Source organism: Equus quagga, chromosome 15 (genome assembly GCF_021613505.1).
Source record: "Equus quagga isolate Etosha38 chromosome 15, UCLA_HA_Equagga_1.0, whole genome shotgun sequence".
NCBI classification, from domain to species: Eukaryota; Metazoa; Chordata; class Mammalia; order Perissodactyla; family Equidae; genus Equus; species Equus quagga.
This window is the reverse complement of record NC_060281.1, coordinates 44,666,931-44,811,109: the sequence shown is the minus strand read 5'-3', so window position 1 is coordinate 44,811,109 and position 144,179 is coordinate 44,666,931. Positions and strand designations below refer to the sequence as shown.

Below are 144,179 nucleotides of genomic sequence, written 5' to 3'. Positions count from 1 at the left end.
GTAGCCAGGCTGATCTCCCACTACAACAAAATATCACATATGACATTTCTGGTCCAGTTGGCCTAGTCCCTATTCTCTTCTCCGAATCCTCACATCTGCCCCTGGGCCTTTGCTCAAGCTGTTTCCCTGCAAAGAAATACCCTGTGTCTCATCCACATCTCCAAAACCCAGCTCCAGCTCTAGGATAACCATGAGATCAGATTTATAGGCCTGGATCATGATTTCAAATTTACTTTGTTTATTACTATAGTAGGATGAATAACGCCCTACCCCCAAAGATGTATGTTAGGCAAAAACGAACTTTGCATATGTGACTAAAGTAAGGATCTTGGCATGGGGAGATTATCCTGGATTATCTGGGCAGACCCTAAATACAATTACATCTATCTTTGTAGGAGAGAAGCAGAGGGTGGAAACACAGACAGAAAACAGGAAGGCAATGTGACCATGGAGGCAGAGGGTGGAGTGATGCAGCTACAAGCCAAGGAACACCAGCAGCCTCCAGAAGCCAGAAGAGGCAAGAAACAACTCTCCCCTAGAGCCTCTGGAGAGAGTGTAACCCTGTTGATACCTTGATTTCAGCCCATTAATACTGATTGCAGATTTCTGGGTCTCCAGAACCTGGAGAGAACAAATTTCTGTTGCTTTCAGCTACCAAGTTTGTGGTAATTTGTTACAAGAGCCACCGGAAACTAACCTTGCTCTTCACCTTGGCATCTTGTCCCTTCAGATCATCATTGCTTCCCTGTTGGCTTTCCTGGTGAATTGCTAGGTATTTCCTGTTCTCGTAAACGTCTTGATGTTATACTTGATCATACGTGCTGTATACTAGTTTCACAGGTTTATGTAGGTATTTTCTTCCTCCTACTCTCTTCATCTTCAAGCCACATGATCAAGCCAGCCAGACTCCAGGCAAATATCTTCTCTGTAGCAGCACCCAGGATAGGCGGTGATCAGCAGGCCTGGGCTGGCTAGGAGGCTAGTTCATTAATCCATAAGTGAGGTGATGGGGTGTGGACTAGAAGGTGGTTTGAGCTAGTTTGGTTGTTTTGTTTTTTTTAACTTTAACAATACTAGGAGCCTGGAATTGTGATGACTACAGGCAGGAAACAAAGGCTCCAGGCACTGTCGTACTCAGGGATTTAGGGACCTGAAATTCGAGGGAAGAATTGACTTAATGACCGAATGGCCCTAGGGGATGAAGAAAATAGAAACACCAGGTTTCAGACTTGAATCACTGGGAAAATAAATAGTAGTACTACTTACAGAAATGGAAATATTAGGAAGCAATGAGAGTTTTGGAGAAAATTATGAATTCTTCATTTGAGACGTTGAGTCTTAGTTAAGTGGAAATGACCACTTGAAAGGTCATCTCCTATGGGAAGGCCCCTCCTTGACTCTGGTGCTTCCAGAATCCTCTGGTTATGACTTTATTGTAGCCCTGGTAACTCTATATCATGATTACTGGCTTTTCTTTCTCCCTAAAAGTCTTTGAACTCCTTAAGGGAGGAGATCGTGTCGTCTTATATCTCAGCACCAAATATACTATCAGGTACCTAGTAGATGTTCAAGAAATAAAATTTAAGTGAGTTAGTGAATGAGACTGAGTTCGGATGAGAGGTTCAGGCTGGAGACGAAGGTCTTGGAGTTCACAGCCCCCTTCGGTAGGCGAGAGTTGAAGCCATGATAAATAGCACAGCTGAAAGGGACCACAGTTTGATCTGTCATCAATTGGGTTCCACAATAGTAGGAGGGAGTTCTAGCTGAGTAAATTTTTAAACTTTGACCTAATATTCAGGTGTCAGAGGTCACAGTAATCGAATAAGGAAGAAGACAGGAGTCTGAGACGCTGTCACCTATCCAGGGCTTTCACGAAACTAAAAGTAATTCTTCATTTGGCAGCCAGTTCAAAGTTCCCTCGCCCTTATCGCTGTTGTCACGCAACGTTATAATAAGCATCAGTCAGAGGCATAAAGATAGTCTTCATGAGACGTGTCTGACTTCTGGGTACTGGTAACTACATTTTATACTGTAGAAATATCTGGTCAGGTAGGAAGCTCTACAGGGCATATGCCTTTTTTTTCTTGGATATTACTACTCCTAAAAAGCTGCCAAAGGTATGGAACATTCTTAAAAATGCATTTCAAGTGGCACTGTAGAATGCTCTCCCTTATATTCTCAGCCAGATCCTTTTTATACCTCCCATAGACATCAGGATATGGAGGTCAACTTCTTCTGAATGCCAACTTCTTCTGAAAGAGGTAGATAATAATCCTGGCTGTTTCAGACACTGCTCTTACCTTCAGAGCCTGCACCTGTCATTGAATTTCCCTTGGAATTTTATGATATATGGATTGAACCTAAGTCAAAGACCCACTCTCTATTATCTGCCTTAGCAGCCTCTCCACAGATCTATTCAATTCAAACCACATTTACTAAACTACTAATAAGTACAAAGCCATGTGCTGAGCCTCTGCTAGACACAAAGATAAATAAGACACAGTCCCTGTTGCCCAGCAGTCTACAGTCTTAGAACAGTTAGTGTTCACATACACGCACTCCTACGCAGGAAAACTAGGAGAAATACTGTAAAAGAAATGTAGAGAGCTATGAACCTTATCACAAACTTTACTATGAATTATTGGGTTGGAATAGTAAAGATCTAAATTACTTGTTTGAAATAGTAATGACTCTCTCTATAGATTTTTAAGCACTTGTTCTTTAAACAGAGTCTAAGGAATACTGACTCACTTGGTATTATGTAGCTCAGTCACTTCCTTTGTAATTAACCCAGACACGTTCTCCTAGTAACCATCATTCTTGTTCCTCCACTTCTGGAGCCCTCGTTAGAATGTACGCACAAAGATGGGGATTATCTCCTAGGGAAACACAGGAACATTTTTGGGATGACCTTGGGCAGATTTTGTTTCTTTGATTGCAGCATCCCTTTTTCACATTCTTATTACTTGATTTCTGGTTCCACTAGTTCAGCACCACGTCACCTGGAAACGTTTGGCTGCTGAGTTTCAACATTCCTGTGAGTGAATCTCCTCTCCATTGGACTCCCTACTACCTTAGCAAAGACTACGTGGTGCTGAGCTAACATCCTTCATGATTCTTTCCCACTCCTTCCTCAGGAGAGAGACGAACGATCTGACAGGTCTCCACCACTGCCAAGGCTCTAAGCCAGGCGTTCAAGAATTGGATGAAACCAAATTTCAAACAGATGTCACTTCACTCTGACTTTTGAGAGAAAATTATGTTTGAGGAAAATCATAAATATTTCTATAGAATATTATTTTACATCATCCTGTCAGATAACTTCAAAGTAAATGACACTTGGTTTTGTGTGTGTGTGTGTGTATGTATATATATACACAAATATATGTATATAATATGTATGTGTAAACTTGAATTTCAAACTTCATGGTCATTTTCAGAAACTGCACCGGCAATTAGAGCAGACAACTAGGCAGTGAGTGCTTTGACTGCGTCACACAGACTTCCAGATTTACACTGTATGTGTGGTTAATTCAGAAACAGATTACTATGCTTTTCCTCCAAATATGAACTTGAGCAAATCACTTAACCTAAATCTTAGTTACTTTTACAAAAGATGGGTGATAATATGTGCCCTTCTGAACTTTCAAAGTGGTTATGAGGAGCAAATAGGTTGATATTGGTAAAACCACTTTACATGAAACAGGAGAGTAGTGATGATAATTATTATTCAAAAGGGTCTTCCAGACCTTTGGATTCTTTACTATCTATAGACCACCAGGCAACCTCGCTATTGCAGGTGTTGAAGGTTCTTCTTTGTGTCTTTCCATTAAAATTACTTACAATCAAGGACGCAAAACATCTAAGACCAGAAGTTGTTCTACTCAGAAAATTCTATAGCCTCACCTGTCATTTACTCAATAAGTGTTTTATTAAATGTTTCTCTGTGTTAGGCACAGCAACAGACTTTGGAGAACCTAAGAGAAATAATTCATTTCTTGCCTTTAAAGGGCTTAGAATATAGCCGAAAGAAACAAATAAATGCAATAAAATTTTATGTGTGCTGTATAGAAGCATGTATGGAGAAGAAACAGCAGAGAGGAGGGAGTGGCTGAATCTAAGAGTGGACGGAAAGTGTGACAAACTTTGCTGATTGCCTACCTAACAATCATCCTTCCCCTTCCCCCACAGCACCTCCCACTAAATACACTGGAAAGTCAAATACTCCCTTTCTCACCCTCCCTAGCAATTAAGCATACATGTGACATAGATGTGTTCAATGAGATGTAAGTGTAAATTGCTGGGTGGTTTCTAGGAAAGTGTTGCTTTCTTAATAAAAGGGCTCTGGCAGATTGTGCTTTTCAAAGATGGCCATAACAATATCTCCACCTCATGTGCTCTTCTCAGAGTGAGATCTTAAATGTCCTCCCATTAAGAGATGGGGTCAATATCCTCTTCCCTTTGTCTTAGAGTGAGTTTTGTGATTGCCTTAGCCAATAGAGTCCAGTGGAAGTGGTACTGTGACATCTGAGGCTAGATCATAAAATTGCCATGCATTTCCACCTTATTCTTTTGGGATACTTGCTTCTGGAAGCCAGCAGCCATGCTATGAGGAAGCCCAAACTAGCCTATACCAAGAGACCACATGGAGAGACCACGTCTATGATGCTGACGTCACTCCTGGAGAGACCGTATCTAGATGTTCTGGATGACAGCACGGTAGAGGTCCCAGCCAACAGTCAGCACCAACTACGAGACATGTGAGTGAGGACATCTCTCAATGATTCCAGCCTCAACCCTTGAATCATAGCTACCCTTCAAGTCTTCCTAGCTGAGACCCTAGACAATGTGGAGCAGAGACAACATTTTCCCACTTTGCTCTATACAAATTCCTATGCCACAGAATCTGTGAGCGTAATAAAATGGATATTTTTATGCTACTTGTCTTTGGGGTGCTGGATGCTGGGTACATCTGGAATGTTCGTGTGGCTGGCATTACCCTTTTTCTCCTCTCCCAGCCTTGATTCTAGGAACTGAGCAGGGTGCAAGTGGGGGAAATCTTATGATCGTGTGGTGAAAGCATGATGTTGACCTTGACGTTGTTGATCTGCCGAATGAATGCCCACAACTGTCTATCTCCAGACCTCTTGAAATGTGAGAAAAATATACTCATGTTTGTTTATGCCACCATATGCCAGATTATCCGTTACTTGTGGTTAGAAGTAACCATACTTGTTTATAGGACATACTCTTTATAGTCCATCTTTAACTCATACAAGTGACCCTTACTGATTAGATTTGGTGGATTTGTGGGGGATATAATTTGATTTTAAAAGGTCAATGACAGTCTAATCAGAATAAAAGTAGAGATAGCAATTGTAGACTAGTCTTCTGAGAAGTTTGGCTATAAAGAAAATGAGAGAAATGAATTGGTAGCTAGGGAAACCCTAAGAGCAGATTTTATAGTCCATGAGGAAAGATCTAGCAGACCCAGAGAGATTAAAAACTGGAAAGAGAATAACCTCAGCAATTATTGTCTCAGTTCAACCCTGCTTTGGCGGTCTCCATCTTCAAGCAGAACCAAAGACTCTGGGAAATTTTAAAAACAGGGCCAGCTTCATGGCCATGCAACTTGTACAGTTGCACAAGGGTCTCAAGTTTAGAAGGATTCCATGTTTGATTTAATGCTCTACTGTCTCTGTCCTGAAATTCTTAATTTTCGAACAAGGGGCCCCACATTTTCATTTTGCACTGAGTCCTGAAAAGAATGTAGACAGTCCTCCCTAAAAGTTTCCTGCTCCCACTACCCACTCAAAGGCAGTGCTAAGAAACAACTTGGACTTTCATTGTCAATGGGTTTTTGTCTTAAGGGCACTATATTCCTCTGATTTTAAATAACATGGCGTGTGTTGTCATATAGACATGTCCTCAGATGGCCATCAAGACAGTGGTCTTTTCCATCTGGGAAATTTTCCAGCCCCGTGGAGTCCTGGGCCAGATGATCACAAACCCAGTTAGACTCTGGCAGCTTGTTATGAAAACCCTGCCGTTCAAGCCCATGGGTCCTCTGCCCAGCACCTGCATCATGATGGTCAAATGGACTAGCAGACTTGGGAATCAAAGCCCAAGAAATATATCACATGCCACTCAGATGATTGGGTAGCTTAAGGGCCCACTGCTGACTAATGCCTTCCATGTGACAAGCTGAAATATTCCTTCCATGGTAATTATGAATTCTCTCATCTATCCTTCCCATCCACCCCACAACTACAGTCATGCCTATAGGATAAGCTCCAGTACAATCTCTGGGACACATTTCATGAGGCAAAGGCTTGGTATGAAGTTTCTTAAAAATAATGCTGCCGCTTAAAGTGGATTCTCTATAGATGGAATGACCTTGGTTGCCATACTCTTTATAGTTCATCTCTCCAGCATTCCAGAAGACTTCAGGATGTCTCTCTGAGGACATGGATAGCTAAAAATGGTCAAACACATGATTTCATAAACTCTCACTGATGTGGATGAACAAAACACCATTCTCTATTTCCTCTCTATGTCCAGGTTACCAGAACCTGGGATTTCACCCATTGCTCCTCATAGACACTCCATGACATGGGGCAAAGGCGACAACAGAAGTCCAGGGAAATTGGCTGAAAATTTTGTTACCATGAAGAAGGAGATTAATGTGCATAGGTATTTTTAAGGTTTGTGATATATACTACCTTATTGGTCTGCAGAAAGACTGTAGCAATTTATACTTCCATCATTCTTGCCAAAACAGGACATTTAAAATATCTTGTCAAATTAATAACCAAAGAAACTGATCATCATGCTATTTTATTTTGCATTTTCTTAATTTCTGGTGAAGTTTGCATTTTTTCTGTTGAAATACATCTCGGAAGTGGTTTCAGCAATTGATTCTGAATGCGGAGTTAAGTGGGAAGCCGAGATTTCAAGACTATACTCACTCATTAGAGCATGCCAGTTTGCCCACCATATTCCAGGGCTGTTTTGTTATAGACAGTTCTAATCCTGGTTCTCAGGGCAGGGGGTGGGTAAGGTCCCTTTTCTTTCACCAGGCATGAACTTACTGTTGCCAAGTAGGTCTGTCCCTGGGTTTTACTATTTCAAAGACTTTCATGGCACAGTGAGACAGACCCTTTGAGGCTAGGGGGAAATTCCTCAGAACTTGAAAGGACTGTTCCTTCTGAGAATTCCACCTAGACCAAGTTCAGTGTTATCTTTGGTCATTTAGTGTTGCAGGACACCCAGGACCATCAATCCCAACTCCTGCCAGGTCTGGGAGGTGTCCACTGTATCTGTCAGGAAAGGCTAGGATATGCTGGGATAACAAGCACTCTCAAATTTCAGTGGCTTAAAATAACAAAGCTTTTTCATGCTTACATTATTGTCTATCTTGGGTCAGTGTGGGGGGCTATATTCCAATTCACGCTTATCATGGGACCCAGACTAACAGAGCCTCACCATCTGGAACAGGCCCGTCAGTAACGTGGCAAATCATGCACTTTCTCAAAAACACTTGTTCTCAGAAGTGACAGATGTTACCGCCACTAACTTCTTATTGGCCAAAGCAAGTTATATGACTACACTTAACTTCAAGGGGAGGAAAGTGCAATTCTACCATGTGCCCTGAAGGAGGAGAACTAGAAATATTGGGGAGTAGCATCATGTCTACCACACTCCTATTCTCACAGAAGTAGAGGGTGGGGTGTGGACTTCAGGTTTCAAGAGTCTCCAGAGTCATCTTGGTTGGTTTCCCAAGGGGTCTAGGCAGGTTTTCCACGATCCTTATGAGCCTGCAGGCTTCTTAAAGACGTTTTCTCTTACTTGCTTTGGATCTCCAGCACCTGGCACAACCCCTGGCACATGGCAATTGCTCAGCAAATGTCTATTGAATGGGGAATGAGAGAGAGAATACTAGCCCAGGAATAGTTATGATATAATAAGTACTAGAAACTGGAGAGGATAGGGCCAAAATGCAATGAAGGGTGGCTCCTTACTTGAGACACTCCAAGTCACCACATGAAAGGAACCAGAAATAAGAAGTCCATACAATATAATTAGGAGGTGTGGGTGAAATGGTGGGTGGCCAACTAGAATGGAAGGATACTGACCCATTATTCTCATCATCACACACCCATACCCATACAACCTTGACTCAAACACACACTCCCAGTGTGTCTGCATTCATCTGTGTATCAGCTTAAGTTCCAATTATCACATAATGCTAAGTGTACACACAAACATGCACACACATAGGCCCAGCACTAGCTGATTACAAATGCCTTATTCATTCTTAAAAGAAGCTTGGTAATCATCACCAATACCTTGAAAAAAGCAAGAGTAAAAAGCCTAAAAATTTCCTTGATTTAACACTTCATAGGCAAGAGACAAATTCATTCTTTATATTTTATCTTGGCAATCTTTTAAACTAAACAAGTAACACACACTTTTCAGGTAAAGATATTTTTGTTGCAACCCCCCAAATCAGTTTAGGCTAACTTAAACCAAATAGGAGAAACTGAGTAACTCTAAAATTAAAGTAACTCCTAAGCCTCAAGAAAGACAGAAACCAAGGAAGTTCCAGGGATCTCTTTTGGCACTGCCAACAGAAGATTCAACTCCAAAAAACATCCATTCCTATGTATCTGCACCAAGATTTGGATTCCAGGAGAGAATCTGATTGGCTAAGTTCAGATGATTATATGTCCACTTTTATGTTGGGTGGGAGGGGGAGTGGGAGATGAGAAGGGAGGAGTTCTCCTCGTTCCCAGGACATCCAGAATCACACGGATAGAAGGCAGAGCAGTTACCTAAAGGAATGGACACTGATTAGAACAAAAGTAATTGATGTTTATGACATGCTTATTTTTTAAATAGAAAATAAGTATACAGAAAGAAAATTAAAATCAACTATATTCCCACCACAGTTCATATTTTGCTGTCGCCTTCCAGACATTTCTCTGATCATATGTAATTTTTTCCTTGCAAAAGTTGAGTCATACTGTATGTCCTGCATTGTAATTTGCCTGTTTTTCACTTGAAATATCTTGTGAAAACTCTATAGGAATAGCGACGAGGTAGAAATATAATTTTTAATTCAGGGTAAAGAGATTCAAATGAATTGTAATCAAAGATAGTGACCAGTAGACTAATTAATCAATGTTAGAACAAGAATTTTCGAGTCATGATTTCTAGACTCATAGTCCTACCCATGAATGACTACTATCAGAATATCTGACTTTCCATCTTTCTGTCTGTATATCTGTCTATCTACATACACACCTATCCATCCAGCTAGCTACCTACCTTAGCAGTCATGATGGACTAAATAATGCTCCAGTAACAAACATCCCTGAAATCTCATTGGCTTAGTAAGTGTATTTCTTTATCCTACTACATGTCCAATGCAGATTGGGGAGATTCTGCTCATCTAGGTACTAGACAACCAGGGTAATAGAAACTCAATTTCAACCCAGCAGGGACACAGAATATGGGGAAGCACACCCTGGTTCTCAAAGCTTTGCCCAGAAGCGATACATCTGTTTACTTCTACTTACAATTCTTTAGACAAAGCAAGTCTCACGGCCAAGCTAACTCCAAAGCAGAAATTCTGCCATGGAACCCTACCATGTCCCTGGATCAACTAGAATATTTGTGAGTGGCAAGTGGCACAGATGACATTTTGTTTCTTTGCATTTATAAACAATTTAGTAGTAGAAATTGGGTTGGAATGGACAATAATATCTTTCCCGATTTGCAAATCCTTTAAGAGGATCAAATGATTTAACCATATTAGTCAGAGTTTGCATCATAAACCATTTCCATTTCTATCTCAAACTATATTTTGTCCCTCCCCCTAATCCTCTGTTCATATAATATCAAACCAGAAAGTAAGGACATAGACAGCTGGTGCTGGTAACTCACTCAGAAGACAATTTTGTGATATGCTAAAAAGCCCAGGGTTATTCATTCTAGGTGATTTAAAACAAAATATGAACAGTGTTGATTATTTAAACTTAAAAAAAAATATCCTGAGGAATTGAATATTAATATTAGAGCACAGTCATCAGTGACTCAGACCAGGAAACTATTATGAAAATAATGCCAATAATAATATGTTCCTTTGGAACCAGTTTACGTCAAGTGTTGCCTACCGAATATATTAACTGATTAAATGTTTGAGGTCTTTTTTAAAAAGTAATATATTATATAGGTTAAGGAAAAACTGCATCTGTAGTCACTATATGGTGTGACTAAGGTATATCGATCTGTTACATTTATTGATGGAGAAGAGAAAGATGGAATGGGTCATCATGAGAGGGCAGCTAAGCCAAGGATCAGTTGGGTACCACTGGGACCAAAGTCTACAACCATCTGACTTAGGTGGAGATTGAGACTGAAGCAAAGGTAGCCTACAACGTCCTACATGAAGCTACAGGTTTTGGGCAGACAGGTTCCATGGATGAGACTAGATACAAAAGCTTGCTTATAACCAGTCTCATCAACTTACCGGGAAACGTGCATCAGGCATGTGAAGAGTGAAAAGGAGAGATGACAGGATGGCAGTTTGCAGCCCTTGGAAAGGGAGCTGAACCAGTGGTGGGCACAGCAGATGACTCCCTGATGCCCAGGGAAGGGCATATTGGGATCTGGGCAGGGAAGGACTTCTGTATGTGGGGTAGCAGAGGAGGATGTTTTCTAGAAAAAACTCATAAAGACTTACTGAAGAGCAAAAGTTCACTGCAGAGGACAACTCTTAGCTAGGGGTTGGGGGCTGGCGTTTAACTTCGTGGTGCTGCCTTCTGTTCATTGAACAGACAGAGAGCGTGAAACCGGCCTGTGTCAAACGCACACACTCTTGTCAGACCTTGGCTACTCTGAGGGAAGAGGAGGTCTCCCAGTCCCAAAACGGGAGGGGACAGGCTGAGGGAAGAGCTATAGATGAGGCAAAACCGGATTCAGAAAAATGCTGCCAACCCTGTTCAGTTAGTCCATCTCCTTTTTCAAGTCCAGAGGGTGTATGTTTGGTGATATAAATACAAGTTTTAATTAGGTAGGCAAGTATTTTTTCAGTTCCGTATAACAAGCAAAATGGCTGAGTCGCTATTACTTTTTTAAATGCATCAAATATATTAGAATTAAAAAAATCTTTTTTGTAATTACAAAAGTAAAACATGCAAATTGTAGAAATTTTTGGAAAAGCAGAAAAATATAAAGAAAAAATTTTAAGGCCCCATCGTGTCACTGCCTGCAGACAGCTACTGTTAATATTTAATACATTTTCTCCTTATCTTCATCTATGCAATTTTCTGCAATTTAGATTTTTTAAAATATTGTAGATTATATGTTATATACAATATGAATTCTATCTACGTTTATCATTTTAAATTAAAATATGAACATTTTCCTATATATTAAAAAGCTCTAACACTATTTTAATGGTTTTCCGCCATCTTAGTGATTTACCAACATTTATTCATTTTCCTATTGTTGGTGGTTAAGTTTGTTTCTACTATTTCATTATTATGAATTACACTGAAATATATATTTATTAAATATAAATATAAGTGTATATTTGAGCATAAAACATTGTCCACATTTTGAATTATTTCATTAAGATAAATTCCTAGAAGTGAAATCATTGGGTCAAAAGACATAAACATTGAGGCGGTTTTGAAACATAACCCCAAAATTCTTCGACACTCCTCCCATGGAGAGCTGGGGTCTATCCGCCTCCCCACCACCCTTGAATCTGGGGAGACTTGGGACAACTTCAACCCATAGAGTAAGCAGAACTGATGCTGTGTGATCTCGGAACTTTGATAGCTGGAGCACTGAGCCGCCATATAAACAACCGGACTACCACAAGGCCGCCACGCTGTGAGGAAGCCAACCCTTCTGGAGGCCAAGTAAGGCACTCCAGGGGACAGTCCTAGTTTTTGCATCATGCCAGTCCAGGTACCAAACTTGTGAGTGAATAAACCTTCAGGAGATTCCAGCCCCCAACTGCTGAGTCACCCCCAGCCTTCAAGTCTGACTAGCTAAAGCCCACAAGTCATCGAACAGACTATCCATCCCAACTGTTCAAATTTCTGATTCACATAATCTGTGAACTTAATAAAATGGTGTTTTAAGCCAAGTTCCTGGGTAATTTTTCATGCAGTGATAGTAACTGCAACAAACAGTTTTAGAGTTCTTGATATTTCCTGTCAAATTGTTTTCCAGGCAGCTTGTAGCAATTTGGTCTCCCACCTGGAGTATATGAAGGCTGCCATCCCACTTCACTTTCTCCACACTGACACATTTCAAAGTTCATCTCTTGTTTTATTTTCAAATTTTCACTATGAAAAATGAATGTTCACAAAAATGAGAAAAAGTATATGAACGAACACCCATGTACCCATCACCTACTTCAATAATTCTCACTTCTCACTCTTATTTTATCTCTTCCCTTTCCAACTCCCATCTCTTCTTTCTATCAGCAGAGCTGTTATATTTCCACATCACTCTCCTTAAATAAAAATATATTTTTCGTCTTGGTCAATGAAGCCCAAGACTTGCCGGAAATAGCTAGATTAAACAATAAACAACAACAGAGGAAGAAAAGGGGATAATAGTTACTGCATATTAAATAGTTACAATGAGTTAGGCACTATTTTAAACACATCACACATAATAACTCATTTAAGCTTCATAGGAACTCTAAGAGGTAGGTAAAATTAATTTTCATCATCCCATTTTATAGATGAGGAAATAGAGGCAAAGGAAACTACATAATTTGTTCACGTTTGCACAGCTAGCTAGTAAGTGGTAGAGACAGAAATTGAACCCAAGCAGTCTGGCTCTGAAGCCCATCCTGATAATCACTCTACTGCATCACTGCTTTTGAGGGAGACCCATTTCTGTGGCTGGTTATAGCAAATTAGTTTGTATGGCACACTGAACTAATTCTCTGATCTACCGCTACCCCAGTCACTGGGGAGATATTTGAAAGGTGGAGATAATACATGGTGCCATTTGACCAGAAGGCTCAAGTAGAAGTGTTGCTGGTTTATGTATGGAACCTTGTAAAGAAAAAAACCAGGCCAGAAAAGAAGCAACTGTGTTACAGCCTAATAAGATCAGGGTTTCTACAGCATATGGAGTAGGACTCATGCATATTAAAAGTAAAAATACAACTTCTGGATTAATATGGAGGAACAAATTTGCCTCACAGCTAATTCCTAAGGAAATAATGGAAAAAAGTAGAAGTAAGTCCTCTCAAAATTCACCAGCAGCAATCAGATGAGGAAAGGAGCACACTTCAATACTATAAACCTCGAAAAGGCAGTCCAGGAAGCACACAAGATTCAGGGGCCAAGCAGGGCACCATCTTGGTAGAGCTGCCAACTCCGAATCCTTCTCTCAGGAGTCATAAAATCCTAAGCATTCTCATCAATACTCAAATCGGCAAAGAGCCCACCTGTATGGTTATCCTTATCTTTTCTGTTTTCTGATTGTAGTGAATGAAAGTGGCTGCTGGGGCAAAATTGAGCGAAACAGTCAACTGGAATAACATGGATGGGAAAGCTCCAGGGCTACCATCTTAATTGGAGAAGGGATCCAAAGCCTATGGAAATGGAGTACACCAGGTGGAATGAAGGCTGAGATAGAAATAAGCGGAGAGCTTAGAGTATCTAACGAAGAGTGTAGACAGCCTCAGCTGCGCCCCCCTACCATGCCCAAGGGCGCAGAAAAACAGGAAATGCCAAGCCCGCCAATTATAACACTCTGGAGAAAACAAACTGGTCTCAGATAAGGTGGGAAGGCAGTCATGAAGTCACCCACACTCCATCAGAGCAAACAGGGGGTTTCACAGAGCTGCCCAAACTTGAGCTAGATGTAAAGAATCAGCCCTGGCAAGGAGGCCCTGGTGCCTGCAGGGCTGGGGGTGGAGTAGGGGTGGAACCACAGAGTCTGACAAAAGACACACACCGCAGCCTGCATGAAAATTTAACTCAAAGAAAAGAAAGAATTGCCCTTACCAGAGTCTCAAGGACAAGGCAGAGCCACCCTGTGATCAGGGCCTTCGAGAGAAGACTACCATAGAGAGGAGGGATTGAAGAGAAAAGAGCCAAGAGAATATCCACATGAGAGATTCTCTTAAGATCCAGATTGGGAGGTTTGAGACATTCCTTTGAGTGATTCCAAAGAGTGAGCCAGCTCCAGCTTTAGAACCGCCATTGAACCCTTCAGAAGACAGCTATTTGAGTATCACGTTGTGTTGGGCACTAAGCTCTTTTCATGTGTTCACTCATTTAATCCTTATGAGATGGATACCATTACCATCCCATTTTACAAATAAGGAAATTTTTGCCCAAGGGCACATAGCTAGTAGGGTGGTCTGGATTCAGAGTCTATCCTATTATCTGTTATACTCCCCTGGCTCTCCTTTACTCAAAAAAAGGTTTAGTCTTCCTGTAAAGTTGGAGAAGCCCATTTGATTTACCAGGTAGACAGGAGAACTAAACACAGCCTGCCCAGCCTTGGAGAATATTAGATTCTCCTCCCCACTTCTATCTCCAGACAGTAGCTGGGAAGGAGGAAGGTGGCTGCCATCCAGCTACACTTTCTTTTGCTAACAAACCTTATTTTACATGTAAATCACCAGTTGAAATTAATCTCATCATTATTATGTGTTAAGATCTTTCTCTTGGGTAAATGAAAATCTCTTCACCAACAGGTTTAGCTTCCCAGGCTGTAGACTACACCCATACATAAAACACCCACACAGGCACACACAGCTGGCAGCAGTGTTTTAACACAGACATAATTATGACTCACAAGTAAGCAAGGCTGGAGCATAAAGCACTCAACCAGAAGTTACATAAGCATGGATGACATCTATTTTCTACTAGAGCAGTTAGTACATGACGCATAGTGGATAGGAGATTAAATTATCAGAAGGCAGAATAGGCCATTTATTGTAATGAATTCCTGAAAAGGGGATGGTGGGAATCTGTTTTGTAATCACTAGTCCACTGTGGGGAGTGTAATATTCCACCAATTAGCAATAAGCTAGATGATAAGGCCAAATGTTGCTTCCGGAAAGGCATGTGGGCTGCAAACCAGTGACTCTAGAAGCTTTTGCTCTGGACTCAATATCTTATATTCTCTAGAGTTGATTACCCTGAAATATTTTCCATATGTGAATGATGATGGATTTTGATAACTCCAAGAAGGTACCTACATTTTTTCAAACTCCTCAAATCAAGAATAGGAGAGAGGGACAAAGCCAGGATTCTCAGCTTAGACGCTTGAAAGAAACATGAAATGCCTACAGCCTGCAGGGCAGCAAAAGTATTGTGCCTAAATGTTGTACCCTCCTCCCTACTTAGCCCCTTCTGTCTTATTTGCTCCTTGATCCTTCCTTAAAATTTTTGATGTATGAGTATGCAGAAAACTTGTGAGAATAAGAAGGGTACAAGTAGTTGATTAAGGCCCTGCCTCCAATGATCTATTCTTTGTAAATATTATCATTTATTATTATTATTATTATTGCTTTCTCTATGGTACACCCACCTGTTGGCACATGTAAAGGTGTTAATTGTGAAGGTAAGAAGGTAAAGACTACAAGGGACCTCATATGGAGGAGAGTGACTGAAAGCTATATTGACACAGGTAAAACTCCCTCCTCAAGGGATATAAGCTTGGCACAGGAAATGGTCTTATATCTTGGGAGACTGCAGCCATCCCTGAGGCAATCTTGGGTGTTTAGATTCAATTTTGAACAACTCGGTAGGAACCTCTACTATTTAGAAACATCATGGGTGTAATAATACTGTGGGTGGGCACATGTTTAGGAGACAGAAGAAGGAAGTACACCAGTGGAATAATTAAGAAGAATGACAAGAGAAGGAGAAGGATCAGGGAAAAATAATTTTATAGAAGGCAAGAAAGTAGAGAGTTTCAGGAAGGAAAGGGAGAGTTAAAAGTATCCAAACATTAGGCTTCTTGAAATTTTTACTCCTTAAAAAAAGTCCTTTTCAGATCCTACATATCCATCTCCCACTCCCTCCCCAACTATTGTCCAACCACGAACACTCTTCTTCGAGAGAAGTCCTCAGTCCTTTTCTTCCTCTCAACTGTTGCTGAGAAAGTCAATCTACTTTCATTGTTTCAGCTACCTCCCATCTACACGCTGAAGACTCTCAAATCTATTCCTCCCATCTAGACCTCTCCCTGTGGTTTAAGCTCATTTTTTTCAACCACTTGCTATAAATAGTTTCACCTGGATGGCCCACAGACTTTAGTCTGCAACTCTCAGCTGGACTCACCATTATCTAAGTTACCCAAGTTATAAACCTGTGGGTCGTCTTTGATACCTCTTTCTCTTTCAACCCTCATTTCCAATCCCTGAGACTTGCCACTTTGGACTCCTAAACATTTCTCAAGTTGTTCACTCCTTTGCCAGCCTGGGTTGTTGCCACATCATCTCTCTCCTCTACTACCACTGTGGTCTTCCATTATTGGTCTCCCCATCTCTGGTCCTGCCTCCTTCAAGTCCATCCTTCCCACATCCTCAGAGTCACCTGATTGCAAAGCTTACCATTTCATTCTCCTGTGTAAAACAGTCCATTTGCTGCCCATTATCCATGGATACATATGGAAACAGCCTAAGTATCCATCAATGGATGAATGTATAAAGAAAATGTGGTATGTATATACAATGGAATTTTATTCAGCCACGAAAAAGAAGGAAATCTTGCCATTTGCAACAACATGAACGGACATTGAGGGCATTATGCTAAGTGAAATAAGTCACACAGAAAAAGACAAATACCATCTGATTTCACTTATATGTGGAAACACCAACAAAAAAGAGCTTATCAATACAGAGAACAGATAGGTGGTTGCCAGAGGCAGGGGGTGGGGATGGTCCACATGGGTGTTAGTGGTCAAAATGTACAAACTTCCAGTTATAAAATAAATAAATCATGGGGATATAATGTACTACATAGTAACTATAGTTAACAATAGTGTATTGCATATTTGAAAGTTGCTAAGAAAGTAGGTCTTAAAAGTGCTCATGACAAGAAAAAAGGTTTTCTAACTATGTGTGGTGACAGATATTAACTAGACATTGCGGTGATCATTTCACAATATATACAAATATTAAATCATTATGAGGTACACTTGAAACTAATATAATGTTATATGTCAATTATATCTCAATTTTTTTTTAAAAAAAACTGTCCATTGCTGCCCATAATCCATTGGATAAAATCTACATGGGCCCGCCGTCATCCAGGCCCTGCCTCCCTCTTCAATCTCCCCTCAATGCTCCCTACCCCAAACTCTAACAACAATGTACTTCTCAAGGTTCCAATTACACATGATGCTATTTTATTCCTCTGTGTCTCTGCTCATGCCCCATCCCTAAATCCAGCTCAGCCTGACCATCTCATGATCATACTCTAAGACTCATCTCTACTTTGCTTTCTCCAAAAAGCTTATCTAATTCTTCAAGACTAGTTTCCCCCCAATACCTTGTACATTGTAGGATTTCTTAGCTCATGCAGGTAAAACACTTAGAATAGTGCCTGGCATATAGCACTCATTCCAGTGTAAGCTATACGGCTCCTCCATCACATCCTGTATTGTATTATAAGTGCCTGTTTTTATCTCTGTTAGATACTGATCTCCCTGAGGACTTGTAGGATACCTTTCACTTGCCTGTCCAGATCCACTCTCTGCCCTTCTCCTTCCCACTTGGCTCCAGAAGGCTGATGCATAAATTGACTGCATCAATTGGCTTCCTCCCCTACTGGCTGCCAATTGGTTTGGAATGGACATCTCAGGGTAAGGAGAGTGAAATCAAGATATTTATTCCTCCCTAGGCTGCCATCAGCTGACTGTGCTGACCTTAACTGAAGGTCATGCCCTGTCAGGCAGCATCTCTACATAGCTTGCTAGTACTTCCCCTTGACCTACCATGTTCCAGTAACTACGCCTTCCTGCCTCCACCCCCACCCCCTGCCATTTCAGGCCCAAGGATGGTAATTCCCTCTATAACTAGCCTTAGAAGACTTATATTATCTCATGTGATTTCCCTAAACTCTGTCTATGTTCTTCCCAAATGAACCAATTTGAAGTACCATCTGTTTTCTGCTGGGATCCTAACCGATACAAGGACAAAGAAAGCTTCTTATTTATCTCTGTAGACTCTCATCCAGCTGAGTGTGTGGTGTATAGTAGATGCTCAATAATGACTGAGTTAACAAAAGTGTCATTCTACTGCAGTCCGCCAAGTCATGGACAACTATATCTGAGACAACAGAAAGTGGTTAATTAAGGAGCTCGTTGAACTTAGGTTCAAGAGGAGATAGAAGGAGATGCTTCCAAAAGCAGAGCTAGGAGATTAGTCTCAGCAGGGGGGCTCCTGATTACAGGAAAGAGGGGATGGTCTGAATCTTTCTGGTAAATTAAAAGAGAAAAGCAGTTCATCTTTGGAACAAGAAGAAGGTTGGAACAATTAATATGAGAGATGAAATACGAAAGATATAGAAAAAAGAACCATCAATTCGCAGAGAAAGCTGAGTTGATGTTAGTATTTGTTTGCATTTGCACATATGTAGAGCATGCCAGGGCAGCAATTCTGTGACTTGGATGCAGGAACAAAATTCAAATAAACATTGTATTGAGCACTCCCATGTGCCAGGCATTGTGGTAGGATCTGGAGACATAGCAATGTCTCAATTTCACAGTAGAGAGGGGAAGACAAACAAACAGATCATTTCAAGAACATCTGGTAAGTATTATGGTAACAGTCTCTGGGGAGCACCACCAGGAAGGGTTGTCCAACCCAGGCTGGAAGAGAGAATATAAAAGAAGACCAGAAAGACTTCCTGAGGAGGTGAGCACTGACAGGTGCCCTGAAAGAATCAGCCAGATAAACAAGGGCAGGCTAGAGCTGGAGTAAGTACAGTGAGCAGAGGAGAAGGTCAAAGGGGTGAAGAGCGCAGGACCCATCCACCCAACCTCAGGCCCAAGATCAAAACACTATGACCTGTTTGGAAAACTCTGTTGTTTTTGATCATTAGTTTTAATTACAAAAGACGTCATTAAAACATGTCTATAAATAATTCAAAGAAATCAAGAGAAGTTTTCAGAGTAAAACAGAAAATCTGCTGTCACTTCACCATCAACCCCCCTCCGTCCCTCAGAGGTAAACCCTGCTAACGCTAGGACGGTTTCCCAGGTTTCCTTCTATGTGTGGTGGAATTTTCGTATATTAATCAGTTTGGTTTTGTCTTCAATATTTATTGGTTTTGTTTCTGATGGGTTTTTTTTTCTTTTTGGTAATTCTTGTTTATTTGTTGACTCTTTTAGTCACACTGCCCACAAACACATGCCATTGAAGCAGGGCTGTGAGGCAGGGGCATTGCAGGAATCAAGACAACTCATGCCCAAAGCTGTAGTTTCCAAAGGCACGAAATAAAAGTATTCTCAGTTCCAAAATCTTGACGTCATGTATCAAGATCAAAGCCCTGGACTATTTGGGACTAAAAGGTCACGGCATGAAGAGTAGTGTGGAAGTAGAATGGATGAACTGCACAACTTTCTTGCCACCAGAGACTGGATAGGAAGTGGAGTGATAGAAGGTGCAGGATATGATAGGGCGGGTTATGCGGCTCAGGAGGAGGGGCAGGACTTGAAGCAACCACATCTGTGGAGGAAGAGACCTTCCTGTGAGAGCAGAGAGCCACCAGGCAATGCCACAGAGGGTCTAGCAGCCACTTGAGTAAGCAGAGTCAAGGAAGACCTAAGCATTTCTTCTTCTTGCCCTCTGATGAGGGCTTCTTGTAAACAGCAGCCAGCTGGACAGCTGTAAATTGTTCAGCAGCTATGGTACTTGATCATATCCCAGAAATTTGCCCTTTTCAAAGGCCCAGGCCATTTATAGGTCTCCAAGATGGAGGGTGGAGCCAGGATACATAAGAAGTGGTGATGTCACAAAGCAAGCCCCAGCATCCGTGTTGGGTGGCCTGAGGAGAGACAGCTTGTGATCTCTCTACTGCCTGGACAGAGGGGACCACAGCCCATATACATTTGTACACAGGTGCAGATTATTGTTTAGCACTCATTGATCATACCACATAGACTATTCCATAATTTAATGAATTTAACTCTCAGTACCTGTAACAGTAAGGATGGTACTGTTATAGTAAGGATGAAGTAAGTCCTCAATAAATATTTGTTGAATAAATCAATGATATATGGGTGATCTTTCCATGCAGAACATACAGATTTCCATCATTCTTTTTATTGGCTACACAGTATTCCATCATACGATATAATCTATTTAACTGTTTCCCTACTAACGGACACTTCAGCAAGCATATTTCTGTAGATTAGGTACAAAATGCAACTGGTAAGCCAAAGTATATAGACATTTGGATGGATACTGCCAAATTGTCCTCCAAAGAGGATAAACCAGTTTATGCTTTTCGCAAAGGTAAATGATATCATAGCCAGTGTTGACTGAGAGTCTCTTGTACCCAAGGCACTTTCCCAAATATTCCACATGGATTGAATTGTTTATTCCTTAAAATAGCCCTTTAAGATAGGTATTTTTTTTATTTTCATTTTACATATTTAGAAACTGAAGCATAGACAAGTCAAATAACTTGACCAAACCCTTGGATTAGTAAATTGGACTCCAGAGCATATATCTTTACCCACGTGCCTCTCTAAGGGAGGGTATCTCTTGCCCCACACCTTCATCAATAATAAGAATTTATGCATTTTTGTCAATCTGTCACAAGATATTGTGGGTGAACATACCACATGAGCCCTAAGGTGGACGTAAAGGATAAAAGATTAGAAAGCAGACTCCGTGTGGCTACTTCTGCAGTAGATCCTGTTTCTAATATTTTTGTGACTAAATGAAAAGTTCTAAGGTTCTTGTGGACAGTGGAAGAGTATTGCTGAGGGATCTGAGTTGGAGACAGCAGAATCCACTCTAGCTAGTTTCGACAGAATTGGATTTATCATTGCTAACTAAACTGATAGAATTTCCAAGAGAGCCAGAACCAAGTCTGGCAATCACACAGCCAAGAATAATGCCGCCAGGAGAAATACTGAAGTACACTAGGAGCCTGTGTGACACCAGGAAACCTCTCAGCTGCTGCTGAGACCAGTGGACACCAGACGGTTGTGCCACCATCCAGTTGCCCCGGAAGAATCACGGTCTCCACCACAGGATTCCATCTCCCCATGGGCTGCCAGCTCACACTGTTCTCTCTGCCTTCCACTGGGTAGAAGCTACTTGCAAAGGAGTCTAAGAAATGTATGCTTAGTTTTCTAGCCTCTAAAGTACCATCCAGAAGGGTTTGGAGTGAGTTCTACACAACCAGCAGATTCCACTACAAGTAAACATACGATTTTTCTCCCTAAGGGTTCAGTAAAGGTTTTTCCTCTGTGAATGAGGGAGGAAAAAGGATATGATCTATAAATGTCTTTATTTTTCCTGAATTGGCCCTCTTGCAGTTTGTCTTAAACATGAGGGAGGGCTATGAGTGAGAACTAGTGCCTCCAGCTGTGAGGAGAACCAAGAGCAGAACTGGAAACCGGTAAAGATGTAACGTTCCCAAACCAAGAAATTGATCACCTGTTAATGTAGACATAACAGTGGTGGGGATCAGTGGCATTGTCCCCCCAGCACTGACTTCTCTGCTCCTGAGAAGTGCACTCCCTACTGCCACTCCCATCTAAATGGCTACTAAAGGAACTTCCTTATTCATTTGTGCTCTTTATAGTTCTTGCACAACCACATCTCCCCAGCCAAATGTGACCGATCTAGAGGTGGGCACCTGACCCAAGCTAAGACAATGAGTGCCGTTACTGGTAGTTTTCAATTTGTGACTCAGAGGTGGAACCCATAAGATATGAAACTAAAGAGCTATCAGTAGCCCTGTCTTTTGCCATGTAGAGGAAGCCAGTCTGCAGTGAAAGAAATGAAGCCAACCCAAGTAAGGAAATCCATGGACACAGACAGAAAGTTCCAGTAGTGTTTGAGCTTCTAGTTCAAGTAGTCCCTGAGACCCTGTTGCATTACAGTCCTCTTGTAACTTACCATATCTGATCAAGTTTAAGACACCATCAATTAAAAGATGCACCATTATGCTACGTGTGTATTTTATGTAAATACACTTGCAATTAAACTATAATGTGTTATCAGTCGTTAGACTCATTTTATTGCAGAGATACTTTAAAGAATTGCAATGCAAATTTTAGAATCAAGGAAATAGAACAGTTATTCAACTCTTCCTTGGAGTCTAAGCAAATTCAAGTTGGCTTGCTGTGAGTTACGATCACAAGAATAAATAATATATTATGGACTTACATATGTGAACACGATGCAGAGATAAGTTCCGACCCATGGAATAGGATATTGTGAAAAAGGCATGGCAGTAAGTATTTCTTAAGGGGAAAATTCTTTCTTGCAAGAATTGTAAAGAGCAGAAATTAGCCTGTAAGTAATTGCGGTTGCCAGTGTTCTCATTTGCTCCAGTATTACCTGGAAGCACTCTGGTGATTCATCCTGAGGTGAAGAAGTAATGACAGTAACGATAGTTTCAAGCAAGTCAATTAAGATGTTTTCCTATAATCATCAAGCATAAACACAATTTTGAATATTGATTAGTATACATGAGCACCTACTCAAGAGTTAGAAAGTCCTCAAAATCCATCCTCCTAACATATTTGAATTGTATTCTAACAATTAGTGATGAAAGAATGATTCAAACTAAAGAAAGCTTTGAAACTCCACAAATAAGCAAACTTTTCTTTGGTATCAAAACAATTCAGAAACTCAGATTTACCTTTGTCAGTGCAGGTAACGGGCCCTATCTGAAAGGCTGCAGAGATTTACAAACAGTTAAAGGTGGTAATCCCACTGAAAAGAGTTTATGGAGCTAAACAAGAATTCATTCTTACAGGTTCAATTGTCCTGTAGCCCACTTTTACTTTAAATTTGGCTTGTGGTCTTGCTTCTTCTGTAGTGTGAGCTGTGAACTCACACAGTCTGCCAGATGGCGGTGAGAAGCCCACTAGTTATGCATCGCACATCCTGATCAAAACTGAAAGAAATTATGCTCAGATTGAGAAGAGATGCTCGAGAGTAAGGCAATGATTAGAATTTTATGTGTTTTTACAGAAGATTTAACATAATCACTGTCCATAAATAAACTCATTCTTATGGTCTGTGGACCCAAAACTGGGATAACTTCCAAAGGAACTCCTCTTGTGGTTTGGGTCAAAACGTGCACAGTTCCCATGATATTTGTTAGAGAACGCCATAGAGCTGACGCCCTTTCAAGGTTATCTCGAAAAGGCTGAGAATCAGAACATAAACTGTAAGATTAAGTGTTGTGCCTTTCAGAGGAAGTCTGTTCTTTAACAGGTACTGGGGAGGAAATAGAGGAATTGAGTTGCAAAGGAAGCTTACTAGAATCTTCAAGAGAACAGGCTTGATGAAAATAAACAGGAAATGCAGTGTATAAATACTGCTGATGAGGAATATTCTAAGTGGTATTTTGAAAGGGGCTGAGGGACCCAAAGTGTGTAAAATAACATTAACTGACTGTAAAGTTTATAATCTTTGAAATAAAATATAAGATTGTGTTTGTTACTCAACAAAATCATGAAATTGTATTGTAATCAAACATCACCAGTTTTCCCCTAAGCAGAAGACATTTATATAAGGGTTTGTTTTAATGTACTCTCCTGAGAAAAGATCTTCCTTTTTGTTGCTTTTTGTCGCTGGTGCCCTCCAGTCGATTCTGACTCCCAGCGACCCTACAGCAGAGCGAGCCCCTGCCTTTTTTTTGGCATTATCCTCTACCTTCTGGTGCTATATCAGACAATGCTCTGCTGCCATTCATAGGGTTTTCGTGGCCAATTTTTTCAGAAGTGGGTGGCCAGTTCCTTCTTCCCAGTGTGTCTTAGTCTGGAAGCTCTGTTAAACCTGTCCACCATGGGTGACCCTGCTAGTATTTGAAACACTGATGGCATAGCTTTCAGCATCACAGCAGCACACGGCTGCCACAATATGACCACTGACAAACAGGTGTTATGGTTCCCTGACTGGGAAACAAATCCTGCTGAATCTTAACCACTAGACCGCAAGTTTTGTTGCTTAAGAAGAGCCAATCATTGAAAATATGTCCATGGAAGACAGTCCCAGCTCTGCTCTGAATTGTCTCTTTGGCGAGGAGCAAATGAATAAATATTTCTAGTCCTTGGTGTCCCCATCTACAAAATAAGAATAAAAATATCTGTCTTTCCCCACATATTGGGATGCTGTGAAGAAAAATGTCAGAGAGAGACATTTCAAAAGGGGAAAGCTCTGTCTCAGACAAAGAGAGGAAAAAATAATCTCTCTGGCCTATCCCCAAATTTTCTGAGAAAGCTAGACTAAATCAGCAGACATTCATTGACTGTCTATTATAACTCTAAAATCAGCTCTGAGGGAAACGTAGAAGACCACAAACGTGCAGCTGCAGTTCTAGAAGTAAGAAAAATAGGGCTGGAGTCTAAGGTGAATATGGCCCTCTACTCAGGTGAGATACAATGTGTATATTCCCTGCTCTCATGGAGCATCCAGGGGAGCTCCGTGAGCTTCAGTGCCCAGGGGAACCCTGAAGCTATGGTGTCCAAGCCTGGCTACTCATAAGAATCGCTTAGGATGCTTCCTAAGAATGCGATCCCTGGCTGCCTCTCCTCAGATCCAGTGATTTTTGAGCATCTGGATTGAAGAGGGATGTGACTGGTAGAGGTCATTGGATGACATCACTGGACTTCACATTTAAACTTGCATCAGTGGTTCTGCTCTTATTTCTGTTCAGCAACGTTTTGTTTGAATGGAGAATTCAACAGCTAAAACAAAACAAAAAAAATCTTTGATTTTGAAAAACCACAGATCTAATGGGTTTCCTTATAGGCAGGAAATTGTTTCTAGGGTTTCATTCATTCATTCATTCATTCACTCAACAAGTATTTATTGTATGCCTGTTGTGGCAGTAGGGTCTTATAACAAACATTCTACAGCCAATTCCAACACAGTAGGGGAGGTGGTTTCCCCACCACCAATAAAGAATGCACAGGATACCAGCTGGGTATCATACAATTCAACTCAATTCTGACACTATCTACCTGGAAATAGTTTCAGATTTCACAGGTTAAGGGCTCAGTCCCACAAGACTGCTCCCCACTTCAGACGCCAACCACAAGTTCAGGTTGTCACCTTTGCATCTGAAAAAACAGCTATACCCTGGAGATTCCAACAACCTCTTCCTTGGGTTCAATTAATTTCCTAGAGCAGTTTATGGAACTCAGAGAAACATTTTACTTACTAGATTACTGGTTTATTATAAAAGGATACAACTCAGGAAGAGGTAAATGGAAGAGACACTTAGGACAAGGTATGGGGAAAGGGCACAGAATTTCCATGCCCTCTGAGCATAACCCACTCTCCAAATCTCCATGTGTTCTGTTCACCAAGCCAGAATCTCTCTAAACCTCATCCTTTTGGGGTTTTTTGAGGTTTCATTACTTAGGCATGATTTAAAATCGTTGACCACCGGTGACTTTTTTTTTTGAGATTGACACCTGAGCTAACATCTCTTATCAGTCTTTTTTTTTCTTAATTCTTCTCCCCAAAGTCCCCAATACATCATTGTATATTCTAGTTGTAGGTCCTTCTGGGTGTGCTATGTAGGATGCCACCTCAGCATGACTTGATGAGAGGTGCGAGGTCCATGCCCAGCATCTGAACCAGTGAAACCCTGGGCCACTGAAGCAGAGCTTGTGAACTTAGCCGCTAGGCCACGAGCTGGCACTGACCATTGGTGATTGATTCAACCTCCAGCCCCTCTCCCCTCCCCGGAGGTGAGGGAGTAGGATTGAAAGTCTGAACCCTCTAATCACACGGTTGGTTCTCCCGGCAACCAGCCTCCAACCTTAGGTGTGGGTCCAAAAGTCACCTCATTAACAGACAAAAGACACTTTTGTCATTCTCATCACTTAGGAAATTCCAAGAATCTTAAGATTCCTTGCCAGAAACAGGGATGAAGACCAAAAGTATATTTCTTATTATAAATCATGATATCACAGGTCTCAGCAGTGACAAGGACAAAGTCCCAGCTCTTATGAAGCTATCACCAACATAAACTGGACATCCAAGCTCCCAGGTTTATTTTTTTACCTTTTATTCTTTAACTGAACCAGATGTTCCTCCCATAATCCACACATTCCTTCCTACCCCACCCCCTTTCTGCCCTCTATTCCCTCCTTAAAGTCATTTCTATTTATTCGCAAACACAGATTCTAACGTTTGTTCATCTGAAGTATATTAGTCCCTGCATATTTCTGCCATTGGTTTTGAACCAGGCAGCACGTCTGTGTAACATGTGCCTGTTCCCTTGCTTCATCTTCTTCTGTTTTATATTCAATGTGACATGTGGGAAATATGTCTTGGAGCAGAATGTTTACATGTACATACCTTGGGTAGATATGATCTGATGGCCAACTTAGACATAATCAATCAATCGATAAATATTTATGGAGACATTCCTGAACATATAAAACAATGACCTCATTCTCCAGAAACCTATCAAGCTTTCTGTGAGGGACAACTCAGTAAAGGTCACAGAGGCCTACCCTCTCCCTTCAGTAATCTGAGAAGAGGAGAAAGGAGAATTTTAAAAGTGACAGGAAAATTATCTCCTCTTGTAGTCCAAAGCCAAAATAATGACTGCCTCATAGTGAACCGTTTCACATTAGGTTCTAGATCTGTGTGGGGTGTGTGTGCGGGTGTGTGTGTGTGATGCAAGAACAGGGCTAGTGGGTACCTAGAGGGAGAAACTTTTCACTGTTCGTGATGGATATCTCACCAGCTTTAGGCAGGATGAAAATAAGGTCAACTCTAGATAAAACCAACTAAAGGGAAGGTGCCCCTCTGAGTGTCCTTTTCTCCTTTGTTCCTCCTGCTGCCCCTCAACTGGGCTTTCCCCTCGTCATCACCTCATCAGCACCAACTCCCATCTTTCTGCTCCTAGAACACTATTACCCAAGGCCTCACTGTGTGTCCTACCTCCTTACTAGGGTATGAGGATGCAGCATTCTACCTACCCTCCACCTCCATTCATCAACAAGGTAGATCCAGCTGCTCCTTGGTGGGTGGACCTTCCTTCCTTTCTGCTCCTAAATTTGGCTGGTCAAAGGGAGAGGATGACCTTCCCAGATAGAGAAGGACCATTGTCCACATGAGGAGTCTACCGGTCTCTCCAACAACGCCCCATACTCTTGTTATCCTGCTTTCTCCACCACCAAATTTAGCCTCTCCCATCCAGATTCTTTGACATTGCTGGTCAGTTTTAGCAGATGAAGTAAATTATTCCATGCTAACTGGCCAACGGGAAAAGAGCCTTGGAGAGTCTGAACACTCATCCTTTACCTCTCTCAGGTGTTATCTGTGAATTATTACAACCTCTAAGACAATGTCCCTATCTTTGTTTCCTAGCCCAAAGAAATGACTCAAAGGGAAGGAATTTTAGGCCTGGGTAAGAAGGACAGGAGATACATTAGAACCGGAGGGAATTTCAGCTTATTCTATTACATGTAGGTCATCCCCAACACAAACCCAGTTCAACAAAAGGAACCTCAGTGACCTCTTATTAGCCCTCTTCTACAAGGAGAGAAAAAAATTAATATGTACTTCAAGTAGCCTTCGTGCTTTAGAAATTTTCTGCCATGGTTTAAGTTGAAAGATTTTAATACAACCATAACACCTAACTATTTCTCTATACTGTTCCAATAAAATAACCTCAGTTTTTAAAAACGTTATAACAGAATGTTGAAAAAAATAACCTTAGGGATTAAATATGGACTATTTGCTTTTAAACCAAGGACAGATTATTTTTCTTCGAACTGTTAAAACATCATCAAGTAACTGGAAGATGTAAAAAACTGTAATATTTCTGGCTTTTTATAAATGTTTTTTGTTGTTTTGAGCAACTTAAGATATAAGCCGAAAACTTTATCCTGACCAAAAGAATGTGATCATATTTTTTTTGCAAATAAGTTGTTAGGAAAGGCATTTACTTTTGTTATGTAGAGTTTATTAGAAAGGAATTTACCTGGTGCATTAGTATCCTAGGGCTGCTGTAACTTGGGGGCTTAAAATAACAGAAATGTATTGTCTCACAGTTCTGGAGACTAGAAGTCTGAAATTAGGTCAGCAGGACATACCCCCTCTGAAACCTGGAGGGGAATCCTTCCTTGCCTCTTCTAACTTCTGGTAGTTTGCTGGCAATCTTTGGCATTCCTTGGCTTGCAGCTACACGCTTTAATCTCTGCCTTCATCATCACATGACGTTCTCTCTGTATCTCTGTGTCTTCATAGGGCCATCTTTTAGGACACCAGTCATATTGGATTAAGGGCCCACTCTATTCCAGTATGACCTTTTTTAACTTAACCAATTATATCTGCAACACCCCAGTTTCCAAATAAGGTCACATTCCAAGGTACTGGGGGTTAGGACTTTGACAAATCTTTTTGCGGGGGAATCACAACTCAACTTATAACATTTGGGGTCTGCAATTTCATTTGAGAATGACTTGGAAGACAGCTCTTGCTCTCCAGAGAAGCTGGGGACTCAGTTTAAACCAATGTTCCATTTCAGAGCTGTGTCATCTATAGGCCACTGGGCTCCCATTTAGGGTGGTATGACTTGTAGAAAGAGTGTTGAATCAAGAGTATAAATATCTAAGTTAGAAATTCCACTCTGCCATCTAGCAGGTGTGTTACTTTGGGCTGGGTGTTTGATATCTATAACCCTCTGTGTTAGAGAGGGTGAAAATACCTATGTTTTTCAGAAGCTTAGAAACACCTATGTGTTACACAGGGTAAAAGTACCGACCCTAGTTGTTTATGGTAAATAGTTTTTAAAAAAATTTTAAACAAGAATGTATTCATATACTACTTGTTAAATTAAAATATTTTAATGTAAAAAGCTTAAGGCTTTATAATCTGTAAAGCACTAACAAATGAAGATATTAACAGACCACACCCAATGTCTTAAAGATATTAATATTCCCTCCAAAGTACCTACCATTCATCATAGATTTCACTTATGCAAATGAATGGCATTTGAGGCAATTGTCCAGAGGACCCCCATAGTTCATATTCCACCTCTTTCTTTGTCTTCTTGCCTTTCACCTTTCCCATTTGTTCTTCTTTTACTTTTCTTCTGTTGTTTCTCTTAGGGCTTCTTCTCCAATCAAGGGTATTCCTAAGAGCACACAGGATGAAAAGGGGTTACTGACCACTAACATAGAATATATTGTAGCCCACCTTCTCATTCTCCACCCACCTGTGAGTTCAGAGTAGCTGTGGTGGAGAGCGCCATGTACCTGGATGGCGTTGCACCTCAGGTACATGCCCAGCATCTCTCTACTCTTCTGCCTGGAGTTTCCTCCAAAGGTGAGGAAGCACAATTAGCTGGGTGCACTAGTATCCCAAAATCATAGAGGAATTAATGCTCCAGGGTTAACTCTCAACCAATGAGGGACCAGAGATGCTGGATGAATGCCCCAGTCTCCCTGCCTTTGGAGGGACAACTCTACCTGGATGGTCACCAGCAGAACTGAGCCCCAGTTGCCTTAGCAGTTAACAGCTCATTAACAAACCCCTGTTATTGGCTTTTTCTCCTTCACTTTCACAGTTCCCTCACCCGTGCTTTGTGATATCCTCTCCTAAATAAGCCGCCTGCACCCCAGTACTTAACTCAGGCTCTGGAACCCAAAGTAAGACAGCATCTAACACACTTTAGTGCTAAAAGGCTTTAGATATGAATTGTTCCATTTGAAATAACGGAAACCCAATTCCTACTATCTTAAGCAAAAAGAGGGTACTTATTAACTCACATAACTAAAAAGCACAGAAGGAGTCCAGTTTCAAATACTCCTAGACCTAGGGGCTCAAATTATATTATTAACACTTGGATTCTCTTCTCTGTCTCACTTCCATTTTCCTTTGCATTGACTTCATTCTCAAGCAGGCTCGCTCCAAATGGAAATCCCTAGATGATTTAGATTTACATCCTCCCGGCTTCCAATATAGCAGAAAGAAAGAGTTCTTCTTTTCTGGCAGATATAGAAAAACTCCTGAGTTGAGTTCCACTGGCTTGGCTTAGTCCACATGCCTACCCTTGACATTCAGTTCTACCTCTTTTTTTGTGGGTGTGCGTCATTCAAGAATAAGACTCATGAGTACATAGAGGGACAAAACTTTCACTTTTCCTCATGGATACCTCACCAGCTTTGGGCAGGATGAAAGTAAGGTCAACTCTAGGCAATATCAACTGAAGTGAAAGATGGTCCTCTGAGCTCCCAAGCATTAAAACCTAAGACCTAGGAAAGACTTACTGGCCAGGCCTGGGTCACATTCCCACCCTTGGAGTAGGGGTACAAGGGCCCAGATTCAACTAAATCACATGGTTCCTGGCAGTGGGAAAAAGGGGCCAGCAAGCAGATCAGCAGATTCTTTACATACATCTATATGGGAGCATCACACCCATATTAATCTACATACATCTATTTATGCAACAAGCACTTACTAAGCATGTACTATGTCGAAGCACCAAAAAGACAAAGTTGACTAAAGAAAAAAAATCTACTCTCAAGATGTTTACAGTTTAGAGGAAGAGAGAAAGATAGAAAACAATAAGAAATCCATACAGTATCATTTTAACTCACATGCTATGAAAAAGGAGAGGAAGACCCCTAAGTCTGCCTGCCTTGTCTGGTGTGAGTCACATTATGTCTCACCCAGATAGATCAGAGGTTGGTAAACTTTTTCTGGGAAGGGCCAGATAGTAAATATTTTCAGCTTTGTGGGTTAATCTGTCTTTGCTGCAACTATTCAACTCTGCCCTTGTAAAAGTAGCCTCAGACAATATGTAAGCAAATGTGTTTGGCACGCACTAACAAAACTTTATTAATGGAAACCAAACTTTGAATTTCATTTAATTTTGCACATGTCATGGGATATATTCTTCTTTTAATTTTTTTCAACTATTCGAAAATGTAGAAAGTGTAAAAATCACTCTTAGAATCCAGGTTGCACAAAACCAGACACCAGGCCAGATTTGGCCCAGGGGCCACAGTTTGCCCATTCCTTATCTAGATTATTGTCAAAGTCCTGGCCCCTCCAATACATTCCCCATACTGCAGCCAGAAGAACACTTCTAAGACCAAATCTTATCATGTCACACATCTGTCTCAAAGACTTTTCATTGCCTTGAGGATAAATTCCAAATGTCTTAATAATTGTTTATAAGATTCTTCACAATTCCTTGCTGAACCACTTTCGTTTCCTCCAACAAACCATGCATTCCGTGTTCCCTGCTCCCATTATATATTACCTAAATACTTCCTACTTATTCTTCTCCCTATTTTCTCCTCCAGGAAGCCTTCCTTAAACTCTCCTCCAAGCCTGGGTTAGGTGTCCATCTGCAGTATTTTAATAGCACCATGTATTGCCCCACATCACAGCATTTACTATACCTTATAATAATAATAATTATTATTATTATCATAATTCCATTCACTAGCCTATATCTTCAAGCTTGATGAGGACACCCTTAAGTCTATCTGTTTCTCACTTATATCTGCAGTTTCTAAGTTGGGGTCTGGCACAAAGCAGACGCTCAATAAGCATTTATTGGATAAATGAATAATATGAGTCGGGGGTTATCTGAGGAGGCTTCACAGAGGAGGGGTTTCCTGAGCTGAGTCTTAAAAGATGAGCAATAGTTTATAATTTTGACAGGGAGTGGTAGGCATTTTCAAGCAGAGTGACAGTTAAATCAGACAGGGAGGTAGGAGAAAGTATTTGAGGAACTCCAGGGAGGTTGGTATGGCTGCAGTGCATGCTGCCTACTGGAAAATAGTGTGAAATGAGGCTGGAGAGAGAACCTGAGAACTGGTAGCCTAAGATAAGGAAGCTAGTCTTAACTCTTCAGGTAATGGGGAACCTCAGAGAGACAAAGTTTATTTGACTTACATTTTAGAAAGTTCCCTTGCACCTCATAGCCCATGTAGACAGTCTAGATCCAATTAAAGTGCTGAGGTAAAGTAGACAAGATCATTTTGGCAGCAGAATTGACTGAAGTTTGAAGCCAATCCCACATTAGGAAATAAATCTGGAGGCACGATGCATGTGAGAAATAAGGACCACATGAATTAAGGAAATGGTGGTGGGAACTTAGTGGAAGTGTGTATTTGAAACTCAGGAAAAATGGCCAGTTGGAAATACAGAATTAGAAGAAGTCACAGCCTATCAATATATGCCGTCCAATTCATTAGCCCACATATGGCTGTTTAAATTTGAATTTAAATTAATTAAAATTAAATAGAACTTAAAAATTCAGTTAATTGGTCACACTAGCTACATTTCATATGATCCTGAGCCACGTGTGGCTAATGGCTACTGCAATGGACAGTGCAGAACCTTAGAACATTTCCATCATTGTAGAAAATTTTACTGGACAACACTACACAGACTGTAATTGAAGATATAGCTAAGATCAAGATTGTCCAGGAATTTCCTCACAAAGTTCAGCATAGAACTACCATATGACCCAGAAATTCCACTGCTATGTATATATCCAAAAGAATTGAAAGTAGGTACTTGAACAGATATTTGTATACTAATGTTCATAGCAACATCATTCACAATAGCCGAAGGGTGCAAGCAAACCAAGAGTCCATCAACAGATGAACAGATAAACAAAACATGGTAAAAAGATATAATGGAATATTATTCAGCCTTAAAAAGGAATGAAATTTTGACATATCTTACAGTACGGATAGACTTTGAAAACATGGTAAGTGAAATAAGCCAGACAAAGAAGGACAAATATTGTATAATTCCACTTATAGGAGATAGCTAGAGTAGTCAAATTCATAGAGACAGAAACTAGAATAGTGACTACCAGGGCCTGGGAGAAGAGGGGCATGGGGAGTTATTGTTTAATGGGTAGAGAGTTTCTGCTGGGGATAATAAAGAAGTTTTGGGTATAGATAGCGGGGATGGTTACACAATAATATGAATGTATTTAGTGCCACTGAATCATACACTTATAAGTGGTTAAGAAGATAAATATTATGTATATTTTACTATAACAGTAATAATAATAAAGATTGTTCAGAGATAATGTATAGAATAGGAAGAGGAGAAAGTTCAGAAGAGATTTTTAAAAGAATAAAGAAGAAAATGAAGCCATTAAGGAGATCCAGAAAAATCAGAGGGGTGGAATGGGAAACCAGAGGGAGTGCTGTCAAGGAAACCAAGGTGGAAAAGAAAAGTAATTTTCTACCCACAGGCCCATTTGTAATATGCTGCCAACAATGTTCCCTATTTAAAACCCACAAGAAGGAGGTACAACCAGACTACCAAGTATGAAAAGGTAGCTTATGTTCCTCTGCTTCCTCCCATTCTAGATCTCATTCTAATCACCAACTAAGTGAATTAAGTATCTTGGCTCCACTTCTCTTCTTCAGCTTGCTTTTTCAAGTTCTTTCTGAGAAACTGGATAGACAACAGTTCATAGCTTTCCTTTCCCTTAATGCTTACGAAAACGTTTGCCTACAAGGCATTGCTTCAATGACAATCCAATGGAGTGGGTTCAAAATAAATGTTTAAAAGGAAAGGAAAGGTAGATCTGAAGACGGTGATGAGGTGGCATCATTCTTCAATCTCTCCTTACCCCTAGATGGAAACAGAAAGGACATCTAGGTAGGAAAAGCCAAAACCCATGGGCAATAGTCACAACAAAACTTGGTGACAGAATAACCCCATGAATCTCTGTGTATGAGGAAGAAGGAAAGAACTGCGTGCTGTTTGTTTGACCTAAGAACAAGTGAAGCCCCAAAGAGCCAGAAGATCTTCACTGGGATGCGGGTGAGCTGACGTGGGAACAGCAGCTGAAATCGAGAGAGGTTTTGCTTTCCAGGAGCAGGTGAGAACAAGGGACTGTGGTAGGAAGCTCTGAAGGGATGGCAGCAGTCCAGCCCACCTCCCTCAAAATGGACCCTCAGGGCTCGCTTTTCAGACAGGAAGACGCCAAGGAGGAACTGCTGGGAGTGGAATCAAAATTGATCAGGACAGGGAAAAGAGAAAGGAAGGAAAGGGAAGGTGTAGACCAGACTGAAGAAGGGGGTGGAGTGGGCACAACAAGGGAATCCCAGAGAGCAAGCCTCCGTATTCCTGACAACAACAGAAGATGCAGCTCTGTGAAGACAGACAAGCTTATCTGAACGCTTCTCACTCTTAAAGTCCAAGAAAACTAATTTCACATACAAATGAGCAACAGAAAAGTATTGAGGATAAATATCATATAAAATTATTATAAGAAAAAAGAAAATAAGGCGCACGAATGATTGCTAAGCTCACAGAATGAGAGGACATTACATGCCTCAGATCTGCCAAAGGAATCAAACCTAAATCGGATCAAGACTGTGGATCCGGCTGCAAATCTACAGGAAATGCAGAGGACAGAGGAAAATGGTCGACTGCACCATGAGTGTGCCATCTGCCGAATTCACACCGTCAGGTTAAATGGCCAGGTTCTTCTAATGAGTTTCCTGGAGCTGCTATAATAAATGACTACAAACTTTGTGGCTTCAAACAGGAGAAATTTATTCTCTCATGGTTCTGGAGGTCAAAAGTCCGAAATCAAGATGTCAGCAGGGTTGGTTCCTGCTGGAGGCTCTGAAGGAAAATCTTTCCATGCCTCTCTCCTAGCTTCTGGGGGCTACAGGCAAGCCTCAGGGTTTCTTGGTTGGTAGACACATCTCTACAGTCTCTGCTTCTGTTTTCATATGATCTCTTCCATGTTTCTCCTCTTCTCTTATAAAATAACAGACGCTGGATTTAGCGCTCACCCTAATCCAGGATGATCTCATTTTGAGATCCTTACTTTAATTATTCTGCAAAAACCCTTTTTCTAAATAAGATCAAATTCACAGTTTCTGGTAGACATATCTTGGAGGGGCCACCATCCAACCCACTACATTCTCCAAGAAAAATTGTAAGATAAATAAAAGGATGGATGAGGAACCATAGATCAAGAGACTTAAGAGACATATCAACATTTTTTAAATGGGCAAGACTAAAGTATAGTTCCTGGAGATGCCTATGTGGGTGATAAAACTTGTAAAAAACACAAAGAAGTGAAAACTAAAAATATCAGGCTAATGGTGACTTTTGGTGGCAGGGAAGGGGTTGTGATCAAGATGAGGTATGTGCAAGGGACTTCACGGGTTCAGATCAAGTTGTAGTTCTTTACCTGGGCAGTGGTTAAAAGGGTGCTTACCTTATAATAATTCATTAATCCACACATTTGTTTTGCTTGTTTTTCTGTATCTGTATTTTTTGTTTCAATAAAAATCTGTTTCAAAAAGGCAAGGAAACACATACCTTTGAGATAATACCTTTCTTTTCCATCCAGTATATTTTGTCTCAATCACATTACTTGTTAACTGAGCAGGGAGAGCTTCAGCGAAAGAGACAATTTGCAATCACAGTACAGTCTAAATAAATAGCTCCGCTGACAATGGTAACATTAGCTGCTCAAAGCATGCTACATACAAGGGAGTTTCCTGTGCCGTAGTTGCCTGAGAAGCCAATTTATAGGGCAGAGATTGCTAGATTGTAGATGACCATATGGCAATGTTTCTCAAAGTGTGTTCTGTGGACCACCTGCAACACAATTATCCTGCTTATATTGCAGATTCCTAAACCCCAACCAGAGATTCAGACTCAGTAGATCTGACTGAGAGCAATGCTCTCTGCCGGAAGTCTGTCCTAGATTTATTTTAATATAACAGAAGCTCTATCCAAACAGTGTCTTCCTGGTCAAAGAACTGAAGACAAGAAACACTACGCTGGTATCTAAACCACTATCTATTATAACTATAATGGTCCACTTTCTAGGATAAGCACCTAGAAATTTTGTTATTAGTGTTTGATGTGGTAAAGGCTTAAGGACATGCTCCTCTTTCTTCCTAACCAGGAAGATAAAACAGAGAATGTTATTTCTATGTGGGCAACTAACTGAACTGCAATATAAGAGCCTTAAACTCTTAAACTAGTCTTCTCCAGCCCCTAAAATTTAAAACTATATAGTCTAAATCCAGCACAGCAACCAGATTTGGCTGAGCTAAATTAGAGGCACAATTTAAACTTTAGATGTTCCAAGGACTTTCTGGGTTTATGAGCGGTTTCCTTAATCTCCTAAACCTAGAATTTTTCCATCTGAAGATTTAATATTGAATTCCCACAAAACTGTTTAATAGTATTGTTTCTTGGGAGTTAGCTATATCGATCTCACAGATGTTGGCAAAACTATTTCAAAATTGAAAATGAAGACTTTTAGAGAAGATTGTAAGCTCAAACTTTATATACATATAGTATGTACGTACTGTATGTATGTATATATGTGTGTGTGTTAGAGCTTGTTATGTTAGCTGGCAGGATGAGAAGGGGCAGGAAGGAAATCAGAAATATCCATCAGGATGACTAGGCACAGGAGTGGCAATTGTGGCTGTAGCAATGGGAAATAGTGGGAAGAAGTCCAAAGTCATACAGCTGACTCTGGCCCTCAATCTGTAGTGTTTAAAGAATTACCTGGAGGGACTTGTTAAATGAGATTCTCGGGCCCTGCCTCAAAGGATTCTGATTCATTAGATTGGGGTAGAGCTCAGGAATCTCTGTATTGACAAGCTCCTTAGGTGAGTCTGCACTGGGTAGTCAGCAAGTCATACTTTGAAAAATCTTCAACAGAGGCTATAGCCCAGGCTGGCAATTAGTATCATTGGTGTCCAGCCAGGAATGGTATCTTGGCAGCAATACAAAACAAAGTGAATAGCAGCTAAGAGGCTTGAAGGTTCAGGTAGGCAGGCTAACAGACTGTATTAGTTTCCTAGGGCTGCCGTAATAAATTATGACAAACTGGGTAAGTGAAAACAACAGAAATTTATTCTATCACAGGTCTAGAGACCAGATGTCCAAAATCAAGCTGTTGGCAGGGCTCCTCTCCCTCCAGAGGCTCTAGGGGAGATTCTGTTCTTGCCCCTTCCAGCATCTGGTGGCTGTTGGCATTCCTTGACTTGTGGCTGTTCTTTACAACCTCTGTCTCTGTCTTCACCCGGCCTTCTTTTCCTTGCTGTGTGTCTCTCTTCTGGTTGTCTCTTGAAAGGACACTTGTCATTGGATTTAGGGCCCACCCAGAATGATTTTATCTTGAGATTCTGAACTTAATTACCTCTGCAAGGACCAATATAAGGAAAACCTTATTTCCAAATAAGGTTACAATCTCAGGTTCTGGAGATTAAGACTTAGACGTATTTTGGGGGAGCCATCGTTCAACCAACTACACAGGCCAATTCTGGGGCAACGGTTGCCTTGGTCCACTGTCAGAGCAAGGGAAAGGGGAGTGGTGATCGGGAAAAGCATTCTGGCTCTAGTGCTAGAGCAGTCTAAGCTTCAAGGGAAGGTCAGGAGGGCTCAGATTTAGGAACCAGCCAGAAGCTGGCCACTGACAGATGAGCAGGTCGGAGTAGGAAGAGTAGCAGAGCTGACTTTATTATCCTGAACTTCTGAGTCAGGATTCTATAATCTGTACTAACCAGGACATGACTGTGCTCCTACTCTGAGACAAAGCTAAGCTGCCACAGCATAGTGGATATCCAAGGACAGTAGGAAGATTAGAGGCTAGAAGTCAGACTGGACTACAAAGAGCTACAAAGCACAATCACACAAATAAGTGGAATCATAAATAGCTACCACTTATTGAGCCCCTGCTATATGCCTGGGATTTTACATTTATTATTGCCTCTTTTCACATAACTTTTCAATATGGCTATTGCAATACGGGTTCCCATTTAACATATGAGAAAATAGGCTTTTAAAGGTTAAAGTTACATAACTAGTAAGTGGCAGAGCCAGAATTTACACCTAGATTACTCCGGTTCCAAAGCCTATTATCTTTCTACTAAAACATGCTACCTCTCCACAAATTAACAGCCTATCTCAAATTATAGCATTCTATCTTCCAACAGCTCCTCTTTTCTCTTTAAACTCTTCCTTCCACGTCTTCATTCTAGAGTTCACTAGACATAAAAGGTCAAAACACCTGTTTCTCTACCAAATACCCTACATTAAAAAATATAACTTAGCTAAGGCAGAATGAGAAATATTTCAAAGCTTTCTAAACCAGAATCACAGATGTGGATCTGGATTGTGAACACTTGTTCCATTGTGGCTGTGACATATTCATCTTACTGTAACCATTTGTGGGGAGCTCCATGGGGGATTCTGTACACAGTCCCAAGTCCTAGGCTTGTCTCTAATCTTAAAATGCAGGTCTAATCTTAAGATACTGTGTATGGTATAGCACCCCTCCTCCACAACCCTCACTATCACCACAAATGTATGCCACCAGTGATGTTCTACAGGTGCTAACATCCAAGTAGTTACAATACTAGTTTCCTCCCATAGTGACCCACAGTGGAAAGCAACATTGATGGTACAAGATCAAGGAAATTGCTAATACATTACGCCTCTGGTCCAACCAGGAATTGATCCCTTTGAGTAATCTGCCCTAAAGATATTGACAGTTCTATGATAGAGCATTAATAAATGTTTGGGTACTAGGCCATGGATTGTCAACTATCTTGAATGCAAGACCAAAATATTCCTGAGCCTGGTGCAGGGTTTAACAGTACTTTTAGCTCATCCTGTTTCAGACACGCTAACAGGATTGAAGTATTATGGAGTCCTAGTCTGAAATGACATATCTTTTCAGGTCATTCATAAGACTGAGTATATGAGTTTTGGGAAATTATTATTATTAATAATGATAATAATAAAGTCTTGGGAAAGGGTTTGAGGTATTGCAAGCCTCATCATCCAGGGAGCACCAGCTTAGTAGCTATTTTGTACAATTCTCAGTGACTCGAACTGTAAATGATGACCTGACAGGAATGCCTTTCTTCACATTCCTGCAGGGGTCCCTTTTCCTGCTCTCACAGGAGCAATCTTCAATTTTAAGACCCGTGAATACCTGCACCAATACAGGAGTCAATTTGACAATAATTTAATACTTCTCTACTAAAAAGATTCTTTTAAAATATTTTGGAATAGGTTCGGGTCGTCCTGTTTGCTTTTATTCAGAGAATTTGCTAGGAAAGCGAGACTGTAAAGCGCTGGTGCCCGGGCGTGCAGCGTTCTTCGGGAGCAAGACGTCATCGTCGGAAGCGTGTACTCCTTCGGATTACTGTTTGGCGGATTAGAAACACGCAGATCAGTCCTGGGTTAGTCCTGATTAACTGCACTGGGTCCTTCTGGGCCAGTGGGGAGTGTCTGCTGGACTCGAACCAATACTCGTGGTAAGATTTCACTCCGCAAAACATTCAGAGTTAATTTTTACTTAAATCCAATCCAGACTAATAATAAAGCTACCAAGAATGATCTGTAATGTTAACTAAATGGTGCCCGCAATCACGTCAGTCAAACCTGCCCCCACGATTCTGTCTGCCCACATGCTTCTGTCTATCAGCCTCGGCCTCGGGATCAGCTCTCGCCGCGGCATTGGTTGGATTTCAGGAAGGAGAAACGCACGATTTAAAGGGCTCAGCTTCCACCTGCCAGGCATCGTCCGCATGGTCCAACTTGCCTTTGGCACATGTTCGGGAGAATCTCCCACTGTTCATCTATTACACTGACTGATCAAAGGAAAGAGATTTCCCCAAAGTGTCCCCTTGGTCACCTTGACAGTTTCCCAAAGCGAAACTTGCGCTGTAGACTAGACCGACACTGAGTCTGCGGGGAGCGGAGTCCCTGCCCAGGTCAGCAGAGTCTGCCGGGAGGGCGGGCGGGGACGGGGGCGGAGCCTGGGTTAGGCGTGGTCTTCCGTGGGAAGAAGGAAAGGCTTTGCCCCACCTCCTAAAACCTCTGGTCTCTCCCAGCCAATCAAGGCGGCCTATGCAAATAGGGCCCCTGTCGCCCCAGTAACCATGATGCACGGCAGCCAATGGCAACCAGCAAGTTGCGGCCCTGCTCCCCGATTGGGACTGAAGTAAGAAGATAGAGACCCAATGGGCTGTGGGAACGGTCCTCGGCGGGTTGAGGGGCGGGGATATGCAAATATGGTTTGAAAAGCCGGCGGGAAATCTGAGTTTCGCGGGAGGACCTTGGCGCGTAAACCGTATCCCTTCATTCATTGTCAGCAGCAGCTTCCTGGAGCCATTTTTCAGCTGCCGGCCGCAGCACTCGGGCTGCCGCCGCCGCCTCGCAATCCGTTGCATCGGCCGCCCCCGACGCCTCCATCCCCCCTCGGGGCCCGATATCCGTGCGGCCGGGACCCTCCTCTCTCCAGAGCCCCGATTATTTTTGGCCCCCGGGGCCCGTGCGGTGCGGAAAAATAAAAAGAGAGAGAAGGGGCTCGGAAGCGCCGGGCGGGGAGGAGAGAAGGCGGAGAGACTTGGAAACTCCGACTGCAAATAATAAAGAAATTGAAAACAATACATTAATATACCATAGCAATAAAAAGAGCAGGAGCGAGAGATGAGAAAGGGGATCCAGCCCGCCCTGGAGCAGTACCTGGTGACCGCCGGGGGTGGGGAGGGGGCGGCTGTCGTCGCCGCCGCCGCTGCAGCCTCCATGGACAAAAGGGCACTGCTAGCCAGCCCTGGCTTCCCCGCCGCCGCCGCCGCCGCTGCTGCTGCCACCCCGGGCGCATACATCCAGATCCTCACCACGAACACTTCCACCACCTCCTGTTCCTCCTCCCTCCAAAGCGGCGCCGTCGCCGCCGGCCCCCTCCTCCCCAGTGCCCCCGGCGCGGAGCAGACCGCCGGCAGCCTCCTCTACACCACGCCGCACGGACCCTCCAGCAGAGCCGGGCTGCTGCAGCAGCCACCAGCGCTGGGACGCGGCGGCAGCGGCGGCGGCGGCGGCCCTCCGGTAATGCCCTCCCGTTCCCACCGTCCCCAGCCCAGGCGGGAGGTGGGCTCGCACTGCGCGGGGTGGTGGGCGCGCTGCGGGCTGCCCCGGGAGAGCGCGAGGCCGAGCATCGTGGGCCTCGGCGGCTGCCCCTCCAACAAGGGTTTATTGTTAGACTTGTGTGCTCCCCCCAGCGCCCAGAGGGTCGGGGGGCTCCGCAAGGCGCGCGGGGCAGCCGGGATTGCCTTGGCGCGAACCACATCAAACACTCCGAAACTTTTCGCGGCCCCCCCTTCTTTTCCTGCACTTTTCCCTACCCCCACTCTCCCCTCCCCTCCAACTCGAAGCTTCCTCTTTCTCGGGCGTAGGAAGGGGTCACGCCCCGGATGGAGAAGGGGGTGGGGGAGGGAGTAGTGAACTGGGGAGTGGGGGACTCTGGGGGGTGGAAATTGGGGGACTGTTGGGGTGATCGCCCCCCGCCAGCCTCGAAGGCCCGTTGGCAGCCGGGGGTCCCTAAGGCGTGCTCGGAGCGCAGGGGCTCTGCCTGACTGCGCTTGACACATTTTGGGATCTGTAACTCCCGGCAACAAAGGGGCTGGGGGAGACGGAGGAGGGTGTGTGTTGCGGGGAGGTGGGGCTGGAAGCCGGGTGTGGGCTGGGGCGTGGGCTGTCTGGGGGTGAGGGGCTAGCGGACTGGCGCCCCGGCCTGGGCGCATCCTAGCGGTGGCAGCGGCGGCGCCCGCGTGGCCCGAGCGCCCGGGCCTGCCTCGCCGGGCCCCGGGCCTGCCCTTGACCCGCCTCTCCCCTTGCCCCTTCCTTCCCCGCCCTGTCCCCCTCCCCGCCTCCCGGCGACGGAGGGCGGGGGCAGCCGTGATCCCGTCCCGCCGCCTGGGTCTGTCCCTCTCCCCGGGACCCGCCGGTGACGTTTCGCACACGTGCGCGGAGGACGCGCCTGTGACTGGGGAGGAGGCGGCGGCGGGAGGGGGCGCTGGAGGGGGAGAGGGGGGCACCCACTTCCTCCTGCTCGCCGGCTCCCTGGCCTGGGACCGTCCCGGCGCCCTCGCACCCGCCCCCGGCACGGCCACCCTCCCTCTCCTCTCCCTAACCCTCCCCCCCCCCACGGGCGCCCGCCCTCGCCCGGCGCCGCCGGTCTGTTCGGCCCTCCGGGCCCCCTCTCCAGCCGGCCCCCCCACCTCCCCCCCGGAGCCAGGCTGGTTTCGGAAATGCCCTTACAGCAGCAGGTTAGTGACCGGGACGGCTCGGGGGCCGCCGCCGCCGCGGGGGCACCGGATTCTGTTGGGGGCTGAAGCCGTGAGGGTAGGCGGTTGAGCGGGGTTTTGGAGTGGGAACGGGGGGTTGGGTGCTTGAGGGAAATGAGTAAGCAAGAAAAATCTAACTAAGTAAATGCCCCGGCCTCCGGTTCTAGGAACCTCGGGGCGGGAGTGTCCGCCCCAGGGGGTGGGCATGGTGTTTACGTGTATTTTTTCCTAGGGGGCCGATGGATGGGCGATCGAAAACCAGAGGGGGGCTTCTCGCCAATGGCCGAGTTGAGCTCTGTTTTCTGTCTTCCTTCCCTTGTGCTGGAGGGGGAGGGGGGCGGGTCAGAGGGTAGGGTGTCTGTAAGATTCCCAGGCCACCCGTTCCCTTTGTCCCTGTAATTTATAAAGCGCCTTTGAGAGATGATTTAGGTCAGTATTCGGCTTCTCTTTTTGTTGACACTGGAAAGAAGTGTGGCCCGGAGGTCTTCCCTCTTTCTCCCTTTCTCTCCTTCAATCCCTTCCTCCATGCCTCCTGTCTTCCCCTCGTGGTGAGGCTTGGCCCCCACGAGGCTAGAAACGAACCAGACTCAGAATACCGATCGTTGACCTCACCTTGTCTCAGCTCCAAATGGGCTCATTTTTCGGAGAATGAAGATTTTGCAGGGTCTTTAAGGAAGTCAGCACATAGCCAGCACTTTGGGAAATGAGAAGATGGGTTTTGGAAAATGAAAATTTTCATTTCCTTAACTCTTCCCAATTTCTCCCTGGGTTGGATCTTAACTGCCTTCTCGCCCCGGCGATACTTGCTGGGGATGTGTGATAGAGTCTCCGTCCAAGGAGCTCTTCGTATTTTAGTGACTAGGGTCTGCCAGCAGGGGGGAAAGAGTACAGTACCTGCCTACACATACAGTATGCAGTGTGCTGGAGTCTCAGGCATAAGAATGTTCCATGCTTTTATTAGCATTAAATACTGTTACTGACTTGACCGAAACATGCTTGCACATATTTTAAGCATATTTGCCCCCTACACAGTTCTGTTACTATCTTATAAACCTAATATGAAACAACCAGCTATTGACATAACTTGTTGGATTGGATTCAGATTTATGGGAGGGTCATTTTGATAATGGAAAGATGTGGGACTACCAGATTACTTTTTTTTTTTTTTATCTTAGCCTGCTTGTTGGGCCAGGTCTTCAAAACAGGCTAGCCAAACTTATATGCAGTTCATTGTATTTAAGTATTTAAAGTATTAAAAATTGCCCTCACCACCTTCCAAGTTATTTCAAAACTTTATCCTCGCGATGAGATGATTATTCTAAAGACATGAGCACTGAATATAAAGTTTATTTTTTCTTACCAAAATTGTATTAGACTTCTATTAAAGTCTTGAAATTTTGTTGATATTCATTCCCTAAGCAGGAAAGACAGGATGGGGAATCTAAGTGATTGGCAGAACAAAGAGACCATTTAAACACTTTGCATCCAAGAAGAGGTGTGAACTCTTGTTCAGGTGGCCAGAGTTACAGACCCACGTGGTTCTAATTCCATGTTCTGGCTTAAGAGTATCTAAGAACTTAACCAGAAGCAAATTCTTCAGCTTTTGCTAATGGGAAAAAAGATACATGAGTGCAACCTTACTAGCTGTATTACATATCCATGTCATATGCAAATTGTATAATCTTAGGGAAATAATCTCTCAAAATACAGTTTCCTTTTGTGTAACCTAGGTACACTAACAATACTCACTCTAAGGTTCTTTTTAAGTGTTAAATATGATAATGCATGTAAAAGACTTAGCACAGTGCCTGACAAATAGTAGATGCCCAATAAAATTAATATTCAGAAATGCTATTTTTTAATAACTTGGAGAAATAGTGTAAGGTCACATGTACACTGTCCCTTTGTTTACATATATGAGTAAAATGGTTAAAAGTTTTCTAAAGTGATAGGTAATTAATTCTTTATACCTAATTAGTTTGGGCTTTTAAATCTGTAAAGCAGTGGGTAAAATAGGGGCATGTCAGTATGACAGGCCTATGTAGATATGGTGGTGTTGAACTGTCCACACGTGAGCTTGTGCCTTGGGTGGTGACAAATTTAGATCAACTGATCCTCACTTTTTTTTGCCTGAGTTCCCCTCCTCCCGTGACTTCATGGACCTGCCATAAGTACAGTCCATGCTTAGTGGCTTTTGTACGACTGAACTCTCAGTTGTCCCCAAGTCAGAGACATGTGCTAGATAAATTCAATTTTAGATAGTGAACTGTTGGAAATGGAAGCGCTCTAGAGAAACAGAGTCCAAAGTGCTATTTTCTGGAACAGAATGAGCTTCATCATTTTCTGCCTCTTCTATAAAGAAGCTGAAATTATTTCATTCTGCTTCTAGAAAATTTGGGATCTATTAATGCAGGAGACAATGGCCTGTCACATCTGATTTAATTTAATCCAGTCGTAGCAACACGCTGATTATACTTTGGGAAAGAACCCGCAATGCTTGAAATTTCCCTGTAAGAATAGAGGAACCATAGGTGCTGTAGCTGGGTCTCTTTTTTCTTGTACAAGTATGAAAGAAGAAAAATACTGGGTTCTTGTGGTTCTGTACTCAATAATCTTGCTTTTGCTGGGATATATGGTTGATGCCAAGTTTAAGTTAGAGGAGAATTTTTAGCTACTACATACCCCAAAATGGAAGTTTTAATATAATGCTGTGCCCAGACTCGGGCAGTACAAATAGCTCCACTATAATCAGTACCAAGGGTGCCACTCCAGTCATCGTCTGAAACAAAGCACCCTTAAATGTGGCACTGTGAGTGAAGGAACCCAAGCTTGCGAACAGGGAAGGATTTTTTTGTTTTTCTATAAATCGTCACCTTGTGCAATACTTGGAAGAGTAGATTCCCAGATTAATGTTGTGCTGTGTAAAGCTAACTTGAACACAGAAAATAACATTCTAAGCTTAGACATGAATACATAACAGCACCTGCAGATTGAAAGACTGTGGGAAAAAGTTGCTTTTATTCTCATTTCCCAGAAATATAATGCGGTAGTTGTCTTTTAACTGTCTTTATTGCCATCTCCAAAGATACACCATCCCCACCTTTAACACCTTTCCAAAGGACTTAGACCCATTTGGCAAAGCTGCAAGTATTCATAGTGAATTTTCTGGCCGGTTTTCTAACTTAATGTGATTTCCAAATATTCCATTTGTATCTCCGCTTTCCCAGGCCATCCAACTCCCATCCCTTTTTAACCACCTGCTTTCTACTAACATTTGAGACTAGGATGAGTGAAAATCAGTTGCCTATGCTCATCAAATCAAGTCCCTCATACATTCCCATGAAACCACCCCAAATAGTGCACAGCAAAGAAGGTAGGTTTCAATTCTTATCAGATTCTCTGTTTCATTTTGGTTTTTAAAGAGAGGAACTTCCCTGAATTCTTTGAGGTACTAAGCATGTGGTCTAATGCATATTTTCATGCTTGTTAGCAGCTTAAAAATAGTGTTGCGGGGACTGTATTTACAATTACTAAAAAGCATTTTTTCTACTAATCATTTTTCATGGAACTAAGAAAGGAAGATAACTGGGAAAGCAGTAAATATAGGAAACCACTAATGGTATCTCCTTCCTCCTCCTCTGATCCTCTCTTGGCTTCAAAGAGTGACTTGGAAAATGTATCTTACACAAAGAAAAATTATACAACAGAAGGTACAAAAAAGCAGCAACTAAGATGGAGGCAGGAAAATTGGTGGGTAGGGTGGGGTTAAGTAGGGGGATAACGACCAGAGCTTTGCTTCAATAGGAAGGAAATTAGTTTGTTTTCTGTTCTCACTTTGGCTTCAAACACTACCCTCCAAAAGTGATGTGTTCTTAGAATGAGAAAGAAGGGATAAGTTACAAGAATGCATTGTCAGTCTCCCCCCGCCCCCCAACCTTAACTAGAGGTCAGCCTTGTAGCCATGGCCACCACCGTCATCTGCAATATAACTTGGAGAAGAGAGAAAGCCCACTGGTTGCCGGATTGTATCACAAAGCACATGCATTTTGCTGTACTGGAGAACCTGAGTAAAGCAGGCCACTGTTTAGCTTGTAAACTAAGGCAGGAATTTAGGTCAGCAGGAGGTTGATAGCAGTAGGAATTGACAGCTGATGGAACAGGGAAGGGATAAAAAGAAAAGTAATTGACTTTAGTCTGCTTTTTATTACTGTAGCCCAACTGGGGCCATTTGTAGTATCCAGGCAACCTTCTTATAACTTGACAGTCCCTAAGAACAATACGTTAGGTTAACATAGGCCATAATTGATAATTCCAATGGTCTTCGAATTCTAACAGTTGAGAGCTGTAAAGAACAGAGGCATCATCTGACCCCATCCTCTCCATTTTGCAGGTGAGGAAATTAAGACCCAATGCAGTTAAGCTACTTGCCCAAGGTCACAAGCTGCCTAGTGGCAAAGCTAGAACTGGAACTGGAGACTAATTCTTAGAAGTCTCATTCCCTAGGAGAAAGTTAACTGTGTCTCATGTGCCCTATGTGGGAAAATTGGGATGTGTAGAATACGTTTTAGATTGCCTTCAGGAGTAGTTACATTTTATAAAAATGTACACATACAGAAGTGTCCTGTGAATAGTGGCTTTCCAGTAACAACTCATTGTCAAAGATACAAAATACAGTGAGGCTCCCTTGGATGTAAAGGAAAGGGAATTTTCAAAAATGGAAGGAATCGTCAACTCTAAGGAAAACATGATAGTAATTTTTTACAGCTTTATTTGTTATTTGCAAATCTGTTTTCTGTGGATGTGACATTTCTGGTGCTCAAAAAGTGAAACAGACATACTTGGGAGAATAGAACCTAAAAGGACTTTTGAAACTTTCTTCAGGAGAGGGGCCAGTGTAGCTCTAGCATTGGAGGTTTTGTCCTGGGCCATCCACATCCTAAGTGACAGTTGTCATTTTCAGAGGTCCCCAGGCCCTTGCCCAGTAACGTTAGATGCTCTTCCTCCAGGAACATTTCTGGTTTAATAAAGTGGCTGATCAGTTAACTCTTTCAGAGGAAGTCACCATCCCCTAAAAGCCAGAACTAATTTCCTTAAAATGTCCTCTTTTACGTGTGGAACTGAGGAAGCTTAAAAATAGAATCACTTCAAGCCCTGAAGCCTAAAAGTGAAACATAATCCAACGTGGCTGTAGTTCACCGACTTGTTAGGGCCAGGGATATATGGCTTGTCCGTAATCCACAAACCAGAAAGGTGCCGTGCGTAGGGACCCGGTCTTACAGCCAGTGAACAGTAAGTAGCAATTGATGGGGAGAGTTGTAGTTACCAGTTGAGCAGATTTACCCTGGAAGGTCTTTTGGTGGATGGAGTCCATCTTTCAGGGAGTGGAGGAGCTAAATGCCCTTGGTCCTCCCGGCCAGCTCATGCCTGGCTACCTTTTTGGCATCTCCAGCATGTTCTTGACTGACTGCTGAGAAGGGCTTCTCATGTTGTGGCTCTCGACGTGGGGGGTCATGGAAAGTGAACTCAGAGCTTATAGATTTCACTCCTTCTTTGCCCTTTTTCGTTTCTGATGCTTAGAGCTCCAGAAATAAATAACCAGAGCAGCAGCCCTGTGACCCCACATCATCCTTTCTGAGCCTTTCTGTGTCTGGCAGCCCTTGGGAGAGGAAAAGACTTGTGTGTCTATAACCCGCACCCTCCACCTAAAAGGCGAAATGTTGGGCAGGCGAGTGTGAGAGTCAGATGATGGAGCCTGAGTGCCTGGGTTCCTATTCTGGCTCACTTACTAGTGGTGTAACTGGGCAAATCACTTAACCTCTGCATCTGTACACTGGGGAAATAATAGTACCTACCTTGTGGGGTTAGGAAGATTAAATGAATTCAGACTTGTAAAGTGCTTAGACCAGTGTCTGGCATGTGGAAAGGATTATGTGAGTGTTCAATAGATACATGGAGGAGTTGCCCTTCCTGTCCTTGGCTGTCTCTTGGGCTGTCCTTTTGTGGCTTCTTTTCTGAATGAGCCCTAGTGTTTGTTTAAACCCAATTAGACCTCTCTAAAAATGGTGGTGATGGGGAGGAGGAGGGAACCATATAGCAGTTTTCTCCTAACGTGGTCCTTCAGATCTTTGTTTCTCTTTTTAAGCTGTCCGTCGACTTGGGAGAAGGAACAGAGGAATAAGCTGCTTCTTACAATAGTACTATCAGTAGTAATAGTGTCATGCCTAAAATCTTCATTTCTGTGATTAAATGTGTTAATAAAGTTGCACTATTAACATGAACTGCACTTTTTTTTCCTGAGGAAGATTAGCCCTGAGCTAACTGCTGCCAATCCCCCTCTTTTTGCTGAGGAAGACTGGCCCTGAGCTAACATCTGTACCCATCTTCCTCTACTTTATATATGGGACACCTCCCACCGCATGGCTTGCCAAGCGGTGCCATGTGCATACCCGGGATCCCAATGGGGGAACCCTGGGCCCTGAAGCAGAACGTGCGCACTTAACCGCTGTGCCTCTGGGCCAGCCCCTGAAATGCACTTTTAACTTGATTTCACTTCTATCCAGTAAACGATGGCTTAAGACTGAATGGCAGAAGCCAGAGTTGTCTGAGTGCCCTGCGCCCTGGCAGACTTGGAGGCCCCAGCCAGGGTGGGGCTGGGGTGGGGAGCTGCCTCTGGGCCTTCCTCTCCCCTTCTCATCTCCGTCTCACCCCTCGTTTTTTGTGTTATGTCTCTTCCTCCCCTACCCCTCACCTCTCCCTCTGCCTGGCTTTTAGAGGGATGCCAGAACTACAGCCTTCATTGGCTGCTTCTGTGACTTATCAAATTAATTACGCCTGTTCTCTAGTGTTTGAGGTATGGTGAAATCTCACCTTTCCCGTTTTGCTTCCCATTCCTCGGATGCTAGGATGCTGGCGTGGTGCGGTGTTGAAAGTGGCTGCAGGTTCCCCTCTAGTGCATTTATTTGCTTGTGAGTTCTTTCTCCTCCCAGTCTACCTGGCTCCTCTTGCTGCCATCCTGCCCACTGGTCCATCAGGGAAACCCGCAGAGCCGTCGCTGATTCCCCAGGGGCTTGGACCTCTCCCTTCCCTCAAGTTACTGCTTCTTTCCTGTAGCACATCTCAGTCTCCTGGTGTTCTTGACTTACTCCTCCAAACATGCAAGCTTTGAGAAGTCAGTCTGTGGTTTTTCATCGTGGAGTCCCTGCAATGCCTTCTACATTGTAGACTCTCAAATATTTGAGAAGAGGCGTTTTCATTAGGCACCTACAGTGTGCTTGGCACCCCAGTCGTCCTGTTGGGGATGCAAAAGAAGTATGAGGTATGATCCGCCCACTCTTGAGTTTACAGTCTGTTTAGGGAGACAGGCTTTAAACACAAGTTGATTTGCAAGCAAGACTCAACAGGAGTCAGGAGGAAAACAAGACTCATCTAGTCCTCAACTATACAGTATCGACAGGAAGTGCCAGCTGGGCCATGAGAATGGGGAGGCCATGGCTCCCGTGATCATCAATCTTAGAGCACATTAGGGTGCTCACTTGAATCATCTGGGTGCTTTCAAAGAATACCAATACCTGGGCCTCATCCAGACTAATTAGAGTCTCTGGGGGTGGGATCCAGACATGGTTATTTTTTTAAGTGTCCCACTTTATTTTAGTGTGCACTCTCAATTGGAACCACTGAGCTAGGTAGAGAGGAAAAGATGGAGATTGTTCATGGCTGGGGAAATATAAGGCAAATGTAGGGAGGCAGAAAGTGGGTTAGCATAAGAAGAGACCAGTTGGACTGGAATCAGTATGGGGGAATAATAGGACCTAACATTGGGTATGTTGATAGAATTGGTCTAGAATAGAGACTGCCTTCCTACCAGGGCCTGTTAGGGAGTTAATGGGGGGGCAGGGCGGAATAAGTAGTGGGGGGTTGTATTTAAACAAAGAAGAAATGCCCATCAAAACGGGGCCATGGGACCCTACCCCAGGCAATGGCTGCCAGAGGTAAGGCAAGCCCCGTTTGTTGCCAGGTCTTCAACCTTCTTAAAATGCCAGAAATCTACCAGTTAAAATGTTGGCTCCATAAAAAAGGAAAATGGGTAAGCCAAACAAAATAGGTCTCTAGACCAGATTTGGCTTAAGGGCTGCCACTCAGCAGTCTCTCTGGTCTATGGGATAATAATAGCTAATGTTTATCAAGTGCCTGCGGGTATGGAGGACACTAAACTAAGTGCTTTACACGCATTAGCACATTATGCACATAACAACTATGAAGTGGGTATTATTATCATGCTTGTTCTGCACAGGAATAAACAGACAGTGAGGGGTTAAGAGGCTGGCTTAGGGCTCCACTGATGAGTGGGGCAACCGAAGCTGAACCCAAGGAGCCTGGCTCCAAAGTCTCAGCTTATTCCCAGTGTTTATCCTCTATGATCTCTGACATTGTATTAATTACATAGTAGGAACCCAAGGTACCTGTCAAAAAGAAATAATGCAGTCTTTTTCCAGGCTTACCTGATACTCAGAATTGCCTGTAGCACTTGTTCCTGATGGAGATTCCAGGCTCCACCTCTACTCTCCTCAATCAGAAGCACCAAGAGATTCTGATCTTCTGGAACATTTGGGAAACACTGCTGTAGGTAGTTGAGCACAAGCAAAGGTTCTTAAAGCTGGGATGACCAGGTGATGCAGGAGCTGACTGCGGAATCAGTGCACATTTTATATATCTCAACTCCTTCCTCAGTTGTAAAGTGCAGCCCTGCCGACCCCAGGGGCCTGGCCAGGTGCATTGGTACCCCATGCCCACCCTGGATTTCCAGGTCAATGTCAAGGCAAACCATCCAAAGATGGGTTACCCAAGACCCCAAGGAGGTGAAACAAGAAGGGATTCCTGAGGGGTTGAGCATCTTAGCTCAGGAGGTTCAAGGAGCACTGTTGCTGCATGCCAGACACCAACACTGACTGGGAACCAGGGCGACACGCTGGACACCCTGCCCTCGAGGGGTTTACCTGACTATATAGTAGGAAGCCTTTTCATTCTGTTGGATCTGGGCCTGCCTGGAACAGGTTACCAAGTGGACAAAAAGCCAGAAATTTCTCTGGGAAGAGAATCAGGACATACCATTTAGAGTATGGATGCTATAGAGGTAATGAGTCTGGAAGCAGGACAGCAACAATGACAGTGTGAAAATGCAGGATGGAGGTGAGGGACAGCCAGAGGGAGAAAAGAAATACAAGATCTTTGACTCCATAGATGTTTACCTCCTGGGGCTAAAAGAATGAATGAGGCTGAGCTTTTCCTCCGTCAGGGTGTGCACTGCGTGGAGGGAATGGTTATGTTGGTATGAGTCGGTTGTGAGTGATGCCGTGGGCCATCCAGCTTTCTAAGAGGGTCACGCCCAGCACTGGGAATGTGGCTTTGGCAGAGGGGCTATAGTGGAAGTCTTGATGAACAACAGCGAGCCAAGAAGTGGTCTCCTAGCTTTAAAAAGCAAAAAATTGATGTGGTGCCACAAAAACCTGTCATCATTTTCACTTCTCTCTCTGTAATATGAAAACGAGACAGATTCATCAGGTTGATTTTTGGGGATCAATACTGTCAGGGCTCCCAGAGATGAGCCATCCGATGTTATTTATTATGTGCTTTACCAGGTCTGGGCCTGGCTCTTAGCTGCTTTGAGAAAACGCCCAATTTGCAACCTCTCAAAGCAAAGAGCCGGCTGGAGGGCGCTGTGCCTAAAGAAAGGTCACATCATCACGCCTTGAACTGAGATGGCTCTTTAGACCATATTTCCTATGCTCTCTGATTTTGCTGATTAAAACAAATCTTGAATTTGTTTTCTTAAGCTCTAGCATATTAATGTTTAAAAATGAGTCCTTGAGTACTCCTTTAGAGGAAAGAGCCACCTAAATTCTAAGTATCTTTATAACTGATTTTTAAATATGTAATTGTGTTTAAGCCTATTTGCAGCACTCTTTGAACTGACCAATCTTGTTGCTATATTGGGCAGCAAAACTTATGACGATCACACTAATAATGTGGTAAAGTCGCCAGCCTTTCGTGTTGCTGTTCTCCTTGTCAGAATCTCAGGCACCCGAATTCTGGGACTAGTCTTTAGGAGGCAAGGTTTTCAGCCCTAGAGACCCGTGACGTGGTGGTGTGGTTCGGAAGGGGCACAGGACTTGAAGATCTGCCTCCAGAAATGTGTGTCACTTACCAGCGTGTGACCTTTTACAAATTATATCTATGAACTGCAGTTACCTAAAATAGTGTTCCTGTCTCCTTCACTGGTGGTTGGAGGGATTAAATGAGATAGTGTGTATAGGAAATGTACTGTATGTTCCACACCTGGTGCCTCCCCCTACCCCCATAGTAGGAAATCTTAAGTGTTGTTTGGGTCTGAATTCTCAGTATTTTTGCTCACTTCAGGAAAACAAATTATTGGACAAACACTTATTGAACACCTACTTTGTGCAGAATGCAGTTCCCGGTGTTCTGGGTGTTTCGTAGGTGACTGCTTTTCTTGTCCTCAAGGAGTTTGTCAGGAGATAGGGGAGATGAAACATGTTCTCCGATAACTAAGACAAGATAAAAGACAGTGAAGGCTGTAAGAAAACATCGATGCAGCTTCTTAGGCATCCAAACTTGGAGTGGGGAGCGGGGAGGACAGAGGTTTTAGGTAGGTAGAAACTGGAGCAGGATTTCAGCACTCTTGACATTTTGGCCAGATGCTTCTTTGTGGTGGGAAATGTCCTGTGCATTGTGGATGTTTAGCAGCATTGCTGGCCTCCGCTCACCAGATGCCAGTAGCACCCCCCAGTTATGACAATCAAAATTGTCCCCGGACATGGCCAAATGTCCCCTCAGGGCAAAATTACCCCCCATCCCCACCATCCACCTCCATTGAGAACCACTTAACTAGACCTTGAAGAAATGGCAGAAACAGAGACTCATATATAGGCTCTTCCATATACAGTATACATTTAAATTTTAAAGTATGGTATAAAAAGGTAAATGATTTCTCACAACTGGATTTTAACTTTGGCATGCCTAACCCTACCATGGAACCCAAGAGCTATGGTTCACTGCTCCCCACTCTTGGTAGATGATACAGAGAAAGCATGCTCTGTGTAGCCGGCTGAGGCCCTGTCTGTTTTATGATAGGCATGCTGTGAATCGGCCACTCGAAGCCTCTTTCTGACTTGGAGAAGAAAGGATCAAAGTCTGCAGTTGAGGGAAAGCCAAGGAAGGTTTGCATTTATCATTTACTCAACTGGGTTATTAAGAGAGATCTTCTGGGGGCCGGCCCGGTGGCCAAATCATTAAGTTCGCACGCTCAGCTTTGGCAGCATGCGGACATGGCACCACTCATCAGGCCATGTTGTGGCGGCGTCCCACATAGCACAACCAGAAGGACACACAATTAGAATATACAACTATGTACTGGGGGGCTTTGGGGAGAAGAAGAAGAAGAAGAAGAAAAAGAGAAGATTGTCAACAGATGTTAGCTCAGATGCCAATCTTTAAAAAAAGAGAGACCCTCTGCTCAGGACCAACTTCTCAGCATGGCTGTTGATCCCAGCATCACCGTGTCATAGTTAGATGATTTGGACACATCACTTCCCCTCTAACCCAAGTTTCTTCATCTGTCAAATGAGGAGATTTGACAGGGTTCCTACCTCATAAGGTTGTTGTGAAAATTGAACGCCGTGTGTATAAAGTGCTGCCTACAGGGCCAGCCACGTGCTGAACACTCCAAAATGTTTGTTGTCACCATCATCTATATTGTTACTGTTGTCATCGTTGTTATTAAGTTGAGCCTCCTTTTCAGGGCAACTCAACAGTTGCCAGCCATTCCCTTTGTTGCTGGTGCTTCCGCAAGCACTTTGCCTTGCTTACCCATCCCCTTGCTGGCCACAGTTTCCACCATGCAGCATGCTGATTCGTTTGACGTGTTTAGCAGAAATGTATGGAGCACCTGGTATATGTCAGCCCCTCTTCTAGGCGCTGGGGATACAGCAGTGTCAACACAGACAAAATTCCCTGCCTGTGTGTGGTTTGGGTCATAATTGATGAAGACTTTGCCATGTAGTGAATACCCTATTCCTGTCTTTGATGGATTCTAGTCTATTTTTTAAGAACAATAGTTCTTAAATATGTGGTCCCAGAGCAGCAGCAGCACTTCGGAACTTGTTAGAAATGCAAATTTTCGGGTCATATTCAAGACTTACTGAGTCAGAAACTCTGGCATAGGACCAGTGGTGTAGGGTTTAACAGGCCCCCCGGGTCATTCCGATGCACCAAGTTTGAGAGGCTCTGTTTGGGAAAGGATAACTCTCAGCAAGAAGGGATGGGAAAGCCAAGGCCTTGGATGGGCTGCAGTGTGATGTGGTGCCATCAAAGAAGGTATTGGTCACATAGTGCAATTCTAACAAAAGCAGAGCTTACAGAGGGCAGTCTTAGCTGTATCAAGACAGTTCAAAACTGGCAGTATCCTTTGATCTCTTCCTGGACCTGGCATCCCTTCTTGAAATGGGAGGACTCTGGGAGGTCCCTGCCTGCTGCAGCACAGAACTCAGGAACAGAAATTCTTAGCCTTCTTTGGGCTTTTCATCATCCAGTGAACAGGGAAACTGCTTCCCTCCCTTTTCTCCAGAGACTTTTGACATGTTTGCTTGACAGTTATTTTCTTTCCTTTAATTCCTTCTCTTTTAATCGTCCTCTTATCTGGCACCATTAAAAATCTTTATGTCTGTAACCACATTGCCAGCCAGATGTACAAGGTGTATCTGGAAATGAAATGGCTGCTCTCCTTACATGTCTGATAATTTGGGTATTTAAAGATATTGTGAGGAGAAAATGAAATGAGAGACCATGGTACAGCGTCCAGCCTGCAGCTGGGCACAGAGTGACCAGCCACTCGATTAATGTTGGCGCAATTCCTGACCCTGTCCCCAACTCATTATGAAAACCAATAAAGGTGTTAAATACATACCACAGTTTTGTCTGAAAAGGTTGACTACCCACACTTTGAATGGATATGAATAACCATCGTATAAATTATAACCAAAATCATAGAATCAGAAGTTTTGATTAGTTAAAACCTTCATTAAATATATGCAGAATTAAATAAACTTAGAAACTCAAGGGGCCGGGCTGGTGGCGTAGTTAAGTTCGCACACTGCACTTCAGTGGCCCTGGGTTCACAGGTTCAGATCCTGGGCGCAGACCTAGCACCACTGGTCAGGCCATGCTGTGGCGGCATCCTACATAAAACAGAGGAAGATTGGCATAGACATTAGCTCAGGGCCAGTCTTCCTTGCACACACATACACACACAAAAAAAAACCCTCAAAATAGATGTTAGCTGATTTTTTTTTTTTTTCGTGAAGACGGATGAAAAAAAAAAAATGCCCTAATCAGATCGGTAGAAATTCCTTAATTCCGGACTAGCCCAAACCTGGGTATGCTTATAACTAACCTGTCAATTTAGCAGCCGTCTTCAGTTTGCAAATGCTAATTCATTACTATCATGGTAAAAGGAGTGTTTGGAATGGATTGATAGTACTTTTTTAATAAAAGACTGTGTCTTGAAAATCTACAGGAAAGACTATAAGGTTGTATTATGGCCCAGATTTGTCCTGGTGTTTCTCTTCTAAAAATGTCTCTCTGGCCCTTGGTGGGCATTTCCTCCCCCTTTCCGTCCACCTTCAGCCAAAACAACTTCTGGTTACAGTGACGGTTTTAAGTTTGCCATTTGTGGTTGATTATATTACAGAGGTTGGGAAAATAAGGCCAGCACCACTCATTTCTTGCTTCCTGCCTTGCTTGAGAATGTGAGGATCAGCTTTTCTAAGTCCTTGACTTTCAACGTCTGCTGCTCTATATAGCAAGGGTGGCCAAGGTGTGGCCCTCAACGTCCGCCACCTCTGCAGGTCTAGCATGACTCAGCTCCTGCCATCCTTTCCAAAACCAGGTCTGCCCTCTGCCTTGTAGGGTAAAAGCAATTGGAATAGAGCCGCGCTGTCTACGTCGTTGAGTTTTATAAATATTTGTTAGACGGTCTAGATATGGATTGTCACATTTCTTTTGAGTCTTGCATTTCCTTTGGTGTAATCTAAGAATAATGTTAAAATGGCCAGCCAGTTGGCTGCCCGTTTTAGGTAAGGTAGGTCTGCTGCTATTTTTGCAACTTGGAGAGATCTCAATAGGAATAGATATAGGCCCCAAGTTTGCATGGTTAGGAACTCAGATTAGTTGCTCTGGAAGACTGCTCTGTGTTAATCAGAGTTCTGAAGACTGGTAAGCTAGAACGCAAACTTATTAATTTACCCTGAGAAAGATAAGTGCCAAATGGACAGTTGTGGAGGTTGGTATTATCTCGTGTTCCCTATCCGAAGGTTATTAGCTGGGTCAGAATAAAGGAGTTGCATGATCCTGTTAGTGTCCTGCAGCTGTGGTAGCTCCTGGAGTGGACCTGCAGAGGCAGGAGTCCTGCTGGCTGTTTAAGGAGCATGATGGACACTGTCATTTACTCAGGTGTCCGGTGATGGCTGTTACGAAACACTTTGTTGCTCCTTTTTTTTTTTTAAGAAAATACTTGTTTTTAGTTTATGCTTGTTATTTAAAGAAATGAGAGACTATATAAGTCAATGGAGTAAAATTTTAAATACCCACTTTGCTCCCTCCTACTCCTGCTTCCCTTCCTAGAGGAAACCACAATAACTTGATCTTGGCCTTTCTCTTTTATATCCATTTGCAAAGATATATTTTACATAAAGGTGCAAATTGTGGCTTGCAGTTTGTACTTAGCAAGGTATTCGACATATTTCCGTATTGATGTTCATTGTCGTTTGTAATAGCTACACTGCCGCCCATTATATGGATATGCCAGAATGTAGTTAGCTCTTGCCATTTGTTATTTCTAGTTCTAACTATTGACATTATAAACAGTGCTACCTTGAATATCCTTGTACATATGTTTCTGTGACGTGTATTTCTGTAGGCTAGATTTCTATATATTGAATTTCTGTCACAGGGCACTTATAGTAAAATGCTGATAGATAAGGCCAATTGTCTGCTAAAAAGGCTGAACCAATTCTTATTCCAGTGTAGAGAATGTGTTTTCTCATACTCTTTCCAACACTGGATAGCGTTAGTCTCTGCACTTTTGCTAGAGATGGTTTTGCTAGTGATGCCAGATCGTATCTCCTGATTTTTATTTTGTGTTTCCTTAATTATTATTACTGTTACCACCACCACTGCTGCTACTCTTACTGCTACTGGCTATTATTTATTGAGTGTTTTTATGTGCCAGGATTGGTTTAAGCGCGCTACGTGAAATTTACTAATCTAAACTTCAGTATCCCTATGATTTTGGTATGATTATGGTCCTCATTTACAGATGATGAAAGAGAAACAGGTTAGTAAATTTAAGCAGCTCTGCCCCTATTTGTATTTCTGTGAATTGCTTCTTTGAATCCTTTACCATTTTTGTTTACAAGGCTATTTATAATTTTCTTATTGAATTATTGGCACTTTTAATGAGTTATGGATATTAGACTTTCTCTGGTGTGTGTGGGGTAAATACTTTTTCCCAGTTTGTCATTTTTCTTTTATAATGTTATCCACAAGATCTATTTCTCTCTACAGAAGTTTTCCTCAATTTTTTTATATGTAAAACTACAATCTTTATAGTTTATGAGTTTGGTGGCTTGTTTTGGGAAAGCCTTTCCTAATCTCCAAATTTTAACAATATTCTATATTTTCTTCTCCTGACTTCATAATTTTGTTATTTTGATCTTTAACTTCTTGGGAAGGGTGGAGGGGTGTGTGTGTTAAAGATGTGACTTTATATTTTTCCCAAATGGATAGGCAATTATATTAGTGCCATTTATTGAATGGTTCAGCCTTTCCCCATAAATTTGAAATGCCACTTTTATCATATTAAAGTGTGTGTGCGTGCATGCACACAAGCATGTGCACACGGTTCTATATTGGTCTGAATCTTGACCTTCTACCCTGATCCACTGATATCTTTGTCTCTTTCTAAGGAAAAAGCACAGTGCTTTAAATACAGTAGCTTTATGGTATGTTTTTCTATAAATAGGAAAAACCCCACCCCCTCTTATCTTATGCTTGTTTTTTTTTTTCATTAAAATTACAGTTTTCATCGTTTCACTTGCTTGCGATTTTGCAGATTGGGTTCTGTCTCCCCCATCCACTGTGAATTTAGGATAATAAGAAAGATAATAATTTCCCGTCTTATTGAATAGCTTTGTACCCAGGAATGGCAGTGAGCATTTTACATATATTATTTCATCTGACGACAGCAGTCCTTCCTCGTCTGTAGATGAGAAAAGTGAGGCTAAGTGGTTAAACAGTTTGTCCCAGGCTATGCTGCTAGGTGGTCGTGGAACCAGGATTCCAGACCAAGTGATTTCCAACCTCTCTTTCAATCCTGATGCTACCCAGACACTTGGAGTCTCCTTGCTGAACGTTTACAGGCCCTTGTATAGGATGGGTTGTTGGTGTCTCCATGTTCTGCGGGGCATCAATGACATTAACAGAGTGTTTATTGTGTGAAGTGAAAGACCTAATAAGATCTCTCCTAAGGACTCACATATTGGGGCAGCAAGAGTTGAAGTTTTCGGCTTTGCCGGGGGTGTTTGTTCTGATTTAGGACATGAGTCAAGGTGGCCCCACAGTGTAAAACAGAAGTGAGAGGGGAGAGAAATCATTTAGCAGATGCCTGTTCTTAGGCCAGACACCTGTTGAACTCTCCTCAGCTCTGAGAGCGGTGGGTCTGGGTGTGGTTTGGAAACCAAAGGCGGGGAGGACACAGCCCTAGATATTAAAGGATGGGCAATTCAGGTGGGAGAGGCCATTGACAGAACCCCAGGCACATCTACCTTTTCAAAGACAAGGCAACACATGTTAGCTCTCTATTGGAAGAACAAAGGTCTGTGATGGAGCCGGAAACACTTCCCTAGAGAGGAGCGTTTGAACTGGGTCATTATTTCTCTGTGTCTGAATCAATCTGCTTACCGGTCTAAGCCGTCCCTTCCCGCAGGTGGTTGCCTCTTGATTTGATTTCTCTCGGGTGCCTTCCGCTGATTCTTAAGGGTGAACATCAGGAAAGTAATTTTCTTTGGAGAACTTTGAAACTGCTTCCCAAACAGAAGTCCAGCTGAGCTCCCACCGGGAGCCTTGGAAAAGTAATCCTATTTATTAGTAGTAGTATATTGATTTTTGTGTGTAAAATGGACCCAGAGGCCTGTGACAATGAGTCCATTTGAAATTATAATTTAAAATATCTAACAGAATAGCTGTGCGGAAATACTACCCCAGAATATAAATGATTAGATGCTTAGTGAATTTCTCATGTGCATGTAATTAAATTGGCAATTGGTAGGTCAAGTTTGTTTTCATATTCTAAATCCTTTTATTTACCTTTTCTTCAGCAATCACTGTGTAAAGATAGAGAAATAGCCAGACCTTATGAAAATACATACTTGTGCTTTGTTATTCATTTATTTGTTTAATCAGGCCACATTACCCGATCTTGTCTTATAAAATAGAAGGCACTTCATCAAAGAATTCTTTTTTTTTTTTAGAATTCTCCTCTTTACTGCATGACTACACTCTTAATTTTGTGAAAGCCTAGAAGGTTTCCTTCCAGATTAAAAGATAAGTGTATAATTATTTTATTATTCATTTAGCACATGCCGCCTGACCCTGTTTCATGTGTCTGAAGTTATGGCTGGTACATCTACTCCGTTCCCAGACTCCCCAGTCCTGATATCTCTCTGATCACCACCTAGTGTCGCTCCAGGATTATGACCACAGGTGGGCCTGCTGGGGCTGCCTGGTGGTGACCGCCGCTCGTGCTGGTAACCCTGACATCTGTGGCTTTGCTTCAGCTGACTTGGCCTTTCTCTCACTCCCAGGGCTTAAGCTTTAACTCAGCTCGCCCTCTTAGCAGGTTTTCTCCACAATTCCTTTAAAATATACTTTTCACTTCTTCCTTCCCATCCCCCCCAATACAACTGCCCTGGCATCTTGGCTTTTTCCATTCTTGACAAATGATCTGTCCACTGTAACTGTAGCTCCGCTCTGCTGATATCTGTTGAAATTAGACCTAGAATCTAAATGTGGCTTCATGAAACGATGGGTGAGACATTTTTCTCTTCAAATAGTCTGTGGTCTCCTGGCACCCCAAACCACCTATCTATACATTCTTTAGTGTGATGTCAGGGGGGAAAATGGGTAATATGTGTCTGGAAGTGATTTAGAATTAAAAGTTCTGTGTAAGGCACCCTGTTCACTGTCTTTTGCATCTATGATGAAATAGAGAGATGTTCACCACCATGGCTGCCTGACTTCCCCAAGCTTATTGAACCAACTTCAACCTAATTGCATTTCTTATCATGTCGCAGAAATCAAGACCCTCTCTGTGTTCACTCCTACAGCTACTTACCCTAATGAGACTTTGTAACCCAGAGAGTAAACCTTTCATTTATGCTTCATGGACTGAGTTACCCAAACACTTTGCCTTTGGTCTTTTTTCTCTTAGAAGTTCAAAACAACAGTTTGAACTGAAACTGAAATATAGGTAGATGACAAATGTGACTGTGTTTGTGCTGGAGGCGAGCCAGACTGCACGGTGATTACTTACAGCAAACGGGAGGCTGCTCAGGAGAGGGGTTGGCCAGGGCCTGGGCAACAGGGGGGTTGCTGTGTCATCAGACTCAGGAGACCTGGGACCTGACAGGTGGTCACAGCCTGGATAAGTTGGATGGATTCTTTCACCTTTAGGCTCCAGTTTCTTATCTGTCGACTGAGTGATCTTTATGTCCCTTTCCACTCAGCCTTTCTATGATTTTGTCCACTAAGCCACAGGGCCTCAGCACTGTGGCCCTTAGGTCCTTGGCCTCAGGGAGGTTTTGCTGCTCAACATGCCACCATGCATTTGGAGTCCCATTAGAGGTGACTCAGACCTTGTGCAAGGATGCCACCACGGGAGTTGAGTCCCTCCTACCACACGCCACACCCCTTCCCAGGCCAGACTTGATGTCTCTCACTTCTCCTCTTTTCAAAGTCCTAAGGGTTAATTATGATGTTTACTATTTATATTTGCATTCCTGATAGTGCTCTTTCAAAGTGAGTTGGCACCAGCCTAAGTAGATCTCGGAATCAGGGTGTGGTTCTCCTGGCCTTTGAAGTGGTTGCTGCTCAGATGCAGCAGGCAGGCCTAGGTGAGCGTTCCATCATTCAGAAATCCAGAAATCGCTGAGGATCACTGCCTGCCGGTTGCCAAGACTTTGGTCCCTGCCCTCCAGCAACTCACTGAACTGCCTTTAAGTTCGTGCAGCAATTCTGAGAAATACTGAGAAAAGTTATTTCCGGGTTATAGGTGAAGAAACAGAATGAAGGTCAGAGACCTTTAATGACTTTTTTTTTACCCCAAGATGAGAGCCCTGGTTAGACTTTGGAGTTACTTGGGTTTAAAATCTCATAAGCTATGGGAGCTCGGACAAGTTATTCATTTTCCTAGAACTCAGTTTCCTCCTCTGAATGAGATGATTCACAACCCATGTCTCGGGGTTGATGGACGGACTGAATGAGAAGGCATGTCTGTAACATGGAAAGGGATCAGAAGGGTTAGCTCTTACTATACATGGTGAGCAATTGGGAGAGGTGGGACTGAAAACAGGTCTCTGGTCCAAATCTTGTTGTTAGCGCACAATTTCCCATGTGTGAAGAGAATCAGAAGCATCTTTAGATAGATAGCCCTATTTATTTTAATTATACTGTAAATACATTTAGAACAATTTTGATCAGCACGGATTTGGTGCAAATTGTAGAGGGGTTTTTTTCTCTCTCTCTCTCTCTTTTGTTATCTTAAGCTGCCCTGCAATGATATTTTTAAAAATTGCTGGGGACTCAGGACTGTGTACTTGCCAGGGGAGAGCCAAGATGTTAAAGGCTCTGCTAGGCCAGTGGTTCTCAACTGGGGACATTTGGCAATGTCTGGAGACACTTTTGGTTGTCATAACTGGGGATGGGGGGGATGCTCCTGGCATCTAGTGGGTAGAGGCCAGGGATGCTGTTAAGCATTCTACAACACAGGACAGCCCTCCTCACAACAAAGAATTATCAGGCCCGAAATGTCAGTGGTGCTGAGGTTTGGAAGCCGGGCTCTCAGGTAATCCGTTCCTATTGCAGGCAGGCTTTTTCCCCTTATTGCAGAGTCATATAAGTCTTTTCAAATAAGGCGTATTCATTTTCTAAGGTAGGTTGGTTTTCCATATGAAAAATATTCGAAGTCCTGAAAATCTAGGACCATTTCTCAAACAGTAAGGGGAGGAAGAGGCTGGAAATTGTTTCCATATAGCTTGAGATATGTAAAGCTTTCAGATCCAATCAGAGATTTTCTCAATAGCTTTCTTTTGTGTGTGGTTTTTTTCCCAGTGTCACGTAAGCCCCATTGATGTTTTAGTTTTTGTAAGCGTTAAGTAAACAGTGGCAAGCTATATAGACAACATGTATTACTACATTTTAATTGCTCTTTTTTAAACAAGTAAGACTTGGCTTTTTGTTCTTACGCCTTGATTTCTAGGGGAATTTTAATATTTGTTTTTAAGCTATTTTATCTCTTTCAAATTGAGACCCTAATTGTTAGGGGAAACCATCAGTTCTAAGATGAATCCTCTGTGTTAGAATAGCAGCTTGTTCTAACAAGTCATGCTTTTTGAGCATTTTGCTATGGTTTATCGAAGTTAAAACAGGAAGTTTATAATTTAAATAGAATTTCTGCTTTTAAATTCTAATTTTGCTAATTTTCCATTCTGGAATATTAAGATAGGTAGGATTGTCACATAAATTAGAGGATGCCAAATTCAGTGTAAATTTCAGATAAACAACAAATACTTTAAGTATACCCCAGACAATATTTGGAATATACTTATAGTAAAAAAAATTATTGTTTTTTGTCTGCAATTATAATTCAACTGTGTGTTCTGCATTTTTATTTGCTAAACCTGGCACCCTTTAAGATGGGACTCAGAGTTGGAAAATACCAGGAAATACCACTCATGTCTGGCATCTCCCTGCATAACTTCATCTTGGATGTAGTACTTTATAAAAGTGTTAAAATAATAAATCTCAGACAATTATTTGCCAAAAAGAAGGAAATAACTTTCCGAAGGTAATTTGGGAAATTTGTTTTGCGATCATGTTCATTGATCTTTAAGGGCAGCTTAAATAAACTAGAGTTAGAAATCTCTTACTGGTGTTCAGAAGTGCCCTATATTTGACCTAAAAACTCAATTCCAAAAGTGAAAGCTGGATGGAAGAGAGAATCCTTTTTATGTTTTGGCTTCTGAGGATTACCTAGAACTTAAATGAGGGAATTAGACAATATCTAAACTCTTTCTCCTGTTCACAAGCAATAGAATTCATTTTAGAGCTGAAGGGTCAGTTACAACAAAGGTTGATAGTAAAAGAATTAGATTAGCTGTGGAAAATAGCAAAAAAAGCCCAACCAAAATTCTCATTTAAAATACAGAATTGCAAGGGTCTGCTGAAAGTGAGCATGCCCGAATCAGTGCTCTTCGCCACTCCTCTCCATTGTCTAATGACACCCATCATTTTTCCTTTTGGGGGAAAAGCACCTGTCACAGATGCCAGTATCTTTACATCTTTGTGGCCTCAAAACGGGTGCATCGCAGAATCTTGCTGCCCTCAGCTGCCTTAGTGGTGTTTTTGCCTCTGGAGGAAGAACCAGCCGTGTCAACTAACTGCCTGTGCCCTCTGGCCCCACATCCTATCCCTGTGGTCCACCTCTATTTTCAGCACGTCTGATTGCTTCAGTAAGTGTCCTTTGAGCTCAGATCCCGCCACACACGCTGAGACATCTTGCTTCAGGTCCACGCAGCACTGCTTTTTGCTTCCTCTCAAGGAGCTTCTCTAGCACCGGGGCCACACACACCACAGCCTGCAAGTCAAGGGAGTTAACAGCCCTGGAGGCAGCGCTCCACCCTTTGGGAATGGAAGGAACCCGTGGGTACATGTCCCTGCCTCCTAGAACAATTCCAGAGGGGCATTCTGGATGCTTCCTGGGAGGCCTCAGGAGAACGAACCTCCGTTACCCATAGACGTGACCTTGTTCACACACCCTTAAATAACAGCCTGCCTCATACTCCCCGCTTCCTGACTCCTGGATTACTTCCAGATAAACTACCGGCACCCGAGTCCTTGTCTCAGTCTCCATTTCTGGAAATATCTAAATTTAGACACCTGTTGTCTTGGTCAGCTCAGGCCGCCATAACCAAATCCCACTGACTGGGTGACTTAAACAACAGAAATTTGTGTCTCATACTTCTGGAGGCTGGGAAGTCTGAGATCAAGGTTGGGTTCAATCGAAGCCAATAGGGTTGGTTTCCCCTCAGGCCTCTCTCCTTGGCTTGCAGGTGGCCGCCCTCTTGCCACCTCTTCACATGGCCCCTGTGCAACCCTGGTGTCTTGCTGTGTGTCCGGATCGCCTTCTTGTGAGGACACCAGTCAGATTGGTTAGGGCCCACACTAATGGCCTCATTTTAACTCAGTCACCTCTTTAAAGGCCCCATCTCCAAATGCAGTCACATTCTGAGGTACTATGGGGTTAGGGCTTCAACATAGGCATTTTTAGGCGGACACAGTTCAGCCCATAACACCTGTGAAGAAAAACTCCATCTAAAATACAGGCTGCACCGCCATAGTTATTTGGTCTCAAGTTTGTGGCTGTTTTCACTTGTCTACTACAGGGCCTTGGGGAGCTGGGTCTGTGAACTTGGAGGGGAAAAATCACATTAGTTGCCTATTGTCCTTTGAATTTATGGAGCAGCCTCTGTGTGTCTGCTTTCGCTCCATACATTCTGGAGAAGACGTTCAAGGCAAGGCTGCTGCTAGCCTGAAGGAGCTTAAAGTCTAAGTAAGAAGCAAGACCGTTAGCCCTATCAGTAGAGAACAGTTTAAGTTTGTTTGAGACAAGCTGTATGGTACAGACCATAAACTTAGAAGTTTGGAGGAGACATGCTGCTTCAGTGGGTTTGAGTTTCTCATCCCTGAAGGAGTGGTCAGATTATTAGAGGTAAGGTTGAATTAGGTGATTTTTGGAATTTCTGCCCTGAAATTCTCTGATTGAGAGATCAGTGTGGCCTGGAATATGTGAAAATGTGATAGATGGAGGGAAGAAGGGAAAGTTACAGGAGAAATAAACAGAGCCTCTTCTGGGGTTTTGGAAGAGTCTAGAGGGTTTATGTGAGGGAATGGGAGGAAATGTTGAACAAGCTGTGGTATGGTTAGGTGTGTTGCGGAACAGGGAATTTTTTCTAAGTTTGAGCAAGGTACAACAGTGTACCTTGTACAAATGGGGCCAGCCTGGTGGCGTAGCAGTTAAGTTTGTGCACTCTGCTTCAGCAACCCAGGGTTTGCCAGTTTGGATCCGAGGCGCAGACCTAGGCACCGCTTATCAAGCCATGCTGTGGCAGGCGTCCCACATACAAAGTGGAGGAAGATGGGCACAGATGTTAGCTCAGGGCCACTCTTCCTCAGCAAAAAGAGGAGGATTGGCAGTGGATGTTAGCTCAGGGCTAATCTTCCTCAAAAAAAAAAAGTATACAAAAGTGTACACTTTTGGAGTAGTACATAGTACTACTTTGGTACTATGTATTAAGTACTATGTACTAAGTAGTATATAGTACTACCACAGTACAAAAGTGTTTAAGGAAGATGTATTGGGCAGTGTTGTGAGAGAGGGAAGACAGGGGCAGGGAAGGGAGCAGCACTTTAAAGTAAAATATGTTATGAGGTAAGAAAGGCCTGTGCCAACCTTCTTCCTGCCTTGGGGCCTTTGCACTTGCAGCTTCCTCTGCCTGGAATGGCCTTGGCCCACATCTTCCCCTGCACCTTGGCTCCTTGTCATCACTGACTCAGATGACACTTCAGAAAGACCTTTGCCACCGTCCAGTATAAATGCCCCTCCCCCACCAGTTACTCTTGATGCTCTTTTCATGTTTTATTTTCTTAGCGTTAATCGCCATCTGAAGTCAGGATCTTGTGTCCATCCAGTGCCTGGAATGTTGCCTGACGCTAGGTGCTCCGTGAATATTTGCTAAATGAATGAAGAATTTGAAGTAGGGTGGCACTGGGTGGACTAGCTGAGGTTTAGAGTTGGGAAGGTCATTCAAGGCTTCCTCAGCTCCTTCCTGATGTTTTTTTTTAAAGAAGCAGACTTATCTATTGACTCAGTTCAGTTCAGACGTTTACTGAGTGCCTGTTTTGTGCTGCGCATTATGCTTCTTAGATCTCAGAAGTCAAAAATGAATAAGACCTTAGGGGATCATAGTCCAGCGTATGTTTCTTAACGTGGGTCCCTGAATAGAATTCTAGAAATTACTTCTTTATTTTTACCACCCTCTAACAGGAATTTAGCATTTCCTTCCATTATGAATGTCGGCAATAAACCACAGTAGTGTTGGCAGTACCTATGACTTTGTCACCCACAGAAATCACAGATATTTTCATATCACATTACACTCATTGGCAGATATCTTGAAATATTGTGTATGCTCGTCACGATTCAAAATTACAGTAATTTTTTGGCCTGCTACTGGATCTTTTTATTTAATGCATTAAAAAAAAAAGCACGCAGATTACTGTATTGTAAATTTCTTTTTAATATTTTGAGTAGCTGTATTTCACTACAGAGTGTTTCCTTTGTAATCCTGTGTATTTTATTTTAGGTATATAAAAACATGAGCCTAAGAAGGGGTCCACAGGCTTCGCCAGAGGCCAAAGGTGTCCATGGCACAAAAAAACTTAAGAGTCCTGGTGGAATTATGTAAAAAGAGGGGTCCTATCACCTCAGCTTAAATTATGTTTGTGAAAATTCCTATCCAAAATGATCTCAGCCCTGCTCTGGGCTTACTGATTCCTTTTGAATCTTCTTCTTCTTTTTTTTCCCTCCCAGATCTTTTGTAAATTTCGGGACGGACCTTTTGTGAAAGATTCCTTTTTTCATAGTTTGATTGGAAGAGGTACTCACCTTGTCGGAACTGTAAGAGGATATTGCAAGCTTTGATGATTGAGCAGAAAAATCTTAGGACAGCTGGTCAAAACAAGCTTGTCCTGTCTTGTGGGAGGGACAGAGCTTTCCAAATGATCTTTTGGTTAAGACCTTAATTAAAAACAGCCTAAATTCACTTGTAGCAAGAATTTATTAAAGGAAAATAACTGTGCACAAATCCCTGTTGCAGTATAAAGAAAGAGGAGTGCTCTGGTGGCAGCCAGGAGGCTTGGATTCTGGTGAATTTAGCACAAGGGAGCCAAGAAACCTCAGACTGGTCACTTAACAGTTTGTGATCCATATAATTAGGGAGTGTATTGGTCACTAAGATCTCAGAATCTCTGGACTTGAAGACACTATGATTTGTGGCATAACTAGATGTAATTTAAAGTGTGATATCATGGTATCAGAAGAAAAATTTACAAGTGATACACCTCAGTTATGCGTCCTCTATGCCACTTAAATCTTAGACCCACTAAAAGCATCTAAATGAATCGGTGAATTTTTCAGTATTATCAAAAGTGTTTTGCTTACTCTTTCTCAAGAAAGTATATAGAGAAATGCAGGCTTCTTCCAAAATGCTGTTATTAAGTTTAACTTGCACACTGGAGCTTCACTTCTTTGTTTCATTTAGGATCAGAAGGGCGCCAGGTAACTGACTATCCCTTCCCTTCCTGGACACCCCATTCACTGCCGCCGGCTTTATAGTGCCTGTGGTCATCCCTGGTATGAGTGAGCGCTGGGGACCACACCAGGGGCAAGAGTGAGCAGAACTAGTGGCTTCTGCTCTTCAGTATTAGCAAAGGCACATGCGTGTAGTCAGAGCATGGCAGATGGAGAGGGAACCGGGAAGCTAGAGAGCGACCGCTTGCAGGCATAGGCAATGGAGAGGAGGGCACAGGAATATGGCGCCAGAGCCGGAACGCTTGGCCCCACCCCCGTGCTCTACACAGTGCAAGATGCAAACAGATGTGGCCTTGGAAGAGTGAGGTCCTGCTGGATTATTTCAGAATATTTCATAGTGATTTTTATTTGTTCTTTCCAGCAACAGCTCTTTGAACTAGTTTAGTGGTGTATCCATTTTACAGAGGAAGAATTTGAGACCTAGGTTGGTTATAACTCTCCCAAAGTCATGTAAAAAATTAATAGTCAACCCCGAATATGTGGGAGAGTTGAATATTCCTTGGCCTTTTGATTTGATAGCGAGACCAGACCACTTTAGCATAATAAAAGTCATAGTTTACCAAGCCAATTTTTTAACTTCACAAAAGAGAATGAATGATGAGCATTACTAAAATTCATTGAATTGCTAAACACCGTAATTAAGGAGGTACAGGAGCTCAGAAGAATGGGCTGCTTTTGTTATTATAAAACAACAATGATAATAACAGCAATCATTATTACAGCTCTTTCCTTCCTTGCTTTCTTGTCTCTCTCTACCTTCCCAGGGGAAAAAGAGAACTTTACCAAAACTAAGATGGTACCCTAAAGACTTGTCTCTATGAAAAAGGAACGTTTGTGTTTTCTCTTAGAACATTTACGGTGGAATGGAGATTCTAGATTGTCTTCCTCTTTCTCTGTCCCCTAGATGCTTGCTTTCTCACACCAGTAGTCCTTTTTTCCCTCCTCTCTTAAACAAACGTCCCAGGCAGGAGTAGGACAACATAAAAGCAGAGGGAACACGCCACCTGTAATTTAAGCCTTTGAATTCTAGTAAAGTTCTACTCCGGATTTATATGAAAGTCTAACAGTTAAGTCCACTCGGAGTGGGAAAGTCTTTCATACCTTTTAAAACATCAAAAATCAATATTCCTAGGTGAGATGTAGTACTAAGAAGTGGAAGTCTCTCAGTTGGACCCAGCTTATATGGAAAGTAAAACAGTCATTACCAACTACAAGTGACTGGTCATTTTGAATAGAATTTATCAGCTTTTGAAATGCCATCACTTTAAAAGGAATAGTTTCTGTCTCTGGGGCAAGACTGTACTTTTTCTGGCTTCTAAAAGGCTTGATCTAGCTGAAGAGTATAAAAATTGGCTGATGCAAATCAAGTTTGGAAATGGAACTAAGCAGCATCGTAACCTACAAATAACAAATAATTCTAGAAACGTTTGTTCTGTAGTGTTTATATGTTGTTTTACTTCTTAAGTGGGCAAAAGTTGGTAAAGTACATTTTGAACCTAGTTTTCGTTTAGTTAGGGAGAGTGGAGAGCCATTCGCTTGGAGAAGCTTCTAATGTTCAGAGAAGGAAGAAAGTCCACACTCTAAATTCTGAGTAGGCATAGACCAAAAAAACTGAAGCCACTTAGTTTCACACTGAGCTCGATGTTGAAGGGACCTTAGAGAGTCTCTCCTCAGTCCTTTCACTTTACTGATTAGGAAACCGGGTCCAAGAGAATCCCTTGCCTGGGGTCAGACAGAGCTGGTGGGGAACAACCTCCTCAGTGCCACCTTCCCGTGCCATCTGTATTCTCAAGCCAAGCTTGGTTATAAGATTTATTTAACGACATGTGTTGACTCTGAGACTATTTGTGATGGTGAATACCACAGATTTGACAGGGTAATGCGATCTTTTTTATTTGCTTTAAGTTAACTTTAGCCTTTAGCATGGCGTGATGGAAAGGGCACTCCACTTGGACCCAGAAGGCTTGGGTTCAAGTTTCAGCTTCGACGTTAGCTTCGCTTCAGCACATCTGAGGGCCCTATTTTCTTAATCCATAAAATGGGAATAATAATACTCAGCCGGATTACCTTACACAGTTGTGAGAATTAATTGTGAAGGGCTTTGTAAATGTATAAAGTACTTTATAAGCATAAGGCGTTAATCTCACACATCTTTAGGGATAGGCTAAAAAAGACATTTTCAAATTTTGACTATTCTAATTTTCATAATCTTACAAATTCTTTGCAAATTCTTTTTCTATTTTTTACTCTGAGTATTTTTTCCCTTTGGAATTTCTTCATGCTAGGAATGGTAGCATCTCTCTTCATCTGGGCTTTGTCTCAAGGTCTATAAATTTAAAGGATTACCTCCAGTGCAATTTTTCAGTCCTTTGGCCTATTTAAAATTTTTGATTCTTTATTCAGTATATGATAATTGCATCCTATAAGGCCATAGGACACTTAAGCAAATGTTCAAACATGTTGTGAAAATCCTCGGGTGCTCTTTACTGGGGAAACGGAGGACTGAGGACAGTTTGTGACACATTCATCCCCTTAAGACAACCCACCTAGGCACAGCCTCGGCAGCACAGGTTGGAAGCGGATTTGGTAATCACGCTCTTTAGTTCTTCTATGAATATAGCCGATCAGGGCAATTTGGGCACCAGAGTGAATTTTTAGGCGTGAATTAATCTGGTTAAGTTAGCCTGATAATTGCCAGCTGTCCCCTTTGCCCTTGCTCTGTAGGCCCCAGCCTGAATCACTGTCTTCTGTTTACTCATGCAAGCAAGTCGCTGGTTTCCATTTTCAAACCAAAACGAACAACATATTAGAATGGTATTTTAATTGAGCTATTTTTGCTGCTGATTCAGAGATCCCCCACCCCTTGCCAAAGGAGTTGCCCAGATCAGAACCCATTGGTTTAGTTGATTTGGGGGCTTCTCTTGTTGACTTTGGGGAGGAGTTAAATGTAATAAAAGAGATTTGGAAGTTGATGGTATGAGGTTTTGTGAAACCTTCAAAACTTATCTCAAATTCTGACCAAACATTTTTCTACTAATTTTCCTAACTAAATGGAAACTCCAGCTGTATAAATAATGATTTTTGTTTGAAAATATTTCTTCCCTTGTTTTTAGAACCATCGGGGGAATTAAATTATAAATAAGTAGCAGCAAAGAACTGCTTTGTCAATGTGAAACAGAATGCAAAATGGCTCAGATTTCGAACTGAGTTCTAGAAGGGCGAGACCACTCTTCAGCATGGGTTGACAAAGCAAGCTGCCCTTTGGGGAGGAAAAGGAGGCTTATGCGTGTTTCTTTTCATTCGTTTGTCTTTATTTTCCTTCTTAATTTATTTGTCCATTTCTCTGCTGGATGTGATTTCAATACAGCAGTTCTTTCCATATACTCTTAACTGGTTACAAGTGCAGTGACGTGTCCCTCTGCAGCCACCTTTTCTTTTCCTCCCATTGTTTCTTAAATAGAACGAAAAGGAGAATTTGTATTTCACTGACCTCACAAACCTCATCCTACTTACGCGTGTATAAAGGAAATACTTAAATTTTTGACCGCTACTTTTCTTTCTCTGTTTGTGTTTTGTTTATAAATTCCAGTGGAAAGCAGTGACACATCAGCCCAGCCAGGACGTCTACCTGGTATTTCTCATCTCCTGCAGTGACATCTTATCAAAACGTTACTTGCTCTCTGGCCCCTTCATCGCACTTTCTCGAATTCCCATGACTGTATATCGAGGGTTTACTCATTATTGAACTATGGGCTTCGTCACATATTGTGAACTCATCTTTTGTTTGAGGGAGTTGTTTGTATTAGATTGTTCATTCCACAAATACTTAATCAATACATGTATTGTGACAGGCACAATACTACCAAAGAAATTGTAATGATTATTTAACTTGGCTATTTAGAAAATTACAATAACTTAGGTTAGTGGGATCAACATTATCTTACACTGAGCATTCTTTTTAGAATTACTCAGTGGAAACAAATGGCTGCTGTGAGTTTTTACCTTGGCCCCAGCCTATCAAGGCACTTACAACTGGAGAAATGTATCCATCAGTCCAAGGAAACAGGAGAAAATTCCAGCCGAGTTAGGGAGAGCAAATGATTCGCCCATCTGCACAGGGGAGGCTGGGCCCCTTATCTGTCTCTCAGGCTCCTTGGTAGGAAGTCAATGATACTAGTAGAAAAAGCCCATTTTTCATAGGATTTGCTCTGCTCTCTGGAGAAACTGAAGTTTCCTTTCCATAATGGTCTTGAGTGTTGGTAGTTACCGTCTCTGTGAAAACTCATTAAGAATGACTTATTTTCCTTTGGAAGGGGAAGTCGCATGCTGGAGCTGACAGTGGAATATCAGGACTGAGGATCATAGGCCCCCTGCTTTCACTCCACTTCCAGATTCATTTGAGCCATCTTCTTCCAGGAGTATTTCGGTGGACATTTTGAATGAGGAAACATACAGATGTTCAGGGAGAGGGCAAGTGGTCAGAGGTAGGGGTGGGAAGGACCTGCAGGGCAAGGGCATCCTCTGGGAATCCTTGTTTTGATTGTTTGTTGGTTTTATCGTGGTAAAATATACATAGCATAAAATTTACCATTTTTAGGTGTATAATTCAGTGACATTAAGTCCCTTTATAATGTGCAACCATCACCACTATCCATTTCCAGAAGTTTTTCACCAAGCGTAACAGAAACTGTGCGCAGTAATTCCCCACACCCCCTCCCCGCAGGCCCCAGTGCCACTGTTCTACTAACTGTCTCTACGAATTTGACTACTTTAGGTGGCTTAAATAAGTGGAATTGTAGAATAATTGTCCTTTTGTGTGTCTTATTTCATTCAGGATAATGTCTTTGAGGTTCATCCATGTTGTGGTGTATATCAAAATTTCAATTCTCTTTTTTTCTTTTTTTTACTGAGGAAGATTCACCTGAGCTAACATCTCTTGCTAGTCTTCCTCTTTTTGCTGAAGAATATTTGCCGTGAGCTAACATCTGCAATCTTCCTCTTTTTGGATGTGAGCCACTGCAACAGCGTGGCCACTGACCAGCAGTGTAGGTCTGTGCCCAGGAACTGAACCCAGGCTGCTGAAGCAGAGTGTGCTGATCTTAACCACTGGGCCACAGGGGCTGGCCCAACATTTCAATTCATTTTATGGCTGAATAATATTCTAGTTGCCAGCCCTGTGGTCCAGTGGTTAAGATTTGGCGCTCTCACCACCTCACCCCAGGTTCATTTCCAGGTCAGGGAACCACACCACTCATCTGTTAGTTGGCATACTGTGGTAGCTGCGTGTTGCTATGATGCTGAAATCTATGCCACTGGGATTTCACATACCGGCAGGGTCACCCATGATGGACAGGTTTCAGCGGAGTTTCCAGACTAAGATCAACTAGAAAGAAGGACCAGGCCACCCAATTCCAAAAAATTAGCCATGAAAACCCTATGAAAAGCAGCAGAGCATTATCTAATATAGCGCTGGAAGGTGAGAGGATGGTGCAAAAACAGGGTTCCACTCGGCTGTAGGGTTGCTAGGAGTCAGAATCAACTGGATGCCACTAACAACAAAATATTCCATTGTGTGCGTATATCCCAGTTTGTTTATCCATTCATCTGTCAGTAGACTCTTGGGTTGTTTCCACCATTGGGCTATTCACTAACGCTGCTATGAACATTGGCATTGAAGTATCTGAGTTCCTGCTTTCAATTCCTTTGGATATATACCCAGAAGTGGGATTGCTGGATTATGTGGTATTTCTATGTTTAACTTTTTGAGGAACTGCCAGACTTTTGCACAGCGACTGCATCATTTTACATTCCCACCAGCCTCGCATGAGGCGGGGACCCTTATTTTGACTCCTGAATGTCACCTAACTCTAATTTGCTCACTAGGCCTCATTCATCCCTGGGTTTCCCATGAGTAACTGTTTTTGCTGCTTGGTGAGTTGGCTTTGGTTGGGGAGAAGACCATTTCTGTTTTGTTGTTACCTGGTTGGCCACACCAGCCTGTTTGTGAGGGGCAGGCAGGCCTCGGGTGGCTGTGGGTATCCGGTGCTCTGCCGCTTGGTGTTTTTCCCCGTCAAGGGAGCAGGTGTGGTGAAGTGTGCTCACCCTGCCTCCTCCAGAAACAATTACACTTGGAGTCTTTTCATTCTCCTGGTGACCATCTTCTTAATAGCTGCTGGCTCATCGAAATGAAAAATTTATCTTGTGCTGCTTACCCAAAGGAAAGGCTCCTCACATGTCAGATATTATTTTACCAATTATCTTGGTAACGTCTGTACTTTTTATTTCTTAAAGCAAAGTTTAGAATTGTTTGAGTTTCTATAACACTCAGCGTTTTAGACCTTTTTATCATTATGCAATAACAATAAATTAAGCCAAGTTTAGAATTATTGGAAAGGCTATTGCACCTTCAGTTATCTATGTGTTTGTGTGCCTCTGTGTGTATTTGTATCTGGACATGATTCTTTTCATTGACCATTGTAGACAAAGCCTTTAGCGTACATTTAGGTTTCTCGAATAAGCATTTTTATAGAAATCTCGAATCCATTTTTTTAGTTTAAACTTTGAAACATTTGTGTGCAGAAGGTGGCTCATGAGCACCATTATATTCTTTTGGTAGAGAAGGAAACGAGCATGCCTGTCAACAAGGAAAGCTGGACCTGCCCAAGAATTCCCATTGGGGTGTGGTGGGGGAGGGGCCGGTGGAGACGAGACGGCATTGGCGCTGCCCACGATGGGAGGGGCGCATGAGTGGAGACATGTCTGCTGTCGCATCTGTGACTTCTCTCCATAGTCGTGCCCTTCTCAGGTTCTCATTCTTTTTCTCTTCATGTAATTATCGTGTTGGGTATGTACATAATCATCCCAACTCATCACTTTCCTGTACCTTCAACTCTACAGAATAACTTTCAACTTTTACATTTTGTTAATCGGAAATCCCCAGCATGCGATTATTAATAACAGTTTTTTTTTTAAAGATTTTATTTTTTCCTTTTTCTCCCCAAAGCCCCCCGGTACATAGTTGTATCTTCTTCGTTGTGTATCCATTTTTAGTTGTGGCATGTGGGACGCTGCCTCAGCGTGGTTTGATGAGCAGTGTCATGTCCGCGCCCAGGATTCGAACCAACGAAACACTGGGCCGCCTGCAGCGGAGCGCGCGAACTTAACCGCTCGGCCACGGGGCCAGCCCCATTAATAACAGTTTTTGAAAACTGTGGTGCTTCAGATACTGTCGCAGCCCGTGTGAATTCCGGTAGCTTTATTGCCTGTGGAAACTATTTAGCAGGTAATTGTGTGTACTGATATTGCATGTCTCCCATCAAATTAAAAGTTATTTTATTTTGTTTATTTTAGTTTAATTTCTTATCAATTATTTTTTCATTAGTTAGCTTTTAAAATGATAGAATGCTCTTCCCAGCTAGATTGTAAGTTTTTTAGAGATAAAAGTTACATATTAGTGTCCCTGTGGTATCTTGTACACTGTAGGTACACACCACATATTTATGATTTGATACAATACTTTTAGGCAAGGAGATTTTTAATCTTAACTACTCATGATTCATAACAAATTTAGACTTTGTAAAATAAATTTCATTCAAATCCTTGAGATGTCCATTTCTCGGTAGACCTACATAGTTGACACCTTGAGCAGATTAGAGGTTTGTCTATTTCTTAGTTCATTCCTTCACAAAACAAGAACATCTAGTATCTAGTATGATCCCTAGTGGGCCCTCAAAAAATATTAGTTTCCATCTCCGCCTCAAGTCAAGTTGTGGGTCTGCTGCTCTTTATTCCATTGCGTGTGAGCTCCTTACTACAGCTGCATCAGGAAGAAAATGCAGGAAAGCAGTGTGAGTGCTGTCCTTGCAGTTCTCACAATGTGTTTACATCCTCACCCAGGTCCTTGGAAATGAAATGTTATGTCAAAAACAAGCAAAACAAAAAGAACAGAGAAAACACATTTTAACGGTTCATTCAAGACTTCATCATTAAGTCTTGGGAAATGTTGCAAGTCAATCCAAAGGTCTTGGGAAGTCCCCCTGAGTCATGAACGGGTGTGGTAGGACTGGTGTGTGCACCTCTGGCTTTAGGACCTCTGGGCTTTGTTCTGATGCTAAGTTCCGATGCTCAGTTCCCTAAGGGCAGGAACCACGCTGAGTCCCCAGGCCCAGCACAGTTCCTCTCACAGAATGGTGGTCAGTACTCTTTTGAACTGAGCCTCATTGGCCCTGCCCCTCCTGGGGCCCTTGGACAAATCACAGTCTTCTGAGCCTCAAGCTCCTCCTCAGTCGGGGAGGGAGTGGACAGCAGGTCATAGTGGGTTGTTCCTTTTGTATAAGGAGGAGTATATTTTCTCCATTTTCTATGACATACATGTTTTTCATATGTCCATATGCATTGATCTCTCTCTATATTTGTTTATGAAACAATGGTACATCTCGCAATCAGTAGCTTCTTAGAGCGGAGGACTTTGTTTTTTCATCATTCTTGGAGGCAAATTGAGTATTACAAAGACGAGTTCATGTGTCCACTTTGCCACTTTCTAGCTGCCGTTAAGTTTGCTTGTCTGTGACATAGACGTTTGGAGAAGATGAAATGATATTGTTTGGCACAGCAATCTGACTTTGAGCTGAGGCCCTGTACATATCAACTATAATTATTTCACCCAAAGGTTGGGCACTCACACTTGAAGGCATTGGGAGTGCCTGCTTGACATGTCCAGGTGCTGTGTAACACCACGGGCAGCACGGAAGGTTGGAAGCATTGCTGACCCCCAATGGCAAATATCTGCTTCTGGACTAGGAAATGAAAAGTGAGATTTGTAATCTACCCTCTGTATTATTTTCGACAGGATAAGACAACTCATACGTTTAGAGGGAATCTAGAAAGTTAAAAGTAAAAACAAATAAATCTTAATAACAAAAAAAGCAGCTTCATAAATGTCACTGTTCTACTGCATATTTACAAAGAAATGCAGCCACTCTGGACCCAGAAGATGATAGTTTTAAAATTGCCTTTCCTGGGTAATATCAGGATGTGGCGTAATAAGTTAGATTAACCTATTAGCTTGTGGCTTCTTGTCAGAGAAAATAGGTGGGTCCTCAGAGCATAGAGGAGAGAGGAACTTCCACGTTATCCTGTTTAGTGTCATTTTGAAGGAGAATGGGACCAGCCAATGCCTGGTGTTCTGCAGCTTTTGACAGACATGGGGGAGGGGCGCTGGCTCTCTTGTGAGGCAAGAGAAAAAGGGACCCAGGGGACAAATGAGCTAAGGAATATGCATTATTGGTTGTGTGTGTGTGTGTGTATGAGAGAGGGAGAGAACCACATACACAGACAGAGGCAGTGTCTTCTCATTTTGCTTTATATCCAATAATCCACTGCCACTCCTCAGCACAGGAATGTCATCATAACTCCAAGCCGCTACTTTTTCTGATTGGGCCTCTAAACTAGAGCAGGTCTTGGAGGCAGTTCACCACTGCACCAGGCTGAGACCCACAACAATCTTCTGGGATTCTTTTTTTTCCCAAATGTCGGTGATTTGCACTGATCCAGCCTCCAAGGATAGGGGACAGGAAGAAATAGAGAATTTATTTTTATATTATGTCATCTTCCACAGAGACTGCTATGTAATCAGGTGTCAGAAATCTAAGGATGAGGCTGTGAAGTCATTTCATCCATGAGTTGGGTTACAGCGCATTTATTCATTATAAGCATTCACCAGCAGAAGAACTCAGTCATCGCCATAATTTCTTCTTGCCAGCAAGTTGGATTTTTAAGTGACAGAGTAAGCTGTCGGAATTAAGCAACCTAGAGTTCCAGCCTCAGACCTTTGTTGAGGCCTCAAGTACCACCGCTGCATTTTGGAGATGAGCCCAGGGTCACACAGTGAGTTCTGGCCATGTCAAGGACTATAAAACTGGCTGTTGTTGATACTCTGTCGTTTGGTCTTTCTACGCCACTTCCTTGTGGCACGATGAATAGGATTTTACTCAGGCTTCATTCCTGAGGGTAGATATGAAAGGTTTTTCACTTGTCCAACCCTGTTCTCTTTTTCCAGGTAGATTACAGGTGGTCCTTTTAGAAACTGAGCAAAGGATGCCAAAAAGCTAGTTCGTATAGTGGGCTTTTTTTTGGTTTGGTTGTCATGAGTGCTGTCCATGCATGGCCTAGAAACATCTCCAGAGAAATGATAATCAGCTCTCCCACGAGTCCTAGTGCTGACTGGCATGCTCCCCTGCTTGCTGCTGTGGATCCTCCTGTAAGTTCCTGGCGTCGAGAAGTCCCTGACTTGTTCTCTTTCATTGATACATGACAGACAGTCATAGAAATGTAACTCTGGTGCCTTGAGATGTGCCCAGAGTAAGTTAAATGTGTTTGTCTTTATTTTTTTTTAAAAAAATTATATAACATTTATATGAAGTTTATGTTACATTTTTATAAATTTTACATAGCAGTCTGAACACAGGGGATGATTTTAAAGTATACTTTAGGGAGTATGTAAAAACTGGCATCTCTTCAGGGAGATGTGGAGGTACTAAGAAACCTTGGTTCCTGTGACTTATTTGTATACTGCATGCGGTGTACTTTGTACAGTATCTAAAGGTGTTTCCTCATTTTGAGTTAGATAAAAGACGGGTTTGAGAGGTAGGGGAGGGGTAGATTGTATTTCTTGTCTGATCTGGGGAATTTTATGTTCCTGAAGTCTATAATTAGGTGCTTATGCTGATGGTTTATTTATTAAAACAGAGGTGGGGGAAAGTGCCACAGAGTGAAACATTCTATGGCGAACCTCTGAGCCTCGCTTAAAAGCATGGGCTGCAGAGAAATGTAAATTCATTGGCTTAATTGGAAGAGACTATTTATAGAAATTGAACGATCCAGTAAAACTAAAAGCCTGGCTTCTTTCATCTTCAGAGACCTGCTGTAGTAAATGCTGTTCTGAAAAGCCCTTGCCTGCAAAGTGGACTTTGCCATCTAACGTCTGGCCTCCTGGAGGTCAATAACTTTGGCCTTAGCCCTATCACTTAACTCATATTTGCTAAGTACCTTGGGGTGGGGGTTTGGAGAGGCATTGAATTGTGCCGAAAACGTGTAAAGAAAATGTTCGTATACACCAAAGTTTTCTCATTTAGTTCCACAATTTGATTTCAATAACTGTTATAGAGAAACTTTTATATGAAAGTACGCCTGAAAATTGCTCCAGACCTGTTCCGTCCACCCTGCCCTCCTACGCCTTTTACAGGTCACCATTTCTATTCATTTCTTATAAATTCTCCCACTGTTTATGCAAATTAAAAATGTTAAAAAACACTTATTTTCCCTTTTTTCTTAGGAAAGATGACAACTGTATGTTATTCTGGACTTTGTTTTTATATTGGGTGATATACTTTAATGAGCTTTCCATGTCAGAACATACAGAACTGCCTCGTATTTTTTTGAGCTGTATAATATTCCATTGTACGGATGTGTCAGAATTATTAAATCAATCTCCTATGAATAGACTCTTAGATTTTTAATCTTATGCTGTTATGAACAAAGTTGCACATGTATCACTTCATACCTGTGCAGGTGTATCTGCAGGGCAGTTTTCTACAAGGAGGGTTGACATTTTCCAGAGGATGTGTGCGTATGTACTTGTGATGGTGTTGAGTGCCCTTCCCAGGGATTGTTTCATTTTGCGCTCCTACCAACAACTTACGAGAGTTTCACCAACAGAATGAGTGATCACACTTTTGGATTTTTGCCAATCTGATATGCAAAATATATCTCGAGATGGTTTAAATTTGCATACCTTTTTTAAAAAGTGTGAGGTTGGACATTTTCTCATATGTTTAAAGGCCATTTGTATTTCTTTTTTGCAAACTGTATGTTCCTGTGCTTGGCTTGCTCTTCTATTGGGTTATTGGTCTTTTTCTCATTGATTTGTAGGGCTCTTTATATAATAGGGACATTAAGCTCTAAACCCATGATATGATCTCCAAATATTTTTCTCACTTTATCATTTTCTTTAGTCATTGAGGTTTTTGTTTGCCCCAAACAGAAGTTAATTTTTCCGCAGCATATTTTTTTCCATTCTTTCTTTTATGGCTTCCAGATTTTGAGTTACAATTAGAAAGTGGAATCTTCCACTATCCCCCTTCCACACACACATACAGAAATTGACCCATATTTTTTTTTGCAGAATTTCTATGGGGGCTTTTTTACATTTAAATATTTGCTCCCTTTGAGGTTTATCCTCTATTCTGTAAAGTACAGATTCTGCTTTATTTTTTTCCAGATGTCACTCAGTTGCTCTAACCACTTGTTTAAAAAGCCCACCTTTACCTCCACTTAAATGCCACATTATACAGTAAACATTTTAAAAATGGAAAATAGTCGTTGTTCCCTGAAACAGGAAACCATGGGTCAATGTTTTTTGAAAAGAATGTTTAGGTCCTTCTGTTTGAACTTATGACAGCTCTTCTGCTTTCTCCTCCAAGGGTAACATTTACTCATGAGTGAATGAATGAAGTTAACTGAACCCATCTATTCCTCTTTAGAGGAATGAAACAGTTTTGCCTCTTGGGATAAATCTCAAGATTTCTCTTAAGACACTGTCTCATTTCACTCAAAGTAATTTGTCTTTTTATCACAAAGCTTGAGGTAGGATAGAAGCATTTCTTGTTACTCGAGGATCATGCTGTTTGCAAGTCCTTGAAACACGGGTTCTCAAGGTGTGGTCCCCAGACTGGCAGCATCAGCATCTTCTGGGAACTTGTCAGAAATGCAAATCCCCATCCTTGACCTATAGAATCGGAGACCCTGTGCGGTGGAGCCCAACAATCTGCATTTAATGAGCCCTCCAGGTGATTCTGAGCATGCTGAACTTTGAGACCCATGGTCTTAGAAGTTATATTTAATCTCTTAATGGAAAATTGCAGCCCTATAGTGCTACCTTCTAGGTCCATAGGTTTGGTCTTTATCTTCTTGATACAGAAAAATGTAAAGACTAGTGGACAATGGCAGTATCTGTTCTTTGACAGTAGTATTCTTAGAGTAGAAAACGTCTCTGGGTTTTTTCAGAAGTCACAAAGATATCTCCCTAGTGCTTAGGACTAGTAAATCTTACATCCAAAATCCTGCCGATTGGGTCAGTGCTTGCCTTTGTCATATAATAAAAAACCAGCAAAACTGGTTTCTATAATATGCTAGGAAGTTTTGTAGCATTGAAGACTTGTCTTACCCCTACAAAAGCATCATTGTTCCTTCTCATCACTTGCCCCTCTGCCTTTAAAAATAATTTGATATCAGAATAGAATACACATTTACCTCTGATGACTGTTACCCACACCATAATTGTGCTTATTTTTGGCAGGTTGAGGTAGACTTCCCATAAACAGCAGAACCATCTGAGCCTAGTTGCCAACCAGGGTTCAGCTTAGAGCAGTGGTTCTGCAGCTTGCTTTTACATTAGAATCAGCTGGGTAGCTTTTAAAACTCCTACCTCCAGACCACACCTATCTATCTACATCATGATCTCAGGGGTGGGACCCAGGCATCAGAATTTTTTGTATTTCCAAGTCGATTCCAATGTGTATCCAAGTTTGAGAACCAGGACTGGTGCATTTGTTTTAAAGAGATTTTGGTTATAACAACAAGGACTATAACAGGGATTAAATATGCACATGCAAGAAAGTGATCCTGAAAATGCCAAATACAATCAGAACAAGAAATTTGTTGTTGGAATAGCAGCTTGCTTGAAACTTGAGTCACCTCCTTCTCAGATGACTTTGTCATCTTTTGAAGAACCCATGTTGTAGCATGTGCTTCTGCATCCTCTATATTTCATGGTAATAGTCTTGTGGATTTTGTTGGTTGTGGGGAAAGTGACAGAGTGCCAGCGGGTCAGTATTGGACTTTCCCATTGGCTCTGCTTTGAACCACTTAGCAGACTGATTTAAACACTCTTTGGAAACTTGGACTTCCAGAAGCTTCTACTATCTTTGAGAGCTCCTGGGAAAGTTACAGTCCTTTTTAGACTTTTTCCCACCTTTTGCCCATCAGGTATTGTTTTGTCCACAGCAGCATTTGGCAATCACTCCTAGAAGTCCATGATTTTATTAATTGATCTACAGCACAATTGTCCCTATAGCGAGTCATAGTTGACTGAAAGGGGAGATGAGGACTGAGTACAAAACTTTCTAAACATCCTGCTTTCCCTGAAACAGGGCACTGTTCATAATAAAGTGGACATTCTTTTGCAGTGGCCCTGGGGCAAGGGTGTCCCAAATGCTTTGACAAGGGTGCCAATTGGTCATAAATAGTGGTAATAGGGTGGGGACAGAAAGAATTTCTCTCATCCCTTTTACAACTCCAGGCAACTCTAGAACCAAACCTTTAGTAACCCAGGGAAAGGAGCTCATGAAGTGATCCAGTGGCTGCACACCTCAAGTTGAACAGTTGAAGGAGCTGGGGAAAGAGCTCACGTGTTTGGCTGTGAACTAAGTCACAGATGAAGAGACTTTTGGTGTTCTTAAATTTTTGCTTAGCATTCTATGATAGTTTTGAAATATGTTTCCCTTACCTTATGTTAGAACTGTAATGTAGTGAAAATCTCTGGTGAATTTAGCATTTGCTGGGTTCTGGTCAATACGCATTCATGCAGGGAATCTCGCTCAGAGATGGTAAGGACAAGTGAACGAAAGAGGTTAACTATTAGCAGGTGAGGCTTCAGAGGCGCTCACAGGCATTGAAACCCTGGAAAGTATTACAGGGATTTTTCTAGTCCTCTATTCACTTTGTACAGTTGAGGAAACGGAGGCCCAGGAAGGCTCTGTAACTTCACCAAGGTTTCCTGCCATTCCTCTACAGTCTACCAGTTAAAAAAAATTTTTTAAGTTATATTTTGCAAACTGACAAAAAGAGTTACATGCTAATATGATGGAAATACTCATTTTAATGTATCTATTCTTGTAGTTTCTTATTTTATTCACCTTTATAAGTCACTCAGAGAATATCGTAAAGAGCATTCTCCTAAATTGGAATATGATTCAAATAGTTCTGTCTCTTTTCCTCCCTACTTTTTATGAAGTGACTGCCTACACACACACACACACACGCATGTATTTTAGTGAACAATGTGCAGTGTGTGAGAACAAATATAAATAGATTTTGTAAGAAATTAATGTCAGTCCATTCTTTGAAAAAAGTACCAAAGTAATTAAAAGATTCATTAATCAGATAGATGTTTGATAAAACTGACAGATTATTTTGGATTGGTTAACTTTATTTTAGAAAGCTTTAATCTTCTCAGATCTGTAAACTTTAACAGATTTGTAGAGGTTGTGAAGTTTTATTTATCACACAATTAAGTATTTGTTCTTTTTTTTAAATAACCAGGTGCTTATTTTGTGATCTCTAGATGAAGGCTCAGGTAAAAGCTCAGGTGGAGCTCTTTGGAGTTCACTTGGGCTCATTCATCAAGAAAATCAGTGCATTTTGGGTTTGTGAGCTCACTTTGCCCACAGGTGAGATTTCCAGGCTGAGAACCAGCGGGAAGAGAGGCAGTGGGAGGATCTGATGTATGGCCGGCTTCGGAGATGAAGAGTGTTTCTCCTTCGCACACTCCCTTGCCTACAGCTGGAAATAAATATAGACTAGGGAGAAATTGTTCTCCAAATTAATTGTTGGGTTCACCTAGAGTACTTTTGGAGATCCTTTGTTCTCTCCTTAGTCTCCCAAGGAACAAGTATCTGTTGAGGTAACATCTAGTGCCTGGAATTGTTGTAAGGCACATACTGGAGATAACAAAGAGATAAATGAATTAGAAAAAAACCGACTTGTATAAAAGGAGACAAGCTCTCAGAGTGGCCACCTAGCTGTACCCGCCACTACTGTTGGCCCCTAAGAGCCTCATCTGCTGCACGTGCGCTAACGTCCTGTTCAAATGAATTGTTGCTTTTCCTGTAATCATCGAGCTGCTGAAAAGAGCCGGGTCCTTGATAAGCTTTATAGTTTGTTATTGATTTTATCATTAATAAAGGTCAGCATTATCATCATCCCTTTCCTATACAGCACACTAGCATTTTTTTTCAAAACTCGTTTAGATAAAGAACATTTTTTTGTGTGTTCCTTAAATTCCATGTTATCAAGTTGGTGTAGTTTCAGAGCTGTTGTATCGCCACTATTCCATCTCACGTTTTTCACAGCATTTATTCCTAGTCTATTTTCAAGATCTTTTTATGTGCGTTTGGAAAATGAACACAATTTCATATGTATTCATTAGCAGTCACTGCCGGAGGCCTTTCTGCTTCGTTTTTCTTCTGTACCTCAAACATGGTGTCCCGTTATGATGTAGAAAAAACTAAGACCTTGTTCTGAACCTTTAGTGGGTCAGTGAGAGTCTTCTGAATCATGATCTCTGTCAAAACGTTTGCCCACAGTCGTATCACAGAGAGTTGAAGTCCAACTCGTGTGTCAGATCCTAGGGAGTCATAAAACTGCAGAATGTGAGTGGAGGAATTGGACTCCTTTCAAACAGTTGTACTTTTTCTGTTTTGATGGTTGTATTGTTTTGCCCGTAGATCTAAAAAGGGAAGATCCATACTTTGTGTTTTCCAGGGTGAGGGGTCTTTAAATCCTAGATCAAGCAGTATAGTAGTCCGCCTTATCTGCAGGGGTATATGCATTCCAAGACCCCAGTGGATGCCTGAAGCTGCAGATGATACTAAACCTATATGTACTAGGTTTTTTCCTATACATACATACCTACGATAAAGTTTACTTTATATATTAGGCATAGTAAGAGATTAACAACAATAACTAATGACAAAATGGGACAATTATAATAATGTACTGTAACAAAAGTTATGTCAACGTGATCTCTCTCAAAATGGCTTTTTGTTTTTTTCCAAAATGCCTTATGGTGCAAATTTAATGCCTTTTCCATTTTAACTAAGCACTTATTACACACTGTGGTGATAACTTTTGCAGTTTGAGGTGCGATAGCAAAACTAGCACGAATTTCTTCCTTCTTCACAATTTCACAGATAGAAGATTCATTCTGACTGTAGATCTCAGCAACCTCAACATATGATTTTTTATCTTTCCTTATTAAGTTGAGAACTTCCACCTTTTCGTTTAAAAGAAGCACTTTACGGCTTCTCTTTGGCTTATCCGAATTGTCAGCATCACTACTCTTGCATTTTGGGGCCATTATGAAGTAAAGTAAGGGTTCTTTGAGCACAAGCACTTGGATACCATGCCAGAAGATCTGATAACCCAGATGGCTACTAACTGGCTAACAGGTGGGTGACATCTACAGTGTGGCTATGCTGAACAAAGGGTTGATTCACATCCCAGGTGGAGGGCAGGATATTTCATCACAGTGCTCGGAACAGCCCGCAATTTAAAACTTATGGATTGTGTATTTCTGGAATTTTCCATGTAATATTTTTGGGCCATGGTTGACCGAGGGTAACTGAAACTGTGGAAAATGAAGCCGCAGATAAGGGAGCACTCCCGTACTACTACTAGTGCAGGAATCTGTCCACAGCAAAAGCAGCCCAGTGACACTGCTGCCCACTCACCCGGCCTGGCTCCTCGGCGTACCATTTCTCTCAAACCATTTCTCCATTTCCTCAGCCTTAGAAAGCTCACTAGTGGTCTTTTTTGGAGATAAATTTCTATTCTTTGTTGTTTCTTTTAAGAATGTTGAATTCTCATCTTAGAACCAGTACATGTCTTATCAGTATTACTTTCCTCACTTTCCAAGGATTCCATCTCTCTGTTAAACTCTAGGAGATTTCTCAAAAGTAGGAAGGACTGTTGGTAAAACTCTTGTCATTACAAAGGGGGTAAATTTGCATTTTTTTGTGTGGGTAGTACATTTTAAATCATCTCTTCACCAGAAACAGGATGCTTCTTTGTAGTTATTGGGAAAAAACAATTGGAATAATGGAGGCTCTTCCCTCATCTGCCCCGGTCTGGGTTTTTTAGGATGATTCTCCCATCTCAAAAATTACTTAATCCTATATTTACTTTATTGGGGATCATATGAATTAGGGTCTATGTAAGATTTTCCACGGTTGTTTGCTCTTTAATGATCTAGCCAGGAATAGCTCCCATGGGAAGAATGAACTCGGGGGTTATCTGAAGATGCTCATTGATCCCAGGAACAATGACACTGGCTATAAAAGCCAAGTACCACTTATACCATTAGATGAAGAGACTATTCTGAAGTTCTTCTGTTACCAATATATTACATTTAATATTGTGCTTCTGAATAGTTGGTGTATCTGAGAATTGATATCACTATGTTTACGTTGATTTTTTTTAAATACAAAGAAAGTTTCATCTTAACAAATTAAAGGTTTGTTAAAAGGACCCACTTCTCCTTAATTAAAGTAATCTATGTGAAAGTACAGAGTACACGTTGGATGATTTTAGTTTCCTTTCTGAAAATTTGGGAGTTACCTAACTATAGGGAAGTAGAGAACTGATATTAGAGAAATGGCCAATAATCCTAAAATCGGAAGGCCCCCGTTCCCCCGTTGCTTCCTTCCTTCCTTCCTCTCATCCTTTCATCCTTTCACTACATTTTATTCTTTGTCATTCTTCATGAAGGCTTCCCTGCGCCCTGTCTCCCAGAGGCCCAGCCGTCTCAGAACTTCTCGTGGCCTTGCAGCCCCTGCTCTTCTCACTTTTAACTTCTAGTTCCTCAAATCTGTCATCATCTCTCTGGTCCCCAGGCTTTTTTGTTTTTTGACATGTGTTTCCTCTGTTTATATTCTGTTTCTTTAATTATGAATTACACACACCTTCTATCAGAAGTGTATATAGAGTGTCCTGACTCCCTCCGGCCTGCACCTCAGTCCTCATTGATGGATTTCTTTCGACATCTTTTCTATGTATTTTCAACAGTGGTTGTGTTTACATAAGAGACCATACTGCAAATACTGTTCTGACTTGCTTTTCTTCCTTACTAAATAAAGCTGAAGATGGACCTCCCCATAGAACCCAGCAGCTACACAGTGTTCTATAATGTGGGTGCATACTGTAGAGTGGTTTATTAATCATTTCCCTATTAATGAACAATGGACATTTAGGGTTTTTTTCTTCAACTTCTCCCTATTAAATATAATGCTGTAACCAACATCCATGTACATACCTTTCTGTGCACATTTTTTTTTAGTGTTTCTCTAGGATAAGTGTAATTGTAGGGTCAAAGGACGTGCGTATTTAAAATAGTGATAATACGGCCACATCACCTTCCAAACGGTTAGTCACTTACCCACCCTTCTCCCTCACTAGCTGACTCCTACTCATCTTTTATTTTTCTTAAATTTACTGGAAAACTTTCAGATACAGGGGTAGAAACAATAGCACCACGTAATGACATTAACAATACAGTTGAAGGCTGTTTTTCCTCCCCAATTACATTGTCCCTTTTTCTCTACATTTCTTTGTGTTTCTCATGCTCGTCTATATATGTATTTTGTATGTATTCTTTTACTAGATATGCATTATTCTAATGCGATTGAATAACGTTTTCGGCGTTTAAAAATTTTATGTAAGGATATCGTGTATATATCGTGGTTTTTGGGTTTTTTACTCAGTATTATATTTGTGTGATTCATCTGTGTGGATAACTACAGCCTGGGTACTAATGCTGTCCTGAAAATTCTTGTTCATGTCTCTTTGTACTGATGTGCAGGAGTGGATGGTACATGCAGAGGAGTTGATGGTTTTCACTAAATATTGAGAAAACTTTTCTCCAAAGGGGTTATAACTCCACACCCCCACAACCAGGATGTAACAGTTTCACATGTTTGCAACACCTGGTGTTTTCAGACTGCAATTTTTGCCAGTCTGAGAGTGTGAGAAGGTTATTTCATTTTAATTTACATCTCCCTGATTACTTATTTTAATATTTTGACCATTTCATACCCTCTTCTGAGAATTGCCTATCCTGTCTTTCAGCTATTTTCCTCTTGGGTTCTATGCCCTTTTCCTCCTAGTTTCTATTAATTCGTTATCTATTCTTCATACTAATTCTTAGGAGGTTATATGTAATGCACATATCCTCTCCTCATCTGTGGCTTGACTTTATCGTGCTCTTTTGATGATCAGAGTTAATTTTAATGTAGTTTTTCACATGTATGATTTGTGCCTTTCTTTCTTGTTTAAGAAAACCTTCTTTCCCATGATGTCAAATATTTTCTTCTTTGTTTCTTCTCGTAGCTTTAAAGTTTTGCTCCCTTCATTTAGGTCTAGAGTTGAATTTTGTGTGTGGTTTGAGATAGGGATACAACTTTATTTTTTTCTCAGGTAAACAATAGTTCCAGCACCAGTTGTTACATAGTCCGCCCTTTTCAGTGATCTGTAGTGCCCTATTTGCAATATATGATGTTTCCATGTATGTGTGGAATTGTTCATAGGTTTTCTGTTCTATTCTCTTGCCTATCCCTGTGCCAGTACACCTTTCACTAATTACTGTAGTTTTACAACAAGAGTCTGGTATCTGGTAGGGCAAGTCACTCTACCTTGTTCTTTTCCTTCAGAATTGTCTTGTTTATTCTTGGTTTTTTGCACTTACCCCTACTCATTTTTTTAGGTCTGCTTAAAATTATACCCCTTATCTTACAGTAATATACATTCATTTCTCCCCTCCTGCCCTTTATGTTAGTTTTGTCATGTATTTTACTTATAAATACATTATAAACTCCACAATGCAATTTACTATTTTTGTTTAGACAGTCAATTATCTATTTTTATTTTGGTGAGGAAGATTGGCCCTGAACTAACATCTGTTGACAATCTTCCTCTTTTTGCTTGAGGAAGATTGGCCCTGAGCTAACATCTATGCCAGTCTTTCTCTATTTTGTATGTGGGACACCACCACAGCATGGCTTGATGAGCGGCGTACAGGTCCACACCTGGGATCTGAACCTGCCAACCCTGGGCCACCAAAGTGGAACACACGAACTTAACCACTACATCACCAGGCCAGCCCCTCAATTACCTTTTAAAGAGGTTTAAATATAAGGGGGAGAAAACCTCACGTATTTACCCATCTGGTTACCATTTCTGATACTCTTAATTGCTTGTGTAGATCCATATTTCCATCTGGCATCATTTCCTTCTGCTTAAAGGATTTCCTTTGGTATTTCTTCCAGTGCGGGTCTGCTGGTGAAGAATTCTTTTAGCGTTTGTATCTCTGAAAAAGTCTATTTTGCCTTTGGATTTTGAAAGATATTTTTGCTGAGTATGGAATTCTAGTTTGACAGTTTATTTCAATGCTTTTCAAAATGTAGCCCACTATCTTCTGGCTACCTTGTTACAAGTGAGAAATTTGCTGTCATTTTTATTTCTCTGTTTGTAACATATCTCCTCCTCCCCCCCGCCCCCCGCCAGCTGCTTTTAAGATTTTCTGTCTTTGTCATTGACTTTGAACCATTTGATTGTGTTGGGCCTTGGTATTGTTTTCTTTGTATTCCTTGTGTTTGGGATTCGTTGAGCTTCTTGAATCTGTAGGTTTATATCATCTATGTCTCTGCTTAACTTTTTGAACATATGGAATACAGTTGCATTAGCTTTTTTCTGTGTCCTTATCTACTAATTCTTACATTTGTGTTGGTTCTAGGTCAGTTTCGATTAATTGATTTTTCTCCGGAATATGGGTCATATTTTCATGCTTCCTTGGAAGCCTGGTAATCTTTGGTTGGATGATAGTCATTGTTGGGCGCCAGGCATTTTTGTATTTCTGTAAATGTTTTTGACTTTTGTTCTGAGATGCAGTGAAGTTTCTTAGAAACAGTCTGATCTTTCAGGTCTTGCTTTGTTAGGTGGGACCAGAGCTGGATTTATTGTAGGGCTAATTTTGCCTCACCAGTGAGGCGACACCCTTCTGAGTCCTCCAGCCTTGCCTCATGAATCATGAGTTTTTTTCAGTCTGGCTGGTAGAAACGATTGTCAGAACAACGTGCCTACCATTTCAGGCCTTGTGGGAGCACTAGGTACTGCTTGCTATTCCTTTCAGGTGTTTCTTTCTCCTGGCCTTGGGTAGTTTCCTCACATGCACACACCGATCAGTACTCTGCTGAATCCTCAACAGGGACCTTTTGCAGATTTCCAAGAGTTTCTCTCTAAACAGTTTTCTCCTTTCCGGTAGTCTGCCCAAATTCTAGCTACTTTGATCTCCCCAGATGCTTAGCTCCATCTTCTCAACGTGGGGAGTTTGTCTGCCTCCCCCTGGGTTCTTCCTTGCTGTACTACTGCCTGGAAACTCCCAACCTCCAAATACAGGAACTGAGTTTCCCCTAAATGAAAGTTGAGTGATCGGAAAAGCAGCAATTTTTGGCCTTCATATCAATTGTACAAATAATGGATATTCCTGACATGATATAAGACCAGCAGATGTCAGTTTTCAGTTCTTCGTGTTTCTTAAAAGTAACATTATGCTATCTTAAGAGGAAGTTCTTCAATTAGTTTAGGTTCACAAATCTTCCAAAAGTGTTCTACTTCTTGGAGTCCATTTATCGTGCTCCTGTACCAGGAGATAGTCTGTGAAACTATGTCCACCAGGGCCAAGTGCCCTGTCCTTTAGAGCCAGGGTGATAATTAAACACGTGCTCTTTTTCTAAGATTTAAGGTGCTAGCACTACCCTGCAAGCCATTATAGCAACTATGTTCTGAAGTAAGCTTCTGTGAACTCACTGGTTTAGATTCAGAACAGTTACTGTGATGTGTCGACAGTAATTCAATGGGAGAAAGTTTGCTGACAAAAACTTTTTTGGTACTGGTAATGAAGCAATTGAATTACTCATAAAATTGATCTGTTGAACCCGTGGTAAGAATTTGTTTATGGCTCTTCATTGCACTTATAAACTATCTTTTTAGCTACGTATGGTTGAGGACATAAAAAGGAGTATCTTTGTGTGTTCAATTATTATTATTTTCTGTGGATGAGATGAGGTCCAACTATTCAAATGGATAGCTCAAATTTGCTTTTATTTTTGGTACTTGTTTTTAGCCCTTACATTTAACCAAAGTGTGACAGAGATGTAATTCCATTATCCAAAAATATGATTAGCTTTCTCTCTTCATAAACTGTTAGTGTTTGGTATGAGCAATATAGATATCCTTTAATAAAAACATTAGTAAATTGTAGGAGGATAATGGTTTATCCCATGAATCTACAAACTCAGGCCTGCTGGCCAAATCTAGTCCAGGGCCCATTTTGTAAATAAAGTTTTATTGGAATACAGTGAAGCCCATTCATTTATGTATTCTAGCTTCTTTCTTGCTCCAATAACAGAGTTGAGTAACTACAACAGAGCTATGTCCCACAAGGTGTAAAATATTTACAGCCTGGCCTTTTACAGAAAATGTTTGTCAACTCATGGTTTATTCCATTGGTACTGAAATGAGGTCAAATCTTAAGACCAAAAACTGAGAATCGGAAAGGGAAGTAGAGATAAACTAAATAGTACTCTGATGAAAGATTCAAGTCCATTATTGCAGGGAGACATCTGAGCAGTAAGATTAGAGCCTGCACCATAACTGCCCATCAGTGAATATATTTTAAGTAGTTTTGCCAGCCTCCAAATTGGAAATTCAGATGTCTGAAGAGAAGAATTCCTAAATTCCATTTTATGGGCAATAACTACATATTTAAGGTTAGCAATAATTTAAGTTAAAGAAAAGCACATTATGAATTTGGTAATATTAGCAAATTTAAAATCCCCTTTTAAGTCGGTGGTTTAATGCACAGTCTTCCCTGCTTTTTTTTTCTGTAAAAACATAAAATTTAAACCTCAAAGGAAATAATAACACTTAAATATTGTACGGGGGATAAGAACCTTTTGCCTGCTCTAATTTAGAGACCACTATGATCTGTGAGTCATCATAGCATTTCTCTTATTAAAAATATTACTCATATTCTCTTATTTCATCTGAGTAACATTAGATCTATTTAATTTATTAATGAAGCCCTTCTCTTAAGCTTCTTATTCATTTACTCTTAATTTGATATAGATATAGCTAGATACAGAATTAATCTGTAACAGATTTTCAGAGATTTTTGCTTTTTAAGATCAACATTCAATTATTGAGATACTTAGGTAGGAAAAATATTAGGGCTTCAGCCTTTATTCCATGCAAAAGAAACTGTTATTTTAAATCACTGAAAATGAGAGTAGGGCCTGTAGTGGACAAGATAATTCAACAGATTTCTGGATACGGAGAATGGGTGGAGGAGTGGCAGCCAGTAAAGTAGAGCAGAGGAAGCTATGGCCAAAGAGAGCACGCACGGGTCTGCCCTAGAGGAAGAGCCGCTGAAGCTCAAGTATGACGAAAACCAAGGGTGTAAAGGGATTCACATGAAGGTCTTTATGCAGAGTAAATGTCCAGAATCCATGAGTCTTTTCCCCAGACAAATAGTTTTTGAGAAATCTTCTCAAAATAAATGGATCGGCCCCATTCTGAGATTTAAGGATAGCACCTCAACTTGAATCGTACAGCTCCCAGTTGTCATTGTATTGCTTTATTCTTAAATACGAAAAAGCTTGACTAGACATTTGGGAAAAGACTACAACATTATAAAGTGACACCAGGATTTTTTTTTTTTTTTTTTTTTTTTTTTTTTTTAGAAAAGGTAGGAAAAGATGACTATGGAGAAAACAGATTAAACAAGAAGCAAAAGAAAACTTTAAGAGAAATAATTAGTGGTGTCAGGCTATCCTATTCATAAAATGAGAATAAGATGCTATAAAAATAGATTGATCAGGGAGTAAAACAAACATTCTTGGGAATTAAAAATCTAGTTGCCCAAATTGAAAAGAGAAAATTTAGTGAAGTGGAAGCTAAATTTGATGTAAGGACAAGGAAGTAGAACGAAAAAGAAAAAACAAAGAGATGGAAAATAAGAGCTTTAAAGGGTCAATCCAAGAGGAATAGGAATTCCAGAAAGATTAGACAGAGACAATAGAGGGAATGACTTACAATACACATATTTCTCATAGCTGGAGGCCAATCGTGTAGTTTCTAGGAGCACATGAGTTCCTCCCACAGTGAGTTAGAAAAGATGCACACCTGAATACATGTTACGAAATTTTACAATAAATGTTAAGACAGGCCTGGAAGCTTTCAGAAGGGTTCAAAATCCAATAGCTTCAAAGGAATGAGAATCAGTGGCAACAGGTTTCTCACCATCAACACAGAATAAAACCCAGTGGAGCAGTGCCTTCAGAGTTTGAGGGCAAGTGATCTTCTGCCTTTAATTCTTTACTTAGTCGAACTATCAAGTGTGAGGGTGAAATACACAATCAGATAAATAAGACTCAAGTTTTCTCTTCTATACTACCATTCGGCTGTGTTCCAGGGAAACAACTGATTGACAATGGAAAACAGGAAACTGACTGTGTTGCAAGCAACAGAAACCAACTCTGGCCAACTTAAGCAGAAAAGGAATTTATTGAAAGGGTGTTAGATAACCCACTGAATTGTCAGGAAGCTTAGAGAACCAGGCTTGGAGAACAGGCAAGAACAAGGAAGGATCAATAGCCAGAACCACAGCTAAGACATCAAACCACAGAACAAGTCCAACAACAGTAGTCACTTCTTCCAGGCTCCCATGGCTGTCACCACTGGTCTGCTTCTTTGCAGGAGAAGCTCCAGATGCCAAATCCAGGGTGAGTGTGTCTGCCTGTCCCAGTCTAGGTAACAGCTCTAGTCTAGGTTCCAGGGAAGCTGGGAAAGAGCATTGGGGGGTCCAGATTTTATGGTAGGAAGGTGGCTGTCCCTCCCACCAAGACTGACAAAGTGGGGAAGTTCCTAACCATAGTAGGGGGAGTTCAGAGACTGGGCAGTCAAATAAAATGACAAATGTCCACCTCAGGCTTCAACACTGGGTGCAGTGAGGGAAAATTGCAGAGTGGCAGCCGTACAACAGGCCTGGAGAACAGTCGGTCTAGGGCCTAGATAGCAGGAGGTCCAAGAGCTTCAGGAAGGAAAAAAAGTGGGGACTTGGTAGAATATCTGATATGATGGAGAGTTGGCAAAAGTTTAGGATGTGGTGAAGGCAAATGGTGCCAGTGATCAGGAAAGACAACTGGAAATTCCAAAGGAAACAGATGAGCTTCACAAGAAAGGAGATGCAATCTCAGTATACTATTTGACTCTGCGGGAAGAATATTTATATAGTCAAAATGCATAGCACCGGTTTTTAAACAAAAGTAATGATATAACTATTGGGAGAAAAGGAGGAAGAAGGGTGGTTGTGGTATCACTGAAGGAAGTCTACATAATAACTAGAATGGCTAAACCAACAAATAGCTGTGTACACTTATTTTACTTAGAGATGCAGAGGTGATTGCCAGGAGAAATAGTAAAATTGGTTCCCCTGCGGAGGTGGCTATAAGTTCTCTGAGCTAGTGGATTTTAAAAAATCATGTGCATCTATTTATTTTTAAATTGTTCTTAAAAACAAAATAAATGTATGTAGAAAGGAAGGCAGTCTCACCAATTCATAAGTAAATGGCTTCTATTCCAAAAGTTCTGAGTCAGTTTGAGATTCCTTTTCCTTTGGAAACATTTATATATTTATATGCATGTGGTTAGATGCCCAAACTGGTCCACAAATACAAGTTACAGTGAAGTTAAAATACCCTAGGACTGTAGTTTAAAAATCAAAAGAAGAAAAAATGGCCAAGTTTGGAGTCCATTCTAGTAATCCGATGAGAAATGATGGGGGAATCTAGCTGGAGCGTGAGGCGGGCTTGGAGAGGGACACATCTGAGAGAGAAGAGGGAGATGTTCTGCTCACCACCTGCTGGTGGCGAGGAGGTGGGATTTAAGGGGAAATCTCACCAAGATAAGATGTACACATACTACTCCTGTTGCCACACGCCTCCATCAGGGCTTCCTGCATGCCTGTTCAGCTCACCAGTTCTCTGAGATAATTTGGTTTCTGATTAGGTTTCTCACCTCATAGCTCCTAGAGACACTGCCCTTGTTAGTTTCTGAACTGACCTCTGGCTGAAAAAAGCCAGAGAAGACCTTAGAGCTCTTCATCTTAGGTAACCTCATGTCAATGAGGTTGACGTGGGAGTGTGGTTATTAGCCTGGCATGTAAGGGACTGTGATCTGGCCCCTTCATCCCCTGCACCCAAAGCCCTTTGCTACCCACCAGCACTTCCAAACCAACGCCCTTCCAAGTCTCTGTGCTTCTGCCTGTGCCTGGACAGCTCACTCAAGTTCCCCGACTCCCACTCTCTTCTCTGCAGGGCAGACCCCATTTGCCTTCCAGGACTTGGTTCATTCCACCACTTCTAACCAGTCTGTCCAGATTTCCACCCACCTCTCCATCCAGCCCTCCTTCCTGCCCTCCTGCCCCCAGCCATGGACGCGTTGCAGTATTTATCATGCATTTTCTGTTATTTGTGGGCCTGTACCTTCTTTTATAGCGGGGCCCACTGTATCACTGTTATAATCATCTGCAGGTCCTGGTACACAGCAGGCACTTAATAAATGTTTGAATGGATTTTAAAGTGGTTAGCCAGATTCAGTTAATATATAGGCACAACTGGAAACTAGGTATTCTGTTCTTAAAATCCTTGTGCCCTAACCCACTGACCTAACGGCCAGAATCCAAGTGAGGTTCAGCTGCAGTGTGGTCTCAAGCTGGAGGTTCCCTCCTTTGGGTTATTTCATTAATGTGCTTAATCTAGTCCTCATTCTTTTAATTTAATTTCCATTTTCTTCTATTTCCCTTCTTCCTCTGTTCAAAGTGTCCTGTCTCTTCTTTGGCTTTGAGACAAAATGTATCGTGTATCTTGTTCTTTCCCTCACCCAGATCTCGCATTAACTGGAGTAAAGGAGTTTATTTTAGTGTTCACAGTTTGCTAACCTACAGCAGGCCATGCCTTTTTCTTGATTCAGTTTTTTCCTGTGGTTCAGTTGGATGGTAGATGAGAACACCACTTCCCTTCCCACCGTGAAGCTGGGATGCCCGTGCTGGTAGCAGATCTCATTTCTGTTTTGAACCCATCCCCGTAAGTTCAAATCAAACACACTGAATGGGTGTAAACCACCAGACTTCATTTGTTTAACCCCAAATGGAAATGACTTTTGTTTTTCCTTTTATGCAAGAAAAACATGCTCATTTCAAAATGATTTAGAAATAGAAAAGGCTAAGGAGAAGAAAATAAGATCACCATAATCCTACCACCAAAGGTTAATACTCTTAAACTTTATTTGGTATATATCCTTAGATACTTTCTTTCTATGCATATAGTTTCCTCACAAAAGTACAATTTTACTATTTATACTTGCTTGTTTTCTTAACTTACGTATTGTACATCATTATTAATTGCATAACACCCCATTCTATAAATGTACAATAACTTACTGAATTTTTCTTCTGAGATTAGGCATTTATGTTGGACATATGTGGGAAAATATAAAAATTCAAGAAACTGGCTGTGCTGTTTTTAATAGATAAACCCTAGGAACACCGTGGTTCTCAGAATATACTCTAAGAAGTGGAATTGCTAGTTTGAAAGATATAAATTAATGTGTATATAGACACATGACTTTGTAAAATCCAATCAAATATTACAGAACTATAAACATGAAGTCATTACCCCACATTTAATTTTACTTCTCAGAGATAACCTCCACTAACATTTGATGTGGATCTTTCCAGACTTTTTTCCTCCATGGATACATGGAAAATTTTATAGTGAGGCCTACAATTTTTTGCCCCTATGAGATCATATTATACAAATCTTTCTGCAACTTTAATTTTTCCCCTTTATATTTTTTTAAAATATTTCCAAATATGTAGAGATTAATCTCCAGCATATACATATACAAGTACAAACTTATGTGTACACAGACACTTATATATATACACACATATATCTTTAAACATCCCCTTTAAAGGCTGATAATTTTGGAACTTTGTGATTTACCTATCAAGAGACTTTGGGGATTTATTCCTTGGTTCGTTGAAAATAAATAAGTAAATCTGACCGAGTGCGTGCCATATGCAAGGCTGTGGGGAAACTGAGCTGCTTAAGACCTGAGTTCATGGTCCAGCAAGGAAACCTGGAGTGTATATGTGTTATGATGGTAAAATCATGCTGCACTGGCAGCCCAGAAGTTGCTGTGATAGCAGAAGAGGGATATCTCCGTCAGTCCAGGGAAGTCGTGGTCACTGACAAACTCTTTGAACAGACCTGGGTTCTGTGACTTATTAGCTGAGACTTTAGGTAATCCTTAACTTCTCTGCCTCAGTGCAAGCTGGGTCTAGTCATCCCACCCCCCAAGGCTATCATGACTCTTTATTGGGAAAAATGGTTACAGTAGAGGAGTGTTGAATGTCCATTCGTAGGTGTCTAATTTGGTAAACAAGTCACGGTATATTAATTAATACAGTATTCTGCAGCTATGAAAAATAAGATCATTCTGTGTGTACTGATAGGGATCAAACTCCGAGATGTATTATTAATAGAGTAGTATGTGCTTTGCTACCATTTATGTGAAGATTTTTTTATAAGGTGTGGTGTATATCTATATATGTGCTTGCATTTACATAGACTATCTAAAAGGATATTGAAGTAACTTCATGGTGCTGCCTTTGAGGAAGGGAACTGGGTATCAGGCGCGGGAGAAAGATTTGCTTTCCATGTATACTCCTTTGTGGTGTTTGAATTACCATATGCATTTATTATGTAAAGGAACAGTTTTTAAAAATTTTCTGAATAAAATAAAACTGTTTAAGTTTATCATAAAATAAGATAGTATCAATATAATGTAACTTTTCAAGTATTTTTATATGGCAATTTTTCGCAATCATTTTATAGAGTGGTTATAAGCATGGACTTCAGTGTAGGCGTATTTATTGACTGTGGGATTTTGGAAAAGTTATTTAAGTGCTGAAAACCTCCATTTTCTCCTGTAAAATAGGAAATAATAATAACAACTACCTTATGGGGTTGTTGTGAAAATGAGATATCGTAATCGAGTGGAAAGCAATTAACACGGTCCAGGATATATTGTAAGCACTCAAATGTTAATTCTGTTATAGTTAAGACTAAAAGGCCATACCTGTCAGGACTCAGGTGGTAGCAAGTGGGAGTAATCTAATTCACTTGTCTTCTACCCAAAACGGGAATCTGTTGGCTCACACAAATGAAAGTCTTGGGTAGATCTGCCTTTGGGCATGGCCATATCTGGCACCTTGCTTGAAGGCATCAGGACAGTCTCCCTCCAGCTCTTGACTCTACTTTCTTCTATGTTGGCTCAGTTCCCAGGTAGCTCCAGGTTCATAATTCCCGGTGAAAAGAACCCAGTACTTTCCCAGTAGCTTCTAACAAAAATCCCAGCCTTGACTGATTCATCCTGCTTTGGGCATGAGCCCATCCCTAAACCAGTCACGTTAGCCAGGGACTGGAATACACTGATTGGTGGACCCAGATTACGGAACTCACCTCTGTCACCTTGATGGGAAGGGTCAGCCTAAGATGTTGAGCAATGTCATGCCTTTTGTTTTCAGGATTGGACAAAGAAACCACCTGAACTAAGAACTGCGGAGAAGTTCCTGCTGCAAAGGAAAAAATAGGGATGACAAATGCCAGGCAGGCAGAAACGATAGATGTTCCCCACAGCCCACTGCTTGGCTGCCTGCCAGTTATTCCTGTTCTTTTCGTATATACGTTTTCAGACATGCGTGAGAGTGCTTCATTACAGAGGCATGGCGTGTTAGCTGGGGCTGAGGATCTAAGTTAGCACATACTTCGTTTCTAGTAAAACTACCCTTGATAATACCTCAGGAAGATGCCTCGTAGGTGATCTTCATAGCATGTCTCATGTCCAGGCTTTACTCCTGCTTAGGACCACATGGCCGGGCCTTCTGCTGAGCACCAGATAGATTAGTTACTTTACTGGTGGGGGCCATGTAATATAAAGATCTGCTTATAAACAGAATAGCTCTCAGTTCAGCAAGACATTCACACTAAGAGCAAACAAAAATTGAGATGACCAAGAGAGGAGATTTTCTTCTGCGTTTGTGCTCAGCCCAGGGCAAAGGGCTGTAGGCAGAGACTACCTGCACTGTTTAAATCTTCCCATCTGGCTTTTTGTTTGTTTACCAAGCATGTGTGCTTGAATTCGCTACGGTAACCAGTAAAGTGATGCTGCTCTATCATAATCAAAGTTTTTAGCCCTTCCCCAAAAGACAGTCCAGTTATCGTGCCCATCCTCAGATCTAGGACCTGCAGGTGCTGTGTGGTCTTCTCAAGTCTAGTTCAGCCTCCGTTCACTAAACAGTGGAGGAAAGATCACAAGATAACCCAGCAGAAACATCCATCTGGAAAAGGGGAAACGGCACACAGTGGTCACCTCTCGTGGCACGTCATGTCCTTCTCAACAGGAATAGCAGGCACTTGGAGACCTGATGGAGCCAATATGGCCTCCCCACTATCTACCCTCTGGGAGGATTTTCTGGGGCTGCCCTTCTTTCACAGCTCATTTCTTTTTGGTATAAATTTATAAGCATAGCGATTGATTCCCTTAGAGACTGAGATATCATAGGCCTTTGCTTTCTGGACTTAGGGATTCTCTGACAGAAGTGCCTTTAAAATTCAGTAGATTTTCTACATAGTATTTAGATTTGGTCAGCTCTGTGGTTTAGTGCTTGGTAACCAGTCACATATCCTGACTAGTCCTGGTCCTTGAAGTTAGATCCCAGTTTCTTAGCAACACACCTCTGGAGTTTCCCCAGCCTACAGCTTTCTGCTTCTATAGGCCTTTGCCTCAAAGCAATTTGAAACAATAGCCTGGCATTGGGAGGCAAAACTAACATGCCCAGGCAGCTGGCCAGTGGATTGTTCTTTATTGTGAGGGTTCAAGGAGAATACAGCCTTAGGGGCCCAAGAGTTCTGGGTCCCAAACCCTTTCCCCATTTTGCCTTCCTTCTGTGGACTTTAGCATGGGCAGAGAATACAGCTTTATATCTTCTTGGATTGCTTTCTACCGAGAGAAAAAAGCCTCCATAACTAAGCTGTTTTCTTCTTCTCTGCTTTTAGGTAAGCCTTAGATAAAGCTGGTCTCTATCAGTAATAATTTCCTGAAGACCACAAGAAGTGGCCAACACACTCTGTCACTCTTTAACAAGCCTCGCCAGCTCCCCATTGCACCACAGCCCATCTTGACTCAGCCAATTCCACAGGCTGACACTTGCAACACCAGACTTTCAGGTTCCCAACTCAAAGTGCTTTAAGCTTTAAGCACAAAAAGGAGATTTTATTGGCTAATGTAACTGAAAAGTCTGGGGAAGACCAACTGTTGCTCTCAGTGTATGCCCTGATCCAGAGTTTTGATGGATGGCCTCAGACCCCTTTCTCTCCATTTCTCCACTCTGCTTTCCCCTGTGGAGGCTCCATTCTCAAGTGGCTTCCAGCTACCAGCTTATCAACCTTCCTGGGAAGACACAGCCTCTTCTTGCCATGAGTTCCAGAAAAATTCCTGGAGTTGGCCTTTGTTCACCCAGCTTTGGTCATGTGACACCCCGACAGTCACTGTGGAGGAGGGGGAGGAGGGAACACAGTGATCAGCAGCCAGACCTGGGTCACCTGTGTGCACAAATGCACTTAGGCTGTGAGAGGGAAGGGGTGCTCCCCAACGAGCGGTCAGGAAGCTTTTGCCCGGTGAAGAGGCAATATTTGCTGGGCCAACCAAAACAACAGGCCCACACAAGGATTTGACAGAATATCGGAGAGGGGAAAATCAAGTTAAGAAGATAAATTTGCTAATTGTCACTCCCCGGCCTTTAGAGTGAGGTTTAGCTCCACGCTGCCCGATAGAAAGATAATGTATGGCACAAATACAAGCCACATGGTAAAAAATATATATGTAAAAGGAAACAGGTGAAATAATAATTTTAAGACTAGCTTATTTAATATTATTTTATAAGGCCAAAATATTATTTTAATATAATCTATATAAAAATTATTAATAAGGCATTTTACCCTTTTTTGTGCCAAGTTCCTGAAATCCAGTGTATATTTTATGCTTCTGGCACATGTCAATTTGGATGAGTCACATGTGGCTAGTGGCCACTCTAGGGAGCAGAAGTTTAGCTGATAACTTTCCATAGAGAAGCTGGATATCTATCATCAGTTGATAAGTTATTAATTCTGTTTCTATATTGTGGGGAGTTATTTTGAAATTGTGAATCTCCTCAGAATAATCTACCCTAAAATGAGCCTAAATACACAGTGCCATGTGGGTGTCTAGTTGGTGCCCCTTCTGTCTGAACACCTGTCACACCCATACAGCGGGTCCTCAGCGATTACTTATTTAATTGTCTGTCTTCTCTCTTGGACTGTAAGCACTAGGAAGGCAGGGACTCTTATCCAGCTCGCTTACCTCTGTTCCCTAAGCCCAGTGCCTGGTGCACAGAAGACACTAAGGGGATACTTGTAAAGTGAAATTAAATTAAATCAAAAACTTAGATGAAGACTTCTCATTTGCCAGGTCTAACGGCAAAATGGAGAAAGTAATACTAGTTGAAGCCCAAGATTGAATGTTTGCAATATTTGTTATTCCGATGAATGACCATTTGTAGTCTGTGACTAGTTGCATTACTGTTCAATCACTCTTTCCTTCATTGAATATATACGGAGAGAGGGTGATTGAACACCTACAGACACCCAGGCTTTGCGCCAAGCCCTAGGTATACAAAGATAAATGGGACACAGTCCCTGCCTTAAAGGAAATGAGGAACAGATAAGTAAAATAACTCTTCTATCCAATAAGTGTTAGCATGCACATAAACACAGTGTTTAGGGAGCACAAGGCAGGCAGTCCGACCCAGGTCAGAGATGGAGATAGGCAGCAAAGCTTTGCTGGGGAAAAGTGGGTTTAAGTTCCATGATGTCTACTGGATTCTTAGTATCTAGGCCCATGCCTGGCACATATGTTGAACCAACGAATAAATGAACAAAGTGACTCCTGAAACTAATCCTAAAGAATTGTTGGATTTGCTCATCTGAGTGTAGGCAGATAATGATTGCAGGTGAAGAGAGAGTTTGCGTGACAGCCCAGGCCCCAGAGCCAGAACCCTGGCTGTAGGGAATGACAAGATCCTGAGTGAGGCGGGGCAGGGGTGGTGAGAGCTGGCAGGGGCCCAATCACAAACAGCCTTGCCCCTTGTGATTGTCCATAAGACCTCTGACAAACAACTGTGCTTTCTTACTACAGGCAAAGCGAAGGCTGGAGCTAGGAGAAAGCGGTCATCAGTACCTCTCAGATGGTTTAAAAACCCCCAAGGGCAAAGGAAGAGCTGCACTACGAAGTCCAGATAGTCCAAAAAGTAAGGATTCTTTCTTCTCTGACTCTCTTTGGTGTGGGCTTCCCAACTTTCAAAGCTTGTGGCTGAAAGGATGCCAAGGTGTGAATAATTTTGGCTTGTTTTGTTCTTTTTCATTTCTTTCTGTGCCTAGCCAAAAGATACACACAGTGTCTGCAGACACCCAGTGAAAGGTTTCCAGAGTCATTCCAGCACTGAACACTGACTTAAAGGGAGGCCTCTTTAAATGGGTGCAGTTTCATGTTTCAACTCAGAATGCAAGCTCTTCAGCACCGTTCTAGAATAAATTTAACGTTAACTTTCCTTAATGGACATTACTTCAGAGATTAAGGCTAACTGGGCGTAGATGAGCTGTGCCAGAGTCAGTGATGTCTGCGCCAGCCTCAGCCTCCAGCTCAGCATATGGCAGCGTGAGAACTGATTGAGACCAATCAATTGCAGCTTGATTGCAATTTCCCTTTCCATAGAATACAATCATTGTTTCTTTTGGGAGAGAGAGAAAAATAGGTTGGAAATAGCTAAATAGTCCTTTATGTCTTTGGCATTTAATGTAAAGGCTAAATTAGACTTTGTTCTCTCCTTTTCTGTAGTTTACAAATTAGGCAATCCACAAATTATGTGTAATGCTCAATTAAACCCTTGACCTGTGCAACTTTAAGAGAATAAATGCAATGTTAAATAAGGCCGTTTCGTTCAAGAGGGATGGGGAGATTTGATTGAAAGACTTTCTAGGTATTCTTTATCCAAATGAAGCATTATTTGAAAACTCAGTGAACGAGTTATATACACACACAGACACTGGAGTCTAAAGGGCCAGTTGAGTCCATCTGAGCCCCTGTCATGAAATGCTGGAGAGATTTGTAGTCTGGCCCCATCAGGTTAGGCTCCACGGGTGCTGATCCCACGAAGCTACAGCACTTTTTCATTCATTCAACAGATATTTTTGAGCACCAACTATGAGTGAGATACTTCACTAGACCCAGGGAGTAGGGTAAGCCAAAGTAGACACTACTGAGAAATTCACAGTAAAATGCTTTCGTCAAACAGGAATTTTTCCTGTCCCTTCCTTTTCTGATAAATCGGTTTCGTAGCTTTCTATCACTTACCAGAAACAACAGCAACAGCAGCTTTGCTTCTGATACTAATACCTGGGCTGCAGTGGGAAAGAGGGCTTGCTTAACTGCAAAGAAACCCTTCATTTCTTTACCTTTCCCCCTATCCCCCACCCGTTCGGTTTTTGTTTTTCTTTAAGCTCCAAAATCTCCCTCAGAAAAAACACGGTATGATACATCACTTGGTCTGCTCACCAAGAAGTTCATTCAGCTACTGAGCCAGTCACCTGATGGGGTCTTGGATTTGAACAAGGCAGCAGAGGTGCTGAAAGTGCAGAAGAGAAGGATTTATGACATCACCAATGTACTGGAAGGCATCCACCTCATTAAGAAGAAGTCTAAAAACAACGTGCAGTGGATGTGAGTATAAGTCGCCCCCCCCCTCACCCCGCCGCCCCCATTCCCTGGCTCTGATGGGTCCTTTCAGGCTGCATCGGGGTTTCTCCCAGTCCCAACTTTCACATTCATGCCCGCACTTCATTTTCTCTCTCCCACTCTTCTCTTCTCCTTCCTTCTCTCTTCCCTCCTCAACTCTTTAGCCGAAAGTTTAAAGTCTGTTTACAAAGAAGGCTTCTGTTTAGATACTGTCAGAGATGAAAGGGTTTATATTCAATGAGCCTCAAGCAAGGGGATCCTGGGATTAAATAGGGCCCTACAGATGTAAAGTAGAATGCTGTTCATCTGTTCTGTGATGTCCATGTGTGTACGCATGTGTGTAATCTAATACACGCTTACACGTGTCTTTGGCTTGTCTCTAATAGGAATTTAGAAATTAACTATGGCTGTCTAGTAACACATCTGTGTATATGTACAATCACCAAGTGTCTTTGCCCATGGTTCTCATAGCAGATTAGCTTTCTGTGTTAATCAAGGCAAGACTTAAATGCCTCTGTTCCTTCTAGAAAGTGGGGATGGTAACACTTGTCACCTATCCACCCACATGTACAATTAAATGTATGATAACGTCATTTGGGAATTACAGACAGAGTACCGGAACAGCCAGTATTTTAGAAGGAACTATTTAAGCATTATTGGAAGGAATAAATGTTATGGGGTGGCTTTGAAAAAATACTACTTCAAACATGATAAGATGAACAGGTAACTTTTTTGTAGTTTTTTGGAATTTTGTGATAATTCAGTGACCCATTTTGGCCTGTGGTTTAGAGAAACCTGTTGAGTACTGGTCTTTGTTCTTGCATCCAGCACATCTATCTGTTTCCTCAACTTCCTTTCCCTTTTTAGTTGTTGGTATAAGGCCCTCAGAAATTATCTAGGTCTTTTGTGCTTTTTGGATGACGTTTTGTTGAATTTTGAACCATTCTATCTTTTCTTGCAAATTTTTCTATTTTTCTATGTCTTTCCATCCTTTCTTCCCCCCTTTCTTTCTTTCTTTTCCCCCCTGGGAGGCATGTGGCGGGGCGGAACTGCCTCCTTGTGCCCTTTGAATTCCAGCCTTCCTCTGGAGGAAAGAAACCTGAAAATAGCAGTGTTTTTTCACTTAATTTCTCTGGTGTGAAAACTGAAGGGCTGTACTATGAAAAACTATGTATAAACGTTCTAATTTTAACACTTGGCTAACAAGCAGTGTGACCTCCTCTATCAAGAGGGGACACTTACCCAAAGGACCGTTTCTCCCTGCCCTCTCTTTCACCTTCCCCGCTTTGGCCTGTCAAGGAGCCGTAAAGAGTCTGTGTTTGGGTTTCTAGGGGCTGCAGTCTGTCTGAGGATGGGGGCATGCTGGCCCAGTGTCAAGGCCTGTCAAAGGAAGTGACCGAGCTCAGTCAGGAGGAGAAGAAATTAGATGAACTGATCCAAAGCTGCACCCTGGACCTCAAACTGTTAACCGAGGATTCAGAGAATCAAAGATATCCTTTGTGCCACCTGTTCACTGGGGGTTAGTGCCTTCTAGACTATTTCCAGTGTTAACAATCTGACTTTTAGGCACAAGGGAGAATTTTACTCTGGTTTCATGCAAGTATGTGTGTGTGTGTCTAAACCACTTATCTTTTTCTTAGAAGTCAGTATTTATGGAAAGATAGTCACGTACTGGATCCTATCGTATCTACTTTCATAGCCAGGTGGGAACTGTTTGTTAAAGCATTTATTCATGTGCAATTGGGACATATGGATACACTCCAGCGTAAGGCAACACTATTATAAGATACGTAATGTGTCAGTATTAATATTAATGACAACATTCAGCAGATTCATCTTTGGCTTCCCAGATTTTTGGTGGGTGTTAGCTGTCACTATTGGGGTTCTCACATTCTGTTTTCTTTTCATCAGATATTGGAGCAATTGGAATTTGTTGAATCTGTCTGAGCTATAGTTGAAGGAATTGAGAGTATAGAAGAATAATTCTGTAACTTTCAAAGTGCGTTATGCTGATTCATAACAACAAAAACTGATTTCAGAAGCACCCTACGGCCTGAGAAATCTTAATTTATCCGTTCATCTACAAACATTAGTCCTTAGAAATAAAAATATAAACAGCCAATTCTTGTTCTAAGCAGGCTGAGAGTCTGTTGACCATCTCAGGAAAAGTTACTGTTCATCATCTCACTTCAGACAAAAGCGGAGACATGTTGACAAGAAGACTTTTCAATATTTTCAATTATTAGGAGAAGACAAAACCCATATTTTAAGTCATCCTATCTCTAATTTTAGTTCCAATCTTCTGATTATTCCACATTTACCTTTGTAAAGCAGAAAATAAAATGTGTCCTGCCCAGTTTCTTCTAGTGTCTCATCTCTGGGCTTTCCTTTGGAGGTTTTGGGGACATTTATTTTCGAATCAGGCAGGTTTTGAAACTACGATTGTTCATTTCCTGTTGACCAAAGGATTAACCTTGTCAGCTGATGATTAGTGAGGTGGAGAAGAGGTGTGATGATTTGAGCCCCCATTGATGGCCAGAGTGGGTTTACAGGGAAGAAACAAGAATAGCTCTGGTCAGGCTGTTTCATTCATTGTTTAGTTGGGAGCCCCATCGAGGAGGAGATGTGGTCGTTACACAAGACCGGCAGCTTTCCAGAACGTGTAGCTTACAGCATTGTCACCTACATTAGCTTTCTCTGAGGCCTTTGTTGCAGAAAAGAAAGCTTCCTTGCAGGGGGCTGCTAACCCAAGAAGCAAGTTCAAGGGGGAGCCACAATGGAAGCACTTTTGAGTTTGTAAGATTAAAGAATGTGTTTGCACAGTTTATTTCAATTCACCATTCAGTTGCGAATTTGGTACAGCTTGTTCACAAATGTGTTGAAATTTTCCTTCCTGCAGCATGTTGAGTAATTGTAGATGAGTTTTATTTTAATAAGTTCTTGCCACGTAGCTTTTTGACAGCAGACTGTGGGGTAAGTACCTGGTTATCAGTTTCCCCAGTGTTCTCAGTAAAAATTCAGAACTGTCAAATCTTCTATAAAGGCACCAGTTGGCTTCCTTGATGACATAAATGGTGACTTGAAACCCAGAATCCTGCATGAGCTGTCCTGTCAAGCTCAACACTGAATTAGCTGTTGTCTGAACTATTGAGACTTAAAGAATAAAGAAGATAATCTGATATATGCCCCTAAATGTATATGCAGATTTTGGGTGAATGTGCTTTTTCCCAAAGAGTAGGTTCATAGCTTCCTTCAATTTCTAATAAAAAGCTACTATTCTAAGGGACATCATTTCCTCTAGCCTCTCTAAGCCCTATTTCTGTGGTAAATACGTTAAATCACAGACTCTGCTATGCAGAAATGCCTTCATTGAGTTGTGATTTGCCATTTTATCCTAGGCATTTTTTGTGGGTTGATATAAAAAAGCAACTGGCTAAAGACATTTTACATTAGTTATGTTACTCCATGTCCCTTATATAAAAAAGCTATGTGATCTATTCTCTTTTAGGCAAGCTTGTATGAATACTGTTACATATAAGAGTGTGTGTATATATAACATATATACATTTATGTTAACATTTATATATGTATATATACATATAACAGTAGATATAATATAACTTAATAAGTACCATATTCTTTCATGATATCCTCTTAGGTTGGGCTGCCAGCGCATTTAAAAGAATTCTTCAGTGCTCAGAAATAACTGCCAAGAGTACTGAAATATTCTTTTACTCTCTTTTCCTAAATGAGCGTTTCTCAAATTCATTCAGGTTGCAGAGCATCTGGAAGGTGCTTTCCTCTTTGTGAACATTGAAATATTGATAGTTAATAATGTCATACATAGGATAACTTTTCTAACAGAAATAATGACACTCTTATCAGTAGGCAATAGATAATCACAACCAGCCCAAGCACACTTAAGAAAACAAGCTGTCTGCCTGAGAAGTATTCTGAGTTCTTTCACTAATAATATCTATTTGCTGCTCATTCTCATTTGGGTAGTTGCTGACACTTGCTAATAGTCAAGTAGCATGTTACTGGAGTTTCCAAGAAATTATGATTAACAGAGCTTTAATTTTTTCTGTAAATTGGGATCTGCCATCATTCAATTTGAGTGATAGAACGCTTCACTGGAGTTCATAGAATACTTGTGCTCCTGAGAAACCTGGTTTGAAAATCCCTGACCAAATTGGGTTTTGGTTTTCTTTAATGGTTTATTTTAACTATTCTGTTTCTATGTTTATTTTAATATTTTAAATAGCCATGGACTTTTTAGAAATGGGCAAGAAAGAGCTGTACATGTCTCTTGTTGCTTAGGACATCAACCAGAGGAAAGATTCATGGAACATCCCAAATATTTAGAGATCTAGAAGAAGAGAGAGATTTATTCTTATAAGTCACACAGTACTGTAAAATTTTTCTGTGCTTCTATTTTGTCATCTTCATAGTGGTTACATCTGAGGCAATCAGTTGGAAGGTTTCCTTAACACTCGTTACGTTAGCTTATGTTACATATCAAGATATTCGAAAAATTAGTGGCCTTAAAGACCAAACTGTTATAGTTGTGAAAGCCCCTCCAGAAACAAGACTTGAAGTGCCTGACCCAATAGAGGTAAGGAGATAACATCTTTGTTCACCTGCAGAAATCTTTTTGGAATGTCTGAGGTTAAAGAATCATTAACTCATGGTTAAAGTCTGTATCCTCCTAAAACCTTGATTGTTCTTTTCCATCTATTTTACTTAACGCTAACTAAAAACATTTCAAGAGTACGATATGCATTGGATGTCCAAAAAGTCTAATTTTAACATAGCTGGGCATTCAACTCAAAGTGGTATATGGTACCCTGTCCCTCTTGGACTCTTTTTCATAATTTGTTATCTGGTTGTTCTGGTTGGTTTGAACCACTAGGGAATTTTATGTTGATTACTGTGGCTTTGGTCTTCCCCCATGAACAGAGATATAAATATTTTAATCTCTGTAATCTATCTTAGCACATTTTAAGAATGTATTATTTATAATATGTTTATTTTTAAGAAATCAAATGAGACTTTGGGTTAATTGATAGACTAGAATGTTGTAAGAAAATGGAGAGCATATTTTCGTGATTGGTTTCAGATACACTTTGGCAATATAGGCCTAGACTATACAGTGAAGAAACGTAGTAAAAAGAAAATGCGTAGAAAATAAAATAAGAGTGAAATTTGCAATCTCCCATCTGGGATAGAGTTCTCACCTTAAATGATCATAATAACTCTATGACCTAGATGAGAGGAATTTTAAATATTAGTGTGCTGCATTCTCTCATTAAACTCAGTTCCTAGCACTTAAGAATACTGTTCATCCAATGGTTAATAAAGTTAGACATGAAAAAAGCCCTACCATAAAGGAATAATAACATGGAAATACTGTATTCGGAACACTTCATGGACTTTTTAATAGTTTGCATAAAAGGAATATATTTAAAGAACACAATTCACCTTTTCCAGGGCAGGGGTCAGCAAACTTTTTCTTTAAAGGGCCTAGACAGTAAATATTTTTGGCTTTGTGAGCCATATGGTCTGTTAGGACTACTCACCTATACAACTCTGCCCTTATAGCATAAAAAAAATAAATAACCAGAGGCAATTCATTAGCAGTGGGAATGGGTGTCACTCGGTGCCAATAACACTTTATTTACAAAGACAGTTTGGACTGGATTTGACCCTTAGGCTGTAGTTTGCTGACCTCCTGCTCTAGAGGATGACAGTCATTGATAGAGGTGGCCTACCAGTGAAGAAGCAAAATGAACAATGAAAATTATCCTTCCTTTCCATTTTTAGCTGGAGACTACTGTAGCTTCCATTCCTAAAGGAACTTTCAGTCTGAACTTCTCTCACTTGTTCTGTTCGCAGAGCCTACAAATACATTTGGCAAGTACCCAAGGACCCATTGAGGTTTATTTGTGTCCAGAAGAGACTGAAACACACAGTCCAATGAAAACAAACAACCAAGACCACAATGGGAATATCCCTAAACCCTCTTCCAAAGGTAAAAATTCCACTTTTGTCACTTGGAAACTATGTTAAAAATGAAGATGACTAGAAGGACCTTGTATCGGAACCGCAAGTCTAGGCGAGAAACAAAAGCTTCTGTTATTATTGTTATTAAGGTAACATTTTTTAAAAAGGCATTCTGACTAGTTTACGGAACAAAATAATGATCTTGGGCAAATGACTCCTCCGCCCACTAATGGAGTCCCTTCCGGCCTTTGCTATTGGCAGAAACCATTTCCTTACAGTGTTTTGGAAAACCGGTTGAGGTGAGGAGCGAAGCTGTGAGCTGTCTGGTTGAATCATTAGCTGCACTTGACCACACAGCTTTGAATGATGCTGCAGAAATCATTAGAGAGGAAAATGAAAAAAGTCTGGAGAGAAAAGGCTCTTGTCACAAAAGTTTTATCTTAATTCTTCCCCTCAACGTGTGAAGATAGGGGAAGAAAACCCCAGGAAAATAAATCTCCTCCCGCCACTGTCCCTATAGCAGAGGAAGCTCTTTGCAGGCCTTTTTTTTGTTTTTTTTTAGTTGCAGATTGGGGGTATGTATTTAATTTTTTTCCCCTACTGTTTCCCAGTATAGCAGCAAGAATAGAAGTGATTTCAGTGAATAGGTCTTATTTAGCACCAAGCAAAAGCATACAGCACCTCAAATGATAAAACTAAAGCCCATTTTTTTTTCACCATAGAAATTCGAAGTGGGTATGTCTTATTATTTGTATTTTTAGAGGTGTCTTTAACAAGGTCATTCAGAAGAGGCTAAAATTAGTGCTTTTCTACTAGGGAACCAGCTTTTCAGTGTGTATGTTTTGTTTTGCTTTGTTTTTCTTTAAACGATGACTAATTGATATCAGAGAGAAGTTTTTGAACTTGTAGCCTCTAATCTTTGAAGCAATTTGTATTCTTGTTTGCTAACAGTAGGTATTTTAAAAGATGAGTAGGGCCAGCCTGTGGCCTAGTGGTTAAGTTCGGTAGCCTGGGTTCACAGGTTCAGATCCCCGGAGCAGACCTACACCACTCATCAGCCATGCTGTGGCAGCGACCCACATATAAAATAGAGGAAGATTGGCATGGATGGTAGCTCAGGGCTAATCTTCCTCATGTTAAAAAAAAAAAGAAAGAAAAGAGTAAGTAGACTAGAACAAAGAAAAGTGGACCAGTCACTCTTTAGTGCCCTTTAGCATAAGAGGTGATCTATATCATAATGTCATCTTACTGTCGTTAGTGGAACGTAGGCAAATTTATAACAGCAACATGTCCATTCTTCCAGAATAACTAATTTGATTTTTTCCCAATTTATGTTTTTGTTTCCACCAATTTTCTCCCTTCAGACTTGGCTTCAACCAACTCAGGACATAGTGATTGCTCGATTTCTATGGCAAACCTTTCTCCTCTGGCCTCCCCAGCCAACCTTTTACAGCAGACTGAGGACCAAATTCCTTCCAACCTAGAAGGACCATTTGTGAACTTACTGCCTCCCCTGCTCCAAGAAGACTATCTGCTCAGCCTTGGGGAAGAAGAAGGCATCAGCGATCTCTTTGATGCTTATGATTTGGAAAAGCTCCCACTGGTGGAAGACTTTATGTGTAGTTGATTATGCTTTGTGTGAACTCCCCTTATAAACCAATATTTTTTTATTATGGAACCAGAACATCTGTCATGCAGTGTTGTCCCTTCCTACCTTCTTCCTCCAAGATAGTATCATGAAGTAAACTACAAACTTCAGAACAAAGCTGACATTTTAATGAATTAAAAAAAAAAAATTGTCTAAACGCACAGTTGTGGGCTCCCTTGGGAAAGCCCTGCTTTGCCCCAGGCTCCAAAATCTCCTGGATGAGTCAGCAAGTGAGAAAATGTGCAATCAGGTGTCTCTCACCCGTCCTTTTCCTCCCTCCCTCGTGGATTGGCTTGCTGTGCCTGACGGATGGGCTGTAGAATGGGGTCTGGCCACCTGGCCCACTCGAAAACAGCAATCTTCCTTAATAGCATTTCAAGCCGTGCCTTCTCCGCAGAATGCATGTCTTTGGGGTCTGCTAATATGGAATGGAACTGCAGGAACTGTAAACTTGAAGTCATGCGAAAGTATGAAATGGATTTCTTCAGCTCTTCTTAGGAATATTTAAATTACTGTCATAATTCAGTTTAAGCTATGGACCGTGTGTCCCACTAGGGGGTCGTGAGGACCTCCACAGCCTTTCGGATGAAGAACCTGTTTTGAAATATTTGTTGCAGATAAATAGAGATCTGCCACTCTAAGCTGTTGTGGATTTTCCTGTCTCCATAAACCACTCCCACTCCCCGTCCCCAACGTATTTGTAAGTTTAAAGTTGATTTGTAGCAAATGCCTACTTAGGATTTGTGGATTGTTTCAGACTTTTCATTTTTTTAGCCGCCATCGAAGCATTCCTGTGGCACCCATCACCATTTCAATTTAATTGTTTACTTTGAAGCCATTTTTGCTAGTTCAAATTATTTAAGCAGAGGTAGAGAACCTCTACTGATCAGACCATCTAAACGTGTGTGATCTAAGGTGAACAGCCTCTGCAAGAAGCATTGCCCCATCTTGCTTCCTTTCCTGGCAGGGGGAGCTTGGAGCGAGTCGATTCTGAAGCTCGCTGACATGGGTGGCCCATTTGAAAGAGAACCAGGTCAGATGACATAGCAGTCCCAAGGAGCAGCAGGCGTGGATCCCTCCGTCCTTGGGCTTCCGGCCCCCGTGACCGGGGAAAGGGCTCTCTTACACTGCACTCAGGGAGACCACTTCTCAGGATGGGGTCAGATGGAGAGGCCTCTAGAGAGAAAGACATCCCCGTTGTTGTGTGAGTGGCATTCTATCTGTGGCATTTACTTAAGCTGGTGAGAACGGGAGCTCCCACTGTGTTGGGGGCTGCCATAGCCCTGGCCAGAACCGTTCCCCTTCCTCTGTGAAGGAGTAATTTGGACCAAGGGTAGTTGAGATTCAGACAGTGAAGCGATAGAATGCCAGGCATCTCCTGTTTTACTCTTCAGGAATGATGTCCCAAGTTAGAGGCTTCGTGTCAGCTGCAAATCCTACCAGTTATGTCCAAGAATGGCCTTCCCATTGGCCAGGGGAGAGGGTCATCTCCCGCTGGGAATGTGGCATAGTACCTCAAATCCATTCCTTGGATGCTAAAGACTGCGGGAATGAGGGAGTCATAGAAAAAAACAAACCTCAAAACGAACAGTTAAATTGAAATGCTATGTGCCTGACACAGTGGTGGGCACATAGTAGGCACTCGATTCGTGTGTTTAATTGAATTGAAAATATCCCTTAGGAAAAATACAAAAGAAAACGAAAAACCACAGAAGCCCCAGCCAGTTTACTCTAGGTAGATTTCCACAATATGCAAAGTGGTGGTGGGGTCAAAACAAATGACACCAGCACTTTAAACTCTTTATGTAGGTATGCATGGGTGTATGTTTGGGAAGAAAAACAAAGGTGCAGATTATCCTCCTTTTTCTTCTTCGGCCTCCAACCCCAGCCTCCTCCCCTCACACACACTGGACTTGGTACAAAATATCCATGTGGTCCAAGATGAAGCATTGGGGCGGGGGAGGGATGGGGAGCTTTGTGTCAAGTGCCTACTGGAAATGCACTGTGGGGTTTTTTCCTGTATGGGAAACCATTTATGCCAAGCTTTTCCCCATTTCCCATATTTATCTCATCTGGTTAGCTGCCTCTGCTTCCAGCTTTGTGTAATTCTCTGCCAGCTGCACAAAGCTGATTTTTTCCAAAGTCTCAAGACTGAGCTCACCTGGCTAGGTTGTTGTGTGTTTTGTTGAATTTCTCGTTAAACCTTTACGTAATGTAATGCCGTATTTATTGTTTTAAAAATGAAAGGAATACTAATAAGTCTTAAAAGTTCCTTCATGCATAACATTTTTTCCAGTTAATAGGCTTAACTGGCGTACATTAATTAGATGTCCATACTGTATTCTGTTTGCATTAGTCATTTTCTTTTTGACATAGTATCTGGCACACAAAGTGGGTTAGTACTACAGTATTTGTGTTACTTTAAGTACTAAGTATGCAGGTTTCCTGGTACCATTGAGTTGCTGCTATTAAAGCTCACACATGAAATGGCTAAAAGTTACAAGTGTGCGAATTATGACTGCGTGAGCCTTAGAAAATAAAATGTATAAAGGGCAACACATGAGCTGTCAAACAGTGTTAGGTGTGTGTTTATGTGTACAGATTTGTGCATAGCGATCTTTTTATTTAAGTTGATATGTAGTCTACTCACGTTTTCATTATCTAGCAATTTTGTACAAAGATAGCAATTAATTTGTAAACACTGCCAGAATATTTTCTAGCTGGTTTGTAATTTTTTAAGAGTGTTATTTTGTTTTTGTTTTCTGTTGTGGTTCTTGTTTTCATTTTTGTTGTTAAGTGTAGATCTGTAAATAAAATTGCAGTATTTAAAGCTTTAGCTTTCAGGAAAAAGAAAGTTAAGAACTCAGTGTGTGCATGACAACTCGTGTGTATGAGAGGAAGGATTTGAAGGAAGATGTCTTGCAGAGTGAGTCGGGTGGCAATTATCAGATTGTGGGAATTTCTTTTCCTATGGGGTACGTGATTTTGTCAAAAGGAAGTATTTCTCCCGAAATTGGGAGTAGGCAAACTACTAATCAGTTTAGCTTTGTGTTGTATGCTAGTTCAAAAAAAAGAAAATATGTAATATAATGTAAAAAAAAAAAAGCTTTTATGATGGATTTTGTAAATAGATTTGTTACAGGGTAACCTGTTCCCTAGCTGTGATCTTACCACTTCAAATGGGTGTAATTTGAATAAATTTTGTATGGTAAAGGATCAATAAAATGATTTTTTTTTTAAGAGTTCAGACTTGTGGATGGGTTTTCTTACTATTGTCTTATGCTCCTATATTAATTTCATTTTTAAAGACACTGCTTATGCTAAGCAAAATAAGTCAGACAGAGAAAATCAAATACCATATGATCTCACTCATAAGTGGGAGATAGAAACAACAACAAACAAACACACAGAGACAGAGATTAGATTGGGGTTACCAGAGGGGAAAGGGGAAGGGAGGAGGGCAAAAGGGGTGACAGGGCACATGTGTACCGTGACGGATCGTAATTAGTCTTTGGGTGGTGAACATAATATAGTCCACGGAAAGAGAAATATAATGATGTACAACTGAAATTTATATGTTATAAAACGATGTTACCTCAATAAAAAAGAAAGCGACTTAAATAAGTGAATAAAAATAAAGACATGCTTTAACGAGCTAAGGGGGAAGTTGAACAAAAGCTCCAAATATCCTATGCCTTACCATTTATTTGGGACTTGAGGAACATTGAGCAAATGTTCGTTGAGTGCCTGTGGTGTGCTCACCACTCTGGGAAGCAAAAGAACTTACCGCATCTCTGACAACCTGCAGAAACCACTCACGGGGGTTGAAGAAAGACTTTTACACTGAGAAAGTGACAAGCTGTTTTATCCTCATAAAGAGTATGAAGCCAATAAATTTTATCTCTCAAAATTGGTCACTACCTCCCTTGTTCTAGATTCTGTATTTCTTATAATGCCACCTATGAGCACATTAGAATTTTTTTGACTGCAATGTCACACTCTTAACTCTGAGTTCATGATCTAAAAACTTCAAAATGTATGTTGTACACACACACACACAACCAACACACAAGAGTAAAAAGCACAAAAAAGAAACATTCCCTGGCCCCCCAGGCTCTTCACTCCAGAGAGGCAACCACTGTTGTCGCTCTTCTTATCTGTCCTTCCAGTCCCGTTGTTTTCTAGGCACGTATAAACGTGTATGCGTATGCATATGTATTTTAACAGAAATCATGCCTAGTATATGCTGATCTTTGGCTTTTTTTTCACTAAGTGCATCTTGGACATCTTTCCATGCATGTACTATGTACTCATAGGCCATGCTCACTTTCTTCAAAGCCTGCATAGCATCCCAGTGGTTAAAAATTTATGTAATTATTCACCTAGAAATTTCTTGAGAGATATTTTTGTTTGTTTTGTTATAAAACACAATGAACAGTCATGCACTGCATAATGACATTTCAGTCAACAGCATAATGCATATATGACCGTGATCCCATAGGATTAGTACCATATAGCCTAGGTATGTCTTAGGCTATACCATCTAGGTTTCTATGAGTACACTCTAGGATGTCCACACGATGATGAATTCACCTAACGACCTATTTCTCGGAATCTGTCCCCAACATTAGTGACACATGACTGTGTAAGTTTTCTTGAATACTTATATTATGCCAGGTACTATTTTTTTTAATGTGTTAAAGTACACATAACATAAAATTTATCATTAGTGGCATTCAATATATTCACAATGTTGTGCAAAGGTCAGCACCACCTAGTTCCAGAACATTTTCATCATCCCAAAAGGAAATCCCATACCCATTAAGCAGTTATTCCCTATCCCCCACTACTCCTAGCCCCTGGCAACCACTAACCTCCTTTCTGTCCCTATGAATTTGGCTATTCTGGATATCTCCTATAAACGGAATCATACAGTATGGGACATTTTGTGTCTGCCTTTTTTCACTTAGCATAATGTCCTCAAGGTACATCCACATTGTGGCATATATTAATACTTCACTCTTTTTTATGCCTGAATAATATTCCATTGTGTAGATATACCACCTTCTGTTTCTCCATTCATCAGTTGATAGACATTTGGTTTGTTTCCACCTTTTGCCTATTGGAATGCCAGGTACTATTTTAAGTTTTTTACATGAGTGCCCTATGTTTTTCTCAAAGCGTACATCACTAGCTAATATATATGCTGTCTCACTGCCCTTCTAGAATGTAAGCTCAGTGAGAAGAAGTACTTTGTATTGTTCACTATTTTGTCCCCAGTTCCTAGAATAGTGCCTGGCACATAATAAACTAATACATATTTGAACAAATTTTTCCTGTTTCATAGTTGAGGAGTCTGAGGTTTAAGAATGGTTAAAAAAAAAAAAAAAAAAAAGAGTCCAAAGGCAACACAGTGAGATAATGAGCTCAAAGTCTCTTTCACCATGCTCTCATCTGCTTCATTTTGTACCTTGTACTGGACTTTTTTGTTTTTTCCACATTTTTGCATTTCCTCGTTAGTTCTGCCTAGAGTCCTGTTTACCCAGAGTTTGGGCATCTGATTACTGTCATCCAACATAGCTTCTCTCCTATCTAGGGATCTGCACATTTGCTCAGCAGGTATTCTATAGTCAAGCCAGTGATCAAAGCTGAACAAAATGACACAAAGATGTATTCCTTCTTCCAGGTTGACTACTGAAGGTGGGGGATAGTGGGCGCTAGCAAATAAAACAAGACTTACCTGTACACAAAAGCAGTTGAAAAATGTAGACAAGATAAATTTGAATCAATCACATAGGGCTGCATCTTTTAAAAAGGTGAATATATGACTAGGGTGCATAGATGTTTTATAATTCAGAAACTTACCTGAGTGTTGTCTTAGAAATAGGCTCATTCTTCCCTGGGGAGAATTTAGAAATCAGTCTCAGCCATGTTAAGAGATAGAAAATGAAACCATTATAGAAAAGTTAATTGTGTTCACCCATTCAATGCCCATTAAGAGAAATAGTTGTTCATTTACTCATTCAGTCACTCTGAATAAGCCTAAAGTGATTACTATGTGCCAGGCACTGTTCTGGATGCTGCAATCCAAATAGAAAAAGGCGTATTCCTGTCAGCAAAAGGAAGCTTGCAGTCTAGTCAGGGGAGAAACAAGCTTTAGCTAAGATAAGTAAATACTGAGGGCCAGATCTTGAAAACCTGACTTTTCTTTCTGAAGCCATCCTTGGAAGACTTGGAAGGACAGATGGTTAGAGGCAGAAATGGAAATGAAGGGAGGGTGTAGCCTTGCTACTGGAGAGCTGTAGAGAGCAGGAGACATTCTGATCTGGGGTGGTTTAGGGACCTGTGCATCTGGATGCAGGAGTGCTTGCAGAAGATTGCCCAGGTAGGCACAATTCAAACGTGAATAAACCAACAGATTCATTTTCTAGGATCTAGGGAGCCGGGGAGCCTGAATCTGGATCTAGACTACAACCCTGATATCATGAAGGAAAATGACACGATTACGTAGTAGGTCATGCATTGGGATATTACTGAGAATTCCTGCACTGGCTGCTTAGAATTAATCAGCCAGGAGTCAATCAGAAGTTAAAAGAAGCAATATTCATAGCAGGAAGTTGCGGTGATCCATAGAATGCAAAGAACAAGTTTTTCATTGTGCCCTTAAATCTGAGACTTGCAGCCTGAAAGGCAAACAGAATGATTTATTAAAATATTCTGAAATGTTTATAACACTAGAAACTACTTTTAGGCTTTTTGTGTATGTGAAAAGAGTACTATCAAAAAGTTCTGGAATTCCTTATGCAAGAGCGTCTGGGAAGTGCTGTGGGAAACAAAATGGATGAAATCCCCTGTTGTCAGGGATGTGTCCCAGAAACAACGCTGGAAACTCCAGCGTTGTTTCTGTTGGGATGTTTTAGGACTTGGGTATTTACCATATAACAGAACAGGTAGAGTTATTTCCTAGGGGAAATAGAGGATGTATGTATTTTCTCTTTCCTGCATTAATTTTAGTGGCTGACTGCACACGAGTCAGGAACACAAAAACGTGGGAATTAAAACCCAGGGAATTAGGATAAACAAACAAACCAAAAATGTTAATCAAGGCCTCGTTTTTCAACTCAGACAAAGCTTTGTCAACTGGTAATGAGGATAGAGTCACAGAATTTGAGTTGGAAGGCAACCATCATGTGACAATTCAGTGATCAATTTTTTTTTAGCTCAAGAAAACAGTCTCCAGAATCCTAGTCTAATGCTCTTTCTTCTATATCCATAAGGTCTCCTAGTTCCCTTGCTCAGACATGTGCATCAGAAACCCGCCTCTTCCCGGTTTTAGCCCTTTAACCATAGCCTGGCTGTCATGGGTAATTCATCATTTTGAATTAACATAAGCTTCTTGAAGGTCCCTGTCCATATTGTCCATTAGCACTGTAATTCCTTCTACTCTTCCACATCACGTTTCATGGGCGCATGCAATCATTATCCTCTGTGCCTCTATGCCTACGTACACAATAACAAATTGAGAGAGATGGAAACCATTGGAAGTATAAATCTGGAGGACTTCTCCGTGATTCTTCTGTCCTCTGTCTTTGGTAAAAACGGATTTGCTCTATTTAAATAGAGGAAGAATCAAATTGGCAGCAGCTTCTAAATAGGATGTTCCACTTCCCCTTTGAAAGGCACAGACTTCTCTTCCTGTACAAACCTCTTTCAGCTTCCAAAGCCTTTAAGACTGTTTTTCTGCATAACCAAAGTCGGGGCATTTGTCTTAGCTGCAGGCTAAATTATCCTGAGTATCTCATCCTGAATAGTCTTTAGCATTCTACCTAGCTTTACAGTTTACAAAGTATTTTCATGTTCTTCGTCTCTTCATCTAAAGCCATTTGTAACTGATGACAACAGCTACAGAAGTAACTAATCAATCTAAAAAATGACAGAAAAATATGTGGGCAATGATGTAAACAGAGGAAGAAAAGCATTTAGCTTTAAGCCATACCCTGGAGAGCCAAGGAACAAGAAAGGACACTGCAATTCCACAGAATAGACCTGAAATAATGACATCAGTGAATAAAAATTAAACCATGTCAACAAAGAGATCATGTTTAAATGGGTTAAGGATGGAAATGGAGGTCATGTGTCCTTAGAAATGGGAAGAGACAGAATGAGACCCAAGGTGCTTAAAAAGAGCCCCAAGCTAAGTTTTGTCCTTGCCAAGAAACCAGATAACAGGTGTTCCTTTAGTCAAAGAAAAGGTACCATCACCATTTACTCAGAGTTTGTGTATCTATTAACGGAATAAAGTGGGTGATAAAGACAAGGAAAGGTATAGGGATGTATAACGAAGGAAAGGAGAAGGTAGAAAGTGTAGAAAAGAAATAATTCCCTTACCTAGCCCTGGGAAGTGGATAAACCAGCAAGTGGGTGCCAAAATTAGTTGTAAGTGCAGAAGAAAGAATTGGATAGGACCGCTACTCCAGCAATATGGAGGACTAGGTAGCCAGGACATCTTCTTGTAACAAAACATCTAGATTGCGCACATAAAAAATAATTTTATCATGTTGCTGAGATTACAGGAAATTCCCAAGGGCCAGAGTAATAAAAAAGAAAACTGAGCTGAAAAGAAAGATTGAGGAGCATGCAGATGGGAAAGACAGATATACCTAAGGACAGCTGTCAATTTTGTTGCCAATATTGTAGCTAGAGTTAAGAAAACAAGTCTTGGGCCAACAGGGAAAGATTGAAGTACTGAACTTAAGACTCCTAGATTAAGCCAAAGAAATTGCAAGAAGGCTCTAGTGCTCCAGATCGCACTCCTCTCTCTGGCTTTCAGCAGAGCAAAATGCTCTCCAGACAAGGCATCCTTTAACAGAGGACCACAGACTAGATCTACGAAATATGAGCTCACAATCAAAGAGCATCAAGTACATACAGAAACAACCAGCATTAGGAGCAGAAGCAACAAACATCATATTTAGACCTCAAAGGGTTCAAATAGTGAAATTATCAGATACAGAATATAAAATGAATATGTATGAAGTGCTTAAAGGAGTAAAAGATGGTATCAGAAAAATGAGCGAGTGACAAAAAGAATAAAATAAAATGTTAGAAGTTAAAAATATAATTGTTGAAGAACAAAAGATGACTAAATCAGCAGATTAGATAACAGCTAAAGATATCATAATAAACTGGAAAGTACATCTGACAAAATTATCCAGAATGTAGCACAGAAAGAAAAGGAAATGGAAAATATAAAGAAATATTAAGAGATAGGGAACATGGATTGGAAATTTGTTTTCTGTAAAGAGCCAGATAATAAATATTTTAGGCATTGTGGGCCTTAAGATCTCTGTCAAAACTACTCAAATTGCCCCTGTAGCACAAAAGCAATCATAAGGAGTATGTAAATAAACAAGCCATGGCTGTGTTCCCATAAAGCTTAATTCTGGCTTCTAAAATTTGACATTCATGTAATTTTCACTAGTCATGCAATAACATTCCTCTTTTGATTTTGTTCAACAATTTTTAAGAAGCAAAAATTGATTTTAGCTCATGGTTGTACAAAAAGAGGTGCTGGGTGATTTCTGGCCCAGCATGTAAAGAGTATGGAAGTTGCCACTGCTGTCCTCACAAGAAAAAAACAGCTGAACAATGTGAAAATCAACACCTCTCCTTAGATGCATCAGAGAATTGAGGACCTGGATAATCCACTACTCTGAAAACTGGAGAGACAGGTGAACATAGGAAATCATAGCTCACCTGCTGGAGCAGAAATGGCCACTGGAACTAGCAACTGGGATGAAAACCTAAAAGGTAATTGACTAATTGTTGGGGCCTGAGTGTGGACTAGCTCGAGAGTCAAGTATCCTGAGGACCCAGCCTTAGAAGGAACCCTTGGACTTTCACGAGTTTTTCCTTCAGGAGCCCCCCAGGTTCTCAGCATGAATATCTGAGAAATTTCCTTCGTGCTTCTGGCAGGGGGAGGGGAAAATAGCTACTTTGAAATATGCCCAAAGCATTTTGTTCTCCTTGACAAAGTCTTGCCCTCAAGGAAAACTATTTTACGAGAGTCTAACCAATGTGGATTTTGACTGAACCTAAGTGATGTAGGGGAAAGGAAATGCCCAATTCCAGCCACTTCTAGCCTTCCTGTCCCATCTAAGAGGCAGGAAAAAACCCTGAGACTTTTGTGAAGGTCACATCTCAGAGGTATTAAAATACTGAGATCTAATCACAGGATTGTGGAATGCTTTCCCTCTCCCACACCTCACCACCACATCAATAGGACTGTGTATAATAATAGGGGACTACAATGGAAAGACCTGCAAGCCTCAGACTCTGTTTAAAAAGGGAGTCTCAAGGAAAACTCAAAGACAGCAGGAAAGAAAAAAACAAAGAGAAAATTTTAGCCACTGACACCACATCTACAGCAAACTATACACACAGCCTAACTCCTAGCCAGATAAACATAAAACCTCACACTAAAGGCCTATCAACATCAATTCTTTTTACCTGATACACAATGTTGGACACAACCAACTTACAACTTCTCTGGGAACAATTACCCTTGAGAGAGAACTAAAAACTGGATAAAAAGAACCCCCACAACAAGGGACAGTCCTGACTGAGGTGGAAGAGGCAAAAATTTCTCTCTGGAGAGAAAAAAAGCCACCTTTGCAAGCTGCAGCTCTTAACGGCCAGCTGGGAGTAATCCTAAGGTTTGCAGACTTCTCTGGAGGAGTGGGAGACCTGAGCAGCGGAGTATTATTGCTATAAGCATCCTTTGGACTCAGAACAAACAAGACGAGTCTCATAATATCTGGTGTCACTGGTTACTAACAATAATGGGGAATACCCCCAGAAAAGCTGTCAGACATAAGGGGGAAAAAGCTGGCTCTTAAAGGGCCCATGCACAAATTCTCCTGTTTCAGAAAGCAACCTAAAATCACCAGAAAGAAAGGTAAACAGTCCTTTGATGAAAACAGACTCACCTGATAGGCTCTGGGTGCATCTTGGTGAGAGGTGAGACCTCTCCAAGGACTGAGACATTGACAGCAGCCATTATTGTGACCTAGTACAGGCATGCTGACATAGACACTGGCAGATGCCATTGGAGTTCTTTCCCTGCCTGTTAGCCTAGGGTCTGCCCCACCCACTAGACACCAATTTAATCCAGCTCAGCCAGGTAGGGCAGCCTGTGCTAGGGAATGGCCCCATCCAACAGCAAGCCCTCAGGCAACTTGTGGACCTGCATAGGCTGGGTGCCTGGACCCTCTGCAAAGGATGAGCCAGAGGTAACTCTAGACTTTGGCCAAGACTACAGAGGGTGAAAAATTCCAAAATAAGTTATGAGCACTTCTCTGTAAAAAGAGATTTGTGTTTCAGAAAATAAAGTACAGAGCCCCAGGTCAGAGTAAGTTGCCTTCATAATCACAAGGTAAGCTCAGTCTCTTGCTCTCTCTTTGTACATTCGTAAATATACATATCTTATCTTTCTACCTTGACAAATACTCCTTCATAACAAACCTTTTTTTTTGGTGAGGAAGGTTGACCCTGAGCTAACATCTGTGCCAATCTTCCTCTACTTTGTATGTGGGACACTGTTACTGCATGGTTTGATGAGAAGTTTGTAGGTCTATGCTCGGGATTTGAACCAGCAAACCCCAGGCTACAGAAGCAGAGCACACGAACTTAACCACTATGCCACCAGGCTGGCCCCCATAACAAAATTTTTTAAGCATGCAAAGCCATGGTTTTGCAAAATATTAATGAGGTCTGATTTTAATTAGTATTGTACCTGTCTGGATATTCTGTTGATGGTGCAATCATGTTTAGATGTGTAAAAAAAAATCTGTAATTCATAAATCATTATATTTATTCCTTAACATTTATTTTTCTTGCTCATTTTAGTGAAATCACTAACTATATTATTATAATCAAGATTTTCACATAATTTTTGTTCCATTGATAATAATTATCTAAGGGATTAGGAATAAAATGTGATTCTATTTAAAATGTACAAAATTTAATTCTTTTTGTCGAAATGCATGTTAAAGTAAATGTGAAAATGTTTTTTATGTTTTCAAAATATTTTCTTCTAAATTATTTAAAATTAAATGACAAACTACAAATTCAAGTTAATGAACAAGGAACTTTTGAATCAAATTACTTTTAATGCCAAAATTTAAATTTAATTTTTAAAAGTTTTATTTAAATGTTGTTAATTTTTAAGTAAAATACACTAAAAACTAGTCCAAATTTAGTCTTCATTGTCAATCTAGTTGCCAATAAAAAGAATCAGCATCACGTTGCGTGTCTATTATCTCAACACATATAGACAAATTTCAGAGTAATATGAATTATTTAACATTGCAAAATTTTATTCAGCTATCATGTACAATTGTTTCAAATGTTGGGCTAAGTCAAGAGAAACTCCAGATCCCAAAGGCAAGGAAGAAAGTGGATGCTCAGCCCTCTTCAAGAATAATCCTTCATTACACAAAAAACTATTGCATTGATCTTGAGAGGAAGGTTTTATCACAGTAATTAATTTGTATTTTCTCTTTCTTCAATGTTTCTGCCTCTCAAATCCTCCCTGTTGAAACAATACTCATTTCTGAAATCGGTAGGGCACAACTCACAAACTTTCAAGGCATTTGGGCAGGGTTATCTTTCTCTGTTTCAAGGTCATGGACATGAGATGAGGAAACGTATTTCTCTGGGGCTTGAACAGTGTTAGCACAGGAGCAGATATTTAGGGATGCAGATCTTGCTGTGCCAGGACTGAGTGCCTATCCAAAGTGGAAAAGGCACCTATGTCTTCTTAAGTAATTTTTTTGTGTGTGTGGCAGAGTATTTTATGTCCCGGTCTCAGAGTGTGAATGTCCTTACTCTTCACCTTGCTGCCTGATCCAACTCTTACCTGCAATCATCAGAAATAGTCTTCTGTGACCAAAACTTGAACCCATTGCTAGGTGACCAGAGAGTCTCATTTGAGCATGGAAATAATCTGTTTAATCTAGACCCACACAGCAAATATTGACAAGAAGGGAAAAAATAAAACAAAGCCAAACATCTAAGGAAAATCAATACTATGAAAGAGAGGTACCAAATGCAAGAAATAAGAGAATTAGCACCTGGTTACACTGTGTTAATAAGAGGAGAGGCAGGCAATAGCCAGATCCTGGATGTTGGTCATGCTAAGAAGAATGGACTTTATATAGCTGTCAGAGGGCCAGTGAAAGGTCTCACCAGGGAATGGCTTTATCATATTTGTGTTGTACACAGGTCACTGGCTGCAGTGTGAAAAACAGTTTTGAGGGGAACAAGATTAGAGGCAGGAAATAATTTAGGAATCTATTTACTAGTCCAGATGGAAGTTGCTGGAGGCCTGAACCAAGGCGGTGGGAGTAGGGATAAAGAAAATAGTCTGAAAGTACTTAGTCAATACAATCATTAGAACATGATTGATTGGATGTAAAGAATGAGCATAAATTCAGTCAAGGATAATATTTAGGTTTCTGGTATTTTGACTGCCTGGATCATTGTGTTTCTGATTTTTGAAAATGGGAGAAGCAGATTTGGTTAAAATTAAAATTTAAAAATGATAGTCATAAAAATAAAAGCAAATAATAATGATGGATGATATTTATTGAGTTTCTACTATGGGCTATCTATGATTCCATTTTATTCTCTAAGATATCTACATCTATTATTTCAGTTAATGCTATAAACATTGTGAAAGATGGATACTATTAATTAGTCCCTTTTGAGAGATGAGGAAACTGAAGCGTAGCAAGATGAAGTAAGTTGCCAAAACTCACAGACAATACCCCTAATAAACAATGTTATCGTTATTGTAGCAAATAGTATATTAGGGTTGTTTCTTATAATGTCTGCTTTCATCTATTGCTGCATAACAAAATACCAAAACTTCTTGGCTTAAAACAACAATAAACATTTATGATCTCATACAGTTTCTGTGGATCAGGAACTCGAGAGCAGCTTAGTTAGATGGTTCTGGCTTGGGGTTTCTCATGAGGTTGCAATCAAGGTGTCAGCCAGGGCTGTAGTCATCTGAAGACTTGACTGGGACTGGAGGAGTCACTTCAAGTTGGCTCACTCTCATGGTTGGCACATTGGTGTTGGCTGTTGGCAGGAGGTCTCAGCTCTTTCTTATATGAACCTCTTCATAGGGCTGCTTGAGTGTCCTCACGACATGGCTGCTGACTTCCCTAGAGCAAATGATCCAAGAAAGAAAAAGACAGAAGCTACAATGTCTTTTATGTCCTAATCTGAGAAATCACACATTGTCATTTCCTCAGTATCCTACTGGTCATAGAGGTCAGCTGGATTCAGTGTGGAAGGGGAATATACAAAGGTGGACATCATTGGGGTCATCTTGGATGACCTCATATCTGAGGTTTGCCACGTATCCTTTAATCTGATCTTGTGGCATTAATTCATAGTACCTTTCAACAGTGCAGTCTAGCTCTCAGCTCATCTGACTTAACGCACAGATAGATTTTTAGAGATAAGCACGCACTCTATACCCTCAGGGCAATCCTTTATTAATATTCTATCTGTCAACCAAGCTTTAGTTAATGTTGAGCATCAGGAAACATGACATTGTAATCTCTGACAAGTTCCTTGAGGCCAATAAACCTCTCTTGGTGGTTAACGGTATAGCTGATCTCTGCCTACTGCTAAACCTCATCTCTGGCTGCTGTCTCCCCATTCATTCATTCCAGTTTCACTGGCCCTTTCTCCTATGTTGTAGCCTTTGAATTTGCAGCTCCCTCTGCCTGGAATGCTTTCTCTTGCTTCCTCACACTCTCCCTCTCTCATGGCTTCTTCTTATCCTAGGCTTCAGCTTACATGTCACTACGTCAGAGAGAACTTCCCTGGTCATGCGGGACTCAAATGGAGCAATGGTTTCTCATAATTGGGGGCCCTGAACTATGTCCTGCTATGAAGGAGGTGAACAGGAATCTGTCCTGCCTGAGGAAAGCAGCTCCATTAGCACCCTCACAGGGAAGAAAAGGCATCATTTGTTGTTAATGTTATGAATAATAATAAAGACAGTTATTGCTACCATTTGTCAGTACTTAGATAGCAGTGGTACCCTTGTCCTCATCTCCTTTAAGAATTCACATGCATAAAAACAATAATGAAGGGACTGGCCTGGTGTCCAGTAGCAGTTAAGTTTGGCACCCTCTGCTTTGGCAGCCTGGGTTCATGGGTTCGGATCCTGTGCGTGGACCTATACCACTCATCAAACCATGCTGTGGTGGAAACCCACATACAAAATAGAGGAAGACTGGCATGGATGTTAGCTCAGGGCCAATCTTCCTCAAGCAAAAAGAGGAAGATTGGTAACAGATGTTAGCTCAGGGCTAATCTTCATCACCAAAAAAATAAATAAAAAACAATAGTGAATAAAAGAAACTTTACTAAAGATGTCAAGGGAAGAATGAGAAGAAAACAATCTGAAAAAACTCTCCATTAGATATCCCTGTTCCAAAGCAACTTTCTTCGCTGCTCTGACATAGGGATATTTTATCCAGTGTTGTGCTGTAAATGTTTACTAACCAGCTCTTTGAGGGGTGGGAAGGGCTCATTTGTAGAGTTGCTGACTGCTGTGGTGTAAATATTCTCACCATGGTTGATTTCACACTACTAACATGATGCCACTGAACAAGGAGTTGGGAAGAGATGCCAACAATCAGCCCTTGGGAACCCATAGGTGCCAGCTCCAGCACACCCTACTAACATTTCAGCATCAACCTCATTGTTTCTTTTCTTCTTCCTCACAGATTTACCCTATCTCTCAGCTCCTACCCATCAAACTTTGCATATCCAAACCCTATTCAACATTCAGAAAAACAAAAGGCCTTCAGTTAACAGGATGCACCCTTCCTAGAAGGCAGCATATTTTGATAGCAGAGGTTAACTCTTGGGATCTTGGTCTTAAGAAGCACATCAAAGTATTGCTTCTAGACTCATGTGCTAGATCACATGATAATTCAAGAGAATAGCATTTCCTCTATCTCCTTATACATATGTCATCTCATTTATAATTCCCATAGCTGTCATTTGGGATATTATCATCTCAATTTTCCAATTAGGACATTGAAGTTCGGGGAGTATAAGTGATTTGCCCAAATTCACTGCATTAGGAAGTGGTATAACTAGGATTTGAAGCTAGGGCTGTCTGATTCCGTTTCTGGGCTCGTAATCCTTACCTTACATTGTGTGCACCTGTGATCCCATGCTGTGCCATCGAGCCCTGATTGGGAAGCACTGATAGAGTCATTTCTCAATCAGCCACACAGCCTTCCCAGGATGTTGCTGGAGAATTACAAAATTAACTCTATGACTCCTATAAACAAAGTGAGTTTTAAATAAGGAAATTCATAAAACTTTTCTTTTGTGTCAGCTATGCACAAAACACAGAGCTGGGTAGAGTTGTGGATACAAACCTGGGACCTCAGACATTTTCAACATTTGTAGAGAAGCGAGGAATAAGTTGTTTTGAGCCAAATTTCAGGAAGTGCCACATCTTGGGGGCAATCCAGGGAATAATTGTCAACTGTACAAAGGTTCAATATGTCAGGTGGGTCCCTCAGAAATTCAGTTCACACTAGCTAAACTCAGTTTTTGGTAGCCAGAATCTACTTACTTGTTCTAATAGCAGTGCCCATTTTGCTCTGGGAAAGCTCACCTCCCCAACTTTCACTCCACTTGCTTTAGGTGGCTTTCCTACCGTGTCCTACTTCCAAAGAGTCCTTGTGGGGTGAAATTTATGGCACATGAATTATACCTCAATAAAGCTGTTTATGTAAAAAATAGAATTCATGCAACTCAGTCTGGCTAATTAGAATATTACATTCTCCTGGCCACAGTGAATTTGCTCAGGAACAGTTATGTAACCCAATCAAGGTAATAAAAACAAATGAGACTTTTGCTGGGACGTTAAAAGGTACACTTTAGGGGCCAGCCTGGTGGCATAGTGGTTAAGTTTGTGCACTCCACTTTGGCCACCTGGGGTTCACAGGTTTGGATCCCAGGCACGGACCAACACACTGCTCATCAAGCCATGCTGTGGCAGCATCCCACATACAAAATAGAGGAGGATTGGCACAGATGTTAGCTGAGGGCCAATCTCCCTCACCAAAAAAAAAAAGGTACATTTTAAAACATTTTCTTTTTTATTGAATTGAATCTGGGAAGATTATCTTACAGATAGTCATCTTGTTACTCCATGGAGCCAGAGAATAAGACCAATCTTTTCAAGACAGGAAATTGAGATGATATTTCCTGATGACATTTTTGTTTAACCTTCCTCCCAAACCAGCCTTGACTGAAGTAAGAGCTTAATCAAGACTTTTCAGGAAAAAGCCGATAACTTACCTTTCCTTCTTTAAGCTAATTTGGATTATGATTTCTGTTATTTGCAACTAAAAAGTTCTAAATGATGAAGAAATTCATACCATAATTGGAGTATAAAAGACAGTAAATTGTAAAATCATCCAAGTTAAGGTAGTTTTAATAAGAGTGAAGACCCGTCTTTTCCTAGATTGGAAAGTTGGTAGCTCTTAACTCTTAATATGAAGGGCGAAACAGCTAGTCAAATGATGATCATGTATTTTATCTTGGGATTCATACTATGTATTGACAAGGGATGGAATATTAGAGAACACAGTAGAACAATGTCAGAATTTTAGAGGACGTTGGCTATTTCTTGTAGCCTATGTTATGGTGCTCCAAAAAATGAGAGCTTGGATTATAAGTGGCTCAGCCGAAATCTAAGGGCTAGCATCAACATTCTTAAAACACTCTTGATCCCATAGGTCCCATACAACCACCTCCCTTAATGTACTTTTGCCTGACAAAGTGACCAAGTACCATTTACAAAAAAAGTGGCTGGAATGCAGGCCTGAAGCAGAGTAGCCTTACTTACCTACCCAAGAACGTTGTTTTGAATTCCTCCACACAGACGTGGAGATGAAGGCCTTTAAGCTAAGAGTTATAGAAAGAACAACAGAGCATTGGAGTGTGTTGCTAGGAAACAGAAGCCCACAGGTCCACTTCTAGACTCAACTAGTTGTCTGGTTTTGGTTATTAGCCCAGAGAATTGCATGAAAGCAAAAGCTAACAAAACTTCAAGTCTGGTAAACAAACACTAATGATTATTTTACCTCTAAAGCTCTTGCCACACTATTAGTAGCTAAAGAGGTATAACCTCAGGAAGGAAAATGCTCCCCAATGTCCAGCTTAAACGTGGCCATGGAGGAAAGGGAACCATTTTGGCCGATTAAGAAACTTGCTCCACTACCAGGGCTGGAGAACTTGCCATTCCCGTCCAGCAGTGTATCATGTACACTATAGAATAGAGACCTCTGGATGGTTCTTCCTACTCTTCATTTTTCCAAAGAAGGGTATACGGAGGTTGGGTAACAAAAACAGAAGATGAGTGATAGACGACTACGCCACTTTTATTCCTAATTCTGTTCCCCAGTTACTTTGATACTGGGAATAGTGTTGTGTGGGTTCCTGTCTATCAGGAAGCAGATGCTGATAAAGTTAGGAGTGCAAAGAGTTTATTAGGGCCTGGGAGGAGAATTCACAGAAAAAAACTGCATTATACTACTCTAAATATATATATACATATTGGGAGTAACGTCTGTAAAAGACAAAGGGGGAGCAAGCTGGATTGGGTAGAGAAGGCCTTCAGTTGACAACGCAGATCAGACAAAGTCTGGGTCAATGCAATGGACAGCTCTGCAGCAAAACTTGCAGTTACTAGTAGTCGGCGCTGGACAGAAATGGCTAGATATGAATAAGCCTGTCATGCTTAATCATTGCTGGGGGGGCGGTTGCTCAGGAAGAGCATCGCCTCAGCTGAGAAGCTGAGGTGGGTCCTGAAGTTGCTGCTGATGGAGCCTGTTAGCTAATTACACTCTTCACAGCTGAGCAGCAGGTTCTTTCTTGAGAGTGGACCTGATGGTTGCCTTTCTAGGGCTGCCACAGTGTGATGACCAATTGATTTGACTACCTGGACAATCTGGTTCTCTCATTACCATTATTATCATTGTATGTTGGCTGTGTCCGCGTGTGTGCTCAGGAGTGCTTGCGTTATTTTTATCATTTAAGCTGGGCTTTGCTAGGTCATATGGAGTCACCCAGAGAACTTAGACATGTATTTCAATTGAGCAACTAGACAGGACTTTGAGTTGTCTTAGTAGTTGTGTTTTGATTGCTTATGGTATTCCAGTATGGAAGTGTGGGTATATTTTAATGCATATGTATTGGAAGAAGGGTGTGCGGGAATGTTGAGCTGATAAAAGGAGTGAATTGAGCAGTGAAAATCCATTTTGCTATGCAGCACTCATTCACCATTCTTCCAGTAAAAGTATCCCAGCTTTCCTCTACGGAACCACCCTGTACCACACAACCAGTCCAGGGCTTTAGAGAGAGTTTATTTCACCCTTGCCTCCAGGGTGGGCATAGCTCAGCCTTAGCCAATCAATGCACTGCATCCCCTGTCATAGTGATTCTACGACGATAGGCACAAGACCCAGTCAGAGCCAGTGATATGCTATGAGACTTTTTTTTTGAGATTGTTGAGTGAAAAATAAATTTTGTTCTTTTCATTTGGACTTGAATCTGGAAAATGGCCTGGAAGCTAATGACAATTATCTTGACACCTTCTAGAGTCTGAGAGTGAAAATGAAGTCAAGATAAACAAGAGAGTCAAGAGATGGAAAGAGATGGGTGCTGGGTGAAATTCTCTGAGGCTCTAAATCCATTTTTGCCTGATGTATGATCCATTGTAAAATTTAAACATCCTGTTTCACTTAAGAAAAATTTGGTTAGTATATGAATGTGTGTGTGACACATCACACACACATCATACACACATATTATGTATATATACCTATATACACATGCTGTTCCATTTATATTTACTTCTATATCTACTTCAATATATTAAAAATGAGTTCATGTTGACATGTCCAATTCAAATCCAATACCACAAGGTTCATTCTTACTTCCTCTCTCTTCCTATTTATGATTCTCTTATTTGACAGTAAGAAATTTGGCTCCCATTATCCTCAATATATTATTTGTTTAATCCTCCTACATGTAGCCAATCTCTCCTTGTGGCCACCATGCCTCCTCCACTGTCGTAGATGCCCTCCTCATCCCACTCGGAATCTCACTCACACATACACACACACACCATACACTGCAGACACTATTCTTACTGTGCTTGGTTTCTGATCCTTTGCACCAGGCTGGAACTGGTGCTGTCCTGTACGGACGTCCTTTTCACCCAACTCAGGCTTTGACACCCTAAGCTGGGTCGCCACTGGATGAGTAGTATCCATAGAACGGGTGTACCACAGCTTGTTTAACCATTCTCTGATCAAAGGACATATTTGTTATTTCCAGTGTGGGGTATTACAAAGGAAGCTGCTGACAACAGTTGTGCACATGTTCTTGTGTGAACATAGGTCTTCATTTCTCTGGGAGAAATGTCATATAGTAAGAGCATATTTAGTTTTTTAAGAAACTGCCAAACTCTTAGAGAGTGGCTCTACCACTTTACATTCTCGCAATCAAATGGCTTTTTCACTAAATTATTCAGGAAGGGCAGGGCAGGAGAGGGAAGACAGGAAAAGTTAAGAGAAAGAAAAGAGGAAAAGGAAGAGTTAGTAATAAACTATTACCTATATGTAAGTCTCTGTTGGGTTTCTCCAAGTTTTTCTTTGAATCTAGATTTCTGTTTTCATACTATTGACACATTATTTTAATTTTTATTGCTATGTAATATTTTCTCGCAAAAGCGCTTTTTACCTGCTCTTGTTAGCATTGCTCTTTAATATTTTGTCCATTAAAATTTTTTAACGCCAAGTCTATTGAGGCATAATGTGTATACAATAAAATTTACCATCTTTAGTATACAGTTCCAAGAGTTTTGACAAATGCCTAGAATCGTATACCCACCACCACCATCAAGACATACGACATTTTTAACACCCTAAAATGTTTCCTCATGCCCCTTTATAGTGAACCCTACCCTGTTTTCTGTCCCTTTACCTTTTCCAGAATGTCATACAGATAGAATCACACAGTATGTTGCTATTTAAGTCTGACTTTTTTCATGCAGTATAACATGTTTAAGATTCACCGATACTGTTGTGCATGTTAGGAGTTCATTAATTTTTCTTGCTGAGTAATATTTCATTGCATATATGTACCAAAGTTTAACTATTAACTAGTTGAAGAATGTTGGATTGTTTTTCAGGTTTTTCTGGTGTTTTTTAAAGTGAATTTCATAAACATTTCCTGATTTCTACAAAAATTATTTTATAATATTAATTTTTCCTTATAATTTTGTATTCCTTTTGATTTGCTTGCCATATCTGCCTTCTTGTTTCTAGTTATTGTGTTTTTCCTATCATTTGTTCATCTTATTAGTCTCTTTTAAAAAATCAGCTTTTGGTTTCATTTGTCAAGTGTATTTTTAATTTCTAATTTACTTGTGTTTTAGTTTTATTTCACTCAGGAATTAAAAATTTTCTTTCTGAGGTCTTAAATTGAATGTTTATTAAATTAATTGTCTATTAGTAATGAAATAATTTAAAGGCATATATTTTCTTCCATGAAGAGTTTTCCTGTATGTCAAGGTTTTTGAGAAGTAATTTATTTTTATTTTTAAATAAACTTTTATTGTGTTCTTAATTTTCTCCTTAATAAATCTATTATTTAGAAGAATTAAAATTTTTTCATGTAATTAGATTTTTTCTTTTATATTTTTGTTACTAATTTCTGTTTTTTATCACAACTGATGGCCTGGAGAAAATTTTGTATGCATTATAAATACAGGTCCTCTACCTCATTTAATTTATTCCAAATATCAATTAATTCTGTATTTGAAGATGTCAGGACCTTTTACACAATACTTCATCCATTCAATTTCTCTTTATTGACACTGGAGAATTAAAATCTCCAATATAATTTTGATCTGTCAATTGCCTGTATTTCTAACAAACACACATACATACTGGGGCTTTGACACTTGGTTCACCTTCTTCTCTACCTAACTTCTGCCCCTTTCCCAGGTAAATTATACATTCCATTTCTTAGCATCAGAGTTCTTTAATCTCTACTCCAACTCTTACTTCCTTTCAACAGCCCACTCTCTTAGCCACATCCTGGACCTTGTTACAGTTTGGGACTCCTCTGCCTTTGATATCTCACTCTCACACCACATCTTTTCTCTGAATTCCTGCCTCCCACAAAGCAGCAAACTCATCTAACCCTGCCCTCCAGCTTCTCAGCCCTTTTCCTTCTTCCAGTTGGGTTTATCTCATTTTGGATTCTCTTTCTTCTCCACTCAACTCGATCCTCATTTTCAGCCACTTCAACTTTGTTCTCACTGGTCCCTTCAATTTCCTTCCCCTCTCGTCTTTCTATTCTATCTGTCCTACAAATTCCCAACCCTGGGTCAATGTAGTCATCTGCCTTTCTGCTTCTACCTTCAGGGGCTGCAGAGTTAGTAAGGATTGATTGAGAAACCAACTGGAGCTACCTTCAAAGGAAGAAATTAACATGAAGATTCAAATTTGTACCCTCAAAGAACCAAGGATCAAGAATATCGCCTGGCCTTTAAAGGACCAGAATCAAAACTTCCCTCTTCATTTTTTTATCTCTGCTCCTCTCTCCCCAACTGCTTCTTTCTTCTCTGTTTTTCTCTCTCTAGAACAGCTTTCTCTTCTCTCACAGTCACACGGACGCTCCCTAATGTACAACTCCTCTATTAGAGAGATGTCAGAACCAATACTGGACTCTGTTAATCTTAGTTTTGAAATCAAGGGGAAAGAGCTCTGATTGGCCCAATTTTGGTCAGGGTCAACACTACAGAAATCAACTAGGGCCAGAAGAACAAGGTCATATTTTATAAAAATGGCAGCTGGAGACCCATAGTTGTTACCATGTGCTCATCCGTGAACCTATTGCTAGAGAATATACAATATGCTGATGGAGCTGGCAAGGGTTATATTTGCTCATGAAATCCAGCCTGTAGTCAGAGGAATACTAGGTTCTGATTGAACTGGTCTTAATCACTTGCCCACTAGTAGAGGCGGAAGTAGTCCATGGCTACCTGAACCAACTGAACCACATAGAATTAGAATAGGTTCTTCTGGATAAGGAAAAACAATGACTATCTGATATAGTTGCTAAATGATAGTAAAGAAGCTGAGAAACTTCCTGGTGATTAATTACCATCTATTCACTGCGGGTTTAACATGCGTAGGGCCAGGGTATGAGCTGAATAAGGTTTTACTCAGTATATTTTCATTGCTTTATTTGAAGTTTTAAAAAAAAAACCTTAGAATGTTAAAAGTTTCCACATTCACTGCTACATATCAAACAATTTTTTTCAAAGTCAAATACAAATGACTTTAGACTATTTTGGATTAACCACACCGTTGTTTCACTCCATTAGCCAAGATAATCAACAATCAATTAAATAAACTTATACATGCATTTGTCTAACAGTATGTCATAATTATGTAAAAACAAATCAAATTCAGGGAGTACAGTCTTGCTTTGAGCAAATTCATTTAGGATGTGAATTCTGCCCTTATTTATATATAACATAATTAAATATATGCTTTGGAAATAAACGTTGTAATTATTTATTGAGTGCCTTTTTACTAAACATTTTTGCTGCCTTTTTACAAATCATATATTGAGAAATTATAGAGGGTAGATAAAAGAACACCACCAAAAATCTGACAAAAAGTCTTATTTCCTTTATTTCATCCTGGCTTGCTTTTTCTTTTGATTTCTGCTCTTACTCTGCTGTTAAATGGACAACAACCCCGAAGAGGGTCTTTGAAAAATTTAAAATAACCAAAAAAACCCAAAACTGAATACTCCCTCTCCTTCCTCCCTGCCTAGCTGTTGCAGTTTAAAACTGGCTTCTCTGTAGCTCCAGGGAGTAAATTTTCAGGAAACCAGCTGCTGCAAGGATGGTTCTGTTCTCTGGCAGAGAGTTTCTGTCCAGTAAAGCTCTCCTAGGTCTTTGTTATTCCCACCACTCACTCTCAAAGAGTTTTGCTCTCAGTGGAATTGCAAATCTCTGAATTTCCCCTATGGATTTATCACTTGTAAGAAAATATTTGGAAAGAAGCCAGTGAGAGATGTGGCTAATAGAGAGAATTTAATGAATGCATTTTTTTTAAAACAAAAACCACGAGTGTCCTATGGTTAAAAAGAAAAAAAGGATTTTTCTCTTTCCACATCTTCCTGGCAGTGACCACATTCTGATACTTGCCAGCGAAATATATTTTTAGTTGACTCTTTGGTCACTGCTAATGTCTTATTAGAAAGCTCTAGTTCAAAAAAAGTCACATTTCTTTAAATAACATGTCAAATGTATTTTTTCTTTCTTTTTTGTTGAGGAAGTTTCACCCTGAGCTAACATCCACTGCCAATCCTCCTCTTCTTTTGCTTGAGGAAGATTAGCCCTGAGCTAACATGGGTGCCAATCCTCCTCTATTCTTTTTTTTTTTGTATGTGGGACACCTCAACAGCACGGCTGGTGAGTGGAGCATGTCTGTGCCCAGGATTCGAACCTGTGAACCTGGGCCGCTAAAGCAGAGCACACAGAAATTTAACCACTCGGCCACAGGGCGGGACTCTACATTTGATTTTTTAAATCAGGTGAACAACTTTTATTAATTCTTCCAATATTTATATCTCAGGTACTGTGATATAATGCTTAGAAAATAGTCACTGTCCTTTCTCAGGAATATCACTTCAATAGTTTCTCACTCTCTGTGCTATATCATCAATTTCCCCATCTGTGAGGGATTGTTCTTATTTAGCACATAAACATGCTCTTGTTTCTCTTATCTAAGAAAAAAAATTCCTTCTTTTTGAACCCACTTTCTCCTCTGCTACAGTCCCATATCTCTGCTCCTCTTTGCAGCAAATCTTCAAGGAGTTGTCGAAAGGTGCTGTCTTCCATTATCTTCCCTTCTTCACCCTTGAATCCACTTCATTCAAGTTTTACCTACACTACTCCAACAAAACTGCCCTTCCAAGATGCACAATCCAATGACTAATTCTCAGTCTTCATCTTACTTGACCTGTCAGCATGATTTGATATGGTTGATCACTCCTTCCTCCGTGATGCATTTTTATCATTTGGCTTCTGAGATAGCACATTCTTCGTTTTCTTCCTACCTCATTGGTTGCTTCTTCCCAGTGTTTTTGGCTGGCTCTTCCTCTTCTCCCTCATCTTAATATTGGAGTGTCAGGCCTCAGTCTTTTGTCCTCTTCATTATTTATATTCATTGCATAGCTGATATCATCTAGTCTTTTTGCTTTGTATATCACCTATATGTTAATGACTCCCAAGTTTATATCTTCAGCCCAAACTTCTAACCTAAACTTCAGAATCATAAATCTAACTGCCAAGTTAACAATCCAATTGGATATCTAATAGATATCTCAAGGTTAACAGGTTTAAAGCTGAGCTCCTGAAGCAATGACACTCAACAGCAATGAGCACACTTAGTGTTCATATCTTGGTTTCTAAATACCATTTCCCACTAAAAGGAAGCACAACTCCTTGGAGAATTGGCTGATTCCAGGGATGGGGCAGAGAAAGTGAAAGATGAGCCTGGAGCATCTTGTGGTTCTAGAAAATAATCTGGAAAAAAAAATGCAGACATGTCAAAAGAACACAGAAGCCAACCTGAAGGTCAATTTGGGATAATTTGAGCATCAGAAAAATGCTAGTTATGGATTATAAGCCATAGAATAAAATAAATATCCAGGAGTCCATACTAACGTAAATAAAGAATTGAACAGATAAATAAATGATGAGAAGAGGCAGCTCATCTAACAATAAAAGTAGAAGGAATAATGGAAATGGAAAATTATCATTTGGCAAACAGCACAGTAATAATTATTGCCTACAAGAATCATTAAGGGATGCTAAAATTAGTGGGCAAATACATCTGAGAAACAAGGTACCTATATAATCTCAAAGTATCTTCCCACAAGACACTTACTAATAACAAAGGGAAAAAGAGTAACTTTACATTGCACAGACCAAGTGTTCAAAGTACACCAATGGTAATAAGACATACCAAGGTCATGTGTCTCCTTGATGTGATGTCCTGAGAGGGGCACAGCATCCCTTCTATAGTAGTATTGCCAAAAATTCATAAACTCAATTTAGTAATGAGGGAACATCAGTCTAACTCAAATTGAGGGACATTTTGCAAAATAACTGATCAGCATTCTTCAAAAGCGTCAACATTATGAAAGACAAAGAAAGAATGAGGAACTGTCCTAGATTGGGACATTTAATAGTATCATATCAATGTTAATTTCCTGGTATTGATAGTTATACTTTGGTTATATAAAATGTTATCATCTGGGGAAGCTGGGTGAAGGTTATTCATAAATTAATTGTAATATTTTTGCAACTTAAAAAATCTGAAATTGTTTCAAAATAAAAAATAATAATACAAGGTAAAAGAATTAAAAATATCCTGAATTCCTGATCTCCCTCTTCAGCAATCTATTCCATCTCCATTGGTGGCAATTTCATTCTTCCTCTAGTCCAGGCCAAAAACTTTGAAATCATCCTTTATTTCTCTTTTTTCCCCCTCATAGCCTAAATCTAATCTACAGGAAATTCTATGGGCTGTGTCCTCAAATATGTCCAGAATCTAACCATTTCTTATTATCTCTACTGCTACCTCCCTAGTCCAGGACCTTGTCGATGCTTGCCTGGATTATTGCAACAGTTTTCTAACTGACCTCCTTGATCCTATTCTTATAACCCTCTAATGGCTCCCATTTTTTTCAGAGTAAAAGCCAAAGTTCTGATTATGGCCCATGAGGCCATACGTGATCTGGTTTTCTTCACTCTCTGACCTCCTTTCTCATTACTCACTCACTCCATTCAATCACTCTGATTTTCCTGCTGTGTGTTGAATATGCCAGGCATGCTCCTTCCTTAGAGCCTTTCCACTGGCTGGTCCTTTTTCCTGGAATGCTCTTCCCTTGCACATTCCTTGGATAATATCCTCATCGTTTTCAAGCCTTTGCTTAAAGGTCTTTTTTGAATGAGCCCACACTGACCACCACCTTTAAAAATTGCAAGCTCTCACTCTTGGTACTCCTTTTTTTTTTTTTTTTTTTTAAAGATTTTATTTTTTCCTTTTTCTCCCCAAAGCCCCCCGGTACATAGTTGTATCTTCTTCGTTGTGGGTCCCTCTAGTTGTGGCATGCGGGACGCTGCCTCAGCGTGGTTTGATAAGCAGTGCCATGTCCACGCCCAGGATTCGAACCAACGAAACACTGGGCCGCCTGCAGCAGAGCGCGCGAACTTAACCACTCGGCCACGGGGCCAGCCCCACTCTTGGTACTCCTTAATGTGCTGCAATTTTTGCCACTTTGATCGCCTTTGAACACACAATATAATTTTAATTTATATTTATTGTGCATTGTCTATGTCTACCTACTAGCATATAAACTCTTAAGAGGGGAGAGATCTTGGTCTGTTTTTTTTTTCCTGAGCATTTAGAACAGTCCTTGGTACACTGCACACACTCAATAAATATATATTAGTCTATGATTCAATAAGTTTATTATTTATTGAGTCATACATCACTAAAGGACAGAGAAAACATCATACATCTCTTCCCACAGATATTTATAAGCCATCATGGAGTTAGAAAATAGATATAAATTATTTTTTTAAATAAGAGAATATGTCAAAATAAGAATTTTAGCCAAAATTCTTTTGTTTGCAAGCGAGAGAAAACCACTCAATTTAGCTTACAGGATAAAAAGGAGGAATTTACTTCTTTACAAAACTGAACAGCTCAGAAGTAAACCTAGCTCCAGGCATGCTGGGTGTAGGGGGCTCACAGTTGTCTTTGGAACTTATTGATGTCTCCCTTCATCTCTCAACTCTACTTTCCCCTGAAACAGCTTGGGTCTCAGGCAGGTGTTCTTCACGTCGTAGTCCTGGAGGCTCTGGTTGCAGATTCTCCTAGTTGACTGAGAGCCCAGAATTCCCTCTGGCCTGGTGTGGGTTACCTGCTCTGTGGCAAGGGAATGGTGCTCTCATTGCTCTGGCCTGGGCCGCAGGCACAGCCCCCAAACCACTTGCAGTGAGAGTGGGAGAAGGACAAGATAAAATTGGTTGTAGAATTGAGCCAAACCAATTAGTGTAAATTGATACAATAGAATAGCTGATACTACAAGTATAACACTCTGCCCCCTAGTGGTGAGATTACTTGGAGAAAATTGAGCATTAGTTCAAAGGCGACAGAAGGTTAATATATTTCACATCATGTTTTTATACGACCTTTTTTTTCAGTTCATTTAAGAACATCAGTGTCCTTCCCTTCTATCCTCTACATGGAAGCATTCACCCGTATGGGGCAAGTTTTATTTTGACATCGTTCTTGTATCCCTTCTTTTTTCTCTCTCTCTACTGTCACCATTTTTCTTCTTGTTTCATATTTAGACTACTGTGATAATACCTAACTTTTGTCCTTATCCTCAATTCTTTCTCCTTATGAAAAGCAGCACCTGAAAAATCTTTCTAAAAAACTGCTTTAGTTGTTTGGTGTCCAGCTGGGAAATTTACTCCGACACAATTTATCAGATCAAATCAAAATCCTTGAGTCCAGCATTAATTTTCATTTGCCCCCTCATCCTTTTTTTTTTTTTAAGATTTTATTTTTTCCTTTTTCTCCCCAAAGCCCCCCGGTACATAGTTGTGTATTCTTCGTTGTGGGTTCTTCTAGTTGTGGCATGTGGAACGCTGCCTCAGCGTGGTCTGATGAGCAGTGCCATGTCCGCGCCCAGGATTCGAACCAACGAAACACTGGGCCGCCTGCAGCAGAGCGCGCGAACTTAACCACTCGGCCCCTGCCCCCTCATCCTTTTCGCTTAAGAAATTAAGTTAGTTTTCTGTGACATGAAATGGGAAGCAAACATAAATAATTATATTTTCACATAATACGTATTCACCTGCTGAACTTTAAAAACTGAGAACACATTATACTTTTCTTATCTCTTACATAAGAAATAGATTAATCTGTTTTAAATTTCATTCTACTAAACTTATCTAATATTCTACACAGAAAATTTCATATATATGTCTTATCATTTTTCAAGAGTGAATCAAATGCATGATTTGTTTCCCCCCAAAAAAGACTTTGATTGGTACAAATTTATAAGTACACTGGCTAATTGCTCAGATCTTAAACTCATTCTAAAACATGTGTTCCTAAATTTTTATAATTTTCGTATTTTATTCTTTCTTTCTTGGTTAGTGGCTGAGATAGTAAAAATTCTCTAATTTCATTATTGCCCACATTTTCTCCCTATTTTTCACTGTGAAGATTAACATAAACAATGGAGTCAATCACTTTAAAGTCTTACAGATTTTATTCCACGTTTCTCTCATCATTCTTTTCTTTTTTTCTCTCCAATGTTTTTTTATTTTAAATTTTGCATTTTTAATGAAAGTATACAGTTTTCTTCTTCTGAAATATTCATACAGAGTTGTTAAAAAAAACTGAAGTCAGACTGCCTAAGCTTCAATTTTCTCCTCTGTGAAAAGAGAATAATAAGAGGCTTATAATAGTACTAATCAATAGGATTACTTATGGAGTTATTATGATCAATAAATTTGATAATTCATATAAAGGGCTTAACATGGTTGCTGGTACACATTTATAAATTCTCAAAAAATGTTAGTTTTTACCATTACTTTATAGATTCACTTGCATTTTCACTGTCTTTCTATACACCAATTGGTTTGTCTATTACCAAACAATCATAAAGCATTTAATATTATATTGTGGGCTGACAAAAATAATAAGATGGAGTGACTATTCCTATGACGTTTACAATCTAATCTGAGAAACAAAGCACAAAGATTTAAAATTTATAAACAAAATGTGGTGTATACACACAATGAAATATTATTCAGCCTTAAAAAGGAAGATAATTCTGACACGCTACAACATTGACTGCTCGAAGACATTATTCTAAGTGAAATAAGTCAGTTACAAAAGGACAAATATTGTATAATGCTACTTATTTGAGGTACCTAGAGTAGTCATATTCATACAGACAGAAAGTAGAATGGCGGTTGCTGGGGTTGGGGTTGAGGGGAGAGAGAAAGGGATGTTGTTTAATGGGTACAGAGTTTCAGTTTGGGAAGATGAAAAAGTTCTGGAGACTGTTGATGGTGATGGTTGCACAAAAAATGTTAATGTACTCAATTCTACTGGATTGTACACTTACAAATGGTTAAAATAGTAAATTTTACATTGTACAATAAAAAATATTTTAAATTTAAATGTTCATATAAGAGAAAATCAGAGTTCAACACTACAATGCAGCAAACTAGTAAATTATCAAATATCTACTTTTATTTATAAAATGTATCCATTTACTTTTTGGATAAATAATACATTTGCATGGTACAAAAATAAAAGGTACAAAATGGTATACAGGGAAAAGTAAATCTTCCTATAGCCTCTCAGTTCCTTTTCTCAGAGACTATCCCATTACCAGTTATTGATATATCCTACCAGAGATAATACATCTATATATATATATTTGAATAACTATACCTATACACTGTATACACTATGTTGCAACTTTGTTTTTCCACTTAAGAATGTCTTGGATAGCACATCAAAAGCAACCTTATTAGTTTTAAAAAGCTGTATAGGTACCATAAATATAATTAACCAATCCCTATTGAGAAGCCAGAGTGAGTTTCCAGTCTTTTGCTGTTTGAAGCAATGTTTCAAAGAATCTGGCATGTGTCACTTTGTGTAACAGTGAGCATTTCTGTAAGATAAATTCCTAGAGGTAGGGTCACTGGCTTTTCAAATAATTCAGATTAAAAGTGTCCCCCCATCCCATTTTCCCATACCTCACAGCTATCAACTCAATGTGTGCTTTCACTATTTCTTCATCTGAAGCCTTGTCCTCAAACCCATCCTCCTGAGAGAATAATCTGCTCAGACACTTTCATGCTACCTAATACATGCGGGATTTGATCTAATGTCTTTATTTTAGCAAACAAGGCTCACTTTAATCTGGTAGTGATTACTTGCCCACTTGCCCCCTCCAACCTTCTCTACCATCATCCAATTCAATTGTTTTTTGCTTTTCTAGTGTACAACAGTCTATAGTTTCAGGCCTGCATGCATTTGCTCTCACTGTCTCCCTAGCCTGGAATACCATCATCCGTTTCCCTTACTTCAGCCTTCTAGGAAGGCTTGACCTCCTCACGTAAGAGGAGAAACCTTCACTGGTGCTCCACAGGTCCTCGAGCATTCATCTTCCATAGTGATTGCTATTCTCTACTAAAACCATATCCTTGAAATAGCCTGAAAGAGTGGTAGAGAGTTGTCTTTTTTCCTTTCCAGCTCCAGCACCCAGCACAGCGCTTGAGGTCACGTGGTGTACACTCAATAAAATTTCCTTAATTGAACTTAACTAAATCTTGGGGGAAGTCATTCATTCATGCAACATTTGTTTATTGAGAGGTCATTAAGTGCAAGTTTATGTGCTAGGCAGTGGGATTACAACCACGAAGAAGATAACCCAGGGTCTACTTTTAGTCTCGTGAAAGAGATGGAGGCAACATACACACATTCTTTTTTTTTCCAAAGATTTTATTTTTCCTTTTCCCCTACAAAGTCCCCCGGTACACAGCTGTATATTTTAGTTGTGAGCCCTTCTAGTTGTGGTATGTGGGATGCTGCCTCAGCGTGTCTTGATGAGCGATGCCACCTCTGTGGCCAGGATTCGAACTGGTGAAACCCTGGGCCACTGCAGCGGGAACCTAACTATTCTGCCATGGGGCGGGCCCTAAACACACAATTCTAATTCAGCTGGGTAAGGACTGCAGTGGACCCTAAGCCACAGTTTAGATTTCTTTATGGATATGGATGAGCAAAGGGTAGCATTTGAATTAGAAGGAATTAACACTAGGAAAGGCATTTACAAAATAAGGCAATTGCCCCAGGTCACTGTGAATCCCAGAGTCAGGCATAAAGCTCATGATTTCTGACTTTCTGTTCATGGCCTATGGTCTTCACTTTTTAAAGTGGAGATGCTCTTGCCATAAAAAAGGTCAAATACAGTGTCTTGGGTAAAGCAGGATAAAGTGAGATAACACATGTAAGGCAACCAGGTCAGAATCATTATACTCCATGAAAGTTCTCTTTCTCTGCTAAACTGCTTTACAGTTTAGCCACTAAACTGCTTTCTAAGCATTAAAAAAAAAAAAAAATTGGTCCATGTTAAACTGTCTATATTAAGTTTAATCCAACTGTTCTTCCTCCTTTTCCATTCTCTCCTCTGATGTGACCTCGTTTCACAAAAGGTAGAGAAAGCTAGTAAAATATAATGAAAAGAGCAGGTTGTTTGGGAATCGGTTAGACTTTGATTCAGCAGAGAGGACGGTTACTGACAGTAGAGTACCTTTGGGCA

General features: G+C 41.0%; 1 protein-coding gene across 1 annotated transcript; it reads left to right on the top strand.

Moving 5' to 3' along the window:
- The first annotated feature begins 42,079 nt into the window (after nucleotides 1-42,079).
- On the top strand, nucleotides 42,080-114,850 carry E2F3 (E2F transcription factor 3). The gene is made up of 7 exons (XM_046641309.1): nucleotides 42,080-42,318; nucleotides 102,359-102,470; nucleotides 103,738-103,939; nucleotides 105,286-105,444; nucleotides 108,455-108,569; nucleotides 109,850-109,985; nucleotides 111,322-114,850. Exons 1-7 carry the CDS (start codon nucleotides 42,301-42,303, stop codon nucleotides 111,582-111,584), a joined length of 1,005 nt encoding a protein of 334 aa, XP_046497265.1. The 5' UTR covers nucleotides 42,080-42,300; the 3' UTR covers nucleotides 111,585-114,850.
- The last annotated feature ends 29,329 nt before the right edge of the window (nucleotides 114,851-144,179 follow it).

Bases quoted from the DNA above. Each gene is read 5' to 3' on its own strand.
- E2F3 (XM_046641309.1), top strand. The intron at 105,445-108,454 runs ATATCCTTTGTG...AACACTCGTTAC, and splicing joins GAGGATTCAGAGAATCAAAG to GTTAGCTTATGTTACATATC. The intron at 108,570-109,849 runs GTAAGGAGATAA...TTCTGTTCGCAG, and splicing joins AAGTGCCTGACCCAATAGAG to AGCCTACAAATACATTTGGC.